This window comes from Oncorhynchus mykiss, chromosome 30 (genome assembly GCF_057628025.1).
Source record: "Oncorhynchus mykiss isolate SJ-2025 chromosome 30, ASM5762802v1, whole genome shotgun sequence".
Taxonomy (NCBI): Eukaryota; Metazoa; Chordata; class Actinopteri; order Salmoniformes; family Salmonidae; genus Oncorhynchus; species Oncorhynchus mykiss.
In genome coordinates, this window is record NC_143051.1 from 37,531,856 (window position 1) to 37,668,960 (window position 137,105).

The 137,105-nt window shown below is 41.9% G+C and overlaps 7 protein-coding genes, 3 non-coding genes and 1 pseudogene across 17 annotated transcripts; 2 read left to right on the forward strand and 9 right to left on the reverse strand.

Annotated features, from left to right (window-relative positions):
* Positions 1-26,878: 26,878 nt before the first annotated feature.
* On the reverse strand, positions 26,879-30,375 carry LOC118946531 (uncharacterized). Its single transcript, XM_090228355.1, has 3 exons — positions 30,294-30,375; positions 27,353-27,487; positions 26,879-27,149 (listed from the first exon to the last, which is right to left on the reverse strand). Exons 1-3 carry the CDS (start codon positions 30,373-30,375, stop codon positions 26,911-26,913), a joined length of 456 nt encoding a protein of 151 aa, XP_090084481.1. The 3' UTR covers positions 26,879-26,910.
* Positions 30,376-36,049: 5,674 nt separating this feature from the next.
* LOC110488468 (chloride intracellular channel protein 1) lies at positions 36,050-46,623 on the forward strand. Of its 3 annotated transcripts, none has more exons than XM_036970909.2 (7): positions 36,050-36,255; positions 36,553-36,631; positions 38,691-38,800; positions 38,963-39,088; positions 40,412-40,518; positions 41,095-41,276; positions 42,968-46,623. In XM_036970909.2, the coding sequence occupies exons 2-7, from the start codon at positions 36,590-36,592 to the stop codon at positions 43,127-43,129; spliced, it is 729 nt and encodes a 242-aa protein (XP_036826804.1). In that variant the 5' UTR covers positions 36,050-36,255; positions 36,553-36,589; the 3' UTR covers positions 43,130-46,623. The 3 variants fall into 3 exon arrangements, with proteins under 3 accessions (XP_036826804.1, XP_036826805.1, XP_036826806.1); XM_036970910.2 differs by having other exon boundaries at positions 36,238-36,304; XM_036970911.2 differs by having other exon boundaries at positions 36,249-36,335.
* A 345-nt stretch (positions 46,624-46,968) lies between these two features.
* On the reverse strand, positions 46,969-49,262 carry LOC110512153 (uncharacterized; annotated as a pseudogene). The gene is made up of 3 exons (XR_005041293.2): positions 49,078-49,262; positions 48,073-48,186; positions 46,969-47,309 (listed from the first exon to the last, which is right to left on the reverse strand). The product of XR_005041293.2 is annotated as an uncharacterized LOC110512153 (transcript).
* Positions 49,263-51,016: 1,754 nt separating this feature from the next.
* On the forward strand, positions 51,017-59,933 carry LOC110488496 (putative hydrolase DDAH2). Of its 4 annotated transcripts, none has more exons than XM_036970913.2 (6): positions 51,017-51,401; positions 52,636-53,310; positions 53,581-53,769; positions 54,372-54,491; positions 56,395-56,538; positions 57,715-59,933. In XM_036970913.2, exons 2-6 carry the CDS (start codon positions 53,002-53,004, stop codon positions 57,829-57,831), a joined length of 879 nt encoding a protein of 292 aa, XP_036826808.1. In that variant the 5' UTR covers positions 51,017-51,401; positions 52,636-53,001; the 3' UTR covers positions 57,832-59,933. The 4 variants fall into 4 exon arrangements, with proteins under 4 accessions (XP_036826808.1, XP_036826810.1, XP_036826807.1 ...); XM_036970915.2 differs by having other exon boundaries at positions 51,095-51,401; positions 52,640-53,310; XM_036970912.2 differs by having other exon boundaries at positions 51,119-51,648.
* On the reverse strand, positions 59,811-62,636 carry rs5 (40S ribosomal protein S5). The gene is given in 6 exon segments (NM_001160519.2): positions 59,811-60,034; positions 60,213-60,311; positions 60,657-60,785; positions 61,247-61,456; positions 61,727-61,836; positions 62,601-62,636. Coding segments are annotated over 6 exon segments (618 nt in total). The 5' UTR covers positions 62,602-62,636; the 3' UTR covers positions 59,811-59,965.
* Positions 60,396-60,526, reverse strand: LOC118946551 (small nucleolar RNA SNORA3/SNORA45 family). Its single transcript, XR_005041422.1, has one exon. It is a non-coding gene; the product is annotated as a small nucleolar RNA SNORA3/SNORA45 family (small nucleolar RNA).
* On the reverse strand, positions 60,951-61,078 carry LOC118946549 (small nucleolar RNA SNORA65). The gene has a single exon (XR_005041420.2). It is a non-coding gene; the product is annotated as a small nucleolar RNA SNORA65 (small nucleolar RNA).
* Positions 61,536-61,667, reverse strand: LOC118946550 (small nucleolar RNA SNORA3/SNORA45 family). Its single transcript, XR_005041421.1, has one exon. It is a non-coding gene; the product is annotated as a small nucleolar RNA SNORA3/SNORA45 family (small nucleolar RNA).
* Positions 62,637-65,994: 3,358 nt separating the features above from the next.
* On the reverse strand, positions 65,995-72,819 carry LOC110519740 (lysosomal thioesterase PPT2-A). Of its 2 annotated transcripts, none has more exons than XM_036970916.2 (8): positions 72,284-72,819; positions 69,702-69,855; positions 68,715-68,810; positions 68,472-68,579; positions 68,265-68,348; positions 67,948-68,032; positions 67,260-67,314; positions 65,995-67,152 (listed from the first exon to the last, which is right to left on the reverse strand). In XM_036970916.2, exons 1-8 carry the CDS (start codon positions 72,458-72,460, stop codon positions 67,009-67,011), a joined length of 903 nt encoding a protein of 300 aa, XP_036826811.1. In that variant the 5' UTR covers positions 72,461-72,819; the 3' UTR covers positions 65,995-67,008. The 2 variants fall into 2 exon arrangements, 1 of the variants encoding a protein (XP_036826811.1); XR_016493664.1 differs by having other exon boundaries at positions 66,720-67,152; positions 67,260-67,742; positions 72,284-72,818.
* A 1,805-nt stretch (positions 72,820-74,624) lies between these two features.
* cratb (carnitine O-acetyltransferase b) lies at positions 74,625-98,592 on the reverse strand. The gene is made up of 15 exons (XM_036970985.2): positions 97,795-98,592; positions 88,617-88,847; positions 88,256-88,374; positions 86,552-86,605; positions 86,092-86,245; positions 84,556-84,730; positions 83,513-83,603; positions 83,234-83,321; positions 82,916-83,016; positions 82,608-82,727; positions 81,116-81,238; positions 80,359-80,494; positions 79,201-79,263; positions 78,972-79,109; positions 74,625-76,642 (listed from the first exon to the last, which is right to left on the reverse strand). The coding sequence occupies exons 1-15, from the start codon at positions 97,843-97,845 to the stop codon at positions 76,439-76,441; spliced, it is 1,848 nt and encodes a 615-aa protein (XP_036826880.2). The 5' UTR covers positions 97,846-98,592; the 3' UTR covers positions 74,625-76,438.
* A 5,151-nt stretch (positions 98,593-103,743) lies between these two features.
* On the reverse strand, positions 103,744-121,344 carry LOC110487630 (uncharacterized). Its single transcript, XM_036971417.2, has 3 exons — positions 114,745-121,344; positions 107,195-107,411; positions 103,744-106,910 (listed from the first exon to the last, which is right to left on the reverse strand). Exons 1-3 carry the CDS (start codon positions 119,017-119,019, stop codon positions 106,891-106,893), a joined length of 4,512 nt encoding a protein of 1,503 aa, XP_036827312.2. The 5' UTR covers positions 119,020-121,344; the 3' UTR covers positions 103,744-106,890.
* Between the last annotated feature and the right edge of the window lie 15,761 nt (positions 121,345-137,105).

Sequence of the window (137,105 nt, forward strand, 5' to 3'; positions counted from 1 at the left end):
GCACAAAAACGTATAGTGTGCTCAGTATTACATAGAGCCATCGGGGAGCTCTCGCCCCCCCTCCCCCCATCAATACACCTGAAGCTATCATAGGGTGCAAAGCCCAAAATTGGCTTTCTACCTGGGCAACTAAGTGTGAAACACATCTCACTGACCTAGAAATGCCTCGGACATGATGAAAACAAGCCCAGATCCCTCAGGGTGAAATTCCTATTTAACAATTTTCCAGGCCTTCCTTTCACACCCCCTAATATAGATGACAGGGAGCTTTGCCCCAGTGATGTACTGCGCTGTACGCACCACCCTCTGTAGTGCCATGTGATCGAGGACGGTGCTATTGCCATACCAAGCAGTGATGCAATCCTTTTTGAGGATTTGAGGGCCCATGCCAGATCTTTTCAACCTCCTGAGGGGGAAAAGGAGCTGTCGCGCTTTCTTCACAACCCGCTCTGACTCTGGCTGACTCTGGACTACTTTTCCGCTTGCCTGATCATCCTGCCTGCCCTGACCTTGAATCTGCCTGCCCCTCGGTACCTATTGGACTCTGAACTGGTTTTGACCTTTTTTAGCCTGTACACAACCTTTTTGCCTGTACCCCTTTTGGATTAATAAACATTGTAAGACTCCAACCATCTGCCTCATGTGTCTGCATCTGGGTCTCGCCTTGTGCCTTGATAGTACGAACTGGCCATGACAGAGCCAGCAGACTTGGACCAGCCCCACCAAGCTGTCTCCCTGCAGGGAGCCACCATTGGCAGACATGAGGATTTGTTACAGGGCCTTTTGGAAGGTCTCAGTTTCTTGTCGGGAATGCCACGACTATGGGTTAAAGGCTATTATGGAGCAAATCAGGGAGTTAGCTCAGAGGCTGCCTGCCACCTCATGGGAAAAAACCCAATCACCCAGTCATTTTTCCCTATCTGTGGTGAGTTTGTACAGTCTATCCCGGCTCCCTGAGACCCCTGCTTACCACCACCGGAGCAATATTCGGGGAATCATGGTACCAGCCTGGGTTCTTTCTCATTGCTCGCTTATTTTTGAGCTACAGCCATCTTCATTTCCTTCAGTCCGATTGAAGATAGCGCATATAATTACGCTAATGTCGGGAAGGGTGCTCTCCAGGGCTACGACAGTTTGGGAGCAACAATCCATTTGTGGTCATCTGGGGGAATTTATTGCAGAGTTGAGAAAGGTATTTGAGTCTCCGGTATCCGGGAGAAAGGCAGCCAGTAAACTGTTTGACTTACGTCAACTCCAGTAGTGTGGCAGACTACGCGGTTGATTTTGGCTGCCGAGAGTGCCTGGAATCCGAAGTCTCTTTTCGATACTTTTCTGCACGGATTATCTGAGGAGGTAAATGATGAGCTAGCTGCTCGGGAATTACCGGTGGACCTTGACTCCCTTATCGCCCTAACCATTAAAATGTGAGGATGGGTCTGGGAGGGAGTGGGAGGAGGTCTGGTCTCCGGCACACTCGTACACCCACTATGGCTCGTTCACCTTCCGAAAGAATCCGGAAGTTTCCGAAGGCAGCTTTTCCAAGAGGATTCGAAGCCACCAAAGCCCTCTCGTGAATCTACAACGGGTGATTTTGATACTCCTGAGCCTATGCAGTTGGGAAGCGCTAGGTTATCAGTTGGGGAATGCTCACGGAGGATGAATAGTAACTGTTGTCTGTACTGTGGAGAGCCAGGACACGTTATCTACACGCACCTGCCCTATTAGGAAACCCTTGTCTCTAGTGGGTACCAGTACTATTGCTTCGGAGCTTGGTATTCCCACTCAGCCTCTCTCTGTTCCCATGGATGCCAGGGCACTGGACGGCCCCTCTATATGGGAAGTTATTGTACTGCGCCTGTTCAATTATGGGTTTCTGGTAATCACAATGAGTCCATTCAGTTCCTCATTGCATCTCCCCATGTTCTGGTTGTTTTGGGATTTTCCTGGCTCCAAAAGCACAATCCTGTGATTGACTGGACCACGAGCTCCATTCTGGGTTGGAGCCCATTTTGACATTCCCACTGCCTTCAAGCAGCACAGCCTTCCCCAAGTCGTCTTCCTCAGGATGTTAGCAAGACTGTGGATGCCTCTGCTGTTCCCACTGAATACCATGACCTCTTGGAAGTGTTCAGTAAGGCACGTGCTACTTCCCTTCCCCCGCACCGTCCCTATGATTGTGCCATTGATTTTCTTCCAGGCACTACACCACCTCGGGTTCAGATGTATTCTCTGTCCGGACCAGATACCAAAGCTATGGAGGAGTACATAGAGGAGTCTCTGGCCACTGGGGCTGTCCGTCCATCTGCATCTCCTGCTGGCGCAGGGTTTTTCTTTGTGGAGAAGAAGGACAAGACCCTGCATCCGTGCATTGACTACCGGAGACTTAACTACATTACTGTTAAAAATCATTACCTCCTACCTCTCCTCTTCTCTGCGTTTGAACCTCTCCAGGGGGCCACCATGTTTTCCAAGTTGGACCTTCGGAATGCCTACCACCTGGTTCGGATACGCGATTGGGATGAGTGGAAGAAAGCCTTCAACACAGCCAGTGGACATTATGAGTACCAGGTCATGCCATTTGGACTCACCAACGCCAGGCTTTGGTCAGCAATGTGCTCCGAGACATGCTAAACCGTTTTGTTTTCGTTTACCTTGACGACATCCTGTTTTTTTCTCGTTCTGCCAAAGAACATGTTCTTCATGTCAGACAGGTCCTTCAGCGCCTCCTGGAGAACCAATTGTTCGTGAAAGCCGAGAAGTATGAGTTCCACCACTCTACTATCACCTTTCTGGGATATGTCATTGCTGAGGTCAATGATCAGATGGATATTGGAAAGGTGAAAGCAGTGGTGGATTGGCCTCAAACAGGGTGCAGTTGCAACGGTTTCTTGGTTTTGCTAACTTCTACCGTCGTTTCATTTCAGATTACAGCACCAAGGTACCGATCAAATGGTCTCCAGCTGTCGACAAAGCCTTTGTGGACCTGAAGCATTGGTTCACAACAGCACCCATCCTCATCCATCCGGACCACTCATGCCAGCATATACGGTGAGGTGCCTCCTGAGGGTTTGACCATGGGGCAGGGGTTTCCAGTACCTGGCTGACTGGGAGGGTTACAGCCCAGAGGTGAGGTGCTGGGTTCCTGCTAAAGACATCTTGGACCCGGCCCTTATTGCCGATTTCCACCGCCGACACCCCGGTCGGCCAGGTATGCGCCCAGTTAGGACCCCAGGCGTCCCTGGGGGGGTACTGTCACACCCTGATCTGTTTCACCTGTCCCTGTGATTGTCTCTACCCCTTCCAGGTGCATGTATTTATCCCTGTGTTTCCTGTCTCTCTGTGCCAGTTCGTCTGGTTGTTTAGTCAAGTCAACCAGCGTGTTTTCCCCCGTATTCATTTTCTATTCTCTTTTGCCAGTCTTCTCGGTTTTGTCCACTGCCTGACTCTGGACTACTTTTCCACCTGATCATCCTGCCTGCCTTGAATCTGCCTGCCCTTCAGTACCTATTGGATTCTGAACTGGTTTTGACCTTTTTGCCTGTACACGACCATTCTCTTGCCTACCCCTTTTGGATTAATAAACATTAAGACTCCAACCATCTGACTCCTGTGTCTGCATTTTGGTATAGCCTTGTGCCTTGATAACCTAGGCCGTTCTGATATGACAAATTGAGTCTCCTTTGGTAGCGTTAAATTCACTAATTACATGATATTCATTCCACTGTAATGACTGAACCACATTGATTTAGCAAGCTTGTAGATGAGAGAACCAGACATGTAGCACATGTTCAGTCAGGTGTTCCTATCTACAGTACCTACGGAATCATTGTTTGTATTGTGTTGTACATGATTCATCAACTTCTCTTGCCTCTCATCCATGTTCCATAGCCCAGTCATTGACCTGTAAGCAGTGCAGTGTGGGAGTCTTTGAGACATCATTCTTTTCCACGAACATGGTGTGAACATGGTGTGTGACTCCACTCAACTGCTCCACCGGAGAAGCACGTAAGGAAACTTGAATGATGAAGAACTGTAGGTTACGTGTGTGCACAGTCTGGTCTCATAGAATAGACATAACATAGTAAACGTAAATCCGGGACGCTCAAATTAGTATGATATGTTACATTTGGTATGGTTACATAAGACAGATGGTAGCCACCTAGCTACATAGCTAGAATTTGTAACATATACTTTTTGCAAATTTGTAATATATAGTACGTTACATATAATTGTCATTCGGAACATTGCATACAAAATGGGTGATGGACATCCACAAATGAATACATACCATACTAAATGGGGTGTCTCAGATTTACAAACAGAATTAAACTAAATGCTCTGAGACCAGGTTGCAGCGCACTGCAGAGGCCTGTCTGAGGCTTGACCACTTTGGCCAATCAGAACGTTAAAGAAAAATGTAAATTCACCATGTGTCTGCCTCTCCTTCCAGACTCACATTAAGCATCTCCAATCCAAAATGAAATCTAGAATCGGCTTCCTATTCCGCAACAAAGCACCCTTCACTCATGCTGCCAAACATACCCTCGTAAAACTGACCATCCTGCCGATCCTTGACTTTGGCGACGTCATTTACAAAATAGCCTCCAACACTCTACTCAGCAAATTGGATGTATTCTATCACAATGCCATCCGTTTTGTCACCAAAGCCCCATACACTACCCACCACTGCGACCTGTATGCTCTTGTTGGCTGGCCCTCGCTTCATATTTGTCGCAAAACCCACTGGCTCCAGGTCATCTATAAGTCTCTGCTAGGTAAAGCCCCGCCTTATCTCAGCTCACTGGTCACCATAGCAGCACCCACCCTTAGCATGCGCAGGTATATTTCACTGGTCATCCCCAAAGCCAAAGCCTTCTTTGGCCGCCTTGCCTTGCAGTTCTCTGCTGCCTATAACTGGAACAAATTGCAAAATAACTGAAGCTGGAGACTCATATCTCCCTCACTAACTTTAAGCATCAGCTGTCAGAGCAGCTTACCGATCATTGCACCTGTACATAGCTCATCTGTAAATTGCCCACCCAACTACCTCATCCCCATACTGTTATTTCTTTCTCTCCTTTGCACCCCAGTATCTCTACTTGCACATTCATCTTCTGCACATCTATCACTCCAGTGTTAAATTACTAGATTGCAATTATTTTGCCGCTATGGCCTATTTATTGCCTTACCTCCCTAATCTTACAACGTTTGCACACACTGTGTATAGACTTTTCTATTGTGTTATTGACTGCCCATTTGTATATTCCCATGTGTAACTCTGTGTTTGTGTAGCACTGCTTAGCACTATCTTGGCCAGGTCGCAGTTGTAAATGAGAACTTGTTCTCAACTGGACAACCTAGTTAAATAAAGGTGAAAAAAAAAAAAGTAATAACTCCACAGACCCCCTCTTGCACAATGGAACCCAGAATGATATGTGACCACGTAGGTCATTACTGTTCTTTCTAGGACCCTTAAACCAGACAGGCTACCTGCAAAGCCCAAAGAGCCTGACCCTCTCTGGAAATTGCTGTACCAGTGCTTGGGATATTTAGCCTATATTGGCTGTTGGTTGAGATGCACAGCCCGTTCTAACTATGCCAGGGTGAGCAATTGGAAATGTGAATTAGGCCAAGTTGGAGGTAATAATGCATTTAGGTTATAGTTTATTGAGATGCAAATAAACCACACCAAAAGCTTGATTTTATGGCTGTTTTATGAATTTCCTGCAATTCTCCATAGTAATGATTTATGTTCACTACTTGGTACACTGATTTGATAGCATGTTTAGTCTATAAAAATAAATTCTATGAATCGATAGTTAACCTCTCTGTTTTCTTTTATTCTGTAATAGGGTATATTGTAACCATGTGTTCAATCAAAACGTATTTATGGTACAGTGTAAGTTAGACAATACAATCAAATGCCTATTCGCAACTAAATGTCTCCTCGCAAACAGTGCAATGATATTAAGTTATATGTATTTGTATTGACATTAGGCTATGGCATACAAATAGTTATATCGCACAGTCGTAGGCTATACTGCTAATTATTGTTGTTTGTTTCTGAACTGGCCGAATGGCACAGCTAGCCTTTAGCTATTTTTCAGCACCACAAGTTAGTTCAACTTCTTTAACATCATTGTGCGATCCTGGCGCAGTCCTTTCAGAACGACGAAGGGAGCTCCAATCGCTTAAAATAACATGAATTGAAACCTGTTTTCTACACCTAATAGTCCTACTGATCACATTATTATTATTACAAATATAATATAAGATCACTTCTCAAAATGGTACAGGGTTCAGTAAAGTTAGAACAACTGTGAATAAATGTCATGCAAGATCACATAATGATTCATTTGCATTTTAAATAACAGAACCGAATATATTATCATAGCATAGTAGGCCTATAACATTACTGTTACACCAAAAATACTTATTTGTAATGATGGTTAGCTGAAGCTGAATATTCAATAATTTTTTTATCCTGTGCCAAAACTCAACAGAGCATGCCACAAGGCAGGATATACACTATATAACCAAAAGCATGTGGACAACTGCTCGTCGAACATCTCATTCCAAAATCATGGGCATTAATATGGAGTTGGTCACCTTTTTGCTACTGTAAGTCTCCACTCTTCTGGGCAGGCTTCCACTAGATGTTGGAACATTGCTGCGGGGACTTGCTTCCATTAAGCCACAAGAGCATTAGTGAGGTTGGGCACTGATGTTGGGAGATTAGGCCTGGCTCGCAGTCTGTCTTCCAATTCATCCCAAAAGTGTACGATGAAGTTGAGGTCAGGGCTCTGTGCAGGCCAGTCAAGTTCTTCCACACTGATCTCGACAAACCATTTCTCTATGGATCTCGCTTTGTGCACAGAGGCATTGTCATGCTGAAACAGGAAATGGCCTTCCCCAAACTATTGCCATCTACAATGCCATTGCATGCTCTAGTGTTAAGATTTCCCTTCACTGGAACTTAGGGGCCTAGCCCGAACCATGAAAAACAGCCCATATTCCTCCTTCACCAAACTTTACAGTTGGCACTATGCATTGGGTCAGGTAGCGTTCTCCTGGTATCCGCCAAGCCCAGATTCGTCCATCAGACTGCTAGATGGTTAAGCGTGATTTATCACTTCAGAGAAAGTGTTTCTGTTACTCCAGAGTCCAATGGCAGTGAGCTTTACACCACTCCAGCCGACGCTTAGCATTGCGCATGATGATCTTAGGCTTGTGTGCAGCTGCTCGGCCATGGAAACCCATTTCATGAAGTTATTGTGCTGATGTTGCTTCCAGAGGCCGTTTGGAACTCAGTAGTGATTGTTGCAACTGAGGACAGATGATTTGTACACGCTATGCGCTTCAGCACTCGGCGGTCCTGCTCTGTGAGCTTTTGTGGCCTACCACTTTGCGGCTGAGCCATTCTTGCTCCTTGACTTTCCAATGACAGCACTAATACCGTGACTACACAGCTCGCGTCGTGTGTGCGAGCATTGCAAAATAATTTAGGAATGAATATATGTTATTCAATTATAGCACCGACACTGCTCGCGTGCGCCAACGAGCGTCTGCGTTGCCTAGGGCTAAAATAGAAGTCATTCCTATTTCTGACAGATCGCGCTGCAAGTCCTGCCTCTCCCACCTCCTCATTGGTTATACCCACATGGGTGATTGAAAGATGAACTGTTTTGCCAGTTGTTGTGGTAATACTATGAAAGTGTAAATGCCAATCACCATATAAGTTCTAAGATGAAAAAGCCTTGGAGGAGGAGAGATGACTAGAAAGGATTTGGTTGACCGTTTTCTGTGTGGATTAATTGTCAGAGTAGAGGACCTTGTGCATTTCAGGTAAAATAACAACTCAATGTTTATATCCCAGGACAAATTAGCTAGCAAGTGCAAGCTAACTAGCTAAATTGCCATACACGTTTAATGCTTTTCAACTTGTCCCCAAATTAATGTCATTGGTTCAGAGTTTGTTTTGATATTTGAACATGCGTATCGTGATCGTGTTTGGTGTAGTGGGACAAAATACATTTATGCACGATAGCGCATGCGCGCAGCCGGTTTGGGTTCCGAGTTACAGTTGAATGGGGCAGCTGTAGCAGGGCAGAAATTTGATGAACTGGCTTGTTGGAAAGGTAGCATTCTATGAAGGTGCCACGTTAAAAGTCACTGAGTTCTTCAGTAAGGCCATTCTACTGCCAATGTGTGTCTATGTATATTGCATGGCTGTGTGCTCGATTTTATACACCGGTCAGCTGAAATAGCCGAATCCACTAATATAAAGGGGTGTCCACATGCTTTTGTATACAGTATATAGTGTACGGTTTGATTGAAACAAAATACAAGAATTGCTAATATACAGAACAAAAATATAAACAGAACAAATAAAGTATTGGTCCCATGTTTCATGAGCTGATATAAAAGATCACAGAAATGTTCCATACTGTCACACCCTGATTAGTTTCACCTGTCCTCGTTATTGTCTCCACCCCCTCCAGGTGTCGCTTGTTTTCCCCAGTGTATTTATCCCTGTGTTTCCTGTCTCTCTGTGCGAGTTCGTCTTGTTTGTTAGTCAAGTCAAATAGCGTGGTTTTCCCTTTACTCATTTTGCTATTCTCTTTTTGATAGTCTTCCCGGTACCTTTTGGACTAGTTTTGACCCTTTTGCCTGTTCGCGACCATACTCTTGATTTACCCATTTGGATTAATAAATATTGTAAGTGTCAATGGTGTGCGTACTGGGAGCGAAGTCAGGTGCAGGAGAACAGAGAGTTGTGAACAGGCGCACACTTAATTGAGGCAGGAGAAACCAAGAGGTGGACGCCACTGCGTCGAAACCTCCAGCCAATTGGCAAAAGTGCAAAACGCGTAAACAGTCACAATAATTATGTTCAACCAAATAAACCTACTTCGTGAGAAAACACAGAAATAACGAACACCAGTCTAGCACGTCAAAATTGACACGTAACACAAAACTATTTCACACAAAGACATGAGGGGGAACAGAGGAATAAATACATGCAGTGTGATTGTGGAATGAAAATCAGGTGTGCAGGGAACAAGACAAAACAAATTGATAAATGAAAAATGGAGCGGTGATGGCTAGAAAGTCGGTGACGTGGACCGCCGAACGCCGCCTGAACAAGGAGAGGAGCCGACGTGACAGTAAGACTCCAACCATCTGCCTCCTGTGTCTGCATCTGGGTCTCACCTTGTGTCATAATACATACACACAAAAAGCTTATTTCTCTCAAATGTTGTGCACAAATTTGTGTACATCCCTGTTAGTGAGCATTTTTCCTTTGTAAAAAAATAATCCATCCACCTGAGAGGTGTGGCATATCAAGAAGCTGATTAAAGTCCCAAGTTTTGAAGGAGCATGCAATTGGCATGCTGACTACAGAAATGTCCACCAGAACTGTTTCCAGAGAATGAAATGTTAATTTCTCTAGCATAAGCTTCCTCCAACATCGTTTTAGAGAATTTGGCTTCTTTACCAGCGGGATTGTCTGAGACCAGCAACCTGGACAGCTGATGACACTGTAATATTTCTGTCTGTAATAAAACCCTTTTGTGGGGGAAAAACTCTTTCTGACTGGCTGGGCCTGGCTTCCAATTGGGTAGGCCTATGCCCAGTCATGTGAAACCCATAGATTAGGGACTAATTAATGTATTTCTATTGACTGATTTCCTTATATGAACTGTAAATCAGTATATATATATTTTTAAATTGTAGCATGTATGTTTATATTTTTGTTCAGTATCAATATAGAGTTAAATAAAGCTTTAATGTGCTAATTGTTTGTGTTTTCTGTAACGGTTCTCTTGTTGTGAAGTAGAGGCGGACCAAAAAGCAGCGTGGTTGTTATTCATTGTACTTTAATAACGAAACTGTACATGAAAAACTAACAAAACAACAAACGTGCGAAAACCTAAAACAGTCCTATCTGGTGCAGAGACAGGAACAATCACCCACAAACACACAGTGAAACCCAGGCTACCTAAATATGGTTCCCAATCAGAGACAATGACTAACACCTGCCTCTGATTGAGAACCATATCAGGCCAGACATAGAAATAGACAAACAAGACATCCAACATAGAATGCCCACTCAGATCACACCCTGACCAACCAAAACATAGAAACATACAAAGCAAACTATGGTCAGGGTATGACATTTTCATTATTGGGATTATTTTCTAGGTTAATTGGATATTTGTCTATAGCATTTCCTTGTTTGGGAAGAACTGTGTACTAATTTAATGTTAGCCATGTACTAACGGTAAATGGGTTGACTGATTCAGGTATATCTGATCACTTTTTGCTTGTAAAACCTTTTTTTAAACTGAAAATGTGTAAGCTTCAATGTCATACAACACTCCTTCCGTGGCCTCCAACTGCTCTTAAATGCTAGTAAAACCAAATGCATGCTTTTCAACCGTTCGCTGCCTGCACCCGCACGCCTGACTAGCATCACCACCCTGGATGGTTCCGACCTTGAATATGTGGACATCTAGAAGTACCTAGGTGTCTGGCTAGACTGTAAACTCTCCTTCCAGACTCATATCAAACATCTCCAATCGAAAATCAAATCTAGAGTCGGCTTTCTATTCCGCAACAAAGCCTCCTTCACTCACGCCGCCAAACTTACCCTAGTAAAACTGACTATCCTACCGATCCTCGACTTCGGCGATGTCATCTACAAAACTGCTTCCAACACTCTACTCAGCAAACTGGATGCAGTTTATCACAGTGCCATCCGTTTTGTCACTAAAGCACCTTATACCACCCACCACTGCGACCTGTATGTTCTAGTCGTCTGGCCCTTGCTACATATTCGTCGCCAGACCCACTGGCTCCAGGTCATCTACAAGTCCATGCTAGGTAAAGCTCCGCCTTATCTCAGTTCACTGGTCACGATGGCAACACCCACCCCGTAACACGCGCTCCAGCAGGTGTATCTCACTGATCATCCCTAAAGCCAACACCTCATTTGGCCGCCTTTCGTTCCAGTTCTCTGCTGCCTGTGACTGGAACGAATTGCAAAAATCGCTGAAGTTGGAGACTTTTATCTCCCTCACCAACTTCAAACATCTGCTATCTGAGCAGCTAACCGATCGCTGCAGCTGTACATAGTCTATCGGTAAATAGCCCACCCATTTTTACCTACCTCATCCCCATACTGTTTTTATTTATTTACTTTTCTGCTCTTTTGCACACCAATACCTGTACATGACCATCTGATCATTTATCACTCCAGTGTTAATCTGCAAAATTGTAATTATTCGCCTACCTCCTCATGCCTTTTGCACACAATGTATATAGACTCTCCTTTTTTTCTACTGTGTTATTGACTTGTTAATTGTTTACTCCATGTGTAACTCTGTGTTGTCTGTTCACACTGCTATGCTTTATCTTGGCCAGGTCGCAGTTGCAAATGAGAACTTGTTCTCAACTAGCCTAGCTGGTTAAATAAAGGTGAAATAAAAAAATTAAAATAAAATAAATACTCCATGTGACTGGATGACTTTGCAAAATAAATTGAAAGAATTCAATACATGTTTAAAGATTCTACAAAATCCCATGCCTTCTGAATGCTTTGCTTTGTCTTGGTGTCATGACATTTTCTCCACTCCCAAACAAACCATTCCTCAATGTGTGGCTTAGCAGGACAGACAGGTTTCCTTCTTCCCCTCCAGTGCCCACTCATACCAATTCAAAAGCAGGTGAAAACATTGTCAAAACATTTCTATTGTCACATGCATCATATTTTCTATAACATTTTCTATAACATGTGTTCAGTAGTCAAGTACAAGCAGTATTTAGTGACCTACCTTGAGCTGTTTTTTTCACCACCACCTGCCAGCATTTGCTAATAACCAATCCACAACCTTCTGAGGCCTGCACCCTACCCTAACTCGCAAATAGGCTTATAGAAAATGTGCTTTAGGCTGCAGTCAGAGATGGCTGAATTATTTTTTGACAGGAGATACAGATGTATTTTTTTTAAGCGTAATTTAGATTAGCCGATTAAACGCAACTCCACAATTTACCATGAATGTTGAGCAGCGACTAGTGTAGGCAGACTGGTGCTCTAAAGTCACATAAAATAAACATTGTTCTGTGTAATTGCGGGCTATTCTTTTGGAGCGGAAATCAGTAGTTTTTCATAACTTGATTGTATCCTTTGCAAAATACGATTGCAGTTTTGAAATTGCAGTAAAAGTGCAGTAACTGCAGTCAGTGTTGTGGTACTCGAGACCACATAGTGTCTCGGCCTTGTCTTGGTGTCAGATACATGTGTACTTACATAGTGTCTCGGTGTCAGATACATTTGTACTTGGTCTTTACTCGGTCTCGGACAGTGAGGATTTAACATCTTCCCTTGACCAGCAGAATAGAAAACAGAATTATGCAACTTCCATTCCATAAAAATGCTTTACCAAATATTCTTGAAACATGAATACATTATCTTAACAGCATTCATATCTATCACAGACATGTTTGCGCAGTGGCGAACCTTCAGTGTGTGACCGGTACCTCATTCTGAAAGGACAGCAACCATAATGCTGCAGTAGTGTATGTGTCGGGGGGGCTTGGGTCAGTCTGTTATTTCTGGAGTATTTCTCCTGTCTTATCCCGCGTCCTGTGTGAACTTAAGTATGCCCTCTGTAATTCTCTCTTTCTCTCTTTCTTTCTCTCTCTCGGAGGACCTGAGCCCTAGGACCATGCCTCGGGACTACCTGGCATGATGACTCCTTGCTGTCCTCAGTACACCTGGCCGTGCTGCTGCTCCAGTTTCAACTGTTCTGCCTGCGGCTATGGAACCCTGACCTGTTCACCGGACGTGCTACCTGTTCCAGACCTGCTGTTTTCAACTCTCTAGAGACAGCAGGAGCAGTAGAGATAATCTCAATGATCGGCTATGAAAAGCCAACTGACATTTACTCCTGAGGTGCTGACTTGTTGAACCCTCGACAACTACTGTGATTATTATTATTTGACCATGCTGGTCATTTATGAACATTTGAACATCTTGGCCATGTTCTGTTATAATCTCCACCCGACACAGCCAGAAGAGGACTGGCACCACTCATAGCCTGGTTCCTCTCTAGGTTTCTTCCTAGGTTTTGGCCTTTCTAGGGAGTTTTTCCTAGCCACCTGCATTGCTTACTATTTGGGGTTTTAGGCTGGGTTTCTATACAGCACTTTGATATAACAGCTGATGTAAGAAGGGCTATATAAATTCATTTGATTTAATTTGATAATAACAGCACACTCAAGTGAGAGAGCGCACTTTTTTGTTAAACACAAAAGGGACAGTGGTGTAGTGAATGCTATACTAAGGTATAAGCAGTATACCCACTTTTTTTTGTGGGCATTGAATATACTATGCCATAGAGTTACATTAGAAGTGTCCATCCATAAAGGCTCAAGGTCATTGGCCACAGATAAAATGAAGTCAAATCACGTTATATCTACAGTAACTTTGATTGGACTGATCATGTCAACATCATACTTTCAAAATCTTAGCTAGCAGTCATCATCATGAATCAAGTCGACAATCGTTATTCTATCCTTGTACTTTAATGAGAAATAATGAAGAGAAATTATAGATAAAACGTATCAGTGCTCATTGGCTATTGGACATAAACATTACACAACAAGTTGGAAATCGCAATTTCAACAATGTCTGGTTTGGAAGGAATCCGTGGCTAACTGCAAGCATCGCAAAGCAATCACTAGCCTGCTATTCAGAGAAGTGGGTGTGTGGTCCAAGTCTGGGTTTAAGGGTCTCTTTTCCAAGCTTAAAATGATACACATTCAACATTGGCCAGGCTGTCAATCCAACATGACTTCTGCCACCTTCAAAACAACTGGAAACTCAGAACTGGAAAATGTCAAACTTCAGTGAGTTCAAGACAACAAGGAACTCAGAAAAAATGAGCTCCGACTGGGAAAATAAGTTTTGAATGGTCATCCAAATCGAAATTTCATGTCGGGAACTCAGGCCTCTTTCTAGAGCGCCAACCTGAAGATTACTGATGTCATCATGATTCGACCTTGTTTTTTTTTCAGAGATCCCAGGGAGAATACTGTAAGAATGGCCCATGTTTTGAATTCTGTTGCTGTACATTTCAAAAGTGCTGAACAAATAGTTATATTGACTACGTCCATCCTAGCTCGCTCATGAATGTCTTAATCGAAATTACGGATTGCCTATAATCTGTTTGTCGTCCCCTTATGCCATAGTCTGTACTTCTCAATTGTCAGTAGAAACCACATTTGTTTTAGCAAGTCAGTCATATCAGCTGTTTTTTAAGGCAGTAAATGAGGCTGAATTAACTGCTTCGCTACCAGACAAGGCTTCACTGATAGCCAGGTGTAACAGTGGTAAGGTGTCGGGACTCTGCTGTTGGGACAGCTTTACGTAGGCCCTTACAGTTTGTGGGCACCATAGAGCAACTAGTGTATTGTGTAGTGTTGTGGTATGTTGTGTAGTTGCTTTGCTAGCATGCATCTACATTTGTTTGTTGAGTTTGCCCCACCAAGATTTACATGCTAAAATCGCCACTGCCTATACTCACTTCTTAATCCCTACTGATGCGTATCAAAGTAGTGTAGTGGAGGTATAGTACAATAGAGAAATCATGCACAAAGTAGCCTACACAACCGCTAAGCACGTTAAATATATTCACATGTGGGCCACACACAGTTTCAGCAGAATGTCTTCTGCAGGCAGCAAGATTGTGCAGTTCACAGAAGAATGCCGGTAGGGTTGGAAAGACGTTTCAACGTATGACATCTACCAGTAAATGCTAACTAAGGCAGCAATAAGTATGCAAACCAGGTATTGAAAAAGTTTAGTTCGAAGTGTTGGTTAGTAGGCTATTTGTGATGCGCAATTGTCATCATGTGCTGTTCGCATCAGGGGCATAGACATGGATGGGCCTGGGTGAACAGAGGCCCACCCACTGGGGAGCCAGGCCCACCGAATCAGATTTCTGTGGCTAAGCATTGTTGTGGACTTAGACCATCACATTTTTGTATTTTTCGATATACAAAAAGTGTCATTTTGAGTCTGTAAATCTGAAAAATGTATTGGAAAACATTGTATTTTTCAAACAGAGTAACTTTCCTTCGAAGGCCGGGCCATTTGGGAACTTCTCCAGGTATCACGACACCACTTCATAGGTGTCAGGTTTTCCCTAGGAGAGGTGAGTGTGGAGTCAGGCGCAGGAGAGAGAGAATTGCAAGAAGGGCGTCTATTTACAAGTCCATCAAGAGCAGGCACAGGACCACAACAGCAGCCACTAAACAACAGGAACGCAGTCCAGAAAAAACACCTGTTCAACAGAAGAAAAAAACAAACAAAACAACGCAACCCAAAGAAATGACAGATACACAAACAATCCCGCACAAAACCTAGAGGGTAGGGCGAGATTAAATACCCCATAATACCCTAATTAACCTAAACTAGACACAGGTGAACAACAAGACAGACAAAACCAAACGGAAAATAAAAGGGATCGGTGGCAGCTAGTAGACCGACGACGACGACCGCCAAACGCCGCCCGAACAGGGAGAGGAGCCACCTTCGGTGGAAGTCGTGACAATAGGGTTGATGGAAAGACACACACACAGCATGATGTTAAAGGATAAGCAGTCCATTAACTAGGACATAATAAATCAATCATAAGAATACAAAAACACAACCAAAATCATTTCACAATCAAAATGTACAAATATTACTTCCCATTGGAAAAAACATTTCAGGTTTAGCACACAAAGTAACTGGTGACCTAAAGTTTAAAGTGAAGCTGACAATGTTTTTGCAGATATGAAACAAACAGACAATCAAAATATCAGTCAAAATGATCAAATTCCCAGTATATGCTACAAAACCAAGTTTGTAAGAGGTTTAAAAATAGGTTATATTTGACTCAACGTTCCATGACTTACACAAAGGCATTGTTGGATGGATGCAGTTCAATACATGATTAATATAATTCACCAATACATTTCTTGGTAGTGCAGTGGGGCAAAAAAGTATTTAGTCAGCCACCAATTGTGCAAGTTCTCCCACTTAAAAAGATGAGAGTGGCCTGTAATTTTCATCATAGGTACACTTCAACTATGACAGACAAAATTAGAAAAAAAATCCAGAAAATCATATTGTAGGATTTTTTATGAATTTATTTGCAAATTATGGTGGAAAATAAGTATTTGGTCAATAACAAAAGTTTATCTCAATACTTTGTTATATACCCTTTGTTGGCAATGACAGAGGTCAAACGTTTTCTGTAAGTCTTCACAAGGTTTTCACACACTGTTGCTGGTATTTTGGCCCATTCCTCCAAAATTCTATGGGTTTGGCCACTCCAGGACCTTGAAATGCTTCTTACGAAGCCATTCCTTCGTTGCCCGGGTGGTGTGTTTGGGATCATTGTCATGCTGAAAGACCCAGCCACGTTTCATCTTCAATGCCCTTGCTGATGGAAGGAGGTTTTCACTCAAAATCTCATGATACATGGCCCCATTCATTATTTTCTTTACACGGATCAGTCGTCCTGGTCCCTTTGCAGAAAAACAGCCCCAAAGCATGATGTTTCCACCCCCATGCTTCACAGTAGGCATGGTGTTCTTTGGATGCAACTCAGCATTCTTTGTCCTCCAAACACGACGAGTTGAGTTTTTACCAAGAAGTTCTATTTTGGTTTCATCTGACCATATGACGTTCTCCCATTCTTCTTCTGGATCCTCCAAATGTTCTCTAGCAAACTTCAGACGGGCCTGGACATGTACTGGCTTAAGCAGGGGGACACGTCTGGCACTGGAGGATTTGAATCCCTGGCGGCGTAGTGTGTTACTGATGGTAGGCTTTGTTACTTTGGTCCCAGCTCTCTGCAGGTCATTCACTAGGTCCCCCCGTGTGGTTCTGGGATTTTTGCTCACCGTTCTTGTGATCATTTTGACCCCACGGGGTGAGATCTTGCGTGGAGCCCCAGATCGAGGGAGATTATCCGTGGTCTTGTATGTCTTCCATTTCCTAATAATTGCTCCCACAGTTGATTTCTTCAAACCAAGCTGCTTACCTATTGCAGATTCAGTCTTCCCAGCCTGGTGCAGGTCTACAATTTTGTTTCTGGTATCCTTTGACAGCTCTTTGGTCTTGGCCATAGTGAAGTTTGGAGTGTGACTGTTTGAGGTTGTGGACAGGTGTCTTTTATACTGATTACAAGTTCAAATAGGTGCCATTAATACAGGTAATGAGTGGAGGACAGAGGAGCCTCTTAAAGAAGAAGTTACAGGTCTGTGAGAGCCAGAAATCTTGCTTGTTTGTAGGTGACCAAATACTTATTTTCCACCATAATTTGCAAATAAATTCATTAAAAATCCTACAATGTGATTTTCTGGATTTTTTCTCCTCATTTTGTCTGTTATAGTTGAAGTGTACCTATGATGAAAATTACAGGCCTCTCATCTTTTTAAGTGGGAGAACTTGCACAATTGGTGGCTGACTAAATACTTTTTTTGCCCCACTGTACATTGTATACTATTATTGTCTACTGGTATCATTTTTAAATTGAGAACGTATAACTCTACAATATCAAACAATGTGTGAGTCAAGCTATTCTCTGCTTCAGATGCACAATGTCAAGTCGTGCATTGCAAATGCTAATAAAGCTAATGCCATCATACTGTAGGTGTTGCAGCCATAGTATGCAGAGAGAGAGTGACAATCAAACAAAAACTAATTGGAGAGCTTACAACTGAACAAAACTGTAATGTTCCTTCGAGAGTACAACACAGAATCACAGACAAATTAGATACACATTCACTTCCCCTCTTGATTAGAGGATTGTGATCTGTGATTAATCAACATTGACACTAATTCATCTTGAATAACTGTTTCAAGTTAACAATTAAAATAAGTTTAAACACTTCACTTCAAAGACTCGACACTTTAACAAGTAAGTAAGTTAAGTCATATGTAAAGGTTAGCCATCTTAGTAACAAATAGGCTATAACTACTAAGGCATAATTTCAGGTGTACAAAAAAAAAGTCCTCGCTCCACTGATCCTTGGTCTACTTGGTGAGCAGACTTCTATTCCAGCCCAACAATAGACACTTTAATTATTAACTAATTAGGTTTGATATGTTGAATATCAATTACCAGTTAGTGCTGGGCTGGAACAGAAGCCTGCACACCCAGCAGGGTTGGCCTGCTCCAGTTGTAATAGGTTTATCCATTGTGTGACTTTTAAACTGTATTTCTGTTGACAACATTTGCTAACATACACGGAGTGTACAAAACATTAGGAACAACTGCTCTTTCCATGACATAGACTGACCAAGTGAATCCAGGTGAATGCTATGATACCTTGTTGATGTAACTTAAATGCATTTCGAACAGTGTAGATGAACGGGAGAATACAGGTTAAAGAATGATTTTTATACCTTGAGACATGGATTGTGTACTGTATGTGTACCATTCAGAGGGTGAATGGGCAAGACAAAAGATTTAAGTGCCTTTGAACAGAGTGTGGTAGTAGGTGACAGGCGTACAACTGTGGGAAGCATTGGAGTCAACATTGGCCAGTATCCCTGTTGAATGCTTTCGAAGGTGTTCCTAATGTTTTGTACACTCAGTGTATAACCCATGGTATACAAAGATGCACTCTTATTCTCTTGGGACATTCATTGTGACCTCTTCATCTGCATACAGGGTTTCACAGCTCTCTGTATATGAATACAAAAAACCTCACAAAGAAACAGGTTTTGTTATACTAAAATTGCACTGAATATTATCTTTCTCTATCTCTCTATCCTCATAGTTTCTCTCGCTAGGTGCTGGAACTGGATCAACATTTCATAATGTCCTCCTACAAAGGTACCTCCTACAAAGGTACCAAAGGTACCTATCTATGTTAGTCTACTCTCTCCATTCTCTGACAGCTGGAGCTACTAATCCTTTCACCCTCTTCCATGGCTTTTAGCTAGCTAGCTACAAATGTAATTGCAAGCTTTTTAAAATGATAAATACATCAATATAGATAGCTAGCTAATATGAAGTTAGCTAGATGGTGATATTTAATTCACTTAGAAGGCTATTTGTCAATGATTAGTTATTGGAGAAACAAGACCAAGATGAGACTCTGGACAAGGCGGATACAGTATATTTGAGGCTTTTAATCAGGCATAGTGATAGCTGGCAAACGTGCAGCACGGCTCTTATCGTCCAACTCTTAGGGAGTTTTCGGAAAAAGAGGGCGTCCCACATATTTGGGCAGTACATTTATACATTGAAATGAAGTAGGTAGATTCTAGTAGTCCTGGCTCCTGGTTGGTTGTTCGTAGGTGATAGACAGTCCTCTCCAGCCTGTTGTCAGTATCCCATTGGTTCTTGACAGAGTTCTTTGTCTTTGTAGCCCATCCCAAAGGGTTTTTAGCAGTGTATATTCATGGGTTATCAGTGTGTTTAACAACAGTCAGTGAATGCGTCATTACATGTTTTAATATGTTCTTACAACACTATACAGTATGTAAAGTTGCCTAGCTACATTACGTTAGCAGCTCATTTGAGTTAGCCTGCACACTAAGTTACTGTAACAAGCTTTAAAGTTCTATGTGTTTATCTGTTATCGTTATTGGGATATCTAGGTTAACTGGAAATTTATCCAAGGTACTTTCTTGTTTGGGAAGAACTCTGAGTACTAATTTGATGTTAGCCGTGTACTAACCATGAATGGCTTGACTGATTGGGTAAATCTGAAACATTTTTGACTTTTAAAACCTTTTAAAAGTGTAAATGTGTATACTGTATGTGATGGCTGGATGACTTTGCAAATGTTCACCTAAAAGGACACAAATCTAACTGCCTGGAGCTCAGGACTTGAAGCAAGGATATGCATATTCTTGATACCATTTGAAAGGAAACACTTTGAAGTTTGTGTAAATGTTAAATTAATGAAGGAGAATATTACACATTAGATCTGGTAAAAGATAATAAAAAGAAAAAAAGAAATGTTTTGTACCATCATCTTTGACAATTTAGATTTTGGCCACTAGATGGCAGCAGTGTATGTGCAAAGTTTTAGACTGATCCGATGAACCATTGCATTTCTGTTCAAATGTTGTATCAAGACTGCCAAAATGTGTCTAATTGGTTTATTAATACATTTTCAAGTTCATAGCTGTGCACTCTCCTCTAACAGTAGCATGGCATTCTTTCACTGTAATAGCTACTGTAAATTGGACATTGCAGTTCAATTAACACGATTTTAAGATTTCTGACAATATCAGATATGTCTATGTCCTGCAAAATGTTCTTGCTAGTTACAACCTCATGCTAATCATATTAGCCTACGTTAGCTCAACTCTCCCGCGGGGGACCCACCGATCCTGTAGAGGTTTTAAAATAATTCAATAAATGTTTAAAAGTTCTACAAAATCCTCTGCCGTCTTCTGTGTTCTTTGGTACTGTCTGTCAGTGTCATGGAATTTTCTCCACCCCTAAACAATCCTTTCCTCAGGGCGGCTTTTTTTCTACTTAGCAGGACAAACAGGTTTTCTTTGTTCTCCTCCCCGGTTCCCGCTCAAACCAATTAAAAAACTGAAAACATCGTCAAAACATTGTCATATCAGCCCTTTACTTTTCTATAAGATGACTTTGTAGTCCACAGCAAGTAATCTGGCACAGTGACATCATACCAAGATGATGGTTGTTGTTGCCAGGTAGCAAACAGGCACATGACACTGTAGTCATCATTTTGACCTTCTCCTGACTGTGACACATAGCTATGAAATTTGAAGTATCTTGGCCAGGTCGCAGTTGTAAATGAGAACTTGTTCTCAACTAGCCTACCTGGTTAATAAAAAAAATTTAAAAGCGGTGGATGGTGTGCGTGCCTCCTAAGTTGTTTTGGGTCGGCCTCTGGAATCAGTTTAATTGCCCTGGGTTGTCCTAGATGAAATTACCATTACATGTTTTTTTACTCTGGCATTTTCACCTCACCTGCAAATTCTTTGTAAACCATGTTTTACTTTTTCACTGTCTGTATTTCACCTGTTATAATTTGTGCAAATAGAGTTAGAATCTATATAGCAGGTTGAAGTGATACAGTCTACTATGTGCTCAACCCACCTCTGTTCTCTCTCCATCTCTTCTGTCACTTTTTCTGTCTTGTCTGTGGCTGTCTCGGGTTCTTGTTTGTTACTGTCTATCCTCTTCAGTTATAGCCTGTTCTGTTCTTCTGATGTCTCTCTCAATCATATAATATTATTCTGTTGGTATTTCTCTGTCTTGTCTGGTGCCTCTCTCCATCATTTATTCTTATGTTGCTTTTTCTGTCTTGTCTGGTGTGCTTCTTTAGTTTTGCAATCCAAAACGTTCAAGTGGATACTGGGTAGCTTAACTTATTTTTGGCCTGTGTCTGTGTTACGTAAATCATCCTCTTCCCTACCAGTTGCCCCTGGCTGCTGTTCTAAGTGCTCCACTTGTCTGCTGTTCTTATCTGTCCACCTCCTTGGATCATCTGCAAGGAAGCAAGGTAGTTGTACAACATGTCATTAGTTAGTTTTAAAGGATAACTTTTTTTTCGTTTTAAATTTGGTTCAATAAGAAATGCTAGCGGCCATGACTGAACTCAAACGTGAGTTGGTTTTGGGGTGGTTTAATGTGGGTGTCTCATATGTGTGTTCGCAGGTGGGAAGAGTTAGCCAAATTATTTTGCCAATTAGCTTCAGCCGGCTGCTGTGCGACCTGACTTTGGATAGCCTATCTCCGGGGCTAGTTAGGGACCGTCAATAAATTGCATAATGTAAATGGTACAATATTTTCATGTTGCAATTTTTTAGTTGTCTCATAAAATCTTTTCAATATTTGTATATGTATTTCTACTATTTATAGTTTACCACAGGCATTAAGATCGGGTTGCATGCAGCTGCACTCCGAATTGATTACTTGTGTGCTGCCAGCTGTGGCTGGCAGGTAACCTAGCGGTTCAGAATGTTGGGCCAGTAACCGAAAGGTTAATCTGTCAATATGCACTTGAGCAAGGTAATTAACCCTAATATCTAGCCAAAAAAAACACAAAAAAACTGTGGAATGGAATAAATTAGAAGACTGATTAATTTAATTTAGTCAGTTCTACCAGCTAATGTGAGATTTCTAGATTACTTAACATTTGGGGACACCATCTAAAAGCCTATGTATTTTTCTTTTTTCCCCCTCTCTTTCTGGCTGCCCCCCCCTTCCCTTCTAAGTTCAAGTTCAAGTTTGTTTATTTGTCATATAAATGGGTGGGCTCTAGGAAGAGTCTTGGTAGTTCCAAACTTCCCCCATTTAAGAATGATGGAGGCCCTCCTGAGTGGCGCAAGGCACTGCATCACAGTGCTAGAGACATCACTACAGATCCAGGTTCAATCCCGGGCTGTGATGCAGCCGGCCGCAACTGGGAGACCCATGAGGTGGCGTACAATTGGCCCAGCGTCGTCCGAGATAGGGGAGGGTTTGGCCGGCTGGATGTCCTTGTCCCATCACACTCTAGCGACACCTTGTGTCGGGCCCGGGCACATGCACGCTGATTTCGCCAACTGTATGGTGTTTCCTCCGACATGGCAGTGCGGCTTGGCGGGGTCGTGGTTCGGAGGATGGATGGCTCTCGACCTTCGCCTCTCCCGAGTCCGTACGGGTGGTTGCAGTGATGGGAAAAGACTGTAACTACCAACTGGGGAGAAAAAAGGGTAAAAAATGACCAAAAATAAAACATATTAATAGGGATAGGCGTCGCGCTAGCGGTGAAACTGGAGGGTGCACAATTCAAATAAATAATCATAAAATGTATGGATATTTTAGGTACATATAAGTGTCTTAAACTGAAAGCTTAAGCTGAAAGCTTAAATTCTTGTTATTCTAACGGCACTGTCTGATTTACAGTAGCTGTGATTGTTTGAGGATGGCGCCCCACATCAAAATATTTTTCCAACGGCACAGGTTTCATACATTCACAAATAACGATAAAATACTCACTAAATTTTTGAAAATCTTCCTCTGATTTATCGTCCAAAGGGTCCCAGCTATAACATGTAGTGTCGTGTTGTTAGATAAAATCCTTCTTTCATATCCCCAAAAGTCAGTTTAGTTGGCACCATCGATTTGAGTAATCCACTCGTTCAACATGCAGAGAAAGGAATCCGAAAATCTACCCCTAAACTTTGTTTCAACAAGTCAAAATATGTTTCTATTCACTCCTCAGATACCCTATAATGAAATCGAACTAGAATATTTCTTACGGAAAGAAGCATGTTCAACAGGAAAACGATTTTAGCAGGTGCGTACTGTCTTCATGGTGTGCGCAAACACAAATTTCCAAGACTGTGTCCCTGTACTAAAACTGATATTTCTTATTAGTTTTTGAAGTTACAAGCCTGAAACCTTCAACATAGACTTCTGACACGCTCTGGAAGCCATAGGAATTGCATCCAGGAAGGTTTGTTTTGGGATTTTCTCCTACCATATCTATTGTGTTATATTCCCCTACATTATTTTAACATTTCCACAAACTTCAAAGTGTGTTCTTTCCAATGGTACCAATCATATGCATATCCTGGCTTCAGGGCCTGAGCAACAGGCAGTTTACTTTGGGCACGTCATTCAGGCGGAAATGGAGAACAAAGGAGCCCTAAAAAATATATATATATTTGTTTAAATGATAGAAGCCACTGTGTTCTTGGCGACCTTCAATGCTGCAAACATTTTTTCGTACCCTTCCCCAGATCTGTGCCTCGACACAATCCTGTCTCGGAGCTCTACGGACAATTCCTTCGAGCTCATGGCTTGGTTTTTGCTCTGACATGCACTGTCATCTGTGGGACCTTATATAGACAGGTGTGTGCCTTTCCAATCATGTCCAATCAATTGAATTTACCACAAGTGGACTCCAATCAAGTAGTAGAAACATCTCAAGGATGATCAATTGAAAAAAAAGGTACATTTCGAGTCTCATAGCAAGGGTCTGAATACATTTGCCAAAATTTCTAAAAACACTTTTTTTGCTTCGTCATTGTGGGATGTTGCGTGTAGATTGATGAGGACATTTTTTTGTTTAATCAATTTTAGAATAAGGCTGTAACGTAACAAAATGTGGAAAAAGTCAAGGGGTCTGAATACTTTCCAAAGGCACTGTATAACCTAATGAGGAACTAATTTAAAACACTGAGAACTATAGACATTTCATCAATTACAAATTGATGTAATTGCAAATTACATTGCAAATTACATGACTAGATTAAAAAATAAATAATACTAAACCCTCCCCTTTATTGAAATTGAAAAAGCATGACCCTCCCCCATTTTCCTCCACGTACCAATTCTGCACATTTCGATCCTCCTTTAGGAATTCAGAGTTACAGCTTCAAAACTACAGTGATCGACTTCCACAACATAAGCATCTTCAAATTCATGAACAGAAACAGTGTGAAAACAAAGGGAGTGTCTTTAATGCATTCTGGGCTTATGTGTTTCTCTCTCAAAAATTTGAGCCGATAGCTCAAAAGCTCTTGACTATGGATGCTCAGTGCATTACACCGATGAGAGGCAAACAACTGGGACGGCATAGCTACAAAGTGAGCGGAATTAGATTCCTTACTATTTCATCCCAATGAAAATGTTGTTCCACTACCTCCGTAATAGACGTTTTGATAACAGGTTTCAAACCATCCATCAAAGTAGACGTATACATTCTATCAATGTACCCAATCTTTTTGATGCTGAGTACATCAACTAATTTTGGTTGAAATGGTTTTGCTTTTTTTGTTGATGGGAACGCTGACATCAAAACGCTGCTGTTTTGAGCTTTTGATGTTTGTTTTCTGTCATTGTGCCAACTCACAATAGCATCTCTGAATTCTCTATTAGATTGTAATTTTCCATCAGCAGGGAAGTGCTGACCAATCTTATCTGGTTTGCTCAACTCTTCCCATATTCGAGCTGAATTGGTAGAATGCTCATGCGCCTCTTTCAGCGCCTCTATGGCTTTTTGAAACTTTTCTTCCTCGAGCCCCCCTTTACAAAGGAGAATCGGGGCAACCCGTCGCCATTTCAATAGTTATTATTCTGACGCCTCTCCTGAAGGTGTCCAGAGCATTTCCTCAACCACAGCTCTAATACACACCAATTTATTTTATTTTTAAATGTAGGTAGTTATACCCACTTCCAGGAGAGTAGTTACGGTATAGCTACCTAATAATTTGGCCAAAGGACCTGATACCTTGCATTAGAAACAATACTGAAGTGTTTGGCAATTTTCTACTGGAGAATGCTGGTGACCTAATGTCTTATGCCAAAGTGTTACGCCTAAGTGTTACGCCTCATATCACTGTTGTTGACAACACACACAACCAGTAGTATTCACAGTTGTCTTCCTATTTACACATAATCAGTCACGGTTCCCCGCCCCGATAGGGCATAAACCAACCTCTCCTTATTGCTATTGCTAATACATTCAAATCATGTTAAAACAACATTTGAATATCTTCTTGCTTTTCTAACCATGAATGAGTCTCTCCTCCAGAACTTGTAGGCAACCTTTATCCCCATCCACATTCCCACTAACAACCTTTCATCTTTAATCAAGCACAGATACTCTCAGATTTCTCCTATTCTCCACCATTTGCACTTCCTTCCTTTGTCCTTCTACATGGGCTATTCTATTCAACCTTTCGTACTAGTACACATGCATGAAAATATATCCACACACACACATTTTACTGCCTCACGGCCACCGCGGCTGGGACTTTCGTCCCACTTACGGATCTCTCAGGGGAACACCCCCACTAGGGACCTATCCTACACAGAACCTACCCTACACTGTAGTTAGCTATCGATCTAGGGACCTATCCTAACGGAACCTACACCATAGATCTCCCTATGGATCTCGGGACCTATCCTTACGGAATCAACCCTACACCAATGATTGATAACCGTTTGTATCACAATGGAACTACTGAATAAACTCAGGCTTTCTAGGTCCATATCCTATAATTGTTTCAGCCTATGACTCTGAGTGGTAACATGTGTAGGAACTGTGCCTACCTTGTTTTTGGTGCCGGGCTCCTGTTTCACTGATTCGGACTCTCTAGTTTGACTGTAAATCGTGGTGAATCGTGTTGACATTGCCAACTGTTCAGTTCTGAACAAACAGAATAAAACTCACAGACGACTAGTAAAGCTCAAACCAAGTGTATCCCCACATCGGGGTCAAACAGCTGAAAAGACAAAGACATGTTTCCACCAGCACAAGCATTTATACTATTAGGCGGCATCTCCTTCTTGCACATCTAGATAGCCAATACAGCTCTGTTGAAAGGAACAAACTTAGGTGGTGTGTATGTAATAGAACTGTTCCTTGTCGCTGTAGCTGACGTGACCTCGGCCCACATTCCTCACCCCTTTCCTAATGCACGGCTATCCAACCTTATCAGTGACTGAAACCAGACTGTTACCCTTTGGCCCTCTCCATAGGATCCATGAGATTTAACAATAACATTATACATGTAAAGTAGTTATAGTATGGGAACATGAAAAAGTACATATTTCATGCTAGAACAGCATCGACACATGAGAAAACCAGAGTCAAGCCGGTTTAAACATGTAGCGTGAACAAAACAAACTGGGACGGTCTTCTAGTTCTTCAGAATCAGAATGTGTCTTCTACTTCCTCTAGCTCAGCATTTTCCAAACTCGGTCCTCGGGACCCCAAGTGGTGCACGTTTTGGATGTTGCCCCTAGCTTGATGATTTGTTGATTATTTGAATCAGCTATGCAGTGCTAGGGCAAAACCCAAAACGTGCACCGCTTGGGGTCCCGAGGACAGAGTTTGGAAAACCCTCCTCTAGTAGGTCTAGTACAGCATGCTCCACACGGAGGCCACCAGGGCGGCGCCAAGAGCTGTGGTGACAGAGAGCTTGGCGGAGGTTGCGCCGCTAATTGTGACTGGGTTGCACTTGTTGGAGTTGCAGCAGGCCTTGACGGAGGTGTAAGTGGTGCCCAGGAGGGTGGCGTTGGTGGTGGTGTTGCACATAGCACTCTCCAGACAGCCTTGGGTGTTGAAGCCTGCGAAAGTAGTGAGGGAAGGGAAGGCTAGAGAGAGAGCGAGAAAGAGCGAGAGAGAAAATAGTAGAGTTAGAATGACAGTGAACATGATGCTGTGTGTGTGTGTGTGTGTGTGTGTGTGTGTGTACAAGGGTGGGTAGTTTCTACTAAGCAGGTCATCCAGGTGGGCTGAATGAGAAGAGGGGATGGGTGAGGGAGGTGGGGGGGTTGAGGCGGGGAAGGGTACTTACTAGCCCTTCCAGTGAAGCAGCTACTTGTGTTGATTATGCAGACCTCATCCGCAGTGTTCGTGCAAACACCCAGCAGGCCCACACTGCATTTGTTGCATGTCAGGGATACAAGTCTAAACTTTGAGGCGGACTCGGCTGAAACACACAACGTTGGGTGGTGTTAGACAATTAGATAACATGGCTTCACAGACAATGAATGACCATTGTTTTGTCACTAAGTAATTAATTGTTGGGGGTAGAGAGAGAGTGAGAGGAAACATGACGCACATTCATTACGTCACTCTATTCTGTTCTATACTGTTATTGTGCATTATATGAATTCTATGCCAACACCAAAGCAATAGTCATCACCAAAACCTGCTGTGGTTGAACTGAAGGCCACACCCAGTTTTGATGTATGGCCATAGACGTCTGAAGACCACAGACCACACCCTTGTTTGGTGTGCTATTCAATGAATGAGGAAAATCACTGAAATGGCATGCCATTACAACATAGACATTGCATTGATCATACAAATCCCTCTCTCATCATTTAAAACTCATCTCTCTAGTCTCCATTATTCTCTTTTGGTCTCTACAAGTGTTATGTAGTAATCTCCGATTTCTTTGAAAAATCCCCTAGCGGTGCAAGCAAAAAAATGTGGAAAGTGATCTCTACCTTCTACATTCCACACCCACTCCCCTGCTCTCTCCATGCTGTAGAATACACCACTAGCCGATGCTTACCTTTTCCACCAGCATCGCTTCGTGCTTAAAATTTTTTTGCCTGGAGATGCTGGATATTGCTACATTACCAGCCAACAAACTCAATAAAAACTTTATGGATGAAACGACAATGGATAAGTCGAAAAAGAATAAATGAACTGACCCTTCAAACTGAATGGCATTGACACTTTAACTCACATGATGAAACCTATGGCGGAGGATTGTTGGATTAACAACCCTTTAGCTAAATTGGCCCTGCCCTAAAATGATAACCATTGAAATCAACTATTGTCCAAGCAAACTGCATCCTCAGTTTTGTTTGTGAGTGAGTGGCATTGATTATCGGTTAGACTCACCCGGCATAAAAGATGCAGCAACTGCAAGGATTCCGAAAATGATTTTGTTCATCTTGACAAAAGTGATGAATTGAGTTTTGATCCCAGAAATAATTATTTTCAAAAGTCTAGTGTACTTAAAGTTGGCAGTGACAACAGAATGGTGAAGCATGAGTTATAGACCTGGGATTATATACTGTCAGAGTTGGGTTGGTATGGGGGGCAAAGGGAGGGGGTCAAAGGGAGGAGGGGGTGGAGGGTTCAACTAGGCTTCTGTCAAGTACACCATAGAACAGGTATTCCCAAACTGGGGTTCCCCCTGGGGTACGTGCAATGCCGTCAGGGGTACGCCAAACAAAAATGTGATTCACATTTAAGGGACTGTGAGTGGATGTTAGGTAGAGAGGAGAGGAGCAGGACAGCCTTTTTTACAAGGCTATCACTGCAGTATTATTTCTAATGATTTCTCCTTAGATCTTGGAGTACCAGTAAAAGCAAGACTAGGCATACAATAGCTTGTCGCACACTTATTTCAAGCATTTTATTTTCTACTACTAGTCTATCGAGGAGATATTTCAGTTTGCTCTTGCTTGCTGAATGTAAAATACAGAAACCCGAAATGACTGGCTGTGAGTTTGAAAGGAGAGAAAGAGAGCATGCGATGGTGTGATCAAAATACACCATGTGAGTAGCCAGCTAATGTACCTTTCTGGACCTTGTAAACTGTCGAATAGACCCATGACTGATCCAAATGGTTGCGTAATCAGGCCTAGGCAGTATGCAGTTATTTCGGCATGAAGCATTCAAAACAGGACGTTTGAGCGGTTATTCAAGTTAGCTTACAACACTGCAGTTTACAGCCATAGCCATTCACTGAGTAGGTCTACTCTCTTGAAAACAATAACACATTCTTGCACCGTGTTGTTGTAGCCTATAGATAGAATCATGTTTAAAAACGTAGGCCTAATCAGTAGTGGAGCTTTGCGTGCCCGATGTCCTGGGGACTGCAGAGCGCAGCCTGTAGGAAGGCACAGATCTGCCATTTCATGATCTGTTAGCCAGAAGAAAAAGATTGCTTGCACAACAACAAAAAAATGGAATCGTTTGTTGTTGAATTTCTACATTTAATTTAAATAAGAGTTTCTATATTATATTTTTCATTAGGCTACATGTAGTCTACATTGAAGTAGGCCTATTATTTGCAGTTGTTGCTATGACAATGAACACACCCTGAAGCACTGAATGGTCTATGTTAACACCTTATTCATAGGCCTACAGCGTGCAGTAGCATGCTTTGATCAGTTTATTATAGGTTTAGGCTACTGTAGAACGATAAACTTTCCTCAAGTGTGGATGCTCGCCAACATTTTATAGTTATGTGTAATTTATCGGTGGTGTGGACGGTCCTTAATGCTTAAATGGGCAAATGCTGCCCTCTAGCAGATGAATATGATATGAACTACAGCAGTGGTTCTCAACCACGTGTTGATTTGATAGAAAGCGTGACTGCAACATTGATAGCATACTAAAAAGGGATTTCATATTCCAGCTATTTAAATTATCATTTGAAGGGGGAGGGTTAGATGTTTTTTTTTCAATTGCTCGGTGAGGGCCAGGTAAAAATATATTTTACTCGGGGAGGGCCATGCATTTTCATTTCAAAGAGGTCCAATTAAATCCAGGTATCCCTCAATATAATTAACGTTTACTCCCTGACTATAATATTTCACCTTCCTTATTCAGGAAAACATACTAACAGTGGTGGGAGCAGACATTTTGATCAAGGGAGACCTTTAGAAAATATGCATATTGTCTCTAACACTAAACATGCAAATATGTATTTGACAGTATGTTTGTATGTTTAGTGGAGCACCAACCCGTGCAGTCCAACTCAGTCTCACCATGGCCCTTGGCTCCATCTGGAGTACCTTTGCCCCTAGACAAACCCTTCACAATAAGGACACCTCCTCCATAGGTTTCCATTGAAGGGGGTTGTTGTAGGTTGTAGTTCTTAAATACACAATGTACTGAAACTGGTTTTATTCTGTGAAAGACTGCAATGTTTATTAAGGCTAGTTTCACTACGCTTTTGTTCCAAGTACCAACTCAAACTGGTTGCACCTCTAGTGCTTAGACTAAACAACATCGGTATGAACAGTTAACCAATGTCACTGTATTTACATTGGGAACATGTCAGAGTGATTAAGTACTTTTTAATGGCCTAACTTCTTCTCAACCATGTCACTATCCTTTATCTTCATATCTAATGAGTTGTTGAGTATTTTACACTCTGTACTTTTTTTTATAAAGATAAACTTTCTATGTATTCTATGTACAATAAATAAACATACCACATATGACACTTTTAAAAAATACCTACTACTACGAGACACTACATTATGTGTGTGTGTGTGTGTGAAATGGTTGAACAAATAATAAAATAATATAAATAATTTACAGATACTAACTGCATTCCGGACTGTTCTTTTCCGACAAACGTTTAACACCCTCATGGAAGACGATAAAACCTGCTATACTTCATTCTATTCTCCATCTGCACCAAACTGTAATTTTCCCCATTAATTTGATTAGTAATCTTTCCTCACCATTTTCTATAGAGTGAGTACATTTTCCGGGATTAGGCCTCCGACTCCTATTGAAAACAACAAACACTACCCTCCTACAAGATGAAGACTAATATTTTGATAGGGCTAACTGTCCTGGTGGTCTTCATAGCCGTGGCTAAATCCTATCGGAATCATCTGTCCCTATGACAATATTCAAAGACGGGTACAGTAAGACCTTGTGATTTGATTAGTTAGGGTTGATCACAAATTCTGAAGTAGGTGCTTTTATTTTCTAAAGCTATAAATTGTTTATATGGGATGGTGGTACACTCCCCTACATATGACCCCCTTGGTAAATATGATGGTAGACATCCATGGGATGCATGTTACCTATTCTGTACACAACAAAAGGAGTATTGGGAACTTGAGAGTGATTTCTATTGTTATAGTCTGATTTCCAGGAACAATTATACATGAGTACCTAGGCCGTTCTGCTAGGACAAACGGAGTCTGCTGTGGTAGGATTACCTTCACTAATTAAAAAAAATATTAATTCCACTCTAATGACTGAACCACATGTAATTGGCAACTTTGTAGATGAAAGAAGCCAGCGAACACTCCTCTAGTTTCAGGGGCTGCACTGTGTGTACAATATCAATTTACACAGTATACAATCGAGTAGACCATTCGTCTTAATGTACATATCTAATACATGTACTTACTGTGAACGTCTAAACATGTATGTTTCAGTTTTTTATCATGCTGTCTCCTTGCATTCTTCCACCTGATGCCACTCGTCATTAGCAACAAGCTCATGTTCAGTCAGGTGCTCCTACCTATCTACTGTATCATTATTTGTATTGTATTGTCTTGTGTTGCACTGCACTGCACATGATTCATCAACTTCTCTTGCCTCTCCTCCATGTGCCACAGCCCAGTCTCTGACCTATATGCAGTGCAGTGTGGGAATATTCTGGACATGTTTATTTCCCACAAACATGGTGTGTGACAACTCCACTCTCAACTGCTACACCGGAGAAGCAAGTAAGGAAGCCTGTACACCAAAAACGTGTGAATAAGCAATGAATTCGCTGATATAACGTCAATGTCATAATGAACCAATCACTGAAACATCGTATCCAAAATCCACTCCATCTAGAATTAAATGCCATAGCGTTTCTGAAACTTCACACCCGTGGCTGTCTGGACACAGACCTGTGTGGCAAGACCACCGCTGCAACCATCCTGGGTGCTGGTGTCACCAGCAGCTTCTCATGCTGCCAGACAGACTTGTGTAACAGGGCTAGCTCCGTCCATGTCTCTGTAACTGTAGCTCTCAGTGCCGCCCTGCTTGCCTGGTGGAATCAGACTGGAAAATAGGAAATAGGCATATCTGATATGGGCAGAAAGATTACATTATTGTTAATCTAACTGCACTATCCAATTTACAGTAGCTATTAGAGTGAAATAATACATTGCTATTGTTTGAGGGGAGTGCACAGTTATAAACTTGAAAATGTATTAATAAACCAATTAGGCACATTTGGACAGACTTTTGTATTTATTTATTTATTTCACCTACAGTGCCTTGCGAAAGTATTCGGCCCCCTTGAACTTTGCGACCTTTTGCCACATTTCAGGCTTCAAACATAAAGATATAAAACTGTATTTTTTTGTGAAGAATCAACAACAAGTGGGACACAATCATGAAGTGGAACGACATTTATTGGATATTTCAAACTTTTTTAACAAATCAAAAACTGAAAAATTGGGCGTGCAAAATTATTCAGCCCCTTTACTTTCAGTGCAACAAACTCTCTCCAGAAGTTCAGTGAGGATCTCTGAATGATCCAATGTTGACCTAAATGACTAATGATGATAAATACAATCCACCTGTGTGTAATCAAGTCTCCGTATAAATGCACCTGCACTGTGATAGTCTCAGAGGTCCGTTAAAAGCGCAGAGAGCATCATGAAGAACAAGGAACACACCAGGCAGGTCCGAGATACTGTTGTGAAGAAGTTTAAAGCCGGATTTGGATACAAAAAGATTTCCCAAGCTTTAAACATCCCAAGGAGCACTGTGCAAGCGATAATATTGAAATGGAAGGAGTATCAGACCACTGCAAATCTACCAAGACCTGGCCGTCCCTCTAAACTTTCAGCTCATACAAGGAGAAGACTGATCAGAGATGCAGCCAAGAGGCCCATGATCACTCTGGATGAACTGCAGAGATCTACAGCTGAGGTGGGAGACTCTGTCCATAGGACAACAATCAGTCGTATATTGCACAAATCTGGCCTTTATGGAAGAGTGGTAAGAAGAAAGCCATTTCTTAAAGATATCCATAAAAAGTGTCGTTTAAAGTTTGCCACAAGCCACCTGGGAGACACACCAAACATGTGGAAGAAGGTGCTCTGGTCAGATGAAACCAAAATTGAACTTTTTGGCAACAATGCAAGACGTTATGTTTGGCGTAAAAGCAACACAGCTCATCACTCTGAACACACCATCCCCACTGTCAAACATGGTGGTGGCAGCATCATGGTTTGGGCCTGCTTTTCTTCAGCAGGGACAGGGAAGATGGTTAAAATTGATGGGAAGATGGATGGAGCCAAATACAGGACCATTCTGGAAGAAAACCTGATGGAGTCTGCAAAAGACCTGAGACTGGGATGGAGATTTGTCTTCCAACAAGACAATGATCCAAAACATAAAGCAAAATCTACAATGGAATGGTTCAAAAATAAACATATCCAGGTGTTAGAATGGCCAAGTCAAAGTCCAGACCTGAATCCAATCGAGAATCTGTGGAAAGAACTGAAAACTGCTGTTCACAAATGCTCTCCATCCAACCTCACTGAGCTCGAGCTGTTTTGCAAGGAGGAATGGGAAAAAATGTCAGTCTCTCGATGTGCAAAAATGATAGACATACCCCAAGCGACTTACAGCTGTAATCGCAGCAAAAGGTGGCGCTACAAAGTATTAACTTAAGGGGGCTGAATAATTTTGCACGCCCAATTTTTCAGTTTTTGATTTGTTAAAAAAGTTTGAAATATCCAATAAATGTCGTTCCACTTCATGATTGTGTCCCACTTGTTGTTGATTCTTCACAAAAAAATACAGTTTTATATCTTTATGTTTGAAGCCTGAAATGTGGCAAAAGGTCGCAAAGTTCAAGGGGGCCGAATACTTTCGCAAGGCACTGTATATTTAACCAGGTAGGCTAGTTGAGAACAAGTTCTCATTTGCAACTGCGACCTCTCCAAGATAAAGCAAAGCAGTTCGACACATACAACACAGAGTTACACATGGAATAAACAAACATACAGTCAATAATACAGTAGAAAAGTCTATATACAGTATGTGCAAATGAGGTAGGATAAGGGAGGTAAGGCAATAAATAGGCCATGGTGGCGAAGTAATTACAATATATTAAACACTGGAATGGTAGATGTGCAGAAGATGAATGTACAAGTAGAGATACTCGGGTGCAAAGGACCAAGATAAATAAATAAATACAGTATGGGGATGAGGTAGTTGGATGGCTATTTACAGATGGGCTATGTACAGGTGCAGTGATCTGTGAGCTGCTCTGACAGCTGATGCTTAAAGCTAGTGAAGGAGATATGAGTCTCCAGCTTCAGTGATTTTTGCAGTTCGTTCCAGTCATTGGCAGCAGAGAACTGGAAGGAAAGGTGGCCAAAGGAAGAATTGGCTTTGGGGGTGACCAGTGAGATATACCTGCTGGAGCGTGTGCTAAGGGTGGGTGCTGTTATGATGACCAGTGAGCTGAGATAAGGTGGGGCTTTACCTAGCAGAGACTTGTAGATGACCTGGAGCCAGTGGGTTTGGCGAAAAGTATGAAACCAGGGCCAGCCAATGAGAGCGTACATGTCGCAGTGGTGGGTAGTATATGGGGCTTTGGTGATAAAACAGATGGCACTGTGATAGATTGCATCCAATTTGTTGAGTAGAGTGTTGGAGGCTATTTTGTAAATGACATTGTCGAGGATCGGTAGGATTGGCAGTTTTAAGAGGGTATGTTTGGCAGCATGAGTGAAGGATGCTTTGTTGCGAAATAGAAAGCCGATTCTAGATTTCATTTTGGTTGGAGATGCTTAATGTAAGTCTGGAAGGAGAGTTTACAGTCTAACCAGATACTTAGGTATTTGTAGTTGTCCACATATTCTAAGTCAGAACCGTCCAGATTAGTGATGCTGGATGGGCGGGCAGGTGCGGTAGTGATCGGTTGAAGAGCATGCATTTAGTTTTACTTGCATTTAAGAGCAGTTGGAGGCCACGGAAGAAGAGTTGTATGGCATTGAAGCTCATCTGGAGGTTAGATAATACAGTGTCCAACGAAGGGCCAGAGGTATACAGAATGGTGTCGTCTGCGTAGAGGTGGATCAGAGAATCACCAGCAGCAAGAGAGACATCATTGATGTATACAGAGAAGAGAGTCGGCCCGAGAATTTAACCCTGTGGCACCCCCATAGAGACTGTCAGAGGTCGGGACAACAGGCCCTCCGATTTGACACACTGAACTCTATCAGAGAAGTAGTTGGTGAACCAGGTGATACAACTTGATACAACATTTTGAACAGAAATACAATGGTTCATTGGATCAGTTTAAAACTTTGCACATACACTGCTGCCATCTAGTGGCCAAAATGCTCCTAAACTGGAATAATACATTGTGGCCATATCTTGCATTTAAAAGATGGAACAAAAAAATCAGATAAAATGCATGTTTTTTTCTTTGTATTATCTTTTACCAGATCTAATGTGTTATATTCTCCTACACTAATTTAACATTTCCACAAACTTCAAAACGTTTCCTTTCAAATGGTATCAATAATATGCATATCCTTGCTTTCAGGTCCTGAGCTACAGGCAGTTGTATTTGGGTATGTCATTTCAGGCGAAAATGTTTTTTGTTTTTTTTAAGGGTCAGATCCTTAAATATCTGCTGTCTCCAGCTTCGGTATGCTACTGTATTACAATGTTTTTTGATTTCATAACCCAAATGACATCGACGACCACCAAGGTCTCCCTGCCCCACCCCCACCCCCACCCCCCTGTCCCCATCTCGTTCACGTACACAATCGGGTGCCTTTCTTTCTTATCACCGCTATTCGCTCGGGGCGCTTGGTTAGGGTTACAACGGAGTTCTAAACATCACTTGTATGTGGGCTTTCCAGGAAATGGAGGAATGAGTGTGTAGCAAGCGACACAGAGGGAGGGGAAACCGAAAAGGCGTTAACTGCAAGTTCCACACAGGACGTGAGCGAGGTAAGAACAATTTAGACTACATTGTTACTCACCAAACTCGCGTGGAAAGGTTGTTATTAATTAAATCATAACGGTTTACAGTAAGACCTTATTTTTCCTGATGCTTGTTTGTATTAGTTTATATAAACTATCGAAATTATCTGACTGATTATAGCAGATAGTGCGGCCAAGCCCTTGGTCGACATCGGTTATGTTTATCATTGAAATTAGTCAAATATCTGAAAGTTAGTGCAAGACTGCACATTGCGAGTTGTTAACGTTACCCATCCAAAAACTAATCAGTCCTGTCTCCTTTAGGTATTCCAGTTCCAGCAGCAACACTTGAAACAAAAAGATGAGTGACGAAAATCAACCTCAAGTTGAACTTTTTGTGAAGGTAAGCAACGTCATCAAATCCATTTTGTGACATGCATAATCATATCTTGGACAAGTTACTTTGTAAACAATGCGCCATTACTTTTCGCTGCCAAAATGTCATTATGTGGTACAATGTAATCTATTTTACTAAAACGTCATTATAACCCACGCATTTCTGCAGCAAGATAACTTATCAGTGAGAAAAGTAAACTGTTGCCACTGGTCCCTCGCATCATTTGTTTGAAGACTGAATGCCTAGAGAAAGCAGGCCTAAGGGTTTTCATGGTATTCATAAGATAGTAGATAGGGCGACCATATATTACGCTAAATTTGATTAACATATTAGCCATGCCTATTGCTGTACCCCATTTGGCACATCAGTTGAATGGCCAGAACATTTTATAATCTAATTAAATGCACATTAAGATAATACATATGATATATAGGCTCCTTAATCTATACTGAACAAAAATATAAACTTAACATGTAAAGTGTTGATCCCATGTTTCTTGAGCTAGCAACAAAAATCCCTGAAATTTTCCATACTCACAAAAAGCTTATTTCTCTCAAATATTGTGCACCTGTTAGTGAGAATTTCCTCCTTTGCCAAGATAATCCATCCACCTTACATTTGTGGCATATCAGGGAAGCTGATTAAACAGCATGATCATTACACACGTGCACCTTGTGCTGGGGACAATAAAAGGCCACTCTAAAATGTGCAGTTTTGTCACACAACACAATGCCAGGATGTTTTAAGTTTTGACGGAGCATGGAGTTGGCATGCAGGACTGTCCACCAGAGCTGTTGCCAGATAATTTATTGTTAATTTCAATACCATAAGCCTCCTCCAACGTTGTTTTAAATAATTTGGCAGTACGTCCAACCGTCCTCACAACCGCAGACCACGTGTAACCACGCCAGTCCAGGACCTCCACATCCGGCATCTTCACCTGCTGGATCATCTGAGACCAGCCACCCGGACAGTTGATGAAACTGTGGGTGTGCACAACTGAAGAATTTCAGAAACCTCTGAGAAGCTCATCTGCGTGCTCGTCGTCCTCACCAGGGTCTTGACCTGACTGCAGTTCGGCGTCGTAAACGACATCCGTGGGCAAATGTTCACCTTTAATGGCCACTGGCACGCTGGAGAAGTGTGCTCTTCACAGATGAATCCGGACTTCAACTGTACCGGGCATATGGCAGACATTGTGTATGTCGTCGTGTGGGCCAGTGGTTTGCTGTTGTCAATGTTGTGAACAGAGTTCCCCATGGTAGCAGTGGGGTTATGATATGGGCAGGCATAAGCTATGGACAATGAACACAATTCCATTTTATCAATGGCAAGATTCTGAGGCCCATTGTCGTGCTATTCGTCCACCGCCATCACGCCATACACGATGTCTGCCATTTAAGAGGAGTGGGACAACATTCCACAGGCCACAATCAACAGCCTGATCAGCTCTATGCAAAGGAGATGTATCGCACTGCATGAGTCAAGTGGTGGACACACCAGATACTGACTGGTTTTCTGATCCACATCCCTACCTTTTTTTAAGGTATCTGCGACTAACAGATGCTAATCTGTATTCCCAGTCATGTGAAATCCAAAGATTAGGGCCTAAAATAATTTATTTAAATTGACTGATTTCCTTATATGAACTGTAACTCAGTAAAATCTTTGAAATTCTTGCGTTTATATTTTTGTTCAGTGTATATTTCATAAGCTGGCCAGAGCAGCCCAGGGGTGTGGTCATTCAGAGGAAAACACGGTCCAATATAAAGATAGGGTACCCTTTTTTCACTCTCTTATAATGATTTCTCTGTGTGAATATCCAGACTTAGAACCCTTTTTTCTCATCAGGTATGAAAGATGTCCTTGTGGTAGCAGCTTAAAATACTTACTTCCTGTTCATTTTCCCACCATTCAAATTTCAAGAGACCCACAGCCCTGCTCTGTCACACATTACCCTCTTTGAGGGTAATCACTCTTTGACTTCCCCGATCTCTCTTGGGTAGTATATGATCTTCTTTTTCGGATGAATGACCATAATATGTGGCCTTCTATCCCATTCTAGGCAGGCAGTGATGGCCAGAGCATTGGCAACTGTCCGTTCTCCCAGCGCCTCTTCATGGTGCTGTGGCTTAAAGGAGTAACGTTCAACGTCACCACCGTGGACATGAAGAGGTCTGTCTAATGCCTATCAATCTGTATTTATATTACATATACATTTATATTACATATACATTTATATTACATTTGCACATGTCTGAGCTACTTACTCACTCACTCTAATGCTGTCATTGTTTCCCCTCTCTCCCTCTATCATTTCTCTCTCTCTTTTGATAGGAAACCAGACATCCTTAAGGACCTAGCACCTGGTGCTCAGCCCCCCTTCCTGCTCTATGGGACGGAGGTGAAAACCGACACCAACAAGATAGAAGAGTTCCTGGAGGAGAACCTGTCCCCTCCAAAGTAATCACTCCTTCCATCATTCTATTCTTATTCCATCCTCTGATCAAACCATCAAACAGTTATGCTGCTACTTGCATCAAGCTAAGTTCCATATCCTTCCAGATCTATGTTTATAGGTGGCACGTGAATTTCAAGTTTGGGGAAGCACATTTTTTTTATAATAAAGCATTCCATGCATCTATCATCGCATTTGTAGACTTATGTAAGATAGCCTACTATTCTGACTAGATTGGATAGTTATCATTTAGGCTAATAGTATAACTCAATCACTGTTTGCAAAAAATACCCTTCAATGCATCGCTGAGCGTGTTGTGGCGCAGAGTAGGCCTAGGCTATAGGCTATATCAGATACGTTTCTTCCCCTTTCTTTTCACAGGAAAAAATGTGGCCTTTTATAAACACATTTCATTTCAATTCTACTAAACTTTGTATGACTGGAGACATGAGCAGAATATTTTTGAATACAACAAAAAGTACAGGGTTACAAAAAGTATAGGCTACTGCTGACAAACAGATCAATAATTACGACCTTGTCTGCAGGCGTCTAATCTAGGCCTACGAAAAGGGGAGACAGAAATTATACAGATGGCCATCTAACCTGGAGGAGGAAATGATTGTCCAAAAACAAAGTTTCAAGTTGCACCGATCTAATGAGTGAATATGTGCACTCACCTGGGATATGGACGATACTCTCTGCTGGTGCCAATAAGAAAGGCTCTGGTTTGCTCAAATTGAGAATTTCGATAACAAAAAAATAGATTAGAGACTTTTTATTGTCTTCTCTTTCCAGCAATAGCAATTGTATTTTGAAATATAGTGATATGCCTGGCACTATTTTAGCTGCTTTTCGCTGACAGTCATAACACAACAATAATCTATTTGGTATTTAAATTCGCGCAGTGCCCAAATTGCGGGCCTTCCAACTGTAGGCTATTCACTTGTGATTTAGAACAATCCACAGCTTGTTTTTTTTAATGAAGTTAATGATCATCTGGGGCCAAACCATGCTTTCTGGTGTACTTGCTTATTTGGAATGATTTGAATTCTTTCTGTATAGACAAAAGTAATTATATAAGGTTGGCAATTTCCTTCAATTTACTTTAGGAGAAGCTTAGCTTCCTTTGTATAATCATTTGTGTGTGTTGTTTGCCTCTGTAAAGTATGTTGATAGGTTATGTACTGTCCTTGCATGTACTTTATGTGTTTAATTATCGTTACTTCCTGTGTTCCTCTCTGAAGACAACATGCTTTCTCCCATGGTAACTTGCTGACGGAGGTCTGCTAGATGGCAAATTTGTAATACGTCCTCCAACCCCTCCCCAGATACCCCCGCATGGCTTCCAGGAACCCCGAGTCTAACACAGCCGGCCTGGACGTGTTCTCCAAGTTCTCGGCCTACATCAAGAATTCAAACCCCCAGCTCAATGACAGTGAGTGACAATGACAACTCAGGATGAACTGAGCCCGACCCTTTCATGTACAGAAACACTATTGTGTGTTAACAAGCACCTGCAAGAACTCCCACAATCTGTCTCTGTATTCCAGAGCAGCAGGGAGTGTCTTTGTTAATGGCATTATGCTCTGAGCCTTGCGTCTCTTCACAAACCGGTTGCCTGTGGTCTTGTATTTTTAGCAGCGCTTTCAGAAGTACAGTGAAAAGTACACACTAAGATAAGCATTTGTCATGTGCAATGAGTCATTTTAAATTACTCTTTAACTCAGCAATTTACATCTGTACCTCAAGTCCTCAAGTCCAATTATGTTTTTGTTCAAATAATTAAAGTAATTATATTTCTATGGGTGTTAGTCATATTTCCTTTGTATTGTGTATTGTTTCATGGTGCAGCACATTCAATTCCTGTTTCAATATAATTGCAGGGAGCTCTCTAAAGGCTTTACTTGATGATACTAGTGAGGAGCTTTAGCTTTGCGCGTACTACAGTTTGTTTATGTACGTGTCCGTCTTAATAAATGTGTTGTACTTTGTGTGTTCTCTGTGTGGTCAGACCTAGAGAAAGGCCTGCTCAAGGCCCTGAAGAAGCTAGATGACTACCTTGGCTCACCACTTCCTGAGGAGATTGACGAGACTAGTGCTGATGAGGTCACTTCTTCCGCCCGCCCCTTCCTGGATGGGCAGGACCTCACTCTGGCCGACTGCAACTTGCTGCCCAAGCTGAACATCGTCAAGGTAATTCTTTGTTTTAAGCCCTGCTTGTGGCCTAGTGTGAAGTCCATAATCAAATCAGTATTAATTGGGGTTTGTGGACCACTTGTGAGCTAAATGCTGCCACGTGTACAACATTAACTTCAGTGCGAACTGCAAAGATCCAATGGGCTCATTCCTTTTTGGACTATAAACATTTATTGGCTATAACTGTTACTTTTCTTGTCTTTACTTTTTTGGATCTTACTTTTATTTTGGTTATTCAGTAGCCACGTGTATTCAGAATCAGAAAAAACTTTATTCACCGAAGACATTTGCATGTTCAGGAATTTGACTCTGAAATGATCCTGCCACAATAAACAGAATATACAGACAGGCACATTAATCAGATTATACGGATAAAATACACTATATAAACAAAAGTATGTGGACACCCCTTCAAATTAGTGGATTCGGCTATTTCAGTCACACCCATTGCTGACAGGTATATAAAATCGAGCACACAGCCATGCAAACATTGGTAGTAGAATGGCCTTACTGAAGAGCTCAGTGACTTTCAACGTGGCACCATCATATGATGTGACCTTTCCAACAAGTCAGTTCGTAAATTTTCTGCCCTGCAAGAGCAGGGCTGGAGTGGTGTAAAGCTCGCCACCATTGGACTCTGGAGCAGTGGAAACGCATTCTCTGGAGTGATGAATCATGCTTCGCAAACGCTACCTGCCCCAATGCATAGGGCCAATTGTAAAGTTTGGTGGAGGAGGAATAATGGTCTGGGACTGTTTTTCATGGTTCGGGCTAGGCCCCTTAGTTTCAGTGAAGGGAAGTCTTAACACTACAGAATACAATGACATTCTAGATTATTCTGTGCTAGCAACTTTGTGGTAACAATTTGGGGAAGGCCCTTTCCTGTTTCAGTATGACAATGCCCCCGTGCACAAAGCAAGGTCCATACGGAAATGGTTTGTCGAGATTGGTGGAAGAACTTGAATGGCCTGCACAAAGCCCTGACCGCCACCCTATCGAACACCTTTGGGATGAATTGGAACACCGACTGCGAGTCAGGCCTAATCGCCCAAAATTAGTGCCCGACCTCACTAATGCTCTTGTGGCTGAATGGAAGCAAGTCTCCGCAGTAATGTTTCAACATCTAGTGGAAAGCCTTCCCAGAAGAGTGGAGGCTGTTATAGAAGCAAAGGGGGGACCAACTCTATATTAATGGTCATGATGTTGGAATGAGATGTTTGACGAGCAGGTGTCCACATACTTTTTACAGACCGCACTATGAACACTATAATCTACATTATAAACTGGGTGGTTTGAGCCCTGAATGCTGATTGGGTGAAAGCCGTGGTATATCAGACCGTACACCATGGGTACCGTATGACAAAACATTTATGTTTACTGCTCTAATTACGTTGGTAACCAGTTTATAATAGCAATAAGGCACCTCTGGGGTTTGTGATATAAGGCCAATATACCACCGCTAAGGACTGTGTCCTAGCACTCCGCGTTGCGTCTTGTCTAAGAACAGCCCTTAGCCGTGGTATATTGGCCATATACCACATCCCCTCGGGCCTTATTGCTTAGTTAGAACTTTGCATGTAGAGACAGTATGAATAAAAGCAATGTTACAGGATGATTTGCAGTGGGGGGAAATTACATGTATCTCTCCGTTCTTTCTCTTTTTTTCTCTCTGCCTGTCCAATCCTCAGGTTGTGTGTCTGAAGTATCGCACTTTCTCCATCCCCAAGTCTCTCTCCAACCTGTGGCGGTACCTGGACGCTGCGTACGCCCGCGAGGAGTTCTCCTCTACCTGCCCCAACGACACAGAGATACACATCGCCTACTCAGCCGTGGCTAAAGCACTTAAGTAGGAGGAGAAGGGGATTCCATCAGTTTTCACACACCAGTGAATACATCTTATACACTCACCTACGCACACACTGTACATGTGGCAGCATACACACACACTAATGCGCTCACACACACATGCACTCTCTCAGACACACATATTATTCAACAGCGTAGCAAGTTGGAAACATTTAATTGGCCATTTAAGAGTTTGTGAAACTGAGACTTATAGTTTATGGTTCCCTTTTTGTCACATGCCGCATCCACTCTTAATACCGTATATTCAGTGGCAGTTACACACAGTTAAAGTTCTATACACGGGCAGTAGGTTACATATGGTAGCATCCAACTAAAGGTGTTCAGTCACTATGATTAATTCTGCACTCCATACATTGCCAGCTATTAGCTTCTATCTCTTGGCCAAGCCGGTAACTGCTCTTCTGTTGTGATTACACACACACACACACACACATACCAGTTTAACTGCTACCTGCAGCTGAAAGAGAGAGGTCTATTATAGGTGTGTCCATAATTATACATTATTACATATATATTATTACACTGTTGATATATTGTTCAGGGCGAACCGCCTTTAACATGGTCAGTTTGAAGCAGTCGTTTTATACATGCTAAATGGTCCGAGATTAGGTTCAGGGAATAGGAAAGCAGGTCTTGGGCATGTAATAGTACATTGGGGCATACTATACAGAGGGGTTTCTCAGCACTGTACAGTTACCAACACAGGAAATGATTTCAGCAGACCTCGGCTTCCCCTTTCTCCCCCTTGTAGCGCTGTGAAGGGTTAATCAAGTTTATATCCCCCCCCCCCATTGTAAGGCTCTTTTGCTATTAGTAATCGACCCCCATTCAAAGTGAAGGATATTTTGTATACTTTAAAAAAAACTGTGAGAGGCTCATATTGCAGGACAGTTGAGTTATTCCAGACGAAGTAATGTGGCTATAGTTGCTGCTTTGTGTGAACTTTAGGTTATTAAAGTACTTGACTCTGTATGGCCTTGAAACACCAAGCCGGTTCAGTCACATGTTTCACTGTAATCTGAGGGGAAACTACAGGATGTAATGCAGACGGGCACACGGCTCCTCGCATGACTAAACCATAAACGTCACATTCATTAAAAATAGAGATGCACATTGCATAGATAACTGAAACTGAAATCTTCAAAGAGAGAATGCTACAGGATTGTGTATTTGTACTTTTTGATATGGTTACTTGAACTTGAAAAAAGAGAAGTTTGAACCTTTAGTGAGACAAATGAAAGGTTTTTACTTCAGGTCTATCGAGCTGGGTGTTGTTTAAGTTGTTTAAACACCTTTGAACCCCTGTGCTTTGTAGTACTGAGCAATTAGTGCTTTTTCAGGTCATTCGTTTTCGGTTCTATTAATGCATAATAATCACGGTTTTTAATTTTGGTTTTGATTATTTTTGTTAAATATGAAATGCATTATGAAATAATGACATTACAATGATTTTAGAGCTTTTTAATGAAAATTCCAAAGCCAAAAATAGTAAACATTGAATTTCCAAAACATTTAAAATATTCCATTGTCTCTGATCAGGTCCACATTGGGTAAACGTCAATAGAAAAATTGAAAATTACAATGAAATAATAAAATGTGTATATTACTTCGTTTTTAATGGATTACATTATTAATTTTAATTCCTTAAAGTAATAATCTCATCTCTGCTCAGGCAGTAGGAATCACCCAGCCAGGCCATGTAACATTACGTCCTCCCCATACTATACTGTCTTTAGTCATCCTATTTAGCTAGCCTGCCTAAGTATGCTGCAGAGCTTTCTCACGAAATCATTTGACTAGATCTTCAAAGTAGATAAGGCATACTTTCATTAACTGTCTCTGTCCCTCTCGTCGTTGTGTTGTGTATATTCCTCTCTCGTGTGGTCTATTCAGTCTGTGTGTCTAACCTAACATAGCATGCGTAAAAGTGTATCCGTCCTGAGATCAGTATACAATGACGAGATGCTAATTTCTCCGCCCTAATAATGAGAGTCGTCGCAAATGCGGGAAGGCAAACGACAAGCGTAAATCATTCCAAGCGCATTGCATTCGGTTTATTGTGGACAGATTTAGGCGAAAGTGAAACCTCTCGTTTGGCCTCTTCCTCTGATCTGTTTGAGCTGGGGGAAAACTGGCGCAATGGATTGTGGTCATTGTAATTATTTATGACGTTTCTGCGCTGAACTATGTTGAATATTTGTTAAATGAAAACAACTTCCTTCAGCCCGGGGTCCCACATAGTTCTTGACATCATTTATTTCCGAATGATTTGACTAACTAAATGGAATTCAAGTAATTTAACCGACTTTGGTTCATTAGTTGTTTAATAAACTGGAAAAAAACGAAATGTCAGTTAATCGTTCAGCACTAAGGCTTTGTAGTGTGTAGTGACTTTGAATAAGTAATCCATTTCACATTGACTTGAAATTCAGTCCCCTGGGAAAGAACTGGACATATTTGTTTGGGCTCTATTTAATCCATAGGTCAGTGGTCAGCGTTACAGCGTGATTGAAATTCAAAGGCAATGTTACATTTGAATTTCTATTGCACAATCTGTAACGATTCAGCGATACAGATTGAATAGAGCTCTCAGCCTGACTGATAATGGTGCATTCATGATAATGACATACATTTACAACAGCTTAGTGAAGACAGAACCTATATATTTTGTATGTCTTCCAGGGTGAGGTTTTGTAAGACAGTCACTAAGTGCAATTCACATTATTGAATAGTACAAACATGAAGATGTCATTTGCAATATATTTAGCATCTGAGTTGGCATTGTTATGTCAGCTATTTTATACAGTTGAGTCATCAAACCATGGGATGAATCTGTAGTTTAAAACCCATACATGTCCTCCACAGCTGATAGATAAGAAAAATCTTCATAAAACCCATTACTATTTTACATGACTGAATCCTTTATATTATGGATTTTATTTGGTTTCTATGGACCTACTTTTACCGGTCAATTGTCTATAGTCCTGTTGTCATAACTATTTGTCAAAAAGAGACCAAGTCTTCATTTCAATGTTGCCTGTTGTATTCTAGTATTTTCCTTTACTGAAGCTTGTAACAGTTATTTTTTTGAACTTCCTTTTACTGTAAGATTAGTGATGACTTCAGGGACTTTTTACATTCGTCTTTAATTATTATTTAATGTATTATCCACCTTTACGTCTCCATTTCATACATATCTATTTTCCATCTTTATCCCCTCCTCAAACCCATCCTCTTTTTTTAAAGACCCATCTTCATTTTTGTTGTTTATTTTCTTCCTAACTTTTGATGCATTCTTTCCTCCACGTATTTCAGCCCTTTACTTTACCTTCAATTTTATTCGAAGGCAATAGCACTTCGCCTAGATTATGTTGTGTACATTGAGTCAATGACAATCAGACTTAGTATTTCTTTTGTAGGTTTTAATCATCCTGAAAAGACGGTCAAAATAAAACCACAATTGGTTACTGTTTCTTTACTTGTTTGTTTATTAATGGCTGCCAATCCCTTTTCAACCGTTATGCTAAATATAGCACCATAGAAAAGTAGAATTGTTAGAAAGTCATATTAACCCTTATTTAAACAAATGTTCTTATAAATTAATGCAGATTTGATCAACATATGGATTATGTTTCGCCACTAGTTTCATTGTCATTTTAACACTGTGATATGTCTCAATAGACATATGACTAATTTCTACCCTCATGTGACTGTGACTGTGCACTACTGTTTAGGATGCATCTGTGAGTGTTTCTGTGTGTGTGTGTGTGTGTGTGTGTGTATTGTATGTGAGTTCTAAGCCTACATGTAAACAAGGCACTGTCAGTGTGTCAAATTGTCTATGTCTATAATGAGATTGTTTTGGTTAGTGGGATTCACCCCATTACAGTATATGTTGTGCATGTTACTGTATGATGAGGAATGTACATATAAAATGCAATACATTTGGATATCAGCTTAGTATGAGAGAGAAAATAACTAGGATGCACAGTGCACCTCCCCTCCAGATGGGGGCAGCATGGGCCATAGCCTCGTTGCACAGGTCCGTGTCACAGCGGTAATTTTGGTAGGTGAAGTTCAGGCATGCAGCGTGCTTCTCCCCAGATAAACCACATTGAGAGGGACTGGCACAGCTCTTCTCATACAGGACCAGATGCAGGGAGCCTACAGATGAGGAAAAGGGTCATTTCAATGGTATTCAGTATATTTCACTTCAGTAAGTCGAGGCCTACTTGTCAGTGCACTGACTGAAATAGAGACAAGAGGAGATGATAGTGTAATTTCTAGACTGACAGACATTGGGATGTATTACTGTCACACTAAGAGGCATACAATTGGCCCACCAAAAGTCAGTGGATAGACCACACCAGCTCTGCATTTAGAAAGGTGTTAACACAATACATTCAATCACTGCAAATTACTGACCTCAATCAAATTATGTGGCAAAAAAATACTTTTCAGAGCGGTCCCTTTCCTCTTATCCTCAGAGTAACACAGAATCCTGTGTCCCACCCACTTAGCGTTTGGCTATTTTTAGAGATAATTTGATGGCATCACAGGCATTAGGGAGCTAACAACCGGCTTGCTGAGAGAATAGTGGTGACGTTTGGCCTTTTCAGCTAGCCTTTTGTCTCATATTATGTAGTGAATACCCAGCAGGAAGGCAAGGCTAGGCAGGCATAGTGGGCCATAAAACATCTCCCACACTTAACTCTTCAACTTTAGTTAACATTACACAATTGCAGTGCCACTCAAGTTTGTTATCCAATCCAATACACAATCATGAACCATTATTGTATAGTTTCTGTCATGCCACCTCCACCGGAAACCCAATACTGTCTCCAATGCCCACACAAATGCACAAACACACGCATGCAAACACACACGCAAGCATGCACACACACACAAACGTACAGCCTGATCTCACCTTGCATCTCCACTGCTGTGCCAGCTCGTCAGTGTTGTCCGGCAGGACACTCCTGAGGGAACTTGAGGCAGTCCATAGGAGAGATGGCAGGAAACGTGTAACAGCACAGAGTTGCTAATAAAGAAAGGGATTATGTATCAAATATAAGATGTACATCATACTAATGGGGGTATGAAGGTGGGGGAAAAAGACAACTCAGGACTAAAGATATTTATTTTCCCCTAAACTTTTTAATGGTTGCAACCTGGTCTCAGAGCATTTTGTATTATTCTGTATGTAAATCCAAGACACTTAATTTTAGTATAATATGTTACTTTTCGTATGTTATGTATTCATTTATGGGTGTCCATTAACCATTTCACATGATATGTTACGAATAACAATTCGTATTATATGTTGTGCATTTGCCAAACTTACAATATGTTATGAATGTTCTAAATGTACAATATGTTACGAATTCTAGCTAGGTGGCTAACATTAGCTAGCTTGCTAACGTTAGCTAGGCTAGGGGTTAGGGTTAAAGTTAGGGTTAAGTTTAGGAGTTAGGTTAAAGGGTTAAGGTTAGGGGAAGGGTTAGCTAACATTTGCATATTTGCAAAGTAGCTAAAAAGTAGTAAGTAGTTGAAAAGTTTCTAAAATGCTGATGTCTTCTGGAATGAGATTCAAACTTGCAACCTTTGGGTTGCTAGACATTTGCGTTATAAGCCCACCCATCCACTTTGACCTTGCCTTAATTTAAGTAACCATCTGGTTTACATAACCATACCAAAGGTAACATATCATAGTAAATGGAGCTTCCGGATTTACATACAGAATAATACAAAATGCTCTGAGACCGGGTTGACTAGATCATGTAGAATTATTATCTCAATGCATTTCTCCTGTTATTGAGCTATGGGTCAAATCTAAAAAGTTAGTTGTCCTTGTTGAATTGAGTATTCTTAGGCATTATCAAGCTTATCTCTTTTCCTCAAACTTTCTCATCTCCATCCTTTTCTTACATACCTGCCAAAGGAAGACAGCACAGGAAAAGAAGGAACAGTTGTGGAGAAGACATCATAGAAGTTGTAGAAGTTGATTCTTGGGCACTTTAGAAATATTACAAACTCTTCTCTCGTTTTGGTAAATGTTCCTGCCTGATACCTCCAGCCTCTCTTCTACCAACTCCACTAGCAGTTAATAGGTAGCATGTTCCATTCAAACCCAAATTAAATATATTTGTATCTCTTTCCTTCCTTCCAAGTCAGCATCCAATCCAATCCATCCAATTCTCAATCTTTCTCTCCCAGTCAACCACACTGTTTTGTCTCACTGTATTATTTCTCTCTCTTAAAGTGCAATGTGTCCAGATGTCATTTGTATTGTCCTCAGATGGTCAGTTGTAAATTCCCTCAATCTACCTCCCCATCTATCTCTGGTCCTCTTTCTTCCTAACCAACCAGACTCTGGGAGCAACGTTTTCCACCCCAAACTCTCCAAATGTAATTTGGATGGTAACCATGTAGTGCTTAAACTGACATGGATTTACACAGAGGGCCTTACTTTTAAGATAACAACTAAATGTGACATGTAGGGTGGCGGTGATTTATATTGTACCGACTCAAAAATAGCAAGGCATGTTACACATCATGTCCAAAATGAAGGCTACACCCACAGATGTGGATTCAAACGACACAGTAAAAACAGTGGAGAGGATGCACTGTATGTGTAACCTACAGTATATCATGATGCATTTTATACATGAGTATTTCTTGCTGAAAAGCTTATGCATTCAACTTATGCTTTCAGTTTATGCATGAGAAAATAACGGGAGAACGGGAGGGAGACAGACAAACAGACAGACGGACAGAGAATGACGAAGAAAGAGAAAGAGTAGGTAAGAGACAGAAAGAAATACTTGCAGTAAGAGTAGCGCAAGAGGAAGACCGGAAGACGAAGTAAAGAGAGGCAGAGAAAGTAACTGCATTATCCATAACTCCCTATAGAGTGCCCTGGGGTGGGCAATGAGGGTAGTCAAGTGACGGGAGTCTTGTGATAGGGGTGGGATCAGGCCGGATAAACAGTTTACCAGGCATTAAGCACACCACACACAGCCAGCCTTCCTGAAACCCATTAGATAGGCTAGGGTCATGTTCATACATCACAGAACGGAAGAAAACAGAGTGAAACAGGGAAGCACTACATGAACTTGTCCAATAAGAACTGCTTGTTTTTCATTTTCTGTTAAAAAAAAAGTTTTGCTATGGGGAAGGGAGGATTGGCTGGTTGGCCTATTCTAGTGCTGGTATGTAGAGTACAGATCCTCCACTGTATTTCAATGGGATGTTTTGTGTGGGCTGGAGTTGGGCTGACAGATGGTGTTCTTTTGTTAATCCTGTGTTTGTGTGTGTGTGTGTGGGTGTGTCTGTCTGTCTGTCTCTATGTGTCTCTCTCCCTGTCTCTCTCTCTTACGTAATCAAATTAACTTCCAAGCTTATTTTCTGACTCCCAATCAAATCTGCAGTGGACTGTTTTGACTGCAGTAACATATGCCAGTCGCTAGACGGGAACATTGCACTGCCCTGTCTGCAGGTCACACACGCCATCTGTCACTAGTGGGTCTGTTTCTGTGTTTACCATTTCACCAGAGATGAACGTCTCAAATGTGCGACTGAGTAATGCTCGACATTTGTAGGACGAACCTCTCGAGTGTGATAAACCACCGGCATCTTAATTTCCCAATACAAACAGACACTTTGACAAACTATGTTGTGTGACTCCGTCATATCTCTTTCTCTTGGACCCATTGCACAGATATATGACCCATATTGCAGAAAAGCCCGGATTATTTTTCACAAAGACTAGAGGCTAACCACACACACACACACACACACACACACACAATCATTGAATAGTCAAACGTATTGCGTCTGTAAAAAAAAGTGATGAAAGTTTGGGAATTAATAATGTGGCCAATTGAATCTGATGAGCGCACGATAAGAAAATAGCATTGCAAATGTATATAACTGTTCACGTTTATATTATGTAGAATGGGCGGGTACAAGTTAGACGGGGGTGTTGGGGGTTGTCACACTTGGAAACAATGGATCAGGGGGAAAATATGAATAAAATAATCTCTCCGAGGACCACTTGAAATAAATCTTTGTTACTATGAATTCTGCATAGAAAGAGTTTACGTTAGAAGCAACATTTCAACGGGTTTGGGCAACATTTTATAAGGAGATTAGCTGTTAAGCCTAGGCCTACTTTATTAAAGTGACAGAAGTCAGAATCATTTGCGAGTTGAAATCCGGTGGGTGAATTATATTCGATCTGCACTTTCATACAAGGTAAGAAGCAAATCGTGATAATAACCTACTGTCAACTTTTCTCGTTGAGCGGAGAGGTGGAATCCTGGACAGGACGGACTGGTGGGGGATGGGGAGGGGAAATTGGGGGTGAAAGGGTGAACAGGGCAACGGGTGAGACGGGGAGAGGGACATATAGAAGAGAAGATAATAACGAGATACGATGACCGGGAAGACAGCCAGGGGAAAATAACAGAATTTGAATAACCTTTGTAAAAACAATAATAAGGTAGGCTTCCATCTTCACTTAGATTTTGAATATTGACATTGCACTGGGCGTGATGAGCTCTTAACAGGCAAATATTTCAGATGTTTTTCATGCAACTTGTTTCTCTGCAGATGGCTGGCATGGGATGCTAAAAATACATTGAAATAAATTAGTAAGAGAAATATTCCTAAATCTAGGTTTTAGGTAGTCTACATTCCTAAAATCAATACTGAGAAACATCCCTTTTTGTTTGTTATTGTCTGATAGTTAATTCAATTCTGCCGTGAATGGTTATTACCACCCTGCTATCAAATGTTTTTTCTCTCTTAATTAACCATAATACACTAAATGTAGGCAGAATGTGAACATATACGGACATAATATTGACAATCCGGCAACACTTGTTGCGTTCAGCAAATATTGCCGCTGGGATTCACTAAAGGAGGACAACAAAGCAGTGATTGTCTCTAAACTGTAGGCAATGAGCGGATAGATTTGCCATTGCAAGGCCATTGTAGGATGTTGTGCTCAAATAATCTGCCCTTGAACAATGCAGCCCTTGTCTGTATTCTCCAGTCCACTCTGTTATCTGTATTAATTCTGGTTCACAGTTCAATTTGAAATAAGAATAGTGTCTCTATCTACATGACTAGCTGTTGAATAATTGTTTTTTATTTAGTTGGTCTCAATCATTTAAATCAAGTAGCATATGGGGGCTGTATAGTGGTGGACACTGGACACTTCAGATTATCCTTTTTTTTCATGCCATCTCTGTCCAACTCCAGTATCACCACAAAACAGACTTTTGTCTCTCTGACGAAAATATGTTATGGTCCAGACAGTAGCCTATTGTATGTCCTACAGTCGAAGAGACTGAGATGCGTGCAGTAGAGCAGACACAATTGATCACAGGAACTTTCACCTAATGAGTCACAGAGCATGTACAAACATGCTTTATCCTTCTCATCAAAAAGCCCCAGAGAATCTTGTCTCCCTCCTTTCTTTCAGACAGCAATCAGACTGAAACTCCCCATATTTACCTCCGTGGAACTATGCGGTGGGTATTGGAGTGGCTGATCACTGAAGTGGAAGAACAAGGATGAAGACTTTCTCCTGTGTGTTTTCCTGCCTGGTTGACAGACTCCCCATAGAGTTGCTGCTTCTCTCCATCACATCCTTTTAGTATCCAGCTGGTCTTGCCATCACACCTCGCAGCTTCTCAAACAGTTGGGAACACAACCTGACAAGAACTCTCACCCTCTCTCTCCCACTCATCTAGTGGCATACACACACTTTCACTGTCTTGTAGTGGCTGAACACCACTACTAGCCCATAGCCAGGGTACTCCTACACCTGCACACGCACACACACATTATGGCAAGCGTGTTGCCGTACGGCCGCTTCACTCACGCCGTGGTGCGGGGGATCCCAGAGACCTTTGGGAAGGTTGAAGACGAGAAAAACAACAGGGTCGAAAACGGGGAAACCACGATGGACCTGGCCAAAGCACAGCGACAGTTTGGGGTGCTGACAGGGGCGCTGAGACAGAAGGTGGGGCTGCAGCTCATAGAGATCCCTGCAGACCCGGAGCTACCAGAGAGCTGGAGGATAGAGGATGTAGCTGTAATACAGGGAGACACTGCACTCATCACCAGGCCTTTCAAACAGCAGAGACGCAGTGAGGTAAACACTGACCACAACAACTGAGAAAATGTTTTATTCTCTGTATCGCAGATTGTTATTATTTTTTTACCCTAAATGAAGGAGATGTGTGTGTGTTGTGAATCATTCCACTAAACATGTTGTAGTTTTGTCTAAATTATTGATTTATGTTGCTGTTAATTATGTTTTAATTATAGATTAATGTTGCAGTAGAGTCAGTTTGACCTGGAAAATCAACTCTCTCTCTCTCCTTTTCCCTCTCTCCCTGTCCCTTTCTCCTATCTCCCTAAGACTGAAGCGGTGAGGAGGGTGATGTCGGAGCTCAACCTGACAGTGGTGGAGATGGGGGCAGAGGAGGGGGGCTCCGCAGGGGCCACCCTGGAGGGCAGTGACGTGCTCTTCACCGGCAGGGAGTTCTTTGTGGGAATCTCCTCCCACACCAACTACAGAGGAGCTGAGGTTCTGGCCGACACTTTCAGAGTGAGTATAGCTTGATTCCTTTCTCAAACCACTTGAGAGGACAAGATCCAAAGTCCCTCGCCTCCAACCTTCTCCTCCAATATGTTCTGAGAAAGAGGCAAGCAAAGAGGACGTAAGGAATCAAGGAAAGACAAATTGGGAAAGAACCCATGTGTTGCGATGAGCCCATGTGTTGCGATGAGCAGGTGGCCATTGTCCTATTGTATTATGAGATCTATAGTTAAAAGACAAATGATTTTTTATGCACAATGTAAATGTGTACTTCTTTACATCTCTACCATGCTCCCATATTCTAGACATGATGTTTTCACAGTCAGGTCTGTTTATTTACATTTTAATGGACTTGTAATGGTAGTTAATACCATAACCTGTTGGATTTGGATATTCAATATCACTCAGGGTGTGGCATGCAATTGTGTGTAGGGCTTTGTTTGTGTCTGCCATCTGTCTGATATCCTGTTGTTGCTTTACATGCAATATTTACACTGTATTTATTATCTACTCTATCTGATTTCTTACTTGATTTGATGTCCAAGTACACGACCATATCCCTGTGTACAATATTTTATATTTTGTTCTTACCGTCTCTGTCCTCGTCTTAGGACTTTGCTGTGTCCACGGTGCCAGTGTGTGGGGGAGCTCGTCTAAAGAACATCTGCTCTATGGGAGGTCCTGATACCATCATCATCAGCAACAGTGATGGGGCCAAGAAGACCCTCCGGGTGAGTGTGTGTGTTTGTGTGTGTCCGAGAGAAAGATTGTGAATGAATATACTGTAGCTCTCTACCCATGTGCAGACCACATTCTGCTTGCCACAACAAACTCCCATTCTAGACATGCAAAGTGATCACTTCAAAAGACTCTCTCCAGCCCAGTATTTATGTCACTGTGCTCAGATGAATAATGTAAAGGATAAATCAAGCTTTATTGGGCTGTTTTAAACTATCATGGTGTAGTTTGGAGCCCTATAAGCCCACATTACCCTAATGTCTGCTCTAGAGGTCGACCGATTATGGTTTTTCAACACCGATACCGATTATTGGAGGACAAAAAAAATCTGATACCGATTAATCGGACGGTTTTTATATATATATTTGTAATAATGACAATTACAACAATACTGAATGAACACTTTTATTTTAACTTAATATAATACATAAAATAAAAATGAATTTAGTTTAAAATAAATAATGAAACATGTTCAATTTGGTTTTAATAATGCAAAAACACAGTGTTGGAGAAGAAAGTAAAAGTGCAATATATGCCATGTAAAAAAGCCAACGTTTAAGTTCCTTGCTCAGAACATGAGAACATATGAAAGCTGGTGGTTCCTTTTAACATCAGTCTTCAATATTCCCAGTTAAGAAGTTTTAGGTTGTAGTTATTATAGGAATTATAGGACTATTTCACTATACCATTTGTATTTCATAAACCTTTGACTATTGGATGTTCTTATAGGCACTTTTGTATTGCCAGCCTAATCTCGGGAGTTGATAGGCTTAAAGTCACAAACAGCGCTGTGCTTCAAGCATTGTGAATAGATGCTGGCAAATGCAGGAAAGTGCTGTTTGAATGAATTATTGCGAGCCTGCTGCTGCCTACCACCGCTCAGTCAGACTGCTCTATCAAATATCAAATCATAGACTTAATTATAATATAATACACACACAGAAATACGAGCCTTAGGTCATTAAAACATGGTCAAATCCGGAAACTATAATTTCGAAAACATTCAGTGAAATACAGAACCGTTACGTATTTTCTCGAACGGGTGGCATCCATAAGTCTAAATATTTATGTTACATTGCACAACCTTCAATGTTATGTCATAATTATGTAAAATTCTGGCAAATTAATTACGGTCTTTGTTAGGAAGAAATGGTCTTCACACAGTTCGCAACGAGCCAGGCGACCCAAACTGCTGCATATACCCCGACTCTGCTTGCACAGAACGCAAAAGAAGTGACACAATTTCCCTAGTTAATATTGCCTGCTAACATAAATTTATTTTAAATATGCAGGTTTAAAAATAAATACTTGTGTATTGATTTTAAGAAAGGCATTGATGTCTATGGTTAGGTACATTGGTGCAACGACAGTGCTTTTTTCTCGAATTCGCTTGTTAAATCATCACCCGTTTGGTGAAGTAGGCTGTGATTCGATGATAAATTAACAGGCACCGCATTGATTATTTGCAACGCAGGACAAGCTAGTTAAACTAGTAATATCATCAACCATGTGTAGTTAACTAGTGATTATGTTAAGATTTATTGTTTTTTATAAGATATGTTTAATGCTAGCTAGAAACTTACCTTGGCTCCTTGCTGCACTCGCGTAACAGGTGGTCAACCTGCCACGCATTCTCCTCATGGAGTGCAATGTAATCGGCCATAATCGGCGTCCTAAAATGCAGATTACCGATTGTTATGAAAACTTGAAATCGGCCCTAATTAATCGGCCATATCGATTAATCGGTCAACCTCTAGTCTACTCTATTTGGTCCCCATCCGGAGATGATTGGCTCATGCCCATTTCAGTTTCTCCTTGTGTGGGCTACTCTAATGTGAACAGACCCTGGCCGCTGCTGTCATGCAAAACTTGTTAGCCCTGCCTCTGTGTGTGTAGATGATGGAGCAGCTGACTGATCACCACTACGAAGTGCTCACGGTCCCTGAGGGCGCAGCAGCTAACTGTGTCTACGTCAGGGGCCCCTCCAAAGTGGACTACCTGCTTCACCCGCCCACTGAAGAGTGTCCCGAAAGTGTTCCTGTGAGTGAACAGTGGTCTTTAGGTTACTTTATTAAGCAGTACTTTTTTATATTCACGTTATTGTGCCTTTGGCAAATACATTGCCATCAGAAAGTATTCATACCCCTTGACTTATTCCACATTTTGTTGTTACAGTCTGAATTTAAAATTGATTAAATTGCTTTTTTTCTCACCCATCTACACACACTAACCCATAATGACAAAATGAAAACATAATTTTCAAGATTTTTTGCACATTTATTGAAAATTGAAATACAGAAATAAACCATTTGCATAAGCATTCACACCCCTGAGTCAATACATGTTAGAATCACCTTTGGCAGTGAATACAACTGGGAGTCTTTCTGGGTACGTCTCTAAGAGCTTTGCAAACTTGGATTGTACAAAATGTGCACATTATTCTTTTAAAATTATTCAGGCTCTGTCAAGTTGGTTGTTGATCATTTCTAGACAGCCATTTGCAAGTCTTGCCATAGATTTTCAAGACGATTTAAGTTAAAACTGTTAACTAGGCCACTCAGGAACATTCAATGTCGTCTTGGTATGCAACTATATGGCCTTGTGTTTTAGGTGATTTTCCTGCTGAAAGGTGAATTTGTCTCCCAGTGCCTTTTGGAAAGCAGATTGAACCAGGTTTCCCGCTAAGATTTTGCCTGTGCTTAGCTCTATTCCATTTTGTTTTATTTCTTTTTTTAAACTCCCAAGTCATTGCAGATGACAAGCATACCCATAACATGATGCAGACACCACCATGCATGAAAATATGAAAGTTGGTACTCAGTGATGTGTTGGATTGTGTGTTGGATTGTGTGTAGGCCAGTGACACAAAATCTCAAGTTGATTCATTTAAAAATCAGGTTGTAACAAAACAAAATGTGGAAAATGTCAAGGGGACTCATTTCTTTATTTTCTGTACAAGTCCCTCTAGTCAATTCCAAGAGTAGCATGATATAGGCATGATGTTCTATTTCATTAACTCTTTCATTTTTCTCCCTGAAGCAAAATACCATGAAATTGTCACATGATGAAGTGTGTGCTAGAATAAAGAATGGCGGATGAACAGTAGGCTACTAACACAAAAGCTTGTCAACCAGCCGTCGCAGTCCTTGGCCAAAGATTCTCCCTATAAATGTGAATGTAATAAAATGGTATTATATATCTCTTCCTGCCCCCCAGGCCTTCCAGAAGCTGACGGACTACACCCTCCTCCCTACAGCGTGCAGCGAGGCCTCCAAGCTCGGAGGGTCTCTGACTTCATTCTGCCTACTTATCAACAGGAAGCCATACTACTAAATTCCCTGCCCTTCTCCCATAGAACACACATAGACCTTCATTGACTATATTTAAATACAAATGTGAACATTACAAAGACATCGTCAACTGTTGGGCAGGAGAAGATAAATTATTAATGGGATCCTTGGGACATCCCAGATCTGAAGTTGAAATTGAAAACGGGTAAGATATGGTTAAGGTCAGTGCTTAAGGTAGGGACATCCCAAGGAACCCGGCACTACACCAGGCTAGAGGGTTCAATGTGCATATTCTGCACAACTGCTCCCCCTACTGTGGAAAGAGAGCAGCGTGGCTAGATGAACATTAATAGGCTGTAGATTTGAATGTAGGTGTTCTGTATGCGGGCATTTTATGTCCCTATATAACAACTTGTATTTAAATACTCATCCATTCTCCAACCCACACTCTTCGCCCTCCAAGTAGGCTGTTTTGTTGCGGCCATAGAAGGGACGTGCCACCTCAACATTTTACAATTTGAGTGGTAAACTTGCAATGGTTGCCGGTCCTGAATTGAATGGGCACGCCCGTTGTATGGATTCCACATCTATTATCATCTTTATCGACCTTTCGCAAATTTCTAAATACAATCACAGAAAAAATGTAGTTTGAAGAGCAAACGCCTCGTGCTAAAAAGACGAATCTCTCATTTTCTCAACTCAATATTTTGCGAACACGGAGGCGCAGGGAGAGGTTTTACTAATTAAAAAAGCTGTCCGCACGACAATAACTTGCCAGTTTTCGTATGGGTGGCAATGTGTCTCGAATCTATTATCATTTTGTTTTATGTATTATTTGCTACGTGAGGCTTATTTCAGAGTAGAATTTTGGTAATGCGGAAGTTGTTGAGTGTACTGTGTGATGCACGCGATTTTAATTTAAAAAAAACACCTCAAGTATAGCGTCTCTTCCCGTTAAATATAGGCGGTTGACGTCAACACCACTAATCGAATATTCAAAAATGGTACTCAATTAACGAGCTTTATCCACCAATCCAAAGAGTAGGCGGAAGTTTATACAGCACACCATACGTGGAAAAATAATCCCTAGTACCTCTCGCCAACATCATTGTATAATATTAGGCGGCAACAAAGACTAAAAAAAATCTGTTGTCTTTTCATTGGCTGTTGCATTAACCACGAGGTTGTAGCTCAGTGTCAGAGTAGCCAATCAGTAAAACGTGGGGAATAAATTTATGAAATAACTTGTCTCCAGTCATGTAGGCAAAAGTAGAATTGAAGGAAATTAGTAAACCCCCCTGCTCAACTGTAGGCCTATGCCACCATGCAAATGTGATAGATGCATGTAAGGCTTTATTATAAAGGGGATTATAAATGTACGTTTGTTGAATTAGAACACAGGTGAAACCTAAAATGCAGATTTGGAAGGTCTGCTTTTGAATAATGTACCAGGCCTTGCTGCGTGCTTTATATAGGTATGAATAAACTTTTTTTATATTCGTCGTCATACCCCCAAGGACATAACGACTGATTTGTGGAATTGTACACACTTAATGTCCTGATGGTTGAGATGACGGTCAAATTAATAGCCCAAGGAAGGAACGATTTCAGAAGTCCCCTTCAACAATTTCCATCATTACAGTTGACTTGTTCCTGTGGATTAACCAAGGCCCAAATTGGAAAGGCCTCTCGAGTGAAACACTGACAGTTGTTCATAATGTTGAAAACATAACTGAGGGTTGTACACGATTGCTCAACACCTCCAGACCATGATATAGTAACTCGGGACAAACTGGCATTGTTTGAGTCACAGTACCCGGGTTTTGTACTTTGTTGCAAAGTCCCCATTGGTGATAAAACATTGCCACTGGCCTACTCCCCATTAGAATACAAATCAGTAGTATGCAATTAAGACACTGCATTAATTTCTATAGTTCAACTACCTACATAATCAAAACAAGAACTCAATGTACTCAAATTCAGCATTTTAGTGTAGCCTTTGTATGTGATGTTTAGAAATTTGTATTTAGTAGAGCAAATACATTTTAAACCTTTGACTAACTTCTCAACCTAGTCATGTATTGATGCCTTTATAAGTATGCATTTTACTAAACACCATACCACATTAAACAAATGAAGTTCAAATTTATTCTGGTTTTTCTTCTAGAAAGCAAACTTTAACGGTTGGACTTGGCGACTCTCTCCAACTCATCCTTCTTCTTGATGGCGTAGGAGTTAGAAGAACCCTGAGAGACAAAACATTCAAAACACTGATCAAAACCAAATAAATTGATATGAGAACTAGTAAAAAAAGCCACCCCTAACATAACAGCACACTAGAAAAACATGAAAACTGCAGACTGGTTCAGAACCAAATGTTAAGTACTGAAACAGCATTTGAGACTACACTTTAAACAGTCTCACCTTAGCAGCGTTGATCAGTTCATCGGCGAGGCACTCAGCGATGGTCTTGATGTTCCTGAAAGCAGCTTCTCTTGCTCCAGTGCAGAGCAGCCAGATTGCCTGACAAAACACGGAGGGCAGACATGAACACAGAACATAAATAAACTACGTTATGAATCTACACAAAACAAGTCAAATTGGACATTCTGTATCTGAGCTGGTGATTGGCTGGGCCACAAGAGACTACAGCCAATGAATAGGCAAAGATGTTCACTCTGCGAGCACTCTAGCACACCAGGACAATGAGTTTGTAAAGGCGTGACTCTAGCCTCAAGTACACAAATGACAAGTCTTTCATATTCCTGTTACTTCACCTGTGACAGCCTAGATTTTTGGCAGTGAAACAAGTGGCAGCATACACAGGCACTGAGTTGGAGAGCAGAATGTGCAGGCTGTCTACTTTACCTGGTTGACTCTACGCAGAGGGGACACGTCCACAGCCTGCCTCCTCACAGTACCAGCACGACCAATACGGGTAGAGTCCTCACGGGGTCCACTGTTGATAATGGCATTGACCAGCACCTGCAGGGGGTTCTGAGGGGGCAAGGCAGAGGAGAGACAAGGTCAACCACCACAACTGTAAACCATATTCAGGGGTACAAATCACAGGGAATTTGAGACATCCAGCAGACTGAACTAAAATTGGAACGATAACAGGAGAGTAGGCATGGACTTAAAGCATTAAAAGTTCAATGTGGTGTGTGTTCCAGGCCTTTCGGCACAGAGTTGCCCATTTGTTTAGGCAGCCTTGCTTCCTAGAGCTGGGTCCATGTGAGCCTCCACTGGATTATACCCAGGTCACTGAAACAGACCGGCATAGTGGCGGGAGGCTGACAGGCATGGAGTTTAAGGCAAAGACTGCATTCCAAACGGCACCCTATTCCCCAATTAGTACATTACTTTTGACCAAGGACCATAGTAATGCACTATAAAGGGAACGGGGTGCTATTTGGGATGCAAAAAACAATGTTGTATAAGGTAGAGATGGTACATACCTCGCCAGTGAGCAGGTGGATGATCTCAAAGGCATGCTTAACGATGCGACAGGTCATCAGCTTCTTGCCGTTGTTGCGGCCGTGCATCATCATGGAGTTGGTGAGACGCTCCACAATGGGGCACTGGGCCTTTCGGAAACGCTTGGCAGCATAACGGCCTCCAGAGTGTGGCAGGTACTTAGCATACTTCTCCTTCACGGCAATGTAATCCTGAGGTTAACCAAAAAGCATAAATATTAGTTCCCGTCCCAATAATTTAGGTTTGAATGTCCAGGTTAAGGGAATACATACATATTTCTGAGCTGGTGATTGACTGGGACACAAGAGACTACAGCCAATGAATATGCAAAGAAGTTTACTATGCGAGCACTCTAGCACACCAGGACAATGGGGGTTGTAAAGACGTGACTCTAGCCTCGCTTACACAAATAAGAAATTAGTGCCTAGAAGGGTCACCAGTCAAACATTGAAATGCTTCACCTGCAGTGAGATGTCATTGATCTGAACATCGTCGGTACTCCATTTCCCAAAGAGCTTGATTTCTGGCGTTTCAGCCACTGCTGGGGCAGTCTCCCACGACTCTGAAGTCACTGGAGAGAATCATAATAATTTGGTCAGGTAATACTGTAATTATGAGATTCATGGTACCACGCGCGCAATGTCTGGCCACAGATCCCACAAGGCAAAAGGCCTTGTCATTGATTAATGTAGGATACCATTATTACATTAACACATCATGATCAACTCATTCGTTGAATGCAAGAGGAAACACCACGAAGGAATTTCTGCCACTGCTGCAAACACACGAATAGTTAGCTAACGTTAACTAGTGATGTTGGCAACGTGGGTTAGGTTACACATGGACCGCATAAATGCATGTGTAAATAACCTGTAATTAACTAGTAGGAATAAAAAAAAAAACAGACCATGTGAATGAGTCTACACTCTAGGCCCCAAAAGCCTATCAGCTCGAGTCTACCAACGAGCGGTAGCTAGTTAGCTACAGTAACGTTACAATTTCACCAGCCAACGTCAAATTGTGAGCAAAAGTACAATATATTCCAAGTAGCCATGTGTTAAACTGCAAACTAAACATATTGTAAAGCAACATAATGCGCTGAGTGATCCCGCGAGGACTGTTGCACATGTGCTAGCATCGCGCTAACAATCTTCGCCTGATGAAATCATTTGAGCACGGCGCAAAAATTCAGACTCTTTAAAAACAACTTTGAACTAAAAATTGTGATATACTTTTGACTCAAAGGCGAACGAGTAATGTTACACGCATGTTGGTTTGACATTGTGCTCTTCCGTGCAATTTTGGCCATGAAAATCGTATATTCTTTTCACTCACTTGTCTGCCGTTCTGTACCACACTTCTCAGAGACGTAAAAGGGCCTGGTGAGGTTGCCTCATGCAGATATCCAGCAAGGCGGAAATGAAGCAAAAGTATCCGGATTGCACGGCTTTTATGGAACTTTAGTTCCATGGTAGAAATTTCACCTCCGATATTAACATGAATTATGGAAATGTAATGACAACTGAAATTGGAGTATATAATTTCCCTGACGTGTTTTACATAAACCCTCATATTGAAGTTATTGATGTGATGATCCACATATGTTTCAATGAAAATAATACGTCCTAATAAATTTGGATGGCGCAAGGATAGTACACTGAACAAAATATAAACGCAACATGTAAAGTGTTGGTCCCATGTTTCATGAGCTGAAATAAAAGATCCCAAATGATTATAAGGCGTATTTCTCTCGAATCATGTACACACATTTGTTTACATCCCAGTTAGTGGCCATTTCTCCTATGCCAAGATAATCCATCCCCCTGACAGGTGTGGCATATGTGTGTGGCAGGTGCACCTTGTGCTGGGGACAAAAAAAGGCCAGTAAAATTTGCAGTTTTATCACGCAACACAACACCACAGATGTCTCAAGTTGAGGGAACTTGCAATTGGAATGCTGACTGCAGGAATGTACACCAAAGCTTTTGCCAGAGAATTTCATGTTAATTTCTCTACCACGCTTCCAACGTGATTTCAGAGAATTTGGCAGTAGGTCCAAACCAGCCTCACAACTGCAGACCACGCCAACCCTGGACCTCCAGTCTGCTTTTTCACCTGCCGGACAGCTTATGAAACTGTGGGTTTTCACAATCATGGAATTTCTGCACAAACTGTCAGAAACCATCTCAGGGAAGCTCATCTCCGTGCTTGTTATCCTCACCTAGGTCTTGGCCTGACTGCAGGTTGGCATTGTAACCAATTTCAGTGGGCAAATGCTCACCTTCAATTGCCAAGTATGCTCTTCACGAATTCATCCCAGTTTCAACTGTACCGTGCAGATTTTCTGAGTTTAAATGTATTTGGCTAAGGTGTATGTAAACTTCTGACTTCAACTGTATGTAGAGTAGCTTTGATTGGACTGATCATGTCAACATCATACTTTCAAAATCTTAGCTAGCAGTCATCATCATGAATCAAGTCGACAATTTACTGGCAAATCCTTTTTAATCCTTATATGAAAAGGAATTATAGATAAAACATCAGTGCTCATCGACCATTGGACATAAACATTACACAACAAGTTGGAAATGGCTAATTCAAAAATAGTGGTTTGGAAGGAATCAGTGGCTAACTGCAAGCATTGCAGAGCAATCACTAGCCTTCTAGTCAGTGGAGAGTGTGTTTGGTCCAAGTCTGGGTTTATGGGTCTCTTTTCCAAGCTTAAAAGGATAAATATTCAATATTGGCCATGCTGCAAATGAAGCATGATTTGTCCCACGCTCAAAACAACTAACTCGGAACTGTGAAAATTTGACTTCAAGACAACTGGGAATTCCAAAAGAAATTAGCTCCGACTGGGAAATACGTTTTGAACGGTCATTCAACTCGGAATTGTAAGTTGGGAACTCGGGCCTCTTTCTAGAGCTGTGACCTGAAGATCAATGACATCATCATGAATCGACCTTGCTTATTTCCGAGTTCCCAGTTGTCTTGAAAGCACCATACATCCAGAGAATGACAGACTTTGATGACAAAATTTGCCCACGAAGGACCATCGTGCCACCTTCTTGTTCAAGTGAGCACAGCACAACAAGGTGAATCCAAAAATGTCTTGTATGCTGCTGCATAAATTATATAATATGCCAGGGAGATATGTATACTGTAGCTAAGAAAGTAATACTAAGTGTCTGTTGTGTAGTAAGCTGTTAGTAGCCCATGTGCCTCACCCTAATAATTTGGTCTATTTACCCCTCTTAATTTCACCTACTGTTCTGACTTGGTGGTGCACATGTAGCCTATAACCTGTTTTAAATAAATCTAATCATTGAATATTGTAAGTTTTCATTGTATGCCCCCTTTATTTATCCTACGGTTTTGACTTGTACAGGGAGAACACGAAGAACAGCCCATGTTCTGAATTCTGTCGCTATACATTTCAAATGTGCCAAACAAATAGTTATATTGACTGCGTCTGTCCTCGCTCGCTCATTGTCTTAATCGAAATTACGGATTGCCTCTTATCCGCTTGTCGTCCCCCTTATGCCACAGTTCATTAGAAACCACATTTGTTTAAGCAAGTCAGCCATATCAGCTATGTTTCTTTAAAAGGCAGTAAATGAGGCTGAATTAACAGTTTCACTGCCAGACAAGGCTGCACTGTCAGCCAGGTGTAGCTGTGGTAAGACGTTGGGACAGCTTTATGTAGGCACTTACAGTTTGTGGGAACCGTTGTCACCGTTATAGTGCAGTGAATGTATTGTGTAGTGGCTTTGCTGGGGGGGGGGGGGGGGGGCACCAAGCGCCACTGCGCATGATAATGCACATGCACACGGCCGATGTCGCAAGGATCTGTATACAACTCCTGGAAGCGGAAAATGTCTCAGTTCTTCACTGGCCTGCATACTCACCAGACATGTCAAAAGGCCTTGCATTGTCCAAGCAGAGGCTTTTACACTGGGTTGTGAACATCCTCAGTCAGGCCTACAAGGGAGAAGGGCTCCCTGGTCCCAGAAGGTGTGATATGTCACTCGGCCAGAATTGGTGCCTCATTCTGAGCTGCGCTGAATGACATCCCCCTGAATGAGACAGGCAGACCTGCTACAATCAGGGCAACTCTAGTCCTCATGGGCCTGATTGGTGTAACACTTTTTCTCCATCCCTAGCAAACACAGCTGATTAATCAAATTGCATTCTAAACTGAAGATCATGATTAGTTGATTATTTGAGTCAGGTGTTAGCTGGGGCGACACTGTGACCCAATCAGGCCCCGAGGACTGGAATTGCCACATGGGCATCACACTGCACGTTCTCAAAGTTTTACAAGGTCAACGTTGCATCCTGCCACAGCGTGGACCAACATACGGTTTAATATGAACCGCGGGGGAACATCCTCCCAAGCGGTCACGCCACCGGTGTAACTTTAATATGAATTACTCGACCTGTGCGGAGCACAAGGGACATAATCCATACTTTCCACCGTACTGACCGTGTTCCAGGTATTCGTAGAATCATAGTTACATTCGTAACTTTGTTGCGTTCATATTTTTGTTCAATGTATTTAAAAAGTCATTTTGCATAAAGATATTGAAAAAAAATCTTTCACTTTCATCCATAGCAATGGGATGTATCCCCCCCACCAAATTAGTGCACTAAACCTTTACTCCTGTATGAGTGGAGAAAAATATAAATTCCCTTAGAAGCAGAACATAAACCAAGAAGACACACATAATACTGCAATGTCAACAACTTTACAAATATTTTACAAGCTATAGCAATCCCTCATACCTGACAGTCTCATTTCTAGTTACAATTTTAATCTTTGTGCAATGCTTTCTATCTTACTTCACAATGTAACTTAACAGTACTTTCACTATAGTCCCACAGGCAATCCCCCTTTTCATACAACCATAAGAAAACACCCATAACAGTATAACAAACAGTTGAGTTAAAAATAAACCATTCCCTTTGACAAAAACAGACAGGCTTCTGATCAAACCTGAGATATCTAAATGCAACGAGAGATACAGGTATGTCACATACATTATGTTCAAGACAGGGAAATAACACTCTTTACACTTCTCCCCTTCCATCCATTCCTAAACCCTCTTTCCTTTCTAATAATTTCTTGTCTCCAGTAGCTCTTCCCTTCTTTTCCTTCCACTCCACCTTTTTAGCACCATCACTGTAGGCAGTGTGTCATAACACTTAGGTTTGGAGACATAAAATGGAACACTGAGACACATGGCTAACACTCTAAAAACGTAAGGCATGATTTCTACTGCAGCGGTCTGCCGGGTAGCTTAGCAACAGCAACGACCACCATAAGGGCTTACTTTATAGGTTAAAAAGACAAAGACATTTGTTACCAGCTATAACCAATGGTAAAAGTCACTCTAGTAAAAGAGATGAACTGGGCTGTGGGTCTGAAAATGAACAGGACGTCACTCAGTCAGGCACTGTTGTGTGGTACTTTCTTAGGTATGTGTAGGTAAAGCACAGACATGGATACACATGTAACAGTAGGTACACGTGGGTTTTTAGTGTAATGATGACGGTATGTTTTGAATCATTCTCACAAACTTAAGAACATAAGGAGAAGTTCACAATGTACTGCAGACAGAGTTAAACTCATATTTCCAGTGTGAATCACACTGCAGCAGTAAAAATGTGAGCGTGTGTTTCACTGTAAAGATTGTATGAAATATGACTGTTCTTGTAATGCTGTTTGGTGGAGTAGTCGGCGCTAAACGAGCCACTTCTCAATGCAGGTGTTGAACACAGTGTCATTGGAGTGCCACTTGATGTGCTCTACTCCAGCCATTGAGCACAGGAACAGGTCCCCACGAGCATTTAGGGTCTTCAGGCCAAACACATCTCTCAAATATAGCTAGTAAAGGGAGGAGACAAATGTAAGGAATCATTATAAGAAGATAAGCATCAAGATGGAATCTTGTGTCATAATTATGCAAAAACATGGTCTAAAATAATACTTACATCCTGGTCCTTTATCTCAACGACAGTCTCGTTGTCATTGTAAAATCCAAACTGACTAAAGAGCAAAAAAAATAAAAAAATAAATGATGTGAACCAGTGAGTGGATGATATTGAATGAAGAGAAATCTCTCTTGGAACACAATGCCTAATGCATTAAAGTGGAGAGAGAATATTTTTCTTACAGCCAATTTAAGATAAACAATACCGTATCTAGCAGATAGAATGGAAACCATGCTTTAGAAGAATATACAGAGTATACCAAACATTGGGAACACCTAACACACAAGGGGTCGAAAGCGTTCCACAGGGATGCAGGACCACGTTGACTCCAATGCTTCCTACAGTGGTGTGAAGTTGGCTGGATGTCCTTTGGCTGGTGGACCATTCTTGATACACACTGGAAACTGTCGAGCGTGAAAACCCAGCAGCACCTACTACCATACCCCGTTCAAAGACAAATCTTTTGTCTTGCCCGTTCACCCTCTGAATGGCACACATACACATTCCATGTCTCAAAGCTTAAAAATCCTTCTTTAACCGGTCTCATCTACACTGATTGAAGTGGACTTAACAAGTGACATCAATAAGGGATCATAGCTTTCACCTGGTCAGCCCATGTCATGGAAAGAGCAGGTGTTTTTTTTAACATTTTGTATACTCTAGGAAAGAGGAAGGATGAACTAGTCACCTGGACTGCCAGGGTGTGATGACTCCATCGTCTGGCCCCCCAATTAAGACCAGCTTCTTGATACGTAGGAAGTTCTTTTTCCACACTGAATGAGAAAGAATATATCCTAACTATATAATATAATTGTAATTACTGACGTAACAACAATACTGTACAATGACCAAAAGGGTCCTATAAAATGCAGAGTACTACAACCAATGACAACGTTGACTCAGCAGCAATAGAGTAGACAGACTAACACCTCTCTGAAATAGTGGATGAATATAAAACCCACAACAAAGGGGACCGACAAGATTCACATTAGCAGCATTGCTGACCTGTTGAATTAGGATTTGACCTCTCACTGTTCAATAAAGCCAGATAATCACTGCCGTTCACATACATGTCCGTGTGATGGGGGTCTGCAAGAGAGAACAAACAGTTTAGTCAAACAATTTTTCACCACGACCAAAGACCCTCAATATATCCACAGTGACTCCTTGGGAAGGTTGAGTGAAGGTACATTTTGTCCTAAACACACTCACCTTTCCAGTAGTTGCAGATGGATATCCTCTGGCCCACTCCAGTGTAGCAGAAATGAAACAGGTTGGACTTCATGAACTGGGGGAAGAGGTACTTTAGGTAGTCTGTGTCTGAACAGAAACACAAGTTAGTTTAATTCAGGCCTCAGCACATATTAGCACAGAACTTCAATGTATCATGTTTCAAACAATCACGTTGGCTGTTGCGCACAAAGATCAAGTTGATGGTTTATAACGAACTCACACCTCCATACTGTCCAGCCTGAGGCGAGGACAAAGAGATGAAGGAGTGGACATTGTGATTAGGGAGAGTGGACAGGATCCCTCTGCAAATCAGTCCACCTGTAACAGAACAAGGGTGAATAGTGGTGTGGAGGCTGTGCTTTGGCAAAGTGGGTGGGGTTATATCCTGCCTGTTTGGCCCTGTCCGGGAGTATTGTCGGATGGGACCACAGTGTCTCCCGACACCCTCCTCTCAGCCTCCAGTATTTATGCTGCAGTAGTTTGTGTCAGGAGGCTAGGGTCAGTCTGTTATATCTGGAGTATTTCTCCTGTCTTATCCGGTGTCCTGTGTGAATTTAAGTATGCTCTCTCTAATTCTCTCTCTCTCTCGGAGGACCTGAGCCTAGGACCATGCCTCAGGACTACCTGGCCTGATGACTCCTTGCTGTCCCCAGTCCACCTGGCCATGCTGCTGCTCCAGTTTCAACTTTTCTTCCTGCGGATGTGGAACTCTGACCTGTTGACCGGACATGCTACCTGTCCCAGACCTGCTGTTTTCAACTCTCTAGAGACAGCAGGAGCGGTAGAGATACTCTCAATGATCGGCTATGAAAAGCCAACTGACATTTACTCCTGTTTCACCCTCGACAACCACTGTGATTATTATTATTATTATTATTATTTGACCCTGCTGGTAATCTATGAACATTTGAACATCTTGGCCATGTTCTGTTATAATCTCCACCCGGCACAGCCAGAAGAGGACTGGCCACCCCTCATAGCCTGGTTCCTATCTAGGTTTCTTCCTAGGTTCTGGCCTTTCTAGGGAGTTTTTCCTAGCCACCGTGCTTCTACACCTGCATTGATTGCTGTTTGGGGTTTTAGGCTGGGTTTCTGTACAGCACTTTGACATCAGCTGATGTAAGGGCTTTATAAATACATTTGATTGATTGAATATAAAGCTGTATTAAAAGAAGATTCAGCATAACACAGTCACACACACACACACACCTTGAGAGTAGCAGATGAAGTGGACCCCATCTGCAGCATTTTGCATGATGGGATAGATGGCTTCCTTGAAGCCCTCCACTTGTTTCCATAGTGGCTGTAAGCTGGAGCTGCGGTCAAACAGGTCGATGACTGACACATTGGTTCCTGGGTGAGACTGTCAGAAGAAGAGGATGGGACAGATTAGAGCACTATAAGCATAGAATTAGAATATACAAATCCTAATTTGAATTGGATCAATGACTATAACAAAGATAGGTTTATTTGGAAGGCTATAAAGCTAGGATTGTCAGAGAAGATGACAAATTAGTCAATACATTAAGTAAAATGTCTCAACTGATTTCAGCATTTCTTATGCAAAAACTAAACTCAGCCAGCAGTTTTGAAAGTGGTGCTCACAAGTCAAAAGTGTTCAGTTTTTTGTGCACTAGGTTCCAGGTAGAACCCTGTGTGGAAAGGGTTCTATATGGAATCGAAAATGGGTTCTTCAAACGGTTCTTGTGTGATATGAAATGTCCTGCAAGTTAAACAAATAAAACAAATAATCAGACCATAGGTAGGTAGACTTAAAGCTGAAATGTGTAACTTTTTGGGCGACCTGACCAAATTCAGTTATAGATATGTAATTCTCATTGAAGGCAAGTCTAAGTGGTACATATGTTCTATGTGCGCTGTTTCTATGCTTCCAGTTCTTAAGTTTAATTTAAGTCTTTTACTTTCAGTTTTGTACACCAGCTTTAAACAGCTGAAAATACAAATAACTTTAGTAATGGAAAAGACTACCATCTACACTGCTGTGACCAATGATTTTCTACACGTTTGTTTTGTCACAAACTGAAATTAGGCAAACTATTCGAATTTTAGCAACCAGGAAACGGCAGAACGTTTTCTGCATATTGCAGCTTAAGTCAACTTTGAATAAGACCAGAATTGAAACTGTACAGCCTACGGACTTTGTTTGATGTCAGTCTTCATTGGAGACTACCTGTGCGGGAGGACATCTGCATGATGGTGCTGCTGGCAGGCTTAAATAATAAAATGTCCAATCAAGTTATTTTTGTTCGCTGTCACAATTTACCATAAGGCAGGGTTCACCAACAGGCAGCATGTGGGACGAATTTTCCCACGGGTGATTTTATTTGTCACGCCAACCTTTCTGAATTGAATGAATTGTTGGATATAAGACTAAAAACACCAGCAAATCAGCTCTTCGTGACTTACATTTTGGAAATCTGTTCCAAGCTATTCCCACCCATAAGAGAGATATGTGATCGTATACAAATGTATAGGAAATTAGAAATTGTGTTTTTGTCAAATATTATATCCGTTTGGGCTTCTTGCAGTTAATTTGAAGTTTGATTGTCCCAGGTACATTTGGTAATTTACTGACAGTCCCTAACTAATCCCATAGGGATATCGAATGTCAAACCAAATTGACCATGGGCATTATGATCGGGTCGCTTTTAGCTGCAATCCTAATTGATGATTACTTGGGTGCTGCCAGCAGGATTCAAATAAACCCAACCCATGGAAAACTGCTACGTACCCTCCATTCAGTTGTGGCTGCTTTGCGTGTTGTATTGTTGTCTCTACCTCCTTGCCCTGCAGTTGCCTGTGCCCAATAATGTTTGTACCATGTTTTGTGCTGCTACCATGTTGTGTTGCTACCATGTTGTCTCTCTTTATGTAGTGTTGTCACTCTTGCCGTGATGTGTGTTTTGTCCTAATATATATATTTTTTAAAGCTTTAATGCCAGCCCCAGCAGGAGGCATTTTGCAATTTGGTTGGTCATCATTGTCAATAAGGATTTGTTCTTAACTGACTTGCCTAGCTAAATAAAGGTTAAATAAATAAACAAATAAAAAATTATTATTACCTGCTGCATTCAAACAGCACTAGACTAAACTTAAATTTCGTCATCCTTGTGTATCGAGAGAAACATGGAAATGCTTTCACTGATTGTACATAAAGGAAGAGAGTACTATCCTGTAGGAACTTAATTTATCCAGCTAATCTGGCCCTGTCTGTCATCCTGTGAACCCCGTTTATTGTTGCTCACGGCTATGTTCCTTATGATTGTTTTCTTGTGCATACACCCAGGCAAAGGGTATCAAAGGCAACATTATGTCAAGAATCTGGCAACAATCAACAGCCTATTTCAGTAGTATTCATGAAGAGCTCAGCTGATTTGACCGGCGACAAACGTTGATTTCATTAGAACATCGCCTACATAGAAGAACAATGTGACACTTATGTAACAGTCCCAGCGAGATTGGAAACACTGAAGCGACCGAAATTACAATAAAAAAAAACACGATTTCGTGCCATTCAAGCAGACCACAGGCATGTTTGATGAGTAAACTTAAGCGCGGGCCCAGGTTACAGCAGCACAATGGAAACCCTAATACAAACAAGTTATAGTTTAAAATACTGATATGGGTCTTAGACATGTTACAATCTATATAATCCAGCCAGCCATATCTGTTCCGTTGTTACATAGCCGAACAGGCGTTTATTATCACCCATATCCAAACTTTCTTGACTTATATTTGTAGCCTGTGTTGGTATATTTTCATGCACTCACCTGATTGATGAAGCTAAGCAACTCCACAAATACCCCGGAGCTGTCGAACAAACCATGGACTATGACCACTGGCTTGTACCCGATGACTGTAGCAACAAGGCAGGCACCAAACAGTGTCCACAACAGCCTCGTCACCCCGCTCTTCCTCCGACTAGAGACGGCAGAGGGCCCTTTCATAGTTATTCTAACAAAACATTAAATCGCGGTAAAAACCAGCGAATACTAAAATATCGTAAACTGTACACAATCTGCCCAACACCGTACTCGGGTTAAAATCGTGCTTGGTTTAGGGGAATTCCTGTTACTTTAGACAATTTTGCAAATAAATAGGTCCTACATAAAATTGCCATCTCATGTGCTACTCTTTACTCTCGTTCCCTTTCTTAAGTCGTGTTATAAATTAAATGAACACCTTGCGAAATTTCTGCATTCACCCTCTGCATATAACAGGTGTTCAGACACAACGCCACTTAATATTTGCTTGGGGGCTTGTTTGTTCCGGTTCTTGATCAAAACCCGACACCGCGCATTAAGTCATTTCCGGTTTCGATAGCTTCTCAAAGGAGCCGCCTGCCCCAACCCTGGCCCCAACTATCCTAGACAGAAAAATAACACCGACACAGAAAAATAACACAATTAGGACGGCAACATTTATTGTAAACAAGTTTGTAGCTCACAGACAGTACATACTCAAATTATAATTCAAGTGCATACGGCCTGGTCATCATACCAAAATACAACTATTGAATGTGTAGCTCAGTTACTATTTTGCTCACCCACAACATTACATCTTCACACAGTATTTACATTTACAAGGGCATTACTGTAGTGGAGTAATAATTATCATATACAGTACCAGTCAAAAGTTTGGACACACCTACTTATTCAAGGGTTTTTCTTTATTTTTACTATTTCCTGGTCGAATTGCTGCAAATAAACCACCAGTGGTGAAAAAAGTACCCAATTTTCATACTTGAGTAAAAGTAAAGATACCTTAATTAAAATAAAATGACTCAAGTAAAAGTAAAAGTCGCCCAATAAAATACTACTTGTGTCAAAGTCTAAAAGTATTTGGTTTTGAACGTACTTAAGATTCAAAAGTAAAAGTATAAATAATTTTAAAAGTCTTATATTAAGCAAACCAGACAACACAATTTTCTTGTTCTTTACATTTACGGATAGTCAGTGTCACAGTTCAACACTCAGACATAATTTACAAACAAAGCATTTGTGTTTATTAAGTCCACCAGATCAGAGGCAGGAGGGATGACCAGGGATGTTCTCTTGATAAGTGCATGAATTAGACAATTTTCCTGTCCTGCTAAGCATTCCAAATGTACTTTTGGGTGTCAGAGAAAATGTAAGGAGTAAAAAATACATGATTTTCTTTAGGAATGTAGTGGAGTAAAAGTAGTCAAAAATATAAATAGCAAAGTACAGATACCCCAAAAAACGACTTAAGTAGTACTTAAAAGTATTTTTTACTTAAGTACTTTACACCACTGGAAACCACTACAAAAGGACACCAATAAGAAGAGACTTGCTTGGGTCAAGAAACACGAGCAATGGACAGTAGACCGGTGGAAATCTGTCCTTTGGTCTGATGAATCCAAATTTGTTATTTTTGGTTCCAACTGCCGTGTCTTTGTGAGACGCAGAGCTGGTGAACGGATGATGTCCGCATGTGTGGTTCTCACCGTGAAGCATGGAGGAGGTGTGATGTTGTGGGGGTGCTTTGCTGCTTACACTGTTGGGGATTTATTTAGAATTCAAGGCACACTTAACCAGCATGGCTACCACAGCATTCTGCAGCAATATGCCATCCCCTCTGGTTTGAGCTTAGTGGGACTATCATTTTTTTTAAACACGACAATGACTCAACACACCTCCAGGCTGTCTAAGGGCTATTTGACCAAGAAGGAGAGTGAGGGAGTGTTGCATCAGATGACCTGGCCTCCACAATCACCTGACCTCAGCCCAATTGAGATGGTTTGGGATGAGTTGGACCGCAAAGTGAAGGAAAAGCACCCAACAAGTGCTCAGCATATGTGGGAACTCCTTCAAGACTGTTGGAAAAGCATTCCTCGTGAAGCTGGTTGAGAGAATGCCAAGCGTGTGCAAAGCTGTCATTAAGGCAAAGGGAGGCTACTTTGAAGAATCTAAAATATATTTTGATTTGTTGAAACCGTTTTGGTTACTACATGATTCCATATGTGTTATTTCATAGTTGATGTCTATTATTCTACAATGTAGAAAATAGTACAAATAAAGAAAAAACCCTTGAACGAACACTATAGTTGAGTTACAGTAATAGGCAATCAAGAAATGTCTGAGAAAGGAATTCTAAATACAAGTGTATTTAATTACTTTGTAAAATGAATGAATTCACACAAGGCATAAAGCTTAAGTTACAAGGCAATACTGACATTAACAAAGCATATATACTGAACAACAATTTAAATGGAACATGTAACAATGAATTTAGTGAGTTAACAGTTCACATAAGGAAATCAGACAATTGGATTAATTCATTAGGCCCTAATGACTGGGCAGGGGTGCAGCCATGGGTGGGCATAGCTAGGCCCACCCACTGGGGAACCAAGACCTGCCAATCAGAAGGAGTTTTTCCCCACAAAAGGGCTTTATTGAAGACATAAATACTTGAGTTTCATCAGCAGTCCGGGTGGCTGGTCTTAGACGATCCTGCAAGTGAAGAAGCCAGATGTGGAGGTCCTGGGCTGGTGAGGTTACGCGTGGTTTGCAGTTGTGAGGCCAGTTGGACTTACTGCCAAATTCTTTAAAAAACATTTGAGGCGGCTTATGGTAGAGAAATTAACATTACATTCTCTGGCAACAGCTCGTGGACAGTCCTGCAGTCAGCATGCCAATTGCACGCTCCCACAAAACTTGAGACATCTGTGGCATTGTGTTGTGTGACAAAACTGCACACATTAGTGACCTTTTATTGTTCCCAGCACAAGGTGTACCTGTGTAATGATCATGCTGTTTAATTAGCTTCTTGATATGCCACACTGGTCAGGTGAATAGATTATCTTGGCAAAGGAGAAATGCTCACAAATAGGGATGTAATTAAATTTGTGCCCAAAATTTTAGCGAAATAAGCTTTTCGTGCATATGGAACATTTCTGGGATCTTTAATTTCAGCTCATGGGACCAACACTTTACATGTTGCGTTTATATTTTTGATCAGTATAGAAAGCACCAGTTATACTCAGAGAAGAAGTTTGATAAAATAATAATACTAGAGTATCCATGTTTGGTATTAATCACACATTCAACAGCGAGTCCTCTGAATACTCAAACAGAGATGTACATTTTGTACCCTCAGAGGGGGTATGGCTGACTAGTCCTTGGTTATTGTCCTTTCCTTGTGTTCGTGGACAATTTGCCATGCAGGTCCAGGTGATAGAGAGCACATAAATTAGGGCTGAGCCTACATGAGTTTACTAACAAAACTGGACAAGCTGGGTCATGAATAGAGCTCGGCTGAACCAAATAGCAGGATTTCATTCCTTTCAACTGCATTACAAAAGCACAGGAAGAAACACAGAACGGATGTGCATCCAAGGAGAGCGCAACTGTACTCAGAGCTCCAGCTTTATGCAGATACAGGCATGGTTTGTTAATATTTGGTATTTTTTCAGGAATCTGCCCACAAAATGAAAAGTAATAGACTGACTGGATGGTTGACCGACATTCTCATTGGACTGCCAAAGCCTTGCAGCAAACAAGATTCCAAATTGCATACAAAACACAGATGGTATTACATAACATACAGTGAAATCTATTTAGTCGCAGGTCAATAAAGCATTACAAACCTCTAGCCAGACAAACCTAGCTTATTAAGTAGTCTGCTATGGCCTTAAAAGTAGGGACATAAAACAGTTCTAACAATAGTATTCAATTGCCCTTAAGTACAAACAGTAACATAAACCTAGCAGCAAATCAAGCTAATGCTAGCACATACAAAGGCCAAATATTCCTTTTTAATCAAAGCATTAGCACCTCAGACGTTTTTCATTTAAGTCCTGGATTATATTCATTAGGGCACACAACTGAAAAAGTTAAGAAACATGAGCGTTTCTTTTCTTATATTTGTTGCCTACAACTCCTGTTGTGTCAGATAGCACAGCACTATACTGTAGGCTGCAGTAGCTCCTGGAGCTGGCAGAGGGTGCTGTGCAGTGTGGCGGCCAGTGTCTCAGCCTGGGTATCCTCACAGCAGTTGAAGGCTGTTACGGAGAAGTGGACATGGTCCGACTGGGGGTTGTAGCACACAGCGTATCCGTCTGGGACGAGAGGTCCGAAACACATTACACTGTCCGTGTTTGCAGGCACCTAGTGTAAGGGGTTTAATATAGTTGAGAAGTTGGGGAGAAGAGAAGGAAGACAGGGTATAAAGTTACTTTCACATATGTGGCAAAATAAATGCATTTTTTACAGATGAAACAATTTACTTTAAATTGGCTTGCACAATAGTTCCCTAAATGTGTGTCTTGCAAACATTTCTGAACATGGTACCCACAAGACGATAGATAAATAAATTGCCAAACATCAGGTAAAAGCCGTAAAAAAATAAATATGACACATACACTTGCAGATCTGCAACTTGTTTAGCAACTTTATAACTCAGCCCTACTCCAGTACTGTGGACACTATTCTGGTAAAAGGGCTCAATCACAAAGCTTTACACCACTCCAGCCGACGCTTGGCATTGCGCATGGTGATCTTGTGCTTGTGTGTAGCTGCTCGGAAATGGAAACCCATTTCATGAAGCTCAGTAGTGAGTCTTTCAACTGAGGACCAACTATTTGTACGCGCTGTGTGCTTTAGCACTCGGCAGTCCTGTTCTATGAGCTTGTGTGGCATACCACTTCGCGGCTGAGCCGTTGTTGCTCCTAGACGTTTCCGGTTCAAAATAACAGCACTTGCAGTTGACCAGGCCCGCCCTAGCGGGGCAGAAATTGGACAAACTGACTTGTTGGAAAGGTGGCATCCTATGATGGTGCCATGTTGAACGTCACTGAGCTCTTCAACAGTAAGGCCATTCTACTGCCAACGTTTGTCTATGGAGATTGCATGGCTTTGTGCTCGATTTTATACACCCGTCAGCAATGGGTGTGGCTAAAATAGCCGAATCCACTAATTTGAATGGGTGTTCACATACTTGTGTATAGTACCAGTCAAGTTCTTTATTTTTGCTATTTTCTACATTGTAGAATAATGAAATAATACATATGGAATCATGCAGTAACCAAAAATCATAGCATTCAACAAATCAAAATATGTTCTATATTTGAGATTCTTCAAAGTAGCCACCCTTTGCCTTGACGACAGCTTTTCACACTTGGCATTCTAGGTGTCCAAACTTTGGACTGGTATTTTATTTATTTATTTATTTATATATATAAAAAAATATTTAACAAATTCAAGCAAACATTTTGCTGGGCATTTGTTTGGAGGCCAGGACTGCTTGGCCCTCTTGCAGGGGACCCTTATTAATGCGGCTCTCTGCACTGGTCGTGACCTAGTTCACCTGCAAACAAAGATATTTATCAACATCTTCAATGTCTGGGTTCGGGAGTTGAGGGGGAGGGCATGTGCTGGGAGCGCAACTCCAGAGAGAGGATTGAGCGGCCACGCCTGAGTCCAACTCAAACATTGCTGACGTAGGAGATGATTATATGTTAAAATAAACATCTCACTTCTAAAAGTTCATATTCTGTTAACTCAAACCCAAATAATGCTGTTGACTCATCCTATACTCAAACTTGTATCTCAAACAGATGCTTGCTCTTTCTTCAGAGATGATGTCATGCTCCTGAGGAGAATGAACTGGCCAATCAGTCTACTTGCGCTAATATTTTTAATTTAGAGATATACGCCCACACCATTTTGGGGGAACAGGCATGAGTCTCCGGGAGGGAGGGGTTGGCTCCTTCGCTATGGAGGCCGGTAGCCTAGTGGTTAGAGCGTTGGGCCAGTAACCAAAAGGTTTCTGGATTGAATCCCTGAGCTGACAAGGTAAACATCTGTCGTTCTGCCCCTGAGCAAGGCAGTTAATCCACTGCCCCCCCCCCGGCGCCGAAGACGTGGATGTCGATTAAGGCAGCACGCCGCACCTCTCTGATTCAGGAGGGGTTGGGGTAAATGGTTAAATGGGGAAGACACATTTCAGTTGTACAACTGACTAGGTATCCCCCTTTCCCAATGATTGCTTATGGCAGTATGAAAGAAGTCCTATTTGAGAATTTATGTTACACCTCCACCTTTTCTCCTCCCACCTGAAGAATGAATTGATGTCATATCATTAATGAAAACCAATAAAAATATTTAACTTAAAAAAAAACAATTCTCACTCAGCTGATACCCGATTAAGAACAAATATGCATAGCCCATTCATTCAAATTAATTTATTACATGAATGACTTGAATACAATTGACAAATCCCTGATGTAAACAGGATTACCTGGCAGGATTACCTGTTGACTTTGATAAACTACAAGTGCGCACAAAAACACCATACTAAACTACATGTAAAGAGAGAGGGACACAGACCCGATATAATAGTGCGTTATCCGACACTCACCTTTAGATTACATAATTATATCCTGTCATTGGAATGAATGTTGCAATCTTGTCCACTTCCAATGGAGTTGTACTTTACCTGTCCTGTTCTCAGTTTCCAGTGGGTGGCCAGCCCATAAGCGGTGTCCATGAACAGTCTGGGCACGCTCAGTCCCTCCTCGATGGCCTGAAGCTTCAAGCCCAGCAGGTGGCGGTCGATGGATTGTCCTTTGAGCGCCTAATTTAGAAAAAGGTCAGAAGTAATTAGATGACAGAAAAGTGAAACAAATTACTGAGACGATGGCAGCAGAAGCATTGGGTGTAGTCACCTGATCAGTTAGAGTGACGTAGGTCTCTATGGCCTCTCTGAGTAATTCCAGCTTTGCCTCTCTCTGCAACACACAAATAGAGCGTCAAGGCGCATCAACAATGTCAATGAATAGAAACCCCCTGTAAAGCTGCCATGTATTGTTGGCTTCGTTAATAACTGCAAGTAGTTGCTTTTCTCAGCCACCCACGAAACAAGAGATTGTGTTGTGCCTTCGCCCTTATCAAACACCCATTAAAGCTAGAATCCGTAATGATTTGTAAATCACCGTGTCCATTTGGGATAATTCAACAGACTTACTGCAAACAAAAACTTCTCTAATCACCTGTGGTCGCGAAATGGGCTTTTGAGATCATTGTCAGTGCACATTTGTTCATATTCCTTGCTAGTTTGTAAGTTATTTACCCAGTTATCGCTCATTTATGGTCAGCAAACAGGGTTCGTACGGTCATAAAAATTCTGGAAAAGCCATGATTTGTCACCTGCATATGCCGGTGCGAGTGGGCCAGTGGAGAGAGACATAGCAACATAATAATGATAAAAACAAGCTAACTAGATATTGTGTTGACTGGAAAGTTGTCAGTAATGACCTATTCAGCTGTTAGCATGTATTAACGTCATTGTCATGTCCTAAACAACGTTTCACGGGCACGCAATTGACAAACGGGTGCGTTACCAATGCTACATACTCATGTTGTAAAACCATCTCTCAGGCACTCAATATTGGGACTTGAGAAATAAACCTGACACGGTTAAAAAGCTGTGATTCCCCTGTAATCAACATTGTTAAAAATATTATTCAAATGAGCCGAAAAGACAAATAACTCACATTCTGTCAATTAGATCTCTGGAATATTTTAGCCTTACAAGATTATAGATAAACATGTCTTAGTTACCTTGCATTGAAGTAGCCTACCGTAGTCATTTGATCCCTAATTCAGTGAATGAGGGAATTATTTTATGAAGAAAGTGTTTGGTTGTAATATTTTATATAGGCTACTAAGGCCAACCATCCTCCAGGAGAGCCTTAAAGGGTTCGTGTTGTATTTTGAGACCAGCTTGAATATGCAAAGAAGCCAACAGGCAGAGGGTAGCCTACACTTTGGTCTGATCCTCTATGGGAATAATAATTCATTTTATTTAGTAAAATGCTTCTCACCGAGATAGAGGGGTCATCAAAGGTAAGCACAAACTTGAGCATTTGATTGGTGGGAGAGCGGATGTAGTCTGTGCGCCCCCCTCGAAACATCCTCTGGGAGGCAATGTCACAGGAGGCACAAACCTCATTGTGAACTCTGATGGAGAAAAGGAGAAATGGGAGAGCAGGGGTGCGTTCAGTTTGCTTTAACATTTGCTGTGTTGCGTGACGTTTTGAACTGAATGACACGTTTCCCCAAAATGGTGTGCACCATTCATCAATAACCTTTAAAGTATGCTTGCTCCCTTTTCGTGGGTGCGGCCTTATCAATCTGGGTGTGACCATCTGAAATAGCAAAACTTGTGCAGCACACCATATGTATGGTAACTGCCCTCTGGGCCACCATAATCACAATGTTTTTTTCAACTGGTCATTCAGTACAGTACCGTTTCAGTTGAATTCAACATTGCAAACAGTTCTGTTGTACTGAACGCAACACAAGTATTGAATTTGGACACAGTGATTGTTGTTAATCAAAACTCATTTACAAAATTGAAAATGCAGATATTCCAGTCAGAATTGGCTGCCAAGAACATTTATTGTCCCATTTATTAACCACGAGAATATAATGCTTCTTGTGTGAAAATGTACTAGCATGTCTATGAAAATCAGTACCACAGTTTGAAAACATGAACTGCACACATCATTTCCTTATTATTGCATACGGTATCCTAGTTTGAGGCTGAATGCCCTTTGCAAGTGATTCCTATGAGCTCACTTGTAGTAGGCCAGCTGCAGTGCCACCTGGATGAAGGCGTTGGGACTCAGGTTGTGCTGTTTGGGCAACTCCTTCCCAAACCTCTGGAAGTTGAAGCAGCGGATATCCAGGTCGTTGATCAGTCTGGAGGGGGGGAGGGGACAAATTCATACTCCATTAATAAAGCATCAGATTACAATGAATGGAACTGATCAGCTCTCTTGTTCAGACAATTTATGAATACGGGCCCAGGTTAGTTGTTGAATTCAAATTATAAAGATGACTCTTCACTCCGTTGGGATAGAAATGTATCGACAGTTGTCAGTTTAGCCACAGGATGGCAGCAAATGTGCTGAACCCAGGAAAACACAGCTAGCTCAGATCACAAACAATTACTTAAAATAGAATGAGTAGGTCAGAAGGCACCAAAGCCTTACGCTGCTGACCGTGTTTTGTCATGGTTACATCAACACTTAGGGCAGCTAATCGTGTTTACACTCCTCCATTTGCTTGGGTCCATGTCACTTTCATTTCAGCTGAGTCGTGTTGAAGTTCATAGCAAAGCAAACATTGACTACACAGAGGCCGGGTGCTTCTTATCTTTGTCATTGTAGTACTGTATCACCAACTACACTTATGCACTCACAGTGTTAGGACTGTAGTCGGAGGTGGGTTGAACCAGTCAGTATGCGCACCATATTAAAATCCTGTGCGTCAATCTAATGAACATAAAAAAAAATCCCCATCAAAATCTGTCAGTTTAAGCTATTGATAGTTTTTTTTTTTGTATGGGCTGCGTGTCAATCCAGCACTATCTCACCCTTCAACATCTGAGGTGGAAAGTGGCAGAGCTACAGAGCTGTTTGTCAGACCAGAAGACATCCCGAAAATCGGTCTTCACAGAAAACAGTTTGGCCTACTAACTAATATGTAAAATAAAAGCATAAATAAAAGCCTTGTGTGTTCCTCTTTTGGCTCCTTCCGCATATTTGCAATCAAATGCCAGAATTTTCTTAACTCGGTTTCCAACGGACATGCTACTGATTTCAAAACTCGGTCCTCCAGAAAGTATAGAGCATTAGCAAAACTTTTGCAGTTCTTTGTGATATCTTTCAAAAAAGAAAGCATTAGAAAGGATTACCTACACATACGGAGCAGCTCATGTTATAGACAGAAGCGTGCTACATGGCAGACCAATCCGAATTCATCTCTCTGCATGTCCAGCCCATCATTGCTAGCGGGAAGGTTCCTGACATTTTCCATGGCTACACCAACTAGGCTTGTAATTTCCCAATTGTATTTGTATTTACAGATGGCATACAAGTTTGTTATTAAAAAGGCATTTAGATAAAAATAAAAGTACGTTCAAATGAATCTCCTGTGTAGTGACGCACGACAAATGCCTGGTTTCCTGAAACGAGTCACATATTTAGACCAAATAAAGACTATGATATATAATAACACAAGAGTAATGAAACAATGCATGACAAATGCATAGGGTATGCAAACTCACATATCAAGGTTTTGCTTGGCATGCTCGATATCTCTCTTAATCTCACGGTCAATGTTGAAGTAAAGCTTCTTGGGCATCTGAAGTGGGATTAAAGGGGTTTTCTTTGGGTCCGGTTTCTTACTGCAGAGAGAAGAACGTGGGTAAATGTTAATTGGCATTGTGTGTTTTTTTTATCAACTGACTGTTTTTCTTCCGATAAACCTCAACTTCAAGTATTTTGAAATCATAAAAAACTGACATGAATACCGTATGTAAATGCGCAAGTAATGCAGCAAAAGTAGATAAGACCCTCCCCTGTCTCATCTCACCAGTATTGTAGAATGTGATCCAGAAGAGTGGCTATTGGTGGACCTTCAGCTGTGGCCTGCTCATACAGAAGCCCCCATGAGCCATCCTCACCCACCACAAACTACAAGAGGAGGAGGAATAGTGGAAGGGAAAGGTAACTAATTAGTTTACCAACAATTGTTGCTCAGTCCATTATCATTTTTGTTTATTGATTTATTTTATTTCAGTGTTATACAGCATTTGGTGCCCAGCCCATATGGACTTTTCAATACACTTTTCATCAAGTATGGGATCTCTGACTGGTTGGGTCATTTGGATAATTCTACTGCTCCACTCACCTGCAGTGTTTTGTCAAACCAACGATTGCCGCTGTTCGAGTGTGTCCCGCCCCCATGCAGGATTTGAGCTGCCATACGACTGGAGTACCTGTCAGTCAAAGTAACACAGAACTTAATTGATTACTGATGCGTTTTGGATTATTAGATTTAATTAGTCATGAAGTCCCTGGTGTGTCAAACATAACTGAGCAAAACGTATTCAGACTGTACAGCAACTTGCATTCAATTTGAAAAAAATAGTAACAGACAGGCCAAGAGAAAAAATATTGTGGCTCATACTTATCATCTGAGACCCTCATGACTGGAGAGTCCAGACACAAGGTGAAAAGTCCCTTCTCAATTGCTCGCACTGACTCCTTGTTCAATTTATCTGGGTAAGGAAAAGAGGGAGAGCATGAAAAAAAAGGTTATGAGGTAAAGCACCCCTTACTGAAGATAACAATAGATTATGACTTCAGAGACGTAGCGACCAATGTTCCCTCTAATTCTTTTCACCACTGAGCAAATTTCAGGTCTGCTGAGCGTTGAACGTAGTGAAAATTCTTTGCAACTTCCAGCGCGTGTTTACTGTGAACACTGAGGCTGTACCTGCTTTTAGTTACAGTTTTAACAGTGGCTAAGTTGGCTACTGTTGCCATTTGATCATAATGTGGGCCTACCATCAAAAACAGAGAAAATGCATCCCATAACATTTTAACATGGAAATAGCTGTTCTATCATTCAGCCTTACATTCCATGAGACTTTTGAAAAAACATGCAGGGTTTAACATTAACCTGTTTATCCACTTGTCCTTCAGACAAGGAGGTGACTGACAATGTTGATGTGTTTGATGCAAGAAACCACTTTACAAAATACAATGTATTATTATTCCCATATCATTATTACAGCGAATCGGACAAATTATGATACCCTCTGCCTATTGGCTACAAAGCTTATTCAAGCCTGTCTTAAAATACAACACCAAAAAAAGACCAAAAAAAAGGTCACTAAATTGCATTGAAAGTGACTAATATTGCATTGATTCTATCACAATTGCCACAGTAAAGGGAAACATTGGTGGTGTTAACAGGGGAAACTCTAGGAAGTTGAGTGAAGTTCAATCTCGTGCGTCTCTCCGTGGGCTGATATTTCATCTGTGCTCTGCGCGGCAGTCACTGGGAGCTGCGTGGCAGTCTCGGGGTTACTGCGCGCCCGTGCGGACATTACTAGCAACATGTATTTGAAAACAGTGTGATCCTCTGCATCACACACCCTGGAACGTCCCATACTCTGGGTATGTTTATGGGTATGTATAGTATAATGCTGTGTCTCTCATGTCTACCTTTGAGCAGGCGGCTGTAGGCCTGGCCCCAGGTCTGGCGGTGCTCGCTGGTCAGAATGCCCATTGGCTCCTTGTCAGTCTTCCAGGACTCAGCCCTGATTCGCAGAAGCTGGGCGTGGATCTGGCTCTCTGTCATCCGAGAGCCATCACTGTTGTATACGTCCATCTGAAAGAACTGGGCGGGACAGAATAGAGAATTGAACTGTGATGTGGAAAAGCTAATCAATGCTTTTGTCACTTCAAGGTTAGATTACTGCAATGCCCTACTTTCAAGCTGCCCGGATATGGCACTAGGCCTAAATAAACTTCAGTAAGTGCAGAATACAGCTGCTAGAATATTGACTAATACTGACCAAATATTGACCAAATAATTCCATCACATTATTCCTCTGGCTTGTGAGGTGGGGAGATCTTCATGGACTATACTCTGCCTTTGTTTTCAGGGTAGTAAGAGAGTGGCCTGTTGATATTCCTTAAGTGGTGTGTGGGCTGTTCCTTAAGTGGTGATTCAAAGTAGCCTAGACAAAAATCTGACCATAGAAAAGCGGAGGCAATTATTTTAGACTTCCACATGCCATTTAAACCAGTTGCCCATATGTCATGTTCTATTGATTTTCAAATCAACTTTCTTTCATTGTCCAGTGGCCAAAGGCACAATAGTCATACTAGCAAACCATGCTAGTTGTTGCATCTTTAGATCTCCCTTTCTAAATGTCTAATGGATATTTTCATCTATGTGACATGAAACCTGCGTGCATACGCGGTGCACTTTTGACAGTGTTTTCCAGCTAATTGCATTATGAAACAAACATTTGCGCATAGCTATACTTACGTGAATAATAGTTGATCAACATTCAAATGTCCAACGCCACATTTTCCTAAAACCTGGTCTTAGGCATGCTTTCACTAACTCCCCTCCCGTAGGATCTGGGCCCTAGGACTGTGCCTCAGGATTACCTAGCTTGACGATTTATAGCTGTCCCTGTCCCAATTATTATATATATTTTTAGTTTGGAATTAGGAGGCCTGAAAAAACCCTTAGGGCTTTTTCTATGCAGAAAAAGCTCTGCCCTCTATTGCCACCATGAATATTATTTGACCCTGCTGGTCATCTATGAACATTTCAATGTCTTTAATTACTTTTAAACGTTAACATACTCTTAAATGCACTCTTAAATCTACACCCAGCACAGCCAGAAGAGGACAGGCCACCCACCGCTCTGAGCCCGGTTCCCCTTTAGGTTTCTTCCTAGGTTCCTGCCTTCTAGGGAGTTTACCCTAGCCATTTTGCTTGTGAGTCTGCATTGCTTGCTCAAAGGGGTTTGAGGCTAGGTATCTGTAAAGCACTTTGACAACTGCTGTTGTAAAAAGGGCTTAATAAAATACATTTGATTGGGTATCATTGCCATGTTTATTAGTCTGTAATATGGGATCAATTGGAGCTGTCCCCTTCGCTCTGTGTAGCCGCTCTCATCTTGAGAAGAAAAAAAAAAACCGTTAAATCCTCTTCTGATGCATACTGTGGGTCAAGCTCACCTGGTAGTTCCTCACCACTGTGATGTGGCGGGCACGGCTGTGATGGGTGATAGTGTCGTGTTTGCGGCCTGGGATCCGACAGGATGAGAAGAGGAGGGGAAAGAGCTCCATACAGAGTGGCTGGCCCCGCATGTACTCCACTGGCAAACGGCCACTGAGATACAGAGAGAGAGAGAGAGAGAGAGAGAGAGAGAGCATACAGATACAGTTACTGACAGTATGCCGTAATAAATTTAAACTGGGTATATAAACTAAAGCATACAGGCCAACACAGAGATAAAAGGTTAAAATCCTAAAATAGCTGTGAGAGAGTTTCTGCAACCTAGGATACAAATATTGATATGGTTCACCATTTGGTGAAACATGACTTGGAAAAACTGGTCAGTAATATGTAGCTAATATTAAGGCTTCAGGTCTAAGACGGCGTATATGTAGAGTACAATTGTGAAATGGCACTTACTTGTCTACTACATTTTTGAAATCGAGTGCAGCAGCAATCAGCTTGGATGCAAACCTGGGTCGACACAAAAGATGTTAGAGAACGGCCCAGTATACAGCTATAGATAGGATATAGATGTATGAAATAACATTCGGAATGTATTCAAACCCCTCGACTTCTCCCACATTTTGTTACGTTACAGCCTTATTCTAAAATGGATTCAATTGTTTATTTTCCCTTTATCAATCTACACACAATACCCCTTAGTGACAATACAAAAAACAGGTTTAGACATTTTTGCAAATGTATATTTACATATTTACTCAGTACTTTGTTGAAGCACCTTTGGCAGCAATTACAGCCTTGAGTCTTCTTGGGTTAGACGCTACAAGCATGGCACACCTGTATTTGGGGAGGATCTCCCATTATTCTCTGCAGATCCTTTAGAGCTCGGTAAGGTTGGATGGGGAGCGTTGCTGCACAGCTATTTTCAGGTCTCTCCAGAGATGTTCGATCAGGTTCAAGTCCGGGCTCTGGCTAGGCCACCTCAAGGACATTCAGAGACTTGTCCCGAAGCCACTCCTGCGTTGTCTTGGCTGTGTGTTTAATGTTGTTGTCCTGTTGGAAGGTGAACCTTTGCTCCAGTCTGAGGTCCTGAGTGCTCTGGAGCAGGTTTTAATCAAGGATCTCGCTGTACTTTGCTCCGTTCATCTTTCCCTCGATCCTGCCAAGTCTCCAAGTCCCTGCCGCTGAAAAATAATCCCCACAGCATGATGCTGCCACCGCCATGCTTCACCGTATGGATGGTGCCATGTTTCCTCCAGACATTACGCTTGGCATTCAGGCCAAAGAGTTCAATCTTGGTTTCATCAGACAAGAGAATCCTGTTTCATGGTCTGAGAGTCCTTTAGGTGCCTTTTGGCAAACTCCAAGCGGGCTGTCATGTGCCTTTTACTGAGGAGTGGCTTATGTCTAGCCACTCTAGCATAAAGGCCTGATTGGTGGATTGCTGCAGAGATGGTTGTCTTTCTGGAAGGTTCTCCCATCTCCACAGAGGAACTCTGGAGCTCTGTCAGAGTGACCATCGGGTTCTTGGTCACCTCCTTGATCAAGGCCCTTCTCCCCTGATTGCTCAGTTTGGCCGCGCGGCCAGCTCTAGGAAGAGTCTTGATGGTTCCAAACTTCTTCCATTTAAGAATGATGGAGGCCACCGTGTTCTTGGGGACCTTCAATGCTGCATAAATGTTTTGGTGCCCTTCTCCAGATCTGTGCCTCGACACAATCCTGTCTCGGAGCTCTACGGACAGTTCCTTTGACCTCACGGCTTACTTTTTGCTCTGACATGCACGGCCAACTCTGGGACCTTATATAGACAGGTGTGTGCCCTTCCAAATCATGTCCAATCAATTGAATTTACCACAGGTGGACTCCAATCAACAGGGTGCACCTGAGCTCAATATTGAGTCTCATAGCTAAGGGTCTGAAAACTTATGTAAATACAATCTGTTTTTTAAATTGATTTTTATAACCATCTGTCTGTAGTTGGACCGACTAAGTTGTTCTCACTCTGTACCCAGCAAATCCACAGGTACAAATGCTGAGTGAGTGTACAACATCATGCAACCAGATCATGTCAACACATTCAGCAAACCAGCATACTCCTCTAGTATCTCACAGGCACATAGTGCATACAGGTATGCCAGTATGTTGCTGACTGGCACTCACACAAGCTGGCCCCTCCAGTCTGAGAAGTCCCGCTTGGGCAGGGAGATGGCCGGGTTAGAATGCACGGGCAGGGGCTGTCTGCTCTCCAGGTACGCCCACTGCACCCACCAGTCAGATATCTACAGTAGAGGACAGGGGAAAGGACAACAGCAAAACAACTATCAATCATGCAGTACAGTCCAGAAAGGAGGGCAGCTGTGGAAAGACACTTTGAGCCATCAGAGTCAAACTCAAATTAGCACCATGCATTGTGTGTACTATAAAGTGTCATCCAAAATCCAGCACCCCACTGATATTTTCTTATCTCAGTCTATTTACGTTGGTTACAAATTATGCATCATTTCCCACATTGTTTGCATACCCAATTGTTTGAGTGTCTAGCTCGTCTCTCCAGTCCCTCTTGAAGTTGCGGACCGAGTCCCCCCTCTCCGCAAAACTTTTGGATATTCTTGCGGGTGTGGACGAGCTCTTCTTCAGGTATCAGGGGCTCCAGGGCTCGTAGGTACCCCTGCAGAGTCTGGGCCAGCGGGGGCACCGGCTGGGCGGGCACCAAGGAGGAGAAGCATCTCTCCTGGCTGGATCCAGACACAACCTACATGTATGTCCAGATAAACAATGTTGAGTAATACGATGAGTTGATATTTGAATAACAGTTAAGTTTGAACATTTGTTATTTGGGTCACCCAGGGCTATTTCGGGGTCACCCACCTAGGGACCGTAGGATCTGAAAAACTCCATTTGATTCGTATTAACGGTCATTGTGTACGTTACCATACGTTGTCAATTTGCCACGCGGTGCATTCTGGGCGCTAGTTCAAAAACCCAACATTAGCATGAAATATGTGAACAAGTAGCACATCACAAATATTTCCCAAGATGTGAGATAATAAACTTGTTCTCTGTAATATTGTATATCTTTGAAATCGTGACATTACATCCTTTCGAGGGAAATAGGCAGGTTTCTCGACTAATGCTGCATTCACAACATCTTGTAATTTGGTAAATACCAGCATACGACTGGGAAATATCCACTTGAACGCTCCTCCAACTGTAATTACTAGAAGGAAACTCGTCCATCCTCACCGTGCTCCAAGGTACAGTGGGGCAAAAAAGTATTTAGTCAGCCACCAATTGTGCAAGTTCTCCCATTTAGAAAGATGAGAGAGGCCTGTAATTTTCATCATAGGTACACTTCAACTATGACAGACAAAATGAGAAAACAAATCCAGAAAATCACATTGTAGGATTTTCAATGAATTTATTTGCAAATTATGGTGGAAAAAAAGTATTTGGTCACCTACAAACAAGCAAGATTTCTGGCTCTCACAGACCTGTAACTTCTTCTTTAAGAGGCTATTCTGTCCTCCACTCGTTACCTGTATTAATGGCACCTGTTTGAACATGTTATCAGTATAAAAGACACCTGTCCACAACCTCAAACAGTCACACTCCAAACTCCACTATGGCCAAGACCAAAGAGCTGTCAAAGAACACCAGAAAGAAAATTGTAGACCTGCACCAGGCTGGGAAGACTGAATCTGCAATAGGTAAGCAGCTTGGTTTGAAGAAATCAACTGTGGGAGCAATTAGTAGGAAATGGAAGACATACAAGACTACTGATAATCTCCCTCGACCTGGGGCTCCACGCAAGATCTCACCCCGTGGGGTCAAAATGATCACAAGAACGGTGAGCAAAAATCCCATAACCACACGGGGGGACCTAGTGAATGACCTGCAGAGAGCTGGGACCAAAGTCACAAAGCCTACCATCAGCAAGGGCATTGAAGATGAAACGTGGCTGGGTATTTCAGCATGACAATGATCCCAAACACACCGCCCGGGTAACGAAGGAGTGGCTTCGTAAGAAGCATTTCAAGGTCCTGGAGTGGCCTAGCCAGTCTCCAGATCTCAACCCCATAGAAAATCTTTGGAGGGAGTTGAAAGTCTGTGTTGCCCAGCAACAGCCCCAAAACATCACTGCTCTAGAGGAGATCTGCATGGAGGAATGGGCCAAAATACCAGCAACAGTGTGTGAAAACCTTGTGAAGACTTACAGAAAACGTTTGACCTCTGTTATGTACCCTTTGTTGGCAATGACAAAGTATTGAGATAAACTTTTGTTATTGACCAAATACTTATTTTCCACCATAATTTGCAAATAAATTCATAAAAAATCCTACAATGTGATTTTCTGGATTTTTTTCTCTAATTTTGTCTGTCATAGTTGAAGTGTACCTATGATGAAAATTACAGGCCCCTCATCTTTTTAAGTGGGAGAACTTGCACAATTGGTGGCTGACTAAATACTTTTTTGCCCCACTGTATATCAAGCCTATTGTTTATATACTCAAAAGCTCCATTAGTAGCTTGTTTAACTACTATGGTAGTCTGTCAGGTACTCAGCAGGAAGGTCTGATTGAACTATTATTAAAACAAGACCTTGATGGCAAAAAACTGGAGACAAAATACATAACACTCAGAATTAAAAAAGATTTCTACCAGGTATTGTTCATCCTGATTAGACAGGTTTTTAACATGAACGATACATTGGAGATAATCTACGATAACTACTAGAAATACAAGAATATGAAACATCTAAGCCATAAATGCCTGGATTTTTTCCATTTCGGTTAGTCTCTTATTCAATGGGTAAAAGTAATGTATAGAAACCCCAGGTGTGAATAGTAAATACTTCAAAGAGTTTTGAACTTTCAAGAGGCGATAAACACGGGTGTCCGATGTCACCATATCTTTTCGTTATGGCCATCAAAATGATAGCTATTAAAATCAGATCAAATAACAGAGGATTAGAATCCAAGATTTAAAAACAAAAGGTGTCCATGTATGCCGATGACTCAAGCTTTATATTAAGTCTGCAAGCTAGATCCCTGCAATGCCTCAAGGAAGATCTAGATAACTTTTCTGGCCTCGCTGGACTAAAACCTAATTACGATAAGTGTACCATATTATGTATCGGATCTTAAAAAAAAATATATATACTTTTACATTACCCTGCAGTTTACCTATAAAATGGGCTGACGATGAAGTAGACATACTTGGTATTCATAACACATACAGTTGAAGTCGAAAGTTTGCATACACTTAGGTTGGAGTCATTAAAACTAGTCTTTCAATCACTGCACAAATTTCTTGTTAACAAAACTATAGTTTTGGCAAGTTGGTTAAGACATCTACTTGGTGCATGACAAGTAATTTTTCCAACAATTGTTTACAGACATATTATTTCACTGTATCACAATTCCAGTGGTTCAGAAGTTGACTGTGCCTTTAAACAGCTTGGAAAATTCCAGAAATCTATTTGGCTTTAGAAGCTTCTGACAGGCAATTTGAGTCAATTGGAGGTGTACCTGTGGATATATTTCAAGGGCTACCTTCAAACTCAGTGCCTCTTTGCTTGACATCATGGGATTAACAAAATAAATCAGCCAAGACCTCAGAAGAAAAAAAAAGGTCTCCACAAGTCTGGTTCATCCTTGAGAGCAATTTCCAAACGCCTGAAGGTACCACGTTAATCTGTACAAACAATAGTACACAAGTATAAACACCATGGGACCACGCAGCCGGCATACCGCTCAGGAAGGAGACACGTTCTGTCTCCTAGAGATGAACGTACTTTGGTGCGAAATGTGCAAATCAATCTCAGAACAGCAAAGGACCTTGTGAAGATGTTGGCGGAAACAGGTACAAGAGTATCTATATCCACAGTAAAACGAGTCCTAGATCGACATAGGCCACTCAGCAAAGAAGAAGCCACTGCTCCAAAACCACCATAAAAAAGCCAGACTAAGGCTTGCAACTTCACATGGGTACAAAGATCATACTTTTTGGAGAAATGTCCTCTGGTCTGATGAAACAAAAATATAACTGTTTGGCCATAATGACCATCGTTATGTTTGGATGAAAAAGGGGGAGGCTTGCAAGCCGAAGAACACCATCCCAACCGTGAAGCACGAGGGTGGCAGCATCATGTTGTGGGGGTGCTTTGCTGCAGGAGGTGCTGGTGCACAAAATATAATTTTCACTAGGATTAAATGTCAGGAATTGTGAAAAAAATACAGTTTAAATGCATTTGGCTAAGGTGTATATAAACTTCCAACTTCAACTGTACATACATACACAAAGCGAGCTCTCCACAATGAATTTCAATAGAAAACTAGTCAAAATAGACAAGATCCTATAACCATGGAGAGGTAAATACCTATCTGTTTCTGGGAAATTACACTGATTAACTTCTTAGTCATATCTAAGTTAAACCCATTTATGGCACTACCTACTGACGAGTCTTTTTTTCAAATCATATGAGCAAAAAATATTTCACTTTATCTGGGATGCTAAACCAGAAAGCGTGCCCATCTACATAATTAATATGAACTGGGTGGGTTGAGATGATTAAATATAAAAGCACTAAACTACTCTAAAAGCTTCACTTATAGATAAGTTTTACTTGAACTCAAAATGGTTCTCAAGTAGATTACGAAGAAAAGCTCACCCATTGTTTAAAAATGACCTTTTTGCCGATTGCGTAGTCTCATTTTCGATTAATTGAAAATTATACTTTTTTCCCCAAAGTATCTCTTTTTTTTTGGTAAACAAACGTTACCGAGCAGGTTTCAATTTCATCCCCCAGAAAAGATGGAACAAATATTACAACAAATATTATGGTCGAACTCAAATGTGTTGGTTGATAAATGACCTGTACTTATGGAAAATATGTTTGGAAGGGGTATTTTGTTTTTAAATTATATTGTAAATTGGAACGGTAGAGTTGTGTCTTTCATGGAACTATCGGAATTGTATGGGAAGGTCTGCTCAATCCAAGATGGATTACAGCATAACGCAAAAAAATGGAGGCAGCATGTGGCAGTGGGAGGTAGGGAACTGATTTGTCTGCCCAATATAAAGGATCAAAACTGTCTGAGGAACAAAAATAACATAAATATGAAAGTATACCAGTTTCATTTGAGGACCAGGATGTTGACAGCTGTGCCATACAGATTGCAAAATAGCTGGGAATATATTTATGATGTACCGATTCCATGGCACAGGGTGTATGAGTAAAACGCTGCAAGACTCAAGACTTGTGCTTTTCAGCTAAAATCATTGTACAGAATTCTTGCCACCAACGAAATGTTGATAATTGGGGCATACAACCATCGCAGCTCTGCAGATTTTGTTGTGAAGATACAGAATCAATAGACCATTTGTTCTGGTATTGTTTTCAAGTAGGGTTCGCATAAAGTTAATATTAGATTGACCCTAGAAATAGAACTGTTGGGAGATCTGCAGAGGCCTGGTCAGTCAGTACTTTTACTAAGAGCATTAGTGATTATCTTCAACTCGCAGTCTGTGGATTCCATTCGATTAGTTAGACCCTAACAATCAATTGTGAATCTATCAATTCCCCATTCCATATATCACCAGTAGTACATTTACCATTAATTCCTATGGTCTAAATCATACATTGTTTGTTTGGTTATGGTAATGTCTGTTCATGAACTCTAAATGTTATTATTCCAGCCTTTTATCGTTCTCATTGTAGGAGTAGACACGTTGTTTGCAGAGCGCACAACCTATGCTAAACTTGTGAGAACCAAGTTTGTTTATTTCATTATATTTACAAGTTTTGTTAATTTAGTCAGTCATTGTCTTTGTTTGGAGTGCTCCTGTCATTGTCTTTCCAGCTCTCTCCCCTTAGATAACCACTCAGTGTGAAAGGGGAAAAAGTCATACTCCGATCCAGTAGAAACGCCCTAAAATAGGCCTACCGGATGACTTCTTATCACTTGAGCAAATAGCCTACAGCTGTGTCTGTCCCGAGCTCACTGGCACAGGAAGATCTGTGGGTCCAGAATATTTTATTCAATGTGGCAAGTTTGGTAGCACCAGCTTCTGGCCAAACCCAAGTTAATAGTTTATATAATTGTTTCAAGTTCATTGCAGACAGGGTTAAGTAGCCAATGTGATTTATTAGGATATTTTCTACCTGCAGGTTGCAGTGTTTTTATTTGTTTTCTTTATAGGCAATTTTTACATAGTTGGCAATAGAAATTAAACCTAAAAAGTATCATTTTCATTTGGATATAATTTTGATTAACCACAAGACAATGATTTTGAGTTTAGACAATATTAATAAAATGAAACTGTTCCATGAAAATGTGCACATGAAAACCATAAATGGCACGCAGATTGGTAGAAATGGTTAGATAAATTGGCATTCCACATTAGCAAGTTTGCCAATTCCTACCAGCAACTTCAGGAGAGTAACATTAAGGTTCTCTCTGGCTCCTTCGAGTCATTTGTGTCTTTCATTAAACAGTTGATTTTATTAAAACACAGTGTGTTTATATATGGAAAAATGTTTTTTATAATTTTGAACAATCGATTGGTCAAAAGACGACGATTTTTGGTTGACCAATATTTTTTGTCGGGGACAGCCCTACTCTTTATTATTGATATTGATTATTGTACTGCAATGTTGAGGGAGCTAGCATGCAAGCGTTTCACTGCACCTTCCTTTTATACCTGCTGTAAACTGTATGTGACAAATACATTTGATTTGAAAACACAGAAATCCTACTCATTACTTTACATGCTTATTAACCTATGTCAGCCAGAACGGGGCACTTGACTCACCCCCAGAAGGCGTCCAGTGCAAAGTCCACCCATTTGGGTACCCTGGACAGTTCAATGGAATCTCCTCATTGATTTTCCCCATCTCCTCATTTCTTAAAGTAATTGAGTGTCCTGTCAGTGAAAATCCTATTCTGTTTTAACTCCTACCTAAATATTGTTATTGATTCATCCTATACTCGTATCAGTGGCCAAAGCATAAATTGGAGAGAAGGAATAAAAAATACAAAAATAAAAACACTTAAAAAAACACCTCAAAAATGCTTGCCACACCAACAAACTATCATGGTCCAAACACACCAAGACAGTCATGAACAGGGCACGACAACACCTTTTCCCCCTCAGGAGATTTGGCATGGGTTCCCAGATCCTCAAAGGGTTATACAGCTGCACCATCGAGAGCATCCTGACCGGTTGCATCCCCGCCTGGTATGGCAACTGCTCAGCATCTGACCGTAAGGAGCTACAGAGGGTAGTGCGTACAGCCCAGTACGCACTACCAACCTAACTACATATACAAATTACCTAGGATAACCTGTACCCCCGCACATTGACTTGGTACCGGTACCACCTGTATATAGCCTTGTTATACACTGCTCAAAAAAATAAAGGGAACACTTAAACAACACAATGTAACTCCAAGTCAATCACACTTCTGTTAAATCAAACTGTCCACTAAGAAAGCAACACTGATTGACAATAAATTTCACATGCTGTTGTGCAAATGGAATAGACAACAGGTGGAAATTATAGGCATTTAGCAAGACACCCCCAATAAAGGAGTGGTTCTGCAGGTGGTGACCAGACCACTTCTCAGTTCCTATGCTTCCTGGCTGATGTTTTGGTCACTTTTGAATTCTGGCGGTGCTTTCACTCTAGTGGTAGCATGAGACGGAGTCTACAACCCACACAAGTGGCTCAGGTAGTGCAGCTCATCCAGGATGGCACATCAATGCGAGCTGTGGCAAGAAGGTTTGCTGTGTCTGTCAGCGTAGTGTCCAGAGCATGGAGGCGCTACCAGGAGACAGGCCAGTACATCAGGAAACGTGAAGGAGGCCGTAGGAGGGCAACAACCCAGCAGCAGGACCACTACCTCCGCCTTTGTGCAAGGAGGAGCAGGAGGAACACTGCCAGAGCCCTGCAAAATGACCTCCAGCAGGCCACAAATGTGCATGTGTCTGCTCAAACGGTCAGAAACAGACTCCATGAGGGTGGTATATGAGGGCCCGACGTCCACAGGTGGGTGTTGTGCTTACAGCCCAACACCGTGCATGACGTTTGGCATTTGCCAGAGAACACCAAGATTGGCAAATTCGTCACTGGCGTCCTGTGCTCTTCACAGATGAAAGCAGGTTCACACTGAGCACATGTGACAGATGTGACAGAGTCTGGAGACGCCGTGGAGAACGTTCTGCTGCCTGCAACATCCTCCAGCATGACCGGTTTGGCGGTGGGTCAGTCATGGTGTGGGGTGGCATTTCTTTGGGGGGCCGCACAGCCCTGCTGTGCTCGCCAGCGGTAGCCTGACTGCCATTACGTGGTGTGGGGTGGCATTTCTTTGGGGGGAGGGGGGGGGGGGGGTGCACAGCCCTCCATGTGCTCGCCAGAGGTAGCCTGACTGCCATTAGGTACCGAGATGAGATCCTCAGACCCCTTGTGAGACCAAATGCTTGTGCGGTTGGCCCTGGGTTCCTCCTAATGCAAGACAATGCTAGACCTCATGTGGCTGGAGTGTGTCAGCAGTTCCTGCAAGAGGAAGGCATTGATACTATGGACTGGCCCGCCCGTTCCCCAGACCTGAATCCAATTGAGCACATCTGGGACATCATGTCTCGCTCCATCCACCAACGCCACGTTGCACCACAGACTGTCCAGGAGTTGGCGGATGCTTTAGTCCAGGTCTGGGAGGAGATCCCTCAGGAGACCATCCGCCACCTCATCAGGAGCATGCCCAGGCGTTGTAGGGAGGTCATACAGGCACGTGGAGGCCACACACACTACTGAGCCTCATTTTGACTTGTTTTAAGGACATTACATCCAAGTTGGATCAGCCTGTAGTTTGGTTTTCCACTTTAATTTTGAGTGTGACTCCAAATCCAGACCTCCATGGGTTGATAAATTTGATTTCCATTGATACTTTGTGTGATTTTGTTGTCAGCACATTGAACTATGTAAGAATATGTCATTCATTCAGATCTAGGATGTGTTATTTAAGTGTTCCCTTTATTTTTTAAAGAGTGTAGTTACTTCTTACTTTAGTTTATTTGGTGAATATTTTCTTGACTTTATTGAACTGCATTGTTGGTTAAGGGCTTAAGGGCTTGTATAAGAAAGCATTTAATGGTTAGGTCTACACCTGTTGTAGTCAGCACATGTGACAAAAAAAGTTTGATTTGAAATACCAGTTGGAAGCATTCACATGCTTTGAACTAGTTGAGAAACTAAAAGTACAGCTATCATGCTTGTAAACAAATGAATTAACAAATTGTTGCATTTAACTGCAGAAAGGTAATTTCCTTAATAGATGACGTCTGGTCAGCATATGGGAGAAGAGCGTTCATGTGGATTTTTCGTAGACGTATGTGGTAATTCCCACTTGGTCATGAACACAGCATAAATACATTTTTATGGGAAGGAAAACTAACTCATTTTGTAATTAATTTTAGGTAATTTTCCAGACATCTGGACAGTTTAAAGTATCTCTGGCAAGATGCATAAAAATAAGGGCGTTCGAGTGATGTGCCAATCAAAACATGACCAGCCAGAACATACCTAAATAGGAAGTTTGTAAGTATGTATGGGGGAGGTTCCCCAAACCAAAACAACTTCCAAATGCCACAGTATTAGAATTTAAAAGGGTTTAACTATTCAGATATCTTACGACTCACCCTAGACAGCCAAACTCTGCATGTTCTCGAAGTTATTTTTCTCAAAATCATCTCAACTCACGAGCCACTCCTTTACCCGATCAACGGCGCGAAATTTATTGAACAAGTGACCGAGAATATCTAGTTTACACTTTTCCTAAGTAGATAACCTGCTCAAATGTAGCCAGCTATCTAACTTGCTAACGACAAATGCCAGGTGAGTTTTCTTCGAGTCCTTGCATTAATTTTGGGGTGTCAAAGACTTTGTTATTGTCCAACTGGTAAAAAGTTATCGTTCCAGGTTTGGAAACTTTGACGGGCTTTGACATGGCAGAAAATGGCAAACGCCAGCAGTCACGGTCCCTACAGAGCAGTGGTGAGAAATCTTGGGACTTTCGCAAAGAATTCAGATTAATTTCTGTAGCAAAAGTAACACAGCTAAATCGACACGTGTCCAATGTTTCCGTAAACCAAACCCAAAGAGCTCCTACAGAACAATGAGACAGATATTTCAGCGGATGTATAAATGTGAAGTATCCGCTTGGCGTTTCCACTCGATACCAAATATGGTAGTAAGAGGAATGGAACGAGATGGATTTTGGCTGACATTCTGCAAATGTTGTAATCGATGAAACATTTTATTTCAATACAGTTCTGTTCCCAAAACTAAAATATGCTATGAAAAGAGTGGACTACGATTTGTAGACTTCACCCTTTGCAAAAGTTTTTTTAATTCGCGTTGTTGCACAAAGGTGAATTGAGTTATTGCACACGCGCACTTCAGGATAGTTGTTCCCTAACGGACATATGCAGATGTATGCTAGAACACGGCAATAGGATCACGCTAGGTCGCTAGGTCGTGCCCACCTCCTTGCTTGTTCTGCCCGCTATGACTCATTTGTTCCCATTGGAAAGGACAGGCTGTGGTCTATCTTGCTTTACTTACAAAATCTTTGAAGCTACTCACACGTTTTACTGCTTCTTCTTCTTCTGTGGATTTTATATGGCGGTTGGCAACCAACTTTAAGGTGCATTACCGCCTCCAACTGGACTGTAGTGTGGCTCAGAGAATGTTCTTCTTATTCGGTGGTGTTATAGGAATAACTACACCCAACTATGGTGTATTGACGTCCCCAACTGTATGGGGTGACACCTATAACTTTTAACATTAATAGTAAGCTTATCCTGGAGTGACATTTTGGTAACTGTGTAAATCTCATTAGGACAAGGTGACTTTTATCAATATATTTGCCTATATTTACACCCAAAAATGAAATGTTAACTACTAATATGGCTATCATAAAGAACTACAAATACCACAATGAACTACAAATGCACGACTCCAACACCACCATTAAGTTTTGCCGATGACACATCAGTGGTAGTACTGATCACCAACAACGACAAGACAGTATATAGGGAGGAGGTCAAAGACCTGGCCGTGTGGTGCCAAGACAACAACCTCTCCCTCAACGTGATCAAGACTAAGGAGATGATTGTGGACAACAGGAAAAGGAGGACCGAGCACTCCCCCATTCTCATCGACAGGGCTGTAGTGGAGCAGGTTGAGAGCTTCAAGTTCCTTGGTGTCCACATCACCAACAATCTAACATGGTCCAAGCACACCAAGACAGTCGTGAAGAGGGCACAACAAAACCTATTCAGGAGACTGAAAAGATTTGGCATGGGTCATCACTGGGACAAGCTTCCTGCCATCCAGGACCTCTATACCAGGCGGTATCAGAGGAAGGCCCTAAAAATTGTCAGACTCCAGCCATCCTAGTCATAAACTGTTCTGGCTAGTGGTACCGGAGCACCAAGTCTAGGTCCAATAGGCTTCTAAACAGCTTCTACCCCCAAGCCATAATGCCATAACGACAGTTTCCTCCTCTCATTTGTTGACTTCTGTAACCGTAAAAGCCTTGGTTTCATGCATGTTAACATTAGAAGCCTCCTCCCTAAGTTTGTTTTATTCACTGCTTTAGCACACTCTTCCAACACGGATGTCCCAGCCGTGTCTGAATCCTGGCTTAAGAAGACCACCAAAAACCCTGAAATTTCCATCCCTAACTATAACATTTTCTGACAAAGGGGGGGGGCGGAGTTAGCCTGCAGAGTTATGTCTTACTATCCAGGTCTGTACCCAAACAATTAGAGCTTCTGCTTCTAAAAATCCACCTTTCCGTGAATTGAGGATATGGTATCGCATACCCCCTGCCAGAAAGCGTGTAGTTTTGAACACTGCCAAGTGGAATGGAGGAATGTTCCTTCATCTGAGCCACATCTAAAACATAGGGAGGATATATCTGGGTTGAACTTGTGCATTGTAGATGGGGTGATATAGAGCTGATGGAGGAAATTAAACTGGATCAGTCTGTATCTGGAGTTCAATGTGGATGTAACACCATCCCTATATAGGTCACTCCATAGATTCTCATCAAGATCAATACCCAGATCTTTTTCCCATCTAAGTCAGGGTTTATCTAGCCCAGGCAGTGTTAGTCCTGACATAAGAGCATCGTATACACGGGAAATGGTCTTGAACAGTGGTTGGTCTGCGTGGCAGAGTTGTTCAATAGGTGACATCTTAGGTAGGTTCCATTGTCCCTTGAGAGTCACCCTAATAAAGTTTCGTAGTTGTAGGTAGCTAAAGAAGTCCCTGTTAGGCAAGTGGTATTTCTGTTTCAGCTGATCAAAAGACATAAGAACTCCCTCCTCGTAACAATGTTCCAGAAGAGTGATACCATATCCTCAATTCACGAGGTTGCATTCCCTTTAGACCCGGAGGTCTGTCTACTGGGTAACTTTACTAACACCAATCTTAGGCAAAGCCATACTATAAAGCTAACAGAAGTATTGCTAGCGATTGCCCAGAAATGTATTGCATTGAAATGGAAATTGGATTCCTCCCTGCCAGTTGCAATGTGGCTATCGGAAGTTAATAGTTGTATCCCTTTGGAGAAAATCACTTACTGCTTGAGGAATAAGTTAAAGACATTTTACAGAATTTGACAACATTTTATTGACTATATGGAGAATCTCCCCCCACATCTCATTGATTGAATCTATATATAATCATCACATAATGTTTCACACGTAATGTATAATATGTAGCCTACGGCTGGTGATCCAATGTCTCGTTATTATTTTTTTCTTATTGTATGTTTGTATATATAATTATATATATATATATATATATTTTTTTTTTTATGCTCGTCTGTTACTGTCACTTTGTCCTATCGTTGTCTGATATCTTTTCACTTTTGTTTTGAATGTTCCTAATTGGAAAATGCAAAAAGAAAATATATTTTTTTTAAATCCACCTTTCCAGGAACAAGTCTCTCACTGTTGTCGCTTTCTATGGACCACCCTCTGCCCCCAGCTGTGCCCTGGACACCATATGTGAATTGATTGCCCCCTATCTATCTTCACAGCGCGTGCTGCTAGGTGATCTAAACTGGGACATGCTTAACACCTCGGCCATCCTAAAATCTAAGCTTGATGCCCTCAATCTCACACAAATGATCAATGCCTCTGCCTGCATCCGTAATGGGTCTGCGGTCAAACGACCACCCCTCATCACTGTCAAACGCTCCCTAAAACACTGCAGCGAGCAGGCCTTTCTAATAGACCTGGCCCGGGTATCCTGAAAGGATATTGACCTCATCCGTCTGTAGAGGATGTCTGGTTATTCTTAAAAGCAACTCACCCAAGCCTCCCCCATTTCTCCTTCACCCAAATCCAGATAGCTGATGTTCTGAAAGAGCTGCAAAATCTGGACCCCTACAAATCAGCCGAGCTAGACAATCTGGACCCTCTCTTTCTAAAGTTATCTGCCGAAATTGTTGCAACCCCTATTACTAGCCTGTTCAACCTCTCTTTCGTATCGTTTGAGATTCCCAAAGATTGGAAAGCTGCCGCGGTCATCCCCCTCTTCAAAGGGGGTGAAACTCTAGACCCAAACTGCTACAGACCTATATCTATCCTACCCTGCCTTTCTAAGGTCTTCGAAAGCCAAGTTAACAAACAGATTACCGACAATTTCGAATCCCATCTTCGCTATGCAATCTGGTTTCAGGAGCTTGTCATGGGTGCACCTCAGCCACGCTCAAGGTCCTAAACGGTATCATAACCGCCATCGATAAGAGACAATACTGTGTAGCCGTATTCATCGACCTGGCCAAAGCTTTCGACTTTGTCAATCACCACATTCTTATCGGCAGACTCAACAGCCTTGGTTTCTCAAATGACTGCCTCGCCTGGTTCACCAACTACTTCTCTGATACAGTTCAGTGTGTCAAATCGGAAGGCCTGTTGTCTAGACCTCTGGCAGTCTCTATGGGGGTGTCACAGGGTTAAATCCTCGGGCCGACTCTCTTCTCTGTATACATCAATGATGTCTCTCTTGCTGCTGGTGATTCTTTGATCCACCTCTACGCAGACGACACCATTCTGTATACCTCTGGCCCTTCTTTGGACACTGTGTTAACTAACCTCCAGACGAGTTTCAATGCCATACAACTATCCTTCCGTGGCCTCCGACTACTCTTAAATGCAAGTAAAACTAAATGAATGCTCTTCAACCGATCGCTGCCTGCACCTGCCCGCCGTCCAGCATTACAACTCTGGACCATTCCGACTTAGAATATGTGGACAACTACAAATACCTAGGTGTCTGGTTAGACTGTAAAGTCTCCTTACAGACTCACATTAATCATCTCCAATCCAAAATTCCAAAATTATATTGTAATTATTTCACCACCATGGCCTATTTATTGCCTTACCTCCCTTATCTTACCTCATTTGCACACAATGTACAGTGGGGCAAAAAAGTATTTAGTCAGTCACCAATTGTGCAAGTTCTCCCACTTAAAAAGATGAGAGAGGCCTGTAATTTTCATCACAGGTACACTTCAACTATGACAGACAAAATTAGAAAAAATCCAGAATATCACATTGTAGGATTTTTAATGAATTTATTTGCAAATTATGGTGGAAAATAAGTATTTGGTCAATAACAAAAGTTTATCTCAATACTTTGTTATATACCCTTTGTTGGCAATGACAGAGGTCAAACGTTTTCTGTAAATCTTCACATGGTTTTCACACATTGTTGCTGGTATTTTGGCCCATTCCTCCATGCAGATCTCTAGAGCAGTGATGTTTTGGGGCTGTTGCTGGGCAACACAGACTTTCAACTCCCTCCATTTTCTATGGGGTTGAGATCTGGAGACTGGCTAGGCCACTCCAGGACCTTGAAATGCTTCTTACGAAGCCACTCCTTCGTTGCCCGGGCGGTGTGTTTGGGATCATTGTCACGCTGAAAGACCCAGCCACGTTTCATCTTCAATGCCCTTGCTGATGGAAGGAGGTTTTCACTCAAGATCTCACGATACATGGCCCCATTCATTCTTTCCTTTACACGGATCAGTCTTCCTGGTCCCTTTGCAGAAAAACAGCCCCAAAGCATGATGTTTCTACCCCCATGCTTCACTGTAGGTATGGTGTTCTTTGAATGCAACTCAGCATTCTTTGTCCTCCAAACACGACGAGTTGAGTTTTTACCAACCTATTTTGGTTTTATCTGACCATCCGACATTCTCCCAATCTTCTTCTGGATCATCCAAATGCTCTCTAGCAAACTTCAGACGGGCCTGGACATGCACTGGCTTAAGCAGGGGGACACGTCTGGCACTGCAGGATTTGAGTCCCTGGCGACGTAGTGTGTTACTGATGGTAGGCTTTGTTACTTTGGTCCCAGCTCTCTGCAGGTCATTCACTAGGTCCCCCGTGTGGTGTGGGATTTTTGCTCACCGTTCTTGTGATCATTTTGACCCCACGGGGTGAGATCGTGCGTGGAGCCCCAGATTGAAGGAGATTATCAGTGGTCTTAATAATATCTCATACTCACAAAATATAATTGAAACATAAATGTATGCATAGTCACATCTACACAACCAATCATGACACTTTTAATTTCAAATCATTTATTAGATGTGTTTTCTCTCTTGAAGCCTGCTTCTTCGACCGCAATTGAAAACAGAAAGAATAAAACAAAGTATCAAAATTGCACACATGGGAGCATAAATCAGATATACCATATATATGATATTCTTCAGATAGATTCTTTCACATAAAAAAGAGCACCTAAAATTGAGATTACAGCATCTCATGGAACCATGATAACATTTGTGCCCTTATTTTGGATGTGGGTGATTCGTCACGAACTAGGACCAAAAAAAAGACCAATGTTTGGGGGATTTTCACTTAATTTAATCCATAGAATGGTCCTTTTGGAGGAAGTATTGTTGACATTTGTATCTAAAAGCTTAATTGAGAAATAATACAAGTTGGCATATAACCCTCCTTTAAAACTCCATAAAGCAAAACTTGGTGTCATATGAAGCGTTGCCGCTTGCTTTGCAACATGAGATGCATTTTGATTTCAATAACAATTTTCCTATTAAGTAATGAATATTGAAAAATATAAACATAAATATTGAAATATACAATTTGAATTTGGCTAATATTTTAATGTATTGTACATCTGGCAAATCACCAGAAGAGGGTGACCATTTTGAATCCATTTTCACATTCACTCTGTTACAAATTGGATCATAACTCTAAAAATAGCAGAGATCCCACTCTGGAACTTTGATATGTCCGTAGAGTATATTACGTTCAACAATATATTAAACATTTTGCTAAATCCAAATTTTTTTTCTTCAATATTCATAAATTAATACGAATATTGTTATTGAAAACAAAATGCTACTCATATTACAAAGCAAGCGGTGAAGCTTCCTATGACACCAATGTTTTCTTTGTAGCACCTACAGATAAAACATTAGGGAGTCTTAAAGGAGACCTGGGTAAGGCCAAACCGTCAACTTTGATAAATGATTGGTCAATTATGCTTTTATATACAAATGTCAAATATACGTCAACAATCCATACTCCAAAGGACCATTCTATATATTAAATGTCTGAAAATCATGGTCTTTTTTTCCCACCCATATCACATAATAACATAATAACACCAGAGACCCAAACATAATACCTTTTCCATTCAAAACTATACAGTCAAAGTACTATAGATACAGTACATAGATTACTGTTTTTCATCCTACCACATTAATTCCACTAGTGGTTAAAAATAAAAACTTGTAATGGTGATCATTCCATCATGTATCGTCAGGTTTTTCAATCATGTGCATTAAGTCTCGCTTAAATCCACTTTGTGGTTCAAACAGAAACCGTAATTGAACAAAAGTGAATTGTCATCATGTTACATATAGCCATGGTTTGCCAGAAACTACTGTGCCTTCAGAAAGCATTTACACCCATCGACTTTTTCCACATTTTGTTGTGTTACAGCCTGAATTTAAAATTGAGATCTTGTGTCACTGGCCTACACAAAAATACCCCATTTAATGTCAAATACGAATTATGTTTGTAATTTATTTATTTTTTTAAACAATTTAATAGAAAATACTGCTCAGGGATTTCACCATGAGACCAATGCTGACTTTAAAACAGTTACAGAGTTGAATGGCTGTGACAGGAGAAAACCGAGAATGGATCAACAACATTGTAGTTACTCCACAATACTAACCTAAATGACAGAGTGAACTATTGCCTAGTTAAATAAAGGTTAAAAGAAGGAAGCCTATACAGAATAAAGATATCCCAAAACATGCAATCCTGTTTGCCATAAGGCACAACACATCACTGAGTACCACTCTTCATATTTTCAAGCATGGTGGTGGCTGCATCATGTTATGGATATGGTTGTCATTGGCAAGGACTAAGGAGTTTTACATTTAAATGTTTCTTTTTTTTAAACGGAATAGACCTAAGCACAACCAACATCCTAGAAGAAAACCTGGTTCAGTCTGCTTTCAAACAGACACTGGGAGACAAATTCACCTTTCAGCAGGACAATAAGGGAAAGGGGATATCTACTCAGTTGCATAACTGAATGCATACCGAAATGCGTCTTCTGCATTTAACCCATTCCCTCTGAATCAATAACCTAAAACACAAGGCCAAATATACACTGGAGTTGCTTACCAAGATGGTATTGAATGTTCCTGAATGGCCTAGATACAGTTTTGACTTAAATAGGGTTGAAGATCTATGGCAGGACTTGAAAATGACTTTCTAGCAATGATTAACAACCAACTTGAAAGAGCTGGATGTATTGGGTCTGGGGTGTGAATGAATATGTGTAAATTAGATGTAAAATTAAAAAATAAAAATAAATGTTTTCACTTTGTCATTATGGGCTATTGTGTGTAGATGGGTGAGAAATAAAATATATTTAATAAATTTTGAATTCAGGCTTTAGCACAACAAAATGTGGAATAAGTCCAGGTGTATGAATACTTTCTGAAGGCACTGTACAGATGAGGGATGTTCACAAGACTCAAAATGTATCTTGGACTTGTGGATGACCTGATCTTTATATCATCTGTATGAGCAAATCAAGCAGGCACAGGGACCAGATGATATAAGCGTCACTGAGAATACGTCCAAAATGACATCCTAATCCCTTTATAGTGCACTACTTTTGACCAGGGCCCATTGGGCTCCGGTCAAAAGTAGTGCCCTAGAGGGAATGCAGCCTGAATCGTTACAGTGCTTATGCAACGTTTATATACAGTAGGGCCATTGTGTTGTTGAACTAAGCTAAATAAAACTAAACTGACCGGACCCTTTTACAATACTTTTGTAGTAATCCACTAACTTGCATTGACATGTGATCATCACCCAACAGTACACACCTGATGGTAAAAATACACTTTTATATATTCAAACGTATAGGCTACAATATGTACTGTGCTTTCATATTTCCTTTGCACTTCTACCTTGAAATAGAGAAGTAAAATAAAAAAGTCCAGTCAGGTTCCGCTACATGCGCCATCATTCAACTCATAAACTGCTCAAAACCATAATTTTTTAAATTCAAAACCAATAGTCCCTGACCCTAAGTAAAATAAAACATTGAACATCAAAAAAGATTACCAACATTAATTATATAATTTTAAATAAACAAAATACAGGAAACAAAAATCTAATATGAAACATCACTTGGGCTATTTGGCGAGCTGACATCTACCGATGGCAAGACTCATCTGTAAAATGGAGAGATAAAGAGGAGTTATGAGACACAATTCAGATACAGGTATGGAATGGACAACCACATTTCATGACTAACTGAGGGGTGTATTCACTAGGAACCAAATGGATGCAAATGGACGAAAACGGAGAGGGACTAAGCTGAACTTGTCCAATAAGAAACGCTTGTTTTGTTGCAAAAAGTTTTCCATTGCAGAATGTTTTGCTACGGTTTGCACTAATGAATACACCCTGTGTATGCAGGTATTCAGCTAAATGGAAGGGAGTGACATATACTGACCTATTCTCAGCACTCTCAGGCCAGCCGCTGCTCCCACGTTCCTGCTGCTCCCGGACACAAACACTCCTCTCTCCTCCTCCTCCTCTTCCTCCTGCACCTCATCCTCCTTCCCTTTCTCCTGACCTGGTATGGGGTAAGGGGTAAAGGCTATCATAGAGGCCTCTGATGGGTATTCAAAAACCTGCTCCAGCTGGGTCTCGTCGAAACACACCTTCACCTGGAGGGGGCGGACAAGACAGACACAGGAGAGAGGCTTAGTACAGTGCACCCAATAGAGACACACCCTTACAGACAGCCTGACCACATTGCAGTGTTACTTAATCAGGATGGACATGCTTCAAGAACAATTAATAGCAAGAAATAACCTGTACTTTCCCAGTGTTCCCCTTATTTAGTATGAAAGGGTGATGTGGAAAGCACCCATTAAAACGGCATGATTAAGTTGCACTGAGTCAGACCCTTCCTGACAAAAATGTATGTAACCTACAATTTGTTTACTTAGCACGGATATGAGAGATTATTTTGGTGTAAACAACATTGCTGCCTGCACCGAACAGTAGGAAAACCTGGCCCCTGCCTCGTACATTATATTATAGGTTGTTATAGTACATTATATTACAGGTTGGTGTAGTACATCCATACCGTAGTGCATTTATATTCACCACAAACTGACTGACCATACACTCCTGATAATAACCTGGTGTGAGAGACGTTGGACGAATCAAGCTCAGGCCCAGAAGGTTAATCTCTGACTGAACTGATTGACCCAGGCTAACACAGCAGGGTAGAACATGGAGGAGAGACAGAGAACCAGAGAGAGAGAGAGGAAGAAAGGAAGCACACTGTGCCAATCGCTAATCCCCACAGTCACATCGGAACCTTTACAAATACTCGTAAAAATGTCTTACACAGGATGTGGGGCAGCCACTGTCTATGAGAATGGTACCTCGGTCTAGTTTGAGAGAAAGAGATACTGTATGACAAGGGAGCCTTGGGATTGAAGAGGGGGGAGACAGAGGATCTGAACAAGGATGACGAGGAGAGCGTAAGTCACCCCCCTCTGTAAGATGATGCCGGTGCTCGGTGGAGCTGACGTCAAACAGTCTCAGCAACGTGAGCAACAGGTGGCCAGGAAGCACCAATAGGCTACGAAAGGGTTACAGCAGGACGACTATAGTAAAGGAGAGCTGTGCTTAACCGCTATGAGTATATTACAGGATTTGGTCCCAAACTGACACAAAGGAAACAATTTTGGGGGGTTTTCTCATTACTCAGTGTGGACTAAGTGGGTGAGATTGATTCAGGCAAAAAAAATGTAATCACCTTCATTTAACCAGGTAGGCTAGTTGAGAATAAGTTCTCATTTACAACTGCGACCTGGCCAAGATAAAGCAAAGCAGTTTGACACATACAACCACACAGAGTTACACATAGAATAAACAAACATACAGTCAATAATACAGTAGAAAAAGTCTATATACAGTGTGTGCAAATGAGGTAGGATAAGGGAGGTAAAGGCAATAAATAGGCCATGGTGGCAAAATAATTACAATATAGCTATTTAACACTGGAATGGTAGATGTGCAGAAGATGAATGTGCAAGTAGAGATACTGGGGTGCAAAAGAGCAAGATAAATAAATAAATACAGTATGGTATGAGGTAGTTGGATGGGCTATTTACAGATGGGCTATGTACAGGTGCAGTGATCTGTGAGCTGCTCTGACAGCTGGTGAGGGAGATATGAGTCCAGCTTCAGTAATTTTTGCAGTTCGTTCCAGTCATTGGCAGAAGAGAACTGGAAGGAAGGCGGCCAAAGGAAGAATTGGCTTTGGGGATGACCAGTGAGATATACCTGCTGGAGTGCGTGCCACGGGTGGGTGCTGCTATGGTGACCAGTGAGCTGAGATAAGGCGGGGCTTTACCTAGCAGAGACTTGTAGATGACCTGGAGCCAGTGGGTTTGGCGGTGAGTATGAAGGCCAGCCAACGAGAGCATACAGGTCGCAGTGGTGGGTAGTATATGGGGCTTTGGTGACAAAACGGATGGCACTGTGATAGACTGCATCCAATTTGTTGAGTAGAGTGTTGGAGGCTATTTTGTAAATGGAAGTAAGTATAATAATGCATCCAATTAGGTTTGGATGTACTTGGAAGATCGGTCGTAGTATCTGTCCATTCAGTTACAGCACTGATTATCATGAAATGGAGTCATGATGAGGAATAATCCACATCCTACAGCATAATCGTTTAATAAACAACACTGCATAATTTATTCTTTCAAACACAAAATGTATTTTGGGCAGAGTGGGGTATGTCGAGCAATTTTTTACTTTCAGCATCACTACATCAAGGGAAATATAATATTATTTCTAAAAAATATACAGTCAGAAGTTTACATACACTTAGGTTGGAGTCATTAAAAATTGTTTTTCGACCCCTTAACCACAAATTCCTTGTTAACAAACTATAGTTTTGGCAAGTCGGTCAGAACATCTACTTTGTGCATGACAGTCATTTTTCCAACAATTGTTTACAGACAGATTATTTCACTGTATCACAATTCCAGTGGGTCAGAAGTTGACATACACTAAGTTAACTGTGCCTTTGAACAGCTTGGAAAATTCCAGAAAATTATGTCATGGCTGTAGAAGCTTCTGATAGGCTAATTGACATCATTGGAGTCAATTGGAAGTGTAGCTGTAGATGTATTTCAAGGGCTACCTTCAAACTCAGTGCCTCTTTGCTTGACATCATGGGAAACTCAAAAGAAATAAGCCAAGACCTCAGAAAAATAATTGTGGACCTCCACAAGTCTGGTTCATACTTGGGAGCAATTTCCAAACACCTGAAGGTACCACATTCATCTGTACAAACAATAGTACGCAAGTATTAACACCATGGGCCCACACAGCTGTCATACCGCTCAGGAAGGAGACGCGTTCTGTCTCCTAGAGATGAACGTACTTTGGGGCGAAAAGTGCAAATCAATCGCAGAAAAACAGCAAAGGACCTTGTGAAGATGCTGGAGAAAACAGGTACAAAATATCTATATCCACAGTAAAACGAGTCCTATGTCGACATAACCTGAAAGGTCGCTCAGCAAGGAAGAAGCCACTGCTCCAAAACCACCATAAAAAAGACAGACTACGGATTGCAACTGCACATGAGGACAAAGATCGTACTTTTTGGAGAAATGTCCTCTGGTCTGATGAAACAAAAATATAACTATTTGGCCATAATGACCCTCGTTTTGTTTGGAGGAAAAAGGGGGCGGCTTGCAAGCCGAAGAACACCATCCCAACACCACCCAACCGTGAAGCACGAGGGTGGCAGCATCATGTTGTGGGGGTGCTTTGCTGCAGGAGGGGCTGGTGCACTTCAGAAAATAGATGTCTTCATGAGGAAGTAAAATTATGTGGATATATTGAAGCAACATCTCAAGACATCAGTCAGGATCCCAGACATATTCAAAGCTTGGTCGCAAATGGGTCTTCCAAATGGACAATGACCCCATGCATACTTCCAAAGTTGTGGCAAATTGGTTTAAGGACAACAAGTCAAGGTATTTGGAGTGCCCATCACAAAGCCCTGATCTCAATCCTATAGAAAATGTGTCGGCTGAACTGAAAAAGCTTGTGCGAGCAAGGAGGCCTAGAAACCTGGCTCAGTTTCACCAACTCTGTCAGGAGGAATGGGCTAAAATTCACTCAACTTATTGTGGGAAGTTTGTGGAAGGCTACCCGAAATGTTTGACACAAGTTAAACAATTTAAAGGCAATGCTACCAAATACTAATTGAGTGTATGTAAACTTTTGACCCACTGGGAATGTGATGAAAGAAATACAAGGTGAAATAAATAATTTTCTCTACTATTATTCTGACATTTTACTTTCTTCAAATAAAGTGGTGATCCTAACTGACCTAAGACAGGGAATTTTTACTAGGATTAAATGTAAGAAATTGTTTAGTTTAAATGTATTTAGCTAAGGTGCATGTAAACTTCCGACTTCAACTGTATCTACATATATTTCAGGATGTTGTGTATCCCTGGAAATAATCAGAATTCATGTAAACATAATAGTTTTGAAAACATGGCTTGTCCAAAAAAAAGTGGTCTCTTGGCACAACCTACCCCGGATAAATTGCAATTGTGTTCGTTGTCTATAGTTTATGCCTGCCCATACCATAACCTCACAGCCACCATGGGGCACTCTGTTCACAATGTTGACATAAGTAAACCCCTCGCCAACACAACGCCATACACATGGTCGGCAGTTGTGAGGCCGGTTGGACGTACTGCCAAATTCTCTAAAATGACATTGGAGGAGGCCTATGGTAGAGAAATGAACATTACATTTTCTGACAACAGCTCTGGTGGACATTCCGGAAGTCAGCATGCCAATTGCACACTCCCTCAAAACTTGAGGCATCTGTGGCATTGTGTTGTGTGACAAAACTGTACATTTTAGACTTTTATTGTCCCCAGCACAAGCTGCACCTGTGTAATGATCATGCTGTTTAATCAGCTTCTTGATATTCCACACTCGTCAGGTGGATGGATTATCTTGGCAAAGGAGAATTGCTCACTAACAGGGATTTTTGAGGAATAAGCTTTTTGTGCATATGGAATATGTCTGGGATCTTTTATTTCAGCTCATGAAACATGGGAACAACACTTTACATGTTGCATTTATATTTTTGTTCAGTGTACTTATTTTACTGTAAATGTGATCATACTTGACTATTTTTATTCACAAATGCAAGTGAAATGCTCGCACTATGTAGCCCTGACCACCCGCCAATGTGGCTGGTGAAATAGACATCTTACCCCCCTATATTTGCTATTTCTCTGTCTCTATCGTTCAGAGGAAGTGAACAGGCCTGAAAGAGGAAATATCCAGTCATGGGTCCAAAATGTCACCCTTTTCTCTGTATAGTGCACTACTTTTGACCAGGGCCCATAGGGAACTGGTGAAAAGTAGTGCACTATGTAAGGAATAGGATGCCATTTGGGACTCGATCATGCAGTGTCTCAGCTAGGGAGTCACAAGGTTGTTGAGTTTCCCCTCACTCCACTTCTCTTTAACCCCACCCTCCTGTTTCACTGACAAATGAGAGACTGTTCCTCTTCAATCGCACCAAATTTGGGCCCGATGACAATTTTTAAATGGGAAATTAGGTTACAGTAGGACAGTATCAATAGTCGATGTTGCGAAAACTATACAATAAACATGGTGAGAGCTTCCTCAACTTTACTGCCATGGCTAAATTAACAAGTCAATCATTAATTCCTTAGCCTAGATTTCCAACAAGACTTGGAAGGATGACATTGGCAAATGCTGCTGTCATATGCCAAGAGGTCAACGTTGTCAAAAGTGTTTGCCAAAATTCCAATGCAGCAAAACAAACTCAGCAGAAACAGGAAAATACAAAGGAAGACTTGTCGGAAAGGCAACAAGGGCAGACTCATTGAAAGACAGGATCTGTCAGAGGAAGTAACCTGCAATGCAATGGTGTGAGTCAGGCCAAGGATCTGTGTAGCATCTTGCATTATGTACAGAAAATTAGATGAAAAAAAGAAGCTGATAAGCTAAATGCCTATACAATAGCAAAGTGTTTTACATTAAAAGTCATGCTGTCTGAGTAAAGTACAGTACATAAGCCATAAAGGTTTAAGTATTTAACAATAGATATACACTGAGTATACCAAACATTAGGAACCACCCCTTTTGCCCTCAGAACAGCCTCAATTTGACGTGGCATGGACGACTCTACAAGGTGTCGAAAGCATTCCACAGGGATGCTGGCCCAAGTTCAATCCAATGCTTCCCACAGTTCTGTCAAGTTGGCTGGACTTCCTTTGGGTGATGGGCCATTCTTGATACACACGGGAAACTGTTGAGCGTGAAAAACCCAGCAACATTGCAGTTCTTGACAAAAAAACGGTGCGCCTGGTACCTACTACCATACCCTGTTCAAAGACACTTAATTATTTTGTCTTTCCCATTCACCTTTTAAATGGCATGTCTTAATTGTCTCAAGGCTTAAAAATGGTTCTTTACCCTGTCTCTTACCCTTCATTTACAACGATTGAAGTGGATTTATCAAGTGACTTCAATAAGGAATCATAGCTTTTACCTGGATTCAGTCTATGTCATGGAAAGAGCAAGTGTCCTTAATGTTTTGTATACTCAGTGTATACTGTATACCGTAATATCTCTAAATATGCATATTCTCGTCTACCTCGCTATATAAACAGATTACACCAGACTCCCGCCACTCTCTTATTCAGAGGGGTTGGGTTAAATGCGGAAGACACATTTCAGTTGAAGGTATTCAGCTGTACAACTGACTAGGTATCCCATTTGAACTTTCCCGTTCTTCCCATTCTAAAGCTCCATTCGTGTGGGGAGACTGCCAAGCCTGGTCTTTAGTTCTGCTCTGATGAGCCACTTTGTTATGGAGGTGTCCTAATTAAAGTACTCCAAAAGACTCTGTCCATGTCTGAAATGGTGCCCCATTCCATATGTAGTGCACTACTTTTGGCCAGGGCCCATGAGGGATAGGGTGCCATTGTAGGGGATAGGGAGCCATTTCACAAGCAACCTCTCTCTAACAGGCTATTGCTCCGACTGTTTTCATTTCATTGCACAAAAAGGATGTTGCAATGGGGAGAGGGGGGGGGGGGGGGCAATTCATCTATTGTGGGATAACTTGTCTTTCTAGATGAAACAGAAAGAAGTGATGATTGATTCACAACCCACATAGCTCCTCTATGCAAAACTTCAAGTTAGACAGACAGAAAGAGATAAGGAGGAGGAGGAGTGCTCTGGCTGAGTGGCTCTGTCATTGTGGTTTCCTCTCCACTTTTTCTGCTCTCTCAAGTGTTACATGAAGGCTCATTTGAAATAGACTGTTAGCACTAGTTATTACAGTTACCCTAACAAATTATTTATACAGGGTTTATAATTAGTTTATTACTAAACGAGACCAGAGCCACCGCTACTAGTAGGCTACTTTACAGCTGAGAATCATGATGTCGTGCTTGATAAGGCTTTAACAGGCTTAGCTCAGTCGACGTGTTCTAACTCCTCAGTGCAATCAAACGGGATGTCCTAATGCTAGCGAAAGGGCAGGGGGGGGGGGGGGGGCATTCTGGGGACTGGAGGTTCAAATGGAGGCAGGCAGGGAAGAGGTGAAGTTTTCTGATAGTCACAGTACGCCCATAACATATTGATAATCTATTGAAGCCATTTTCTGCAATTTTTTTTGTTTGTTTGTTTTTGGTCTTTATTAAACCCAACCTTAGGGGAGGGGATCCATGATCATCACTACAAGATATGATCATCACTACAAGAGGCCTTTCTAGGGAGTTTTTCCTAGCCACTGTGCTTCTACACCTGCATTGCTTGCTGTTTGGGGTTTTAGGCTGGGTTTCTGTACAGCACTTTGTGACATCAGCTGATGCAAGAAGGGATTTATACATACATTTGATTTGATGTGATACATCATCAATACAATTTGCAGGCATATAACCCCACTACACTCACCCCTTTGGGAGTCCCTTTGGGAGTCTTGACCAGGCAAGACTTATCCAGGTTCTGATATCCGCCGATCACTTCGATCTCCTCCGTAGTGGGGTATCTCTTCTTGCCTCTCTCTACTATCTCGGTTAGGACAGGCATCTGGGACTTGGCAGACGTCTTGACTGGGGGTCCTGAGGATACTGAAACTGATTCCACGGCTTCCCCTCCAACAGGCTTCCTTGGGGTGATGGTGATGGTGGTGCCCCTCTTGACCTGCTGGCCTCCAGAGCCTGTTCTGATGGTGAAATGGATTGGAGAAGGCGAAGGGGAGGGAGAGACGGAGGGGGACTGGGGTGGGGAGGGTGAGCATGGGGAGGATGATGTGCTGGGTGGGACTCCCTGGTCTGGGTGTAATGAGTTCTCATGAGAGGGGGTCAGGAGAGATCTGGAGTTGATGGTAATGGATCGGGCACGATTGGGTTGAGGAGGCCTTTCAGAGGGCATCTGCGGATTAGACTGACATTTTCTTGGATTTAGAGGTGTTTGCTGGTCCTTTTGCCTCGGATGCATCTGTTGAGGTTCCTTATTAGGCTGGTTGTGTGATATCCTTGTGCTTTGCTGAGCTTCAGACTCTTTAGCTTTCAAATTCGTTTTTTTACTAAAAGTCGACTGTGCTGCGTTGTCGTCGTGTGATAGTCTCTGTACTTCCTGTTGTTCTCGCAACTGAAGCTGTTCCACCTGACGCTGTATTTTCTGAAGTCCGGAATTCTCATCACAAGAGGCCTTATTTCCAGATGCCCCACCACCACCCCACAGCTGCTTCTGTGTCAGCATCCCAACGGATCTCTCCAGACTGCTTGGCTCCTGTTGTTCTGCTGATATGCGGGACTGTACCTTGGGTGTATGTATAGGGATAGGCCTATCCACGGTCATCTCACTCATGCACACCGCCGTCCTGGACCCCACTGTTTTCAGGTTATAGATCCGGCTCATCTCAGCAAGAGAAGGGGAGAAAGAGTCTGAGGGTGAAGGAGAGGGGGAAGGAGGCAGATAATGCAACCTGTCCTCTTCCTCCAAGAGTTTATCCTCTCCTACTTCTCCTCCTCTGCCTCTGGTGTCCTGTTTTGTCTGCCGACCCCTGTCACACCGTAACTCATCTACTACATGTTTTATTGGATCTTCCTCTCTCTCGATCGTGTGATCGCTTTCTTCCTCTCCTTTGACAGATTGCGAGAATGAGAGAGGAACAGGAAGCTCAGGGTCGGCTTTTGACACGCTCGCTTCCTGTGTGACGTAAAACTGAGTGGATGTTGTCTGCTGTGCAGAGCCTTCCTGTCTCTGTCTCTCTCGCCCCATTTCGTTCCCCCTCTCTCCTTCATCACACCTATCTGAACTTGAAGCTCTTCTAACCCTTCTAGTCCCAGCCCTTTTCATTCCCTCAGTCGCATCTCCATCATCCCCCGTTGCTACCGCTCCCTCCGTGTTCCTCAGCCTCTCCTTCTCCCTCTGCCGGATTTTCTCTCGCAGGGATTCGATACGAGACAAAGGCTTGCCGATCCTCCAACTATCCCTCCTCTCCACACCTTTCCCTCCCTCTCCTTCGCAGCTCTGGTCGTCGTCGCTTTGGAGGCTTGGCCTTTTGTTCTCTAATACCTCCTCCACACCGTAGAACACTGTCCTGGGTATGTGTCGCTCAAGTGGCGTTGGAGGGATTCCAACTGAGGCAACGTGCTTTGGAGACTTGGGAGACTCAGGGGTCACTTCCTGGACGGACATTTCGGGGCAGACGTGACTGTGCACGTGTGTGCCAGGTGAGTGTGTGCTCTCCTTGCTCACCTCACTTGGCACCCTGTAAGCTTTGCTCCCTCTCACATTCTCTGTGTCCTCCCTCGTCACACGTTTGCGATCCTGAGTTAATGATTGGGTCCCTTTGTGATTGTCAAGTTCGTTGGCTGTCTCTCCGACTCTCCCTGTCTTGTTGATAAGATCCCCCGTGTGCTGTGATAGTGCTGACTTGGTTGAATGGTTCCCTGGCGCTCCTTGACTACTACGCCAATCTGTTCCTCTGTGTGCCACAGCGCTGAGCAAGGTGGTTGAACACTCTGTCAATGCTGAGACACGTCTGTAATGGCTTTCGACAGACTGAGGAGGACCGGCTCTGTCTACAGAGAGGGTGATCACACAGTTTTGCTGAGTTGTTTCAACTGACATTGTGCAGTCCCTTACTTCTGACATCCTCTTGGCATCCCTTGCATCTGATCCTCTTCTAATGGCTTCTGACCCCCTTCTGTCCCTCACTTGAGGTTCTGCCTGTCTTCCAACCACCACCTCTCTCTCTGTGCTCCTCGCCCTCTCCATCCCTCTCCCTCTTTCTTCTGTCATTCGCTTTACCTCTCTTTCCACTGCTCTCTCTCGCCCATCGTGTTTGATGGGCACTCCTTGCGCAAATGAGGCCTCTGTGTTTTTAACTGAGGCCCTTGTAAACCCTGCCTCCTCACACATATTCTGTGTTAGTTCCTCTGTCCCCGTGTTCCCATATTCTAACTCCACTCGTGTTACAACCTCGACCCCATGGTCAGTCTCTTTCCCTGTGTAACTTTCCAACGCAGGCTGTCTCTCAGGCTGCCCCTCTTCCTCCCTGTCTGTTTTTATGAATCCCTCTCTATGCTTCCCTACCCACTCTTTATCTGAAAACCGGGTCCAGCCCCCCTGCTTGCCTCCCCTCTCTGACCATTCCCCCTCCACTACATCTCCCCGAGGTGCCACCCTCCTGTCTGAACATGTCCTCTCCACCACCTTCCTATCGTGGTTCCCCTCATCCTGCATGCCATTCTCCTTTGTGCATATCACCTGGTCAGAGAAGCTGAATGACCGCTTGGGCACACCCCTGAATCCTGCACGTTTCTCCTCCCCTCTCCTGTCTCCATCATTGTCCTCGTCCAGACCAAAATTGTCTCTGTCCCTGCCAGGCCGGCTGAAACAATCTGAGCTTTTAGACCGGGACGGGGGCTTTGGATGTTCCCTGAATTTCTTTGTATGTTCCCCAAATTTACTCAGCAGCTCACTCACCCTAACTCTTCTCTCATTGTGGATACTGTCATCTGTGTCACCACATCTCCTATCCTCTTGTTCTGAAGCTGTGTGTGTTCGTGGTCGGTCTTTCTCCCTCAAGTTCTCCCTCTCTTTATCTTTCATCATCAACCACGCCACCTCTCTCTCCAGACCCCTCTCACAGTCCTTTCTTCCATCTTTATTGCACTTTGCCTCTCTCTCTCCCTTCTCTTTGCCATCTCCTTCCCTGCCTGCCCCTTTTAGACTTCCACTCCTGCAGTCCTCAGTGCCAGCTAAGGGTTTAATTACCAATCCCACTGATGCTCGGATCTCCGTGACACTCCCTCCACCAGAAAGAAACTCCTTGAGGTCCATCTTTATGTCTCTCTTTTCCTGCTCCTCTTCCATCACCTCCCTCTCCCACTCTCTCCTTCTACCCCTCCTTTCATCACTGCCCTTTCTGTCCTGTTCAATAATGATGATGTTGTCTGCTCTGATGGTACGAAGGCCTGGGACTAGTGGATGGGGATACTTGGGGTTTTGAGGATCTGAGTCTCCCTCCTCCCTCTCCTCCTCCTTTCTCCCTCTCGGGCATTCCCTTTCCCTGTCTCTCACGGTGTCCCGGCTCGTCTCTCTTCCGGCACTTCTGTCCCTTTCTCTGCCCCTACTCCGTTCCCTGTATTGCTGTAGTTTTAATTCTATATCTCTTCCCCTCCCAGACTCCCCATCATGACCTTTGACATGGCCTCTTTCCTTCTCCTTTTCCCTCTCTCTCCCTACTTCTATTTCCTGCTCATTCCCTTTCTCGTGGCCCATCTCCCCAGCCATCTCTTCTTCTCTTCCCCTTCTCAACCCGCCATGCGTGCGAATGAATGGATTTTGTTGGACAGTGGTGATGGTCTCCCTTAACAGCTGACTCTGCGGTTTAGACTCTTCATCCAGCCAAGGCCCTGTGACGTCTGGGCTGAGTGGTGATTCACTATCCAGCTGCACCAGTGTAGCGCTGTCTGGGTCACTCACAGCATCAGAAGGGGACCTGCCCTCCTTGACTTGGAGGGGGCCCTCTCTTTCCTTGTCCCCAAAACTCTCCTGTTTCATTCTTCTCCTCTGGATGATCCCTCGCTTCCAAACAGGCATGCTGGCGAGTTTGGCCTCCTCCTCTTTTTCTCTCTTCTCTCGCTCCTCCTCCTCCCTCCTCTTTCTCTCCAGCAGGAGTTGTTTCCATTCCGGTAAAGAGGAGACAGACATAACAGAGAAGAGCTTTTGCTTTTGGCAAGATTCCTAATCGTCCTCTCGTTTGATGCTCCGGCAACAGTTCTGTCAAAAAGGACACAGCAAGATGTTCATAAAAAATATAATAACCATATGTTGTGATTTAATTTGTATAGCATATTCCTTGTGACTCACTTTGCTTTCAAATCCGAATAGATGTTTTTATTGAAATGTAGCTTACTAACAGGTCTACTTTGTATATTTCTATGACATCATGTGTAGAGGCTATGTAACTCAACCACGTAGCCTATTTACTGGATTACATTTTACACAGGCTTCGTCCTCCCCTCATGGTTACTTTCCCTAATCATAAAAAGTTAACATACCATCGACGCATAGTTATTATGGAGCGATTTCAGTGCCAACAGAAATGGCATGTGAATTCCATCATTTTGCACAAATTGAATCATTTAATTAAAACCGGGAATGGAACGGCTGTCCTTAGAAGGGCCATGACAGGGCTATTCAACTATATTCTTATGTGCGACAAATTGATCATAGAGGAAAACAGAAGGCATGTCCATGTTCCAGAGAGTCTTAGCTTTCAGGAATGGGGTTAAAATGCTAGAGCTTAAATTATTGTTAATCTATCTGCACTGTTCAATTTACAGTAGCTATTACAGTGAAATAATACCATGCTATTGTTTGAGGAGAGTGCACAATTATGAACTTTGAAAATGTATTAATAAACCAATTAGGTACATTTGAGCAGTCTTGATAGAATATTTTGAACCGATATGCAATGGTTCATTGGATCAGTCTAAAACCTATAACATACACTGCTGCCATCTAGTGTGCAAAATCGAAATTTAGCCTGTGCTGGAATAATACATTATGGCCTTTCTCTTGCATTTCAAAGATGATGGTACAAAGTACAAACAAAGTATGTTTTTTCTTTGTATTATATTTTACCAGACCTAATATGTTATATTCTCCTACATTAATTTCACATTTCCAAAAACGTCTAAGTGTTTCATTTCAAATGATATCAAGAACATGCATATCCTTGCTTCAGGTCCTGATCTACCAGGCAGTTAGATTTCGGTATGCCATTTTAGGCGAAAATTTAAAAAAAGGGTCACATCCTTAACAGGTTTGTAACATGCACACTATGCCTCTGCAAGTTTGCACTCCAAACGTTCCCCACAATTTCGCACTCCTTGTTTTAAACCTGGGGGCAAAGGATGTTAAAAAAGCGTCCTCCAAACTTACCAAATCCTTGGTATTCCGCAGTAATGCTTTATATCCCCCTCTGTGTCGATTTGAGAGTTTTCATCTTCTGAATGAAGAGCGACTGTGTACCTCCCGTCGTGCGTAATGCGCTCGAGATACTACCTCGAAGGTTGTTCTGTATCTAGCTTCCGATGTAGTTGATTAATCGATGTCAAAAAGTCAGGATTAATAATGTTTATATGGTTCCGTTATTTAAAGATGACCTCGCAGTGAATCAGTGTATATACACTTAAAACACCTCCATTGGTAGTAAATATTCCCCGGCTGCAGTGCTGTCCGACAACTGTAATCCTATAATTACATTAAATCCCGTCAGGGGAGTTAGTGGCACACACCATATTGGCCGACCTAATAAAAGGCGTTTAAAGAAGACTCCCGTCTGCCGGTCACCCACCCCTCATCCCTACGTCCCACTAATTGGAAGAGAGAGAGAGGAAATAAGGAGAGAAGGGGGTCACCGCAGTCAGACGGTGATGCTGACAGTCAGGATTGTGGTGATGAGAGTTACCCGATGTGATGTGAAAAACTTCAACCCGTCGTCCCGGGGGGAATTCATCGTAAATTCTGGATAACATCAAAGTGGCCTACACTAGGATACACGCTCAGGAAATCAATCAGTCTGTTATGTAAGATAATCTGCGGGCTCAGCTACAGTAGTTAGCCCAGATCAGACAGTTGAGGAATCATGCATAAGAGAATAGCCTAGACTACATCAATGGTAAGAGCCTAAATCAAAGTTAAAATAACTCTAAAAAAAAAGACATGTACAGCGCTCCCGCACACTGACTCTGTACCGGTACCCCCTGTATATAGCCTCGCTATTGTTATTTTACTGCTGCTTTTTAATTATTTGTTACTTTATTTCTTAGTTTTTGGGGGATTTTTCATAAATGCATTGTTGGTTTAAGGGCTTGTAATTAAGCGTTTCACGACTAACATTTGATTTGAAATGTATTGCTGCTTGCATTTATTGACATTTTGTTGTAGTTGCTTATCATTTGTTTCAGTGCAATATCTTAAATGTATCCATGTTTGTTTTGTTATTGTAATTAAATCTATATAAAATAACGGAAACAATGAATAACTTCTCCTTTCGATCATCCATGTTGACAATACAACGAATCCCCTGGAATGAATTCAGCTATTCAAGTCCTGTTACATTGATTTACAGCAGCAATTACTGCAACACAAAGGATATATCAAGGGCACAGCGCAATAAAACAAGGATTATGGAGAGAAAAGGATAAAACAAAGACATTCAAAATGTGACAGAATGTGTGTGTGTGGGGGGGGGGGGGGGGGCATAGCAAAAGAATTGGGGAAAAACAACAAAACGAAAGACAACAGCAGAATGCAGCACTGATAATCCAATTCTGACACAAAAATACCGCGTGGAACAGCAGTTTGCACTTGTTGGTGGAATGTAAAATGTCACATTATGTTCATAGGCGATATAAAATATACTCATGGATAAATACATTTTTTTTAAATCCACTAAAATGGGGGGGGGGGGGGGGGTACAAAAAGTGATGTACTTTCTAAACGGTTGACCCGATATGTATGAAAATACCCTCAAATTAAGCTGACAGTCTACACTTTAACCTCATAGTCATTGTATCATTTCAAATCCAAAGTGGAGTACAGAGCCAAAACAACAACCAAACATTTTGACTATCCAGATACTTTTGGAGCTCCTTGTATATTTAGTTTGTATTCCAACTCTTTGATTCTCCTGAGATAGCTGTTGATCATGACTCTCACTTCCATTACAAATAAAATGAACAAGATGGCGCTGACAGAGATGGTCACCTCTCTTCAGGTCCATAGGAAACTATGCAGTAAATATTTTTTTATGTATTTATTACAATGTTAGCCCAGAAAATCCCAAGTGTTATTACATACAGCAGGGAAGAACTATTGGATATAAATGCTACGTCAACTTACCAACATTACGACCAGTAATACAACTTTCCCGAAGCGGATCCTTTGTTCGGACCACCCTGGACATGGGATCTAATCCCAGAGGCCGACCCAAAACATTGTCACCGCAGGAGAGGCAGACAGAGCGGACTACTGGTCAGACTTAGAAGGAAAGCACACCATCCACCGCTTCTGAGCATATTACTCGTCAATGTCCAATCTCTAGACAAGGTGGACGAAATTAGGGCATGAGTTGCCTTCCAGAGAGACATCAGAGATTGTAACATTCTCTGTTTCACGGAAACATGGCTCACTCGGGATATGTTGTCAGAGTCGGTACAGTCACTTGGGTTCTTCATGCATTGCGTCGACAGAAACAAACATCTCTCTGGTAAGAAGAGCGGGGGTGTATGCCTTATGATTAACAACTTATGGTGCAATCATAACATACAGGAACTCAAGTCATTTTGTTCACCTGACCTAGAATTCCTTACAATGAAATGCTGAACCGCATTATCCCCCAAGAGAATTCTCTGCGATTATAGTCGCACACCCCAAGCAGATACCTCGTCGGCCCTGAAAGAACTTCACTGGACTCTATGTAAACTGGAAGCCATATATCCTGAGGCTGCATTTATTGTATCTTGGGATTTTAACAAACGCTAATCTGAAAACAAGGCTACCTAAAATTTCCCAGCATATCGAATGCGCTACAAGATCTGGTAGTGTTCTCGACCATTGCTACTCTAACTTCCGTGACACATACAAGGCCCTTCCACTCCCTCCCTTCGGCAAATCTGACCATGACTCCATTTAGTTGCTCCTCGCCTATAGGCAGAAACTAAAACAAGAAACACCCGTGCTCAGGTCTATCCAAAGCTGGCCTGACCAATCGGATTCCACGCTTCAAGATTGCTTCCATCACATGGATTGGGATATGTTAGTCTCAGACAACAACATTGACGTATACGCTGACTCAGTGACTGAAAGCGCAAACCACCGCTTTTAATCATGGCAAGAAGACTAGAAACATGACCGGATAAAAAAAAAGTTTAAAAAAGTATTGCTATTTCCTCATAGACTATGATGTAATACTCCAGAGGAGGATGATCTGGCCAATCAACAGTCTGGCCAGCTCTTCTTCCTCTAATCAGCAGTCTAGAGGAAGAAGAGCTGGCCAAACAGCAGTCTAGAGGAAGAAGAGCTGGCCAATCAGCAGTCAAGAGGAAGAAGAGCTGGCCAATCAGCAGTCTAGAGGAAGAAGAGCTGGCCAAACAGCAGTCTAGTACCCGCATTCATATTTTTAATGACCGGTACACGCACACACCATTCCAACACAGACAAGCTGCTTTTTAACATTCTTAATTACACTTTTTTGGAAAGAAAACTATTTCACTCATATTGTAAGTAATTATAGGTCATATTTAATAGAAATCTGGAAACACTTTAATTAGTGACGATTACTTGTGTGTTGCTGCCCTCGTGTGGTCTTTCTAGGGTTTCTATCTTCACATTATTACCGTAATGCTTCAGAATATAATTTAACTGACACAGCCACACAGACTTACTTTAAAAATGCAGTCTTGTCACAACTAATGAAATACTATAATTAATGTAGGGCATCAGTAAAGCCGAAACAAAGAGAGGGGTGTCACGTCAGATGAGGTTCCATCGACGTATCAGCTCAAGGCTTCAACAACAACCTGGACTTACATTGTAAACAAAATTATGGTACACTCAAATTAGACTGAACAAAAATATAAACGCAACATGCAACAATTTCAAAGATTTTTCAGTCAAGTGAAATAAATGCATTAGGCTCTAATCTATGGATTTTTCACGACTGGGGATATAGATCTTAAATTTTAAAAAGTTGGGACGTGGATCAGAAAACCAGTTAGTGTCTGATGTGACCACCATTTGACTCATGCAGCGTGACACATTCCCTTTGCATAGAGTTGATCAGGCTGTTGATTGTGGCCTGTGGAATGTTGTCCCACTCCTCTTCAATGGCTGTGTGAAGGTATTGGATATTGGTGGGAACTGGAACACGCTGTCGTACACATTGATCCAGAGCATCCCAAACAGGCTCAATGGGTGACATGTCTGGTGAGTATGCAGGGCATGGAAGAGCTGGGACTGTTTCAGCTTGCAGGAATTGTGTACACAGATCCTTGTGACATAGGGCCTTGCATTATCATGCTGAAACATCAGGTGATGGTGGCGGATGAATGGCATAACAATGGGCCTCAGGATCTCGTCATGGTATCTCTGTGCATTCAAATTGCCATCGATAAAATGCAATTGTGTTCATTGTCCGTAGTTTATGCCTGCTCATACCGTAACCCCACCGCCACCATGGGGCACTCTGTTCACAATGTGAACATCAGCAAACCGCTCGCTCACACGACGCCATATGTACGTAAAACAGGTTGGATGTACTGCCAAATTCTCAAAAATAACCTGGTAGGCGGCTTATGGTACAGAAATTAACATTGCATTCTCTGGCAACAGCTTTGATGGACATTCCTGCAGTCAGCATGACAATTGCATGTTCCCTCAACTTGAGACATCTGTGGCATTGTGTTGTGTGACAAAACTGCACATTTTAGAGTGGCCTTTTATTGTCCCCAGCACAAGGCGCATCTGTATAATGATCATGCTGTTTAATCAGCTTCCTCATATGCCACACCTGTCAGGTGGATGGATTATATTGGCAAAGATAATGCTCACAAACAGGAATGTAAACAAATGTGTCCACAAAAATTGAGAGAAAAAAGCTTTTTGTGCATATGGACCATTTCGGGATATTTCATTTCAGCTCATGAAACATGGGACACTTTACATGTTGCGTTTATATTTTTTGTTCAGTGTAGTACGATATGTTACGTTTAGCACGGTATGTATTAATTTGTGGAAGTCCATCATTCATTTAGTATGATATGTTACTGGATAATGATATGAATTTGCAATACGTATAATATGTTATGAATTCCAATTTGTAGTGGCTAAAGTCAGCTACGTGATGAAAGTTAGCTAGACTAGGGGTTAAGGTTAGGGTTAGGTTGAAGGGTTACGGGAAGGGTTAGCTAACATGCTAAGTATTTGCAAACATCTGAGGTTGGTGGCATCTTAATTGGGGAGGACGGGCTCGTGGTAATTCCCGGAGTGTAATACGTGGCATGGTATCAAATACATCAAACACATGGTTTGATGCCATTGCATTATTATGAGCCGTCCTCCCATCAGCAGCCTCCACTGGTTGAAAAGTACACAACCAGTCAAAAGTTTGGACACACCTACTCATTCAAGGGTTTTTCTTTAATTTGACTATTTTCTACATTGTAGAGTAATAGTGAAGACATCAACATTATGAAAATACACATACAGTGGGGCAAAAAAGTATTTAGTCAGCCACCAATTGTGCAAGTTCTCCCACTTAAAAAGATGAGAGAGGCCTGTAATTTTCATCATATGTACACTTCAACTATAACAGACATGGGATGGCATATAGCTGCAGAATGCTGTGGTAGCCACACTGGTTAAGTGTTCCTTGAATTCTAAATAAATCAGTGTCAGTAGCAAAACACCCCCACACCTCCTCCATGCTTCACGGAGGGAACCACACATGCAGAGATGATCATTTCACCTACTCTGCATCTCACAAAGACACTGCGGTTTGAACCAAAAATCTCAAATTTGGACTCATCAGGCCAAAGGACAGATTTCCACCGGTCATCTAATGTCCATTACTCGTGTTTCTTGGCCCAAGCAAGTCTCTTCTTATTACTGGTGTCCTTTAATAGTGGTTTCTTTGCAGCAATTTGACCATGTTGGCCTGTTTCACACAGTGTCCTCTGAACAGTTGATGTAGAGATGTGTGTGTTACCTGAACTCTGTGAAGCATTTTTTTGGGCTGCAATTTCTGAGGCTGGTAACTCTGATGAACTTATCCTCTGCAGTAACTCTGGGTCTTCCTCTCATGTGGTGGTTCTCATGAGAGCCAGTGTCATCATAGCGCTTGATGGTGTTTATGTTCAAATATTCTTTAAACAGCTTAGAAAATTCCAGAAAATAATGTCATGCCTTTAGAAGCTTCTGATAGGCTAATTGACATCATTTGAGTCAATTGTAGGTGTACCTGTGAATGTATTTCAAGGTGTACCTTCAAACTCTGTGCCTCTTTGCTTGATGTCATGGGAAAATCAAAAGTAGTAAGCCAACACCTCAGAAAACAATTGTAGACCTCCACAAGTCTGGCTCATCCTTGGAAGCAATTTCCAAACGCCTGAAGGTACCACGTTCATCATAACATAACCTGAAAGGCCGCTCAGCAAGGAAGAAGCCACTGCTCCAAAACCGCCATAAAAAAGCCAGACTACGGTTTGCAACTGCACATGGGGACTAAGATCATACTTTTTGGAGAAATGTCCTCTGGTCTGATGAAACATAAATATAAAACTATTTGATGACCATCGTTATGTTTGGAGGAAAAAGAGGGATGCTTGCAAGCCGAAGAACACCATCCCAACCATGAAGCACGGGGGTTGTGGGGGTGCTTTAATGCAGGAGGGACTGGTGAACTTCACAAAATAAATGGAATCATGAGGAAGGGAAATTATGTGGATATATTGAAGCAACATCTCAGGACAACAATCAGGAAGTTAAAGCTTGGTCGCAAATGGGTCTTCCAAATGGACAATGACTCCAAGCAGACTTCAAAAGTGGTGGTAAAATGGCTTTAGGACAACAAAGTCAAGGTATTGGAGTGGCCATCACAAAGCCCTGACCTCAATCCTATAGAACATTTGTGGGCAGAATGGAAAAAGTGTGTGCAAACAAGGTGGCCTACAAACCTGACTCAGTTACACCAGCTCTGTCAGGAGGAATGGGCCAAAATTCACTTAACTTGTTATGGGAAGCTTGTGGAAGGCTATCCAAAATGTTTGACTGAAGTTAAACAATTTAAAAGGCAATGCTACCAAATACCAATTGTAAACTTTTGACCCACTGGGAATGTGATGAAAGAAATAAAAGCTGAAATAAATCATTCTCTCAACTATTATTCTGTCATTTCACATTCTTAAAATATAGTGGTGATCCTAACTGACCTAAAACAGAATTTTTACTAGGATTAAATGTCAGAAATTGTGAAAAACTGAGTTTAAATGTATTTGGATGAGGTGTATGTAAACTTCTTGTGCCAGACCACTTGTTCCACCCACCTACATTTAAGTCTGCTATGAGAATTGTTTTTCAGGTGGGTTTCTTGCAAAAATATAATATCAGAAGAGAGTGCTTTCAAGTGGGCTAGGACCTTGCCTCTCTTAATTGCTTCGTTTAAACCCTTGACAATTCACGGAAGTAAATGTAAGCCCCGCCCTCCTCTCGTTTGTAGTTTCTATGGTGGCCTGCATAACATGTAACTCAATAAAAAGGTAAGGAAGCGCACAAAACCATCACAATCAGCATATGTAGCACCTACACCCGAGCAGTATCCAACCAACCCCTCCCCCCCGGCAAGCACCCTTACCCTCCACCCTGTCCCCCAACATTTACCCTCCCCCTCAACCCACCTTTACCAGGCATACACAAATAGGAGAGAATTTTTATTTATTTAAATAAAAAATAAAAAACACATTGTCTGGCCGATGCCAAAAATGCACGGCGCGACCTCGAACAAGAGGTAAAACAAAAATAAAATCCCAACTATACGTTCACCTCTCACTATCCTAGAACTTCCACTAACATATGAACAGAGGAGGCTCCTGCATATAAAGTGTTCATTTAGCATCTAATAAACCAAAACAGAATACGTTGCAATTTAAACATATTGCGCACTTAAGTGTCATGCTGGGTCAATCCCCGAGATAAGCAAGATATAGCAGCAAGATTATATTGCTAAGCAATGCCGGTCTAAACATAAACCATCAGCAAACGATGTAGACAGTAATACATTTACATGTTGTGGGTTAGGAGATCGGAACAAGGATTTTGCTAAATGAAATGTACCCCAATCTAAAATAAATAAAGAAATAAATATACACACACACACACGCACGCATATCTACAAACATTTATACCCCAAAATAATAATCTACACTAATTTAAAATATACACATACGTAATAATAATAAAATGCTAAAAGAAAAAAATGTAAAGTACACCTACACGTATAAACGCAAACACCACAGAAGGCTGGTGGGAACCTAATTGGGAGAGCGGCCCACGGCTATGACAGAAACAGAACCGCACAAAACACCAACTTGCAATCCAGGTGTCTGATGCCACCCCATTTGCCCCTCCCCGCCCCAACCATCACCACCAGTCCCCAGCAAACAATAAATAAACGGTATGATAATAAGAATAATGTAAGAATTGACAAATAAATAACTAAACAAAACAAAAAAATTGTGGAATTTAATGTATATCCATCCGAAAGTGTCAAAGACCAAACCTAGAAGGCCACTAAAACAGGCATCGCTCTGAACTCCAACGACAGATCAGTCGTCCAGCCGGAATGACAGTGAAATGAACGTTAAATGAGAGCTCTGACCGCCCTCCATTGGTCGGCTCTGCGTCTTACATATTCGATAGCGAGAATAAAACTTCACTCGGCAGCCCAGTTTAATAAGGTGTCACCCATTTTGGCATAGTATGGATTCGAGTCCATGAGCAGACTAACACACAATGACAAGGCGCTCTAACCCACACGGGGGATTGGTGTATATTCGGAAAGAGGGGTAATTCTGAGTCTGGCAGGGAAGAGCAAGGCTGGGCGAAGATGGAGTTCGTAGAGTTTGTTCAGGACCTCTCTGTAGCCGGCGCAATGCTTTGCCACATCGGGCGCTATATCACACAGAATGGATGTCCTTTATGTAACAGGTTACCCCTCATTCGAGCCACACGCAGGATAAGATCCTTGGTCTTGAAACTGTGACAACAGGTGATTACTGGGCGAGGACGTTGGCCCAGTCCAGGTACTGGGACAACTGCGGATCCGAAGCCAAAACATCCGATCCCATTGTATCCCTCAATAGCTTGGCGAAGATGTCGGTGGGGCGAGAACCAGCCTCCACCCCCTCTGCCCTCTAGGTCGACCACTTTCACAGAAAGCCTCTGTACACTATCCTGCAAGGATGTTTATAGCTTCTCTAACTCGTCGATCCTACCAGCGTTGAATTCAGTAGCCTTCTCAAGGTCCACAATACTCTGGCCCTGCAATCAGCGGCGTAGCCACGGCCTACCCAGTTTGATCTCAGGCCTACCCCCAAAAAGTTATTATTATTATTATTCAAAATACACTGCTCAAAAAAATAAAGGGAACACTTGAATAACACAATGTAACTCCAAGTCAATCACACTTCTGTGAAATCAAACTGTCCACTTAGGAAGCAACACTGATTGACAATAAATGTCACATGCTGTTGTGCAAATGGAATAGACAACAGGTGGAAATTATAGGCAATTAGCAAGACACCCCCAATAAAGGAGTGGTTCTGAAGGTGGTGACCACAGACCACTTCTCAGTTCCTATGCTTCCTGGCTGATGTTTTGGTAACTTTTGAATGCTGGCGGTGCTTTCACTCTAGTGGTAGCATGAGACAGAGTCTCATCCCACACAAGTGGCTCAGGTAGTGCAGCTCATCCAGGATGGCACATCAATGCGAGCTGTGGCAAGAAGGTTTGCTGTGTCTGTCAGCGTAGTGTCCAGAGCATGGAGGCGCTACCAGGAGACAGGTACATGTGGAGGAGGCCGTAGAAGGGCAACAACCCAGCAGCAGGACCGCTACCTTTGTGCAAGGAGGAGCAGGAGAAGCACTGCCAGAGCCCTGCAAAATGACCTCCAGCAGGCCAAAAATGTGCATGTGTCTGCTCAAACGGTCAGAAACAGACTCCATGAGGGTGGTATGAGGGCCCGACGTCCACAGGTGGGGGTTGTGCTTACAGCCCAACACCGTGCAGGACGTTTGGCATTTGCCAGAGAACACCAAGATTGGCAAATTCGTCACTTTCTCTTCACAGATGAAAGCAGGTTCACACTGAGCACATGTGACAGATGTGACAGAGTCTGGAGACGCCGTGGAGAACGTTCTGCTGCCTGCAACATCCTCCAGCATGACCTGTTTGGCGGTGGGTCAGTCATGGTGTGGGGTGGCATTTCTTTGGGGGGGCCGCACAGCCCTGCTGTGCTCGCCAGAGGTAGCCTGACTGCCATTACGTACCGAGATGAGATTCTCAGACCCCTTGTGAGACCATATGCTGGTGCGGTTGGCCCTGGGTTCCTCCTAATGCAAGACAATGCTAGACCTCATGTGGCTGGAGTGTGTCAGCAGTTCCTGCAAGAGGAAGGCATTGATGCTATAGGCTGGCCCACCCGTTCCCCAGACCTGAATCCAATTGAGCACATCTGGGACATCATGTCTCGCTCCATCCACCAAGCCACGTTGCACCACAGACTGTCCAGGAGTTGGCGGATGCTTTAGTCCAGGTCTGGGAGGAGATCCCTCAGGAGACCATCCGCCACCTCATCAGGAGCATGCCCAGGCGTTGTAGGGAGGTCATACAGGCACGTGGAGGCCACACACACTACTGAGCCTCATTTTGACTTGTTTGAAAGACATTACATCAAAGTTGGATCAGCCTGTAGTGTGGTTTTCCACTTTAATTTTGAGTGTGATTCCAAATCCAGACTTCCATGGGTTGATAAATTTTGATTTCCATTGATCATTTTTGTGTGATTTTGTTGTCAGCACATTCAACTATGTAAAGAAAAAAGTATTTAATAAGAATATTTCATTCATTCAGATCTAGGATGTGTTATTTTAGTGTTCCCTTTATTTTTTTGAGCAGTGTACATTTTATTTGTATTTATTTTATTACATGTTTAAAATAAATGTTTGTGAGATTTATTTTCAATTGGTAATTTTTATATAATATAACAAAGAAATAGTCCGCAACAAACAAGTTGGCTTCCGACTATTGGCTACATTTAAAAAAATAATCATACTGTGGTTTACCTGAACAATGTAATGTGGATAAACTTTGTAGCGCATAAGCTAGCAAGCTCTACCACGCTAGCTTACTCGAATTGCCTCACCAGCTAATGTAATTTAGTAGTTCTAGCAATGGTTAACCAAATGTCGATCGCTAGGTTTTAAAAAAAGACGTCTGGAGAAAAAAAGAGTGTGTGCCAGAAAATAATTTGGATCAATCTATAGATCAATAGCTTCCAGAATGAGGCATTAACAGATGGATAGAAACAACCGCAATCGCCATCACAACCGCGAATGCCCCGTTGAGCCAGGCATGCTTGCCTACCCCACCGTCTCCTCTCGTTCTTGATGCTGCGGGCCTGCAATAGGTCCACCGACAGATTTGTCTGCAGTTGATGAACCAGCCTGTCAACCAAAGTTGGCAAAGTGGCATATCACGCTGCTTCTCTACAAGGTGGTATGACCAGTTCCTGTGGATTGAGTATAGTAAAGCAAAAGATGCAATTTATTGTAATTTTTGTAGGCACTTTCCTGGGGAACATGTCGAATTCAAATTTGTACGAATTCGTACGAGATGGATTTAAAAACTGGTAAATCACAAGAAATCCTTGCTGCAAACACGAGAATAGAAAATTACATGCTAGTGCCCTTGCAAAATTTGAATCCTACAAGGCGACCCATGAGCCTAGAAGTTGTGGCACTGTGTTGAACCAAATACATGGTGATGTAAACATGGATTTTCTAGAAAGAAATCGTGCACATGTTAAAGCGGTCATAGATTTTGTTCTAATGTGTGCAGAGCAGGATATTCCACTCAGAGGACATAGAGAAACCGAACAAAGCTAACTTTTTAGAAATCTTACATTCCATCTCAAAGTATGACTCAGAAATACAAAACAGGCTTAATGAGCTACCTCACAATGCCACGCTTATGAGCCCTGAAATTCAGAACGAGTTGCTGGAGTGTGCAGCATCATTGTTACTGTGCAGAATAAAAGATGAAGCTCATTCTGCGCCTTCCACGTATTTTGCCATACTAGCAGATGAATATAAAGATCAATCGAAACGAGAACTTATTGCTGTGTGCATCCGATACATTCTTGCTGGAATGATTAAAGAAAGAGGTGTTGGGTTTATGGAAACCGCTGATTAGTCTGCACAAGGAAGTTCTCAGAAAATACATGAAGTGTTGCAACCCCTGGAGTTGGAGCCCACTCTGTGTGTGGGTTTTTGTTTCGATGGCACTTCAGTCATGTCAGGGAACAGAAGAGGGGTACATGTCCTACTAAAGCAAACATTTAAGCAAGCGTTGTGCATTGCAACTCCCACCTTTTGAATTTGGTTCTGTGCACGACGGAAAGTGTCGGGACATGTCAGTACTCTTTTTTGACACAGTAAACCAGCTACACACATTTATGAGTGGATCCCACAGACATGCTGGATTCATAGAAGTACAGAAAGAGTTGCATCCCAATAGACTATGTATCGAGCTAGAAAGATCCACGGATGTACGCTGGAGTTCAAAATCAGGGTCTGTGAGTAAAAGTGCTGTTACTGCTAGACGTCATTTTAGAGGTTCTTGCAGATTTTTCGGAGGCTTGTGGACAAACCACATTAGAAGCAGGTGCCCTCTTACAACAAATCCAGAACAATACGTTTTTATTCCTGTTAGTCACGTTTAGTAAATTGTTTGACACTAGTGATTTTGCTACGAAGGGATTACAAAGCTCTACATTATCTGTGACGGACTTGGTTTAATTGAAATCCTCAAAAGCAGCTTTTCTACATTCAGAGATAACTCAGGGGGAGACTTTGATAAAGTTCTCAAGCTAACTGAAGAGATGGTGATTAAGCATAATACAGTATTAGTAATTGGGATGTGAGCTCATCATGGCAGCGAAAACTGCCCGTAAAATTGGCAGACAGTTTAGTCACAACTCCATTAGGGAAAACATCCAGCATCTAAAGTGACAGTGACCTGAGGCAATTTTGGAACAATATTCTAGACAGACAGATTACTGAGTTTAACTCAAGATTTCAAGAGGACACATACAGTGCCTTACGAAAGTATTCGGCCCCCTTGAACTTTGCAACCTTTTGCCACATTTCAGGCTTCAAACATAAACATATAAAACTGTATTTTTTTGTGAAGAATCAACAACAAGTGGGACACAATCATGAAGTGGAACGACATTTATTGGATATTTCAAACTTTTTTAACAAATCAAAAACTGAGAAATTGGGCGTGCAAAATTATTCAGCCCCTTTACTTTCAGTGCAGCAAACTCTCTCCAGAAGTTCAGTGAGGATCTCTGAATGATCCAATGTTGACCTAAATGACTAATGATGATAAATACAATCCACCTGTGTGTAATCAAGTCTCCGCATAAATGCACCTGCACTGTGATAGTCTCAGAGGTCCGTTAAAAGCGCAGAGAGCATCATGAAGAACAAGGAACACGCCAGGCAGGTCCGAGATACTGTTGTGAAGAAGTTTAAAGCCGGATTTGGATACAAAAAGATTTCCCAAGCTTTAAACATCCCAAGGAGCACTGTGCAAGCGATAATATTGAAATGGAAGGAGTATCAGACCACTGCAAATCTACCAAGACCTGGCCGTCCCTCCAAACTTTCAGCTCATACAAGGAGAAGACTGATCAGAGATGCAGCCAAGAGGCCCATGATCACTCTGGATGAACTGCAGAGATCTACAGCTGAGGTGGGAGACTCTGACCATAGGACAACAATCAGTCGTATATTGCACAAATCTGGCCTTTATGGAAGAGTGGCAAGAAGAAAGCCATTTCTTAAAGATATCCATAAAAAGTGTCGTTTAAAGTTTGCCACAAGCCACCTGGGAGACACACCAAACATGTGGAAGAAGGTGCTCTGGTCAGATGAAACCAAAATGTAACTTTTTGGCAACAATGCAAAACGTTATGTTTGGCGTAAAAGCAACACAGCTGAACACACCATCCCCACTGTCAAACATGGTGGTGGCAGCATCATGGTTTGGGCCTGCTTTTTTTCAGCAGGGACAGGGAAGATGGTTAAAATGGAGGGGAAGATGGATGGAGCCAAATACAGGACCATTCTGGAAGAAAACCTGATGGAGTCTGCAAAAGACCTGAGACTGGGACGGAGATTTGTCTTCCAACAAGACAATGATCCAAAACATAAAGCAAAATCTACAATGGAATGGTTCAAAAATAAACATATCCAGGTGTTAGAATGGCCAAGTCAAAGTCCAGACCTGAATCCAATCGAGAATCTGTGGAAAGAACTGAAAACTGCTGTTCACAAATGCTCTCCATCCAACCTCACTGAGCTCGAGCTGTTTTGCAAGGAGGAATGGGAAAAATTTCAGTCTCTCGATGTGCAAAACTGATAGAGACATACCTCAAGCGACTTACAGCTGTAATCGCAGCAAAGGGTGGCGCTACAAAGTATTAACTTAAGGGGGCTAAATAATTTTGCACGGCCAATTTTTCAGTTTTTGATTTGTTAAAAAAGTTTGAAATATCCAATAAATGTCGTTCCACTTCATGATTGTGTCCCACTTGTTGATTCTTCACAAAAAAAATACAGTTTTATATCTTTATGTTTGAAGCCTGAAATGTGGCAAAAGGTCGCAAAGTTCAAGGGGGCCGAATACTTTCGCAAGGCACTGTACAATGAGGGAAAAAAGTATTTGATCCCCTACTGATTTTGTATGTTTGCCCACTGACAAAGAAATGATCAGTCTATAATTTTAATGGTAGGTTTATTTGAACAGTGAGAGACAGAATAACAACAAAAAAATCCAGAAAAACACATGTCAAAAATGTTAGAAATTGAATTGCATTTTGATGAGGAAAATAACTATTTGACCCCCCTGCAAAACATGACTTAGTTCTTGATGGCAAAATCCTTGTTGGCAATCAGAGGTCAGACGTTTCTTGTAGTTGGCCCCCAGGTTTGCACACATCTCAGGAGGGATTTTGTCCCACTCCTCTTTGCAGATCTTCTCCAAGTTATTAATGTTTTGAGGCTGAGGTTTGGCAATTCGAACCTTCAGCTCCCTCCTCAGGTTTTCTATGGGATTAAGGTCTGGAGACTGGCTAGGCCACTCCAGGACCTTAATGTGCTTCTTCTTGAGCCATTCCTTTGTTGCCTTGGCCGTGTGTTTTGGGTCATTGTCATGCTTGAATACCCATCCACGACCCATTTTCAATGCCCTAGCTGAGGGAAGGAGGTTCTCACCCAAGATTTGACGGTACATGGCCCCGTCCATCGTCCCTTTTAAGCGGTGAAGTTGTCCCCTTAGCAGAAAAACACCCCCATAGCATAATGTTTCCACCTCCATGTTTGACGGTGGTGATGGTGTTCTTGGGGTCATAGGCAGCATTCCTCCTCCATTCCTCCTCCTCCAAACACGCCGAGTTGAGTTGATGCCAAAGAGCTCCATTTTGGTCTCATCTGACCACAACACTTTCACCCAGTTGTCCTCTGAATCATTCAGATATTAATTTGCAAACTTCAGGCAGGCATGTATGTGTTTTCTTGAGCAGGGGGACCTTGCGGGCGCTGCAGGATTTCAGTCCTTCACGTTGTAGTGTGTTACCAATTGTTTTCTTGGTGACTATGGTCCCAGCTGCCTTGAGATCATTGACAAGATCCTCCCGTGTAGTTCTGGGCTGATTCCTCACCGTTCTCATGATCATTGCAACTCCACGAGGTGAGATCTTGCATGGAGCCCCAGGCCGAGGGAGATTGACAGTTCTTTTGTGTTTCTTCCATTTGCGAATAATCACACGAACTGTTGTCACCTTCTCATCAAGCTGCTTGGTGATGGTCTTGTAGCCCATTCCAGCCTTGTGTAGGTCTACAATCTTGTCCCTGACATCCTTGGAGAGCTCTTTGGTATTGGCCATGGTGGAGAGTTTAGAATCTGATTGATTGATTACTTCTGTGGACAGGTGTCTTTTATACAGGTAACAAACTGATATTAGGAGCACTCCCTTTAAGAGTGTGCTCCTAATCTCAGCTCGTTACCTGTATAAAAGACACCTGGGAGCCAGAAATCTTTCTGATTGAGAGGGGGTCAAATACTTATTTCCCTCATTAAAATGCAAATCAATTTATACAATTTTTGACATGCGTTTTTCTGGATTTTTTTGTTGTTATTTTGTGTCACTGTTCAAATAAACCTACCATTAAAATGATAGACCGACCATTTCTTTGTCAGTGGGCAAACGTACAAAATCAGCAGGGAATCAAATACTTTTTTCCCTCACTGTATGTGATTATGCAATCGGCAGCCTCCTTTTCCAAAGAATCTCAAACCTGCGGCCTTAAAGTGCAGCTGAAGACCACATGCGATCATCATTAATATCAGGATTAATATGAGGATGCTGAATTCACTGTTTTTATTCAGCAGTTGAGTCGCAAAATGAACATGGGAAATAATTACTTTTCCTCCATAATGAGTGTACTTGACACCTGCCCTGATGATATTTTCCCTAATATAAACTCTGTTCAGGCTCATTGTCACCCTTCCAATGACATCATGCAGTGTGGAGAGACTTTTCTCAACAACAACTAGGATAAGAAATCGTCTTCGCACATCAATGACAAGCGGCTGGCTGAACCACTTCAGTTTGCTGTCTTTTGAGTGTGAATTGACAGATACATTGGATTATGATGAAATCATCACCATATTCAACTCAAAGCTTCGCCGTCTGCGCCTTGTGATGTAGGTCACGCCTTATGATATGTCTACTAAAGGTAAGGTACTACTACTATAGTACTACTGCCCGCCATGGTATAAATGGTAACATCGAATATAGACTTGTTTGTCCATCGAGATTAAAGTGCACCTGAAGATGAGTTTTATGTTGTTGGCAAGTTGGCAACTGGTCTAAAGTTACTGTC

Bases quoted from the DNA above. Each gene is read 5' to 3' on its own strand.
- LOC110488496 (XM_036970913.2), top strand. From the start codon at position 53,002: ATGGCAAGCGTGTTGCCGTACGGCCGCTTCACTCACGCCGTGGTGCGG. The intron at 53,770-54,371 runs GTGAGTATAGCT...TCCTCGTCTTAG, and splicing joins TTCTGGCCGACACTTTCAGA to GACTTTGCTGTGTCCACGGT. The intron at 56,539-57,714 runs GTGAGTGAACAG...CCTGCCCCCCAG, and splicing joins AGTGTCCCGAAAGTGTTCCT to GCCTTCCAGAAGCTGACGGA.
- LOC110487630 (XM_036971417.2), bottom strand. From the start codon at position 119,019: ATGTCTGTCTCCTCTTTACCGGAATGGAAACAACTCCTGCTGGAGAGA. The intron at 107,412-114,744 runs GTGAGTGTAGTG...CGCCCCCTCCAG, and splicing joins CCAAAGGGACTCCCAAAGGG to GTGAAGGTGTGTTTCGACGA. The intron at 106,911-107,194 runs GTCAGTATATGT...TCCATTTTACAG, and splicing joins CCTGAGAGTGCTGAGAATAG to ATGAGTCTTGCCATCGGTAG.
- cratb (XM_036970985.2), bottom strand. From the start codon at position 97,845: ATGATTTTGAGAAAAATAACTTCGAGAACATGCAGAGTTTGGCTGTCT. The intron at 83,604-84,555 runs GTAGACATGAGA...TTCCTTACCCAG, and splicing joins CTACAGCCGCCTGCTCAAAG to ATAAATTGAACAAGGAGTCA. The intron at 80,495-81,115 runs GTGAGCTCATAG...TTTCTCCATCAG, and splicing joins CTGCAGCTGGCCTACTACAA to AGTTCACAATGAGGTTTGTG.
- LOC118946531 (XM_090228355.1), bottom strand. From the start codon at position 30,375: ATGGAAACCTATGGAGGAGGTGTCCTTATTGTGAAGGGTTTGTCTAGG. The intron at 27,488-30,293 runs GTGAGACTGAGT...TGTGTGTTTCAG, and splicing joins AGATGGAGCCAAGGGCCATG to CCGAGTCCGCCTCAAAGTTT. The intron at 27,150-27,352 runs GTAAGTACCCTT...CTCTCTCTCTAG, and splicing joins CTGCTTCACTGGAAGGGCTA to CCTTCCCTTCCCTCACTACT.
- LOC110488468 (XM_036970909.2), top strand. From the start codon at position 36,590: ATGAGTGACGAAAATCAACCTCAAGTTGAACTTTTTGTGAAG. The intron at 38,801-38,962 runs GTCTGTCTAATG...CTCTTTTGATAG, and splicing joins ACCACCGTGGACATGAAGAG to GAAACCAGACATCCTTAAGG. The intron at 40,519-41,094 runs GTGAGTGACAAT...CTGTGTGGTCAG, and splicing joins AAACCCCCAGCTCAATGACA to ACCTAGAGAAAGGCCTGCTC.
- LOC110519740 (XM_036970916.2), bottom strand. From the start codon at position 72,460: ATGAAAGGGCCCTCTGCCGTCTCTAGTCGGAGGAAGAGCGGGGTGACG. The intron at 68,811-69,701 runs GTGTGTGTGTGT...GTTCTGTTACAG, and splicing joins CTTCATCTGCTACTCTCAAG to GTGGACTGATTTGCAGAGGG. The intron at 68,033-68,264 runs GTCAGCAATGCT...TTTCTCATTCAG, and splicing joins GTCAAATCCTAATTCAACAG to TGTGGAAAAAGAACTTCCTA.